The following is a 113047-nucleotide window of genomic DNA, read 5'->3' as shown; positions in this document are numbered from 1 at the left end:
CTGATTTCAAACTGCCAAAGCCCTGAACACTGTCGTTCCCAAAAACCGGCCCTCTGAGTAAAAGGCCTATCCAACACTTCACTGCTTGGATGTTAACAGGAGGACAGTATGATGGAGCGTTCTAAGCGAATGCTCTCTCTGCGGCCTATAGGCATCATGTTGGGTCCTGCCCAAGTTTCCACTCACCCTCCTCCAATTTTCTCGTTCGGTGTCTTTGGGATCTGAAATCCCTTGGGCAGACTTTACTGGGCTGAGGTTTTGATGCACCTTTTTCTTTCGTCCAAGTAGTGGGCAGGCTAGAGGACAAAATGGAATGAATAGCCTCTTCCATCACATCATTCATGATGAAGAATTGGAGGGGGTTTTGCTTGGAGCATTTCAAAAGGTTCGGTGCCCCCTGCCTTGCATTCTCCATCTGTCCTTCAGACTAGAAACTCAGCATCAGTATTTCCCATCTGTAAGATGGTTGCGTGATTTAGCAGAATGCGTTTTATCAGAATATGTGTGAAGGGGGTATACATGGAGTTATCCATTCTTACCTGCTGGTTTGGAACCTCTAGGTCAGGGGTAGTCAAACTGCGGCCCTCCGGATGTCCATGGACCACAATTCCCAGAAGCCCCTGCCAGCGCTGGCAGGGGCTTCTGGGAATTGTGGGCCATGGACATCCGGAGGGCCGCGGTTTGACTACCCCTGCTCTAGGTACTACCTGGGTATCTCCTGCTTTTATAATTGGTCTCCAGGTGAGCAGGATTTGCTTCCCTGGAGAAAATGGTTGCTTTGGAGGGTGAAATCTATGACATTATGCCCAGCTTGCTGTAGTGGTTAAGAAAAGCAGCTTCTAATCTGGAGAGCTGAGTTTGATTCCCTGCTCCTCCACATGCAACCAGCTAGATGACCTTGTACTAGTTACAGTCCTGATAGTGCTGTTCTCACCAAGCAGTCAGAGCTCTCTCAGCCTCACCTCCCTCACGGGGTGTCTATTGTGGGGAGAGGAAGGGAAGGCAATTGTAAGCTGCTTTGAGATTCCTTCAGGCAGTGAAAAGCAAGGTATAAAAACCAATTCTTCTGCTGAGGTCCCTCCTCTCTCAAATCTTACCCTCCTCAGTTTCCACCTCCCAAATCTCCCAGTATTTCCCTACCTGGAGTTGGCAACCCTACTTACTTCAGTTATTCCATCTCTTTTTTCCTTTCTTTTTAAAGGTTGTTACACAGTTGGAACCATGACTTGGCTGGCCCAGGCTAGCCCAATTTCATCAGGTCTCATGAAGCTAAGCCTTGGTTGATATTTGGATGGAGACCACCTCTGATGTTCAAGTCCACTATGTAGAGGCAAGTAGCAGCAAACCACTGCTGAATGACTTGAAAACCTGACGGGGTCCCAGTAAGTCAGCTGTGACTTAATGAAACTTTTTACCACCACCACCACTCAGTTGGAAACGGAAAAGTGTTGTGTCAACCTGTGTTGACTTTATATAGTGAATGGAACACTTATTGGTTAGTGGTTTAAGGCAGCCTTTTTCAACCTTTGGACCATGGAGGAATCCTGGAAATACTTTTCAGGCTTTGAGCAACCCTGGAAGTGGTGATATGCCCCATCAGAGGAATGGCCGCGGAAGTAAGAGACAGCCAATGATCGATCCATCCATCAACTATTTACTTTTTCCATTGTGGAGAGAAAGAGGTGAGGCCTGTAAAGCAACAAGGGGAAGTGGGCTCCAGTGGAGTCTAGTGATGTCAGAGGCCTTCCAAATTTCTAGGTAAGGCCCCATAATCCCCTGGGAAGTTCTCAACCCCAGGGTTTCCTAGGACCCTGGTTGGAAATCTCTAGTTTAAAGTCTTCTAAAGAAATGGAAGTCACTTTGAAGTCACTATTTTCCTGGGCTCCAAGATCACTGCAGATGGGGACTGCTTGCTCCTGGGGAGCAAAGCTTGCTCCTGGGGAGGAAAGCTATGGCAAATCTAGACAGTATCCTAAAAAGCAGAGACATCACCCTGCCAACGAAAGTGTGTCTAGTCAAGGCTATGGTCTTCCCAGCTGCAATGTATGGCTGCAAAGGTTGGACCATAAGGAAGGCTGAGGGCCATTTCGCACGGCTTCAAAGTAGCAGGATGGTTGCCAATTGGAAACGCTACTAATTTGCCATAACCCACGACGTCGTACACAATCTGCAACAGTCCTGCAACCGACCCGCAAAAAGCGCTTCGTTGTAGCGCTTTCAGGGGAATCCAGAAAAGTGGATTCACCCTCCGGATAGCGATACACTCCTGCAACCAATCTGCGACAATAGCGCCACAGACTTGTGCGTTACCATTGTTGCGGGTTCTTCAAAGTCCCTCCTCCCGAGCCTTTCCTCCAAACTTCCGGCGAACTGTCCGCCATTTTTTTTCTCCGAGCGAGCGGGGATCTACGAGGCAACGAGACAGCGACTGGCTTTCAAGCACGATCACTTTCGGAAATTCTGCCCGGACACCACAAGAGTTTTTCAAAAGCACAGTGGCACACACCATCTCGTTCCAAACATTTGCCCAAAGCTTAAAACCCCGTCTACCTTCGGCCAGTACTAGCGGAGTCAACGTACAGGGAGCATTTTTAAAAACTTTCCTCTGAGCGTGCCAACGAACGTTCGCCGCTCGCGGTCTCCTGTTTAGATTAGTGGGGTTCAATAGATATGATTCGAGGTGATACCATGAGGGGCGGTTTATGTGTAGTGGGTCTTTGTGTGGTTCCGGGTGCGTGGTTGTGCTTGGGTGCGGACAACCCCGTCCATCGGCGGCTAGACCTCCGTCAAGCGGAGTCGCCGTCCGCCGTTCATTTTAAAAAACTTTCCGCTGAGCGTGCCAACGAACGTTCGCCGCTCGAAGTCTCCTGTTTAGCTTAGAGGGGTTCAATAGAAATGATTCGAGGTGATACCATGAGGGGCGGTTTATGTGTAGTGGGTCTTTGTGTGGTTCCGGGTGCGTGGTTGTGCTTGGGTGCGGACAACCCCGTCCATCGGCGGCTAGACCTCCGGCAAGCGGAGTCGCCGTCCACCGTTCATTTTAAAAAACTTTACGCTGACCGTGCCAACGAACGTTCGCCAGTAACATGTCATTGATTTAGGCTTTGGTTGGTGAATATTATCGGGGAACTGTCGCGTACCGCTGCACTTGCTCTCGGTTTTACACCGGCATGCGTTTTTGTAATGGCGGACATTTCAGTAAAATGGCTCCCGCTGCATGTTCAAACTGCTCTTCTCGCGTGTGGACGAATCAGCGCATGCGAGAAGTCAAACAAAAGGCGCTAATCTGGCCATTAGGAGCAGATCCTGTTCCCGCGCGAGGAGTTTTGAACGTGACATGTGACCTCATGTGGCCAATGTGCGTGTCCCCTACTGCCCTCCACCAATCAGGAGCCGGCTAGTCCCTTTGTCTTTGTGTGCGGGAAGGTATATGATCCGTTGGACCCTGCACCTCGCACCTCCATTTTGCTCAGCTACTAGCGAAGGCACCATGGAATCTTCTTCGCAAGCGTCGTCCGTCCCTGCAACCGGCCGTGGGCCAACTTGGAGGGACGCGGAGATCAGGGACCTGATCGCGATTTTCTCGGAAGAGAAAATCCAGGACGCCTTCCAGTCCTCGCACAGGAATCGGGAGGTCTTTGAACAAGTGGCCATCAAGATGCGTGCCCTGGGCCACAACAGGACCGGCCTTGAATGCCGGTCCAAAACTAAAACAATGCGGGCGGAGTATATGCGTGCCGTGAACCATAATAAGGGTTCCGGCAACGAGAAGGTGACCTGCCCCTACTTTGAGGAGCAGCGCCTGCTGTACGGCGACGGGGAAGGAGCCGGCAGGCCAAAGCGCGTCGGGAGGAGCCTTAAGGTGGTTTGGAAGCCGGCTGCCCCGGTCGAGGAACCACCCGCTGAGGAGGATCCCGGCGAGGGCACCTCGTCCAGCTTTCGGCCTCCACCCCCCGTCCAGCAACGAGCCGCGGCCATGGTCACGCTGGACCTAATGGCCATCGCTCCTGGGGAGCCAGAGGAGGTTCCTCAGCAAACGCCCCTTGCCTCCGGTAAGTAATTTTATTTTTATTTTATATTTCATTTTGAGCAAATGTGTGTTCTGACGTTTGGGAATCGTTTTCTCGTGTATTCGTTGCAACGCATAATATGCTAGGATGTTTGTGGATTGCTTTTGGTGGCTTTTTAAAACGGTTGTGTTTAACCAACAACCCAAACAGTTTTGCAGCATGCCTCAGCCATAGGCCTTCTGCAGTGCTTTAGCCACTACTTTGGGAGCATGCTGTGTGGTTCAGGTTGTATGCTTGCTCCTTTTTCACTATTTTCTGCTCTTGTCCACAGAGACACAGATGCCTGGGACGGTGGTCCTCGAGTCCCCAGCAGCGGTGGCAGAGGACAGTGATTCCGGGGCGTCAACAAATGTTGGTAAGTATCAGTTGCAATAAGGGGGGGGGGTTTAACTGCTTTGTGCTTTTCTGTTTGTGCAGGGCAGCAGCACTGCTAAGAGACAGAAGAGAGTCCCTCAACGTTGCTGCTTTAGGGTTTGAAGCTTGCTTTGCCACACTTTGGTCCTAAATCATGTTCTTTTTTCCCTTTTTTCAGATTTCATACCCGGGACGCAGGAGGAGGAGGAGCGTGGGGTGGCTGGACCTCCTGCCCTGCGCAGGCGGATACAGATACAAGATGGTGAGCGTGCATGAACTGTTCCTTTCGAGCCATGGCTGCAGGACAATGTCGCAAGTCACTAACCGTGTGCTTCCTTTTCATTTTTGTGCTCCCCTGGCATTGTTTAGAGTCTTGGTTTAACAATATGTAACCAAGAAAGGCCACCATGGGCAAAAAAACACCAACCATGTGCTCCCCGGGCATAGTTTTGAGTCTTGGTTTAACAATATGTAACCAAGAAAGGCCACCATGGGCAAACAAACAATAACCATGTGCTCCCCTGGCATAGTTTTGAGTCTTGGTTTAACAATATGTAACCAAGAAAGGCCACCATGGGCAAACAAACAATAACCATGTGCTCCCCTGGCATAGTTTTGAGTCTTGGTTTAACAATATGTAACCAAGAAAGGCCACCATGGGCAAACAAACAATAACCATGTGCTCCCCTGGCATAGTTTTGAGTCTTGGTTTAACAATATGTAACCAAGAAAGGCCACCATGTGCACCAGGGTGGGTTTTGACTGTCTCGATGTTACTAACAGTTCTGTTTCTCATTTTTTGCCAACAGAGGTCCTTTCAGAAGACGATGAGCCAGCCGGCTCACCACCTAGAGGTGCTCTCCAAGCAGAGGAGAGGCTGGCGAGGGAACGCGGCAGGCTGCGGCGCGTCTCCGTCTTAACTAGTGTGGGAGAAAGGATCCTCGAGCACTGCCAGGAGGAGTCCAGGCGTGCCGCTGCCGCAGACCAGGCGATGCTCTCCCTCGTGGCCCAGGAGGGAAAAAAATTTCGTGCAATCCTTAGGGAGTCGAACCAATCCCTACGCGAAAGCGTGGAGGAGGTTCGACTGATAAGGAGGCTGATGGAGAGGGCGGTCGCGGTTATGGAGACGGCCAACCCTCCTCAGATTACCGTGCACGTCCCCCCCCCCCCCACACCTCCCCCACCACCTCCAGCACCCACCCCACCCACCCCGTCTCAGAATGCCTCGACCCAAACGAGAAGGAGGACTGTTCTCGGGAAGAGAATAGTTAAACCCGCGGACAAGTTCTCCCCCTCCTAGTTTGGGCCAGTTTGTCTATTTTACGTTATCTGTGTTTGCTGTTGTCTGTTAAATAAAGTTTATATTTTTGACTCTGTCTCTGTGTACCCTCTCTAGTGATTGTGCCTATTCTGGTACCGTTGTGTGGGTTGGAGGTTGGAGGGTGTTTTAAAGGTTAAAGGTGTTTTAGGAGTTTGGGGTGAAAGGTGTGCGAGTGTAAGGAGTCACACTGGAGTCTTTTTCAAAAAATTTGCAACAACATTTTATTTTAATTAACAGTTTAACAGGGATAGAAAAATGGGCAATGTAACTAGGAACCCCCCCAACACCCCCCACCCCAAAACACAAACAGAAAACAAAACTCAGGTCCCACTGCTCCCCTCCCCAGCCCCTTCCATCTCCCTCACTCTCCTGCACAACCGTCCCATGGTCCCCCTGACTTTGCGGCGGAAGAGGTCTTCGTCCTCCTTCTTCTTAACTGTATGGGGAGGGAGAAAAAGTACACATTAGTGCCAAACATATTTTCCAACCTGGAGTTTACATGGATACACTTTTTGGTGGCCTCCGCCACAGTGTGAGAAGAGTTGGGCAGTGGGGAACATAACCTACGTTCTTCCGCCTCCCTCTGCTGCCTTTGCCGCTCCATCTCCCCTTTTAGGTCTGCCACTTCAGCCTCTAAGGAAGTCACCCTGGCCTCCATGGCACGCAGCCTTGCCTCCATAGTTTCTGCTATAGAAATCAAATTAAGAATTTAATCACACTTCAAATGGAAGCATCACAGCAGGCTCCCATATGGCTCCACGGGGGTACACACACATGGGTCTCCCTCAAAGACATAAAACTCTCACCTGCAGCCTGTCCTGAGGTGGAAGGTCCCTCTTCCTCCCCTTCCTCACGCTCAGGTGCTTTTGCCAGCTTGGATGGTGATTGTGTAGCTGGGCAAAGAAAAAGACAAATCATAAGTAAGAGCAAACAAACCAGAGATGAAACACAGCTGATGGCCACACCACAATCATACTCAAAGCGCATAACCAAAGTGGTTCTACAGTACTGGCGGGCTAAGTCAGAGGGGGTTGACAGCATCTAAATACTTTCTCGAATTTCATTGGGGACAGTAGGGGAAAGAGGCAGCAAGTCATTCCATGCATGTTTAAGGGTAAAACACAACGAGGGCAGCACTCACCCATATGCCTCCTCATTTCCAGGGGGGGCTTCCCAGCCTTCTCCCATATTTTGACCATCTGGTCGTGGAAGACCGTTCTCCCACTTGGCTGCGGGACCCCCCCCCCCCACTGTTCTAGACTGTTGAGGAAGTCCAGCTTCACCCTCTTAAATTTTGTCCGGACCTGCTCCCAGGTCCGGACGTAGCCCCTCTCCCTCAGCTTCGATGCCAACACCAGGTAAGCACCCTTGGTGTGGCAGTGGGTGCTGGCCATAAGGCGGCCAACACTTTTCGATTGGAGCACAAGCTCCAGAAGTGCCTCAGCCTCGGCGCGCTGCCAGAAGGAGCCCTTCCGTGGCTTCGGCATCTTCGGAATGACGGTTAGGGAACGAACGTGCGTTGCTCCGATCGACCACCCCTATTTTAAATGTATCAAAGCTGCCCACCAATAAAATTATTCCTTGGAACATAAGTGGATTGATCCTCCGGTTTGACAGGGGTCGCCAATACTTCCTGGCTACCCGCCTCCCCAAACTTTCCCCGGTCAGCGCTTCCGTATTGTGTTTGTCAATTTCAGCGGGGAGTTAGCATTTAGGGCTGTCAAAGTGCTTTTGGACCAGAGAGTCCCCGTTTTTTTGCTGTCAAAGTAGACAAACCGCACAAGACAAGGTTAAACAAAGAACATAAAACTTTATTCAACACCAGAGTAGGAAAAACAATCAAACACGCCTCATGTTTCTGTAGATGTGGGTGGTTATAGCGTCCCGAACCTTGCACCCCTCCGCATAGATCCTTTTTTTCCTTGCTTCAGGGATGTCTTGTGTGTCCTCAAGGACTACAGGATCAGGTTCATCCACAGGGAAGGGGATGTTATGTCCCTTGTCCTCGCAGATGTTGTGCAAAATGACACACGCGATGATCAGCGGAGTCACATTGTCTATATGCACATGGAGTCGTGACATCAAGCAACGGAACCGGGACTTCAAACGTCCAAAGGCACGCTCCACTACATTCCTTGCCCGGGAGTGACTGAGGTTGTAGTGGCTCTGCACGTCTGTCCTTGGCCGCTTATAGGGAGTCATGAGCCAGCGGCGTAATGGGTAGGCTCCGTCCCCGAGCACCAACGCCGGCACACGCACGCCCTCAATGGTGGCGGTGGGGTTTCCTGGAACAAAGACCCCTTCGTCCATGGCTCTCCTGAGGTTAGATTCCCTGAAAACAAGGGCATCATGCCTCCTGCCACTCCACCCCACCTCGGCATCGATAAACCGTCCGGAGAAGTCCACAGTTCCTTGCAGGAGAACAGAATAAAAGTCCTTCCTGTTCCCGTACTCCTTTATGCTTCCCCCGGGGGCACGGATAGGGATGTGGCTTCCATCGACGGCCGCAAAACAATGCGGGAATCCAAGCCTGGCAAACCCGTCCATACTCTGGAATAAGGGAAAGAAAAGAATATAAGCCATGGCATGTCAGCGTGGGGTGCATCGCGTCTTCGTTGCTGACCTGTCAAACAAGAAAAAAAATTTAAAGGGCAAAGGGGATAGAATGACACTCACCGCTCCAAGCCGGTCTCCGAGGCACACGACTTTGCTGAACAATTCCGCCTCCATGGCGAGGCAGAACTCCTTAAGGATATCGCCAACCGTAGTGACTCCGAGTCCGAATTGCTGGGCTACTGTCCGGAAGTACTGAGGGGTGGCCAAGTACCACAATGCGGCCGCCACCCTTTTTTCCACTGGCACGGGGCGCCGCATGCCAGTGACTTGCCTCTCCATGCGTCCACGTAGAGCCTCCACGAGTTCAAAAAATGTTCCCCTAGACATTCTAAAGTTTGCAATCCAGTGGTCGTCATCCCAGCGAACCCACACAAAATTTTCCCACCAGTCAGAGGATCTTTCATCCACCCAGAACCGGGGGGGGGGGGAAACGGACCTCTGACAGAGCTTGCCAGTGCCTCTTTGCCGCCATGGTTGCCCGTAGAGAACGTCTTGTACTGCTGGTCATCGCTCCGGCAATATGTTCTCGGTATTCCTCGAAAGCTGCCCTCCTATGCCGCACGGTGGTGTGGATACGCTGGACCACCGCAAGCATCTGAGACAACAATTGAAAAATAATCCTCTCCATTGCAACGTTAACCTGTGCTGCGGGCAGTAGGCTACGCAAACAAAGAGTGAGGCCGACCGCGTGTCTGCCCAGGTGCATATGAGCAGGTAACCTGTGGGCGTGTACTGTGGGCGGGGATTAACCAATCAAACATATCAATGCATCAACCTCTGGTTCATAGAAAACAATAGAAAACACGTTCCAAGGGCGCCAATGATTGGACGATAACGCGTTGCTACGGGGTTTCCTGGGTTTTTTTAAAAAAAAGGGAACCCCGACAAGTCCGGCTTTAGGGTCGAGGTCAAAGGTGTGCCTGCAGTTTGATTGACGGGCACGGGAGGCCAGAAGCGCTAAAAAGGGACCTCCTTTGTAGCGAAAAGACGGAGAACCGGAAGCCTGTGGGTTACGAAAGTGACGAGAAGTGAAAGTGCTAAATTCCGCAAAAACCGCAGCTGTGCGTTACGGGCACGGCTAGTTACATTTCGCTAGTTGAAGTAGCGATTTCGCTAACAGCAACCAAATAGCAACTTTGAGCTCTGTGCGAAATGGCCCTGAGTGTCAAAGAATTGAGGCTTTTGAACTCTGGTGCTGGAGAAGACTCTTGCGAGTCCCTTGGACTGGAAGGTGAACAAACCGGTCAGTCCTAGAGGAGATCAGCCCTGACTGCTCTTTAGAAGGCCAGATCCTGAAGATGAAACTCAAATACTTTGGCCACCTCATGAGAAGGAAGGACTCCCTGGAGAAGAGCCTAATGCTGGGAGCGATTGAGGGCAAAAGAAGAAGGGGACGACAGAGAGTGAGGTGGCTGGATGGAGTCACTGAAGCAGTCGGTGCGAACTTAAATGGACTCCGGGGAATGGTAGAGGACAGGAAGGCCTGGAGGATCATTGTCCATGGGGTCGCGATGGGTCGGACATGGCTTCGCACCTAACAACAACAACAAAGAAATGGAATATCTGAATAGGGATGAAGGACATGACCTGATAAAAGGGAGGATAGAGTCAGCCAGTAAAAGGGCCCAGGACCATTTGTTGTGGGCTCTGTTTCTTTGCTGACACCAGCCTTTTATCAGGTCCCATTAGGATTACCAGGGGCTTTCCGCACTCCTTCAAAATCGCACAATGGTTGCCAATTGAAATCACTACAGTTTTGCCATTATGCACAACGTCGTTGACAATCTGCCACACACCTGAAACCGATCCGCAAAAAGCGCTTCCTTGTAGCGCTTTCAGGGAAATCCCCAGGGGCTTTCCGCACCGGGATCCTTGTAGCAAATTGTTTGCTGAACGAAAAATCGCCATTTAAAATAGTGGAATTCGTCATTATGTAGCGCTTTCCGGAGGGTGAATCCACTTTTGGGGATTTCCCTGAAAGCGCTACAAGGAAGCGCTTTTTGCGGATCGGTTTCAGGTGTGTGGCAGATTGTCAACGACGTTGTGTATAATGGCAAAACTGTAGTGATTTCAATTGGCAACCATTGTGCGATTTTGAAGGAGTGCGGAAAGCCCCCCAAAAGTGGATTCACCCTCCAGAAAGCGCTACACTCCTGCAACCAATCTGCAACACTAGCGGGAAAGTTCTGTGCATTACCATTGTTGTGGTTTCTACAAAGTCCCTCCCCCTGGCTCTCTCCTCTGATCTTCCGGCGAAGTGATCGCCATTTTTTTTTCTCCGAGCAAGCGGAGATCAAATCACCGGCAAGCCTTCGTTTACCCAGTGAGGCTTCCCCAGCTGCAGTCCCTCCCCAAAGCTCTTTACAGTCTCTTTACAGTCACTAAGCACAAACAACAGAGAAGCCCGTTTGCTGATGTATTTTCCCTTTATTTTTTACACTGTTTTCGGCCGAAAATCGGGCCCGTGAGGGGGGGGGGTTTCACTCGGGGGGAGCGTGGCAACCATGAAACGACAGCTCAAACACACCTGCCAGCTGGATGGGTCTCTCAGTTGCAACGAATCAACACATATTCGTTGCAATGGGTGTGTTTTTTTAAAAGAAAAAAACCTTTCTTAAAGGGAAAGGGGCTGTTTGGGAGCATGCTAACGGCTGCCCATTGGCTGCTTGACGGCCAGGGGCGGGACGAGCTCGGCAATAGCGCTTCCTTTCTAGCGATTTTTGCTGAGACCGGAAGCTTGTGGGAAATGATGGAAACGCAACTGGATTCCACTACAAAGTCAGGTATGCATAATGACGAATTCCACTATTTTAAATGGCGATTTTTCGTTCAGCAAACAATTTGCTACAAGGATCCTGGTGCGGAAAGCCCCCCAGTCTTCAATTGAGAAAATCCTGGAGATTTAGGGGTGGAGCTTCGGGAAGAGTGGAGTTTGGGAAGGAGAGAGACCTCAGCCAGATATAATATCATAGAGTGACTCCCTTCTGCTAAGCAGCCCTTTTCTCCAGGGGAACTGATCTCTATCATCTAGCTGTAATTCCATGAGAGGTCTAAGCCCCACCTGAAGGATGGTAGCCATAGGTTACCTTGATCATCAGCCACATAGGAGAACTCTGTTTTTCAAGAGCTGACAACCCTTTGGACAAACAACTCTAAGAACTGTGCTCCTTATTTCTCCCTGTCCTTGTTGCTTCATAATATAGTTCTGTCTTAACTTGCTGACCCGGTACTTCTAACATCTTCTGCTCTCAATTCATTACTCCGCTGGTGCAAGTTCAGGCAACCTGGGAATGATAATCTATAAGAATGGATTGCCTTTTCGGTGCCCAGTTTCGATAGGATTGCATTTTTGCGGTTGTCTGCAATATTGGCAAACCCATGAGAGCAGATCCAGGAAGAGGTGGAAGAGGTGGATGCCTGCACCACATCACTCTAGGAAGCTGGTGCATGGATGAAAGCTTGGTGTAGTGGTTAGGAGTAGGATTGTGTGCTCCAGCGTGGTTCAGCCGCTTTGGCGATCATCAAAGCCCGAAGCAGCCACCTGGCCGTGATGGGTTTGATTCCCTGCTCCTCCACACGCAGCCAGCTGGATGATCTTGGGCTAGTCACAGCCCTGACAGTGCTGTTCTCACCATGCAGTCCTGTCGGAGCTCTCTCAGCCTCACCTACCTCATAGGATGTCTGTTGTGAGAAGAGGAAAAGAAGGCGATTATAAGCTGCTTTGAGACTCCTAGCAGGGTATAAAAACCAAGACTTCTTCAAACATAGAGTTCCATTTTGTTTTTGGCTGCTGTCTGTCTATGCCTTTCACAGCTGGATGCTCTGACCTGTGTAGTCCAGACTAGCCTGACCTCATCGGATCTCGGAAGCTAAGCAGGGCCAGCCCCCGGCAGCAGCAGCTGCTTTCCCAGCAGGCCTGTGAGGTCCTTCTCCATTATGCAGAGGGGAGAGAATGGCAGAGTCTTGCCCTTGCTGAAATGGCTTGCTGCTTTTCATGAGCAGCCGTGTCATTTTTGCTGAAGCCATGTGTGATAAATCTGCCAGTATTCTAGAGGGCCTTTCTGCAGGCTCTGTCTTGTCAGATCTTGGAAGCTAAGCAGCATCAGCCTTGGTTACTATTTGGAGGCCATCAAGGCAAACAGAGTTGTGACCAGAGGCAGGCAGTGGCAAACTACCTTTGAACATCTCTTGCCTTGAAGACTACATCGATTGGCAAAACTTGATGGCAAAAAGCCCATGCCCAAAACAGATGTATGGCTGATAGAAATCCAACAGGTGATTGGCTCACTGTAGCATACCCCTGCCCCTTTCAGTTGTGCGTACAAGCAGAGCAACTGGATGGATGTCCACTTCATGAGCTCTGACTCACGAAAGCTCACACAGGAATGAATGCTGCTGGTCTGCAAAATGTCACAGGAAGCTTGTTTTATTTTGACCACTGGTTTCTGTGCATTATGTTCTGATGGTCTCAGTCATTCCCATGTTTATTGTTTTATTTTTAAACCTGCATTGTGAGTTTACTTTAACTGAGTTTCTTGAGGCTTTGCATGCAGATAGTCACCTTGGATAGCTAGATTTGAGTTCAGTAAAGTTGTAGAGACCAACAAGATTTTTTTTTTGGAGGGGAGGATGAGTTTTGAAGAATCAAAGCTCTCTTTGTCTGATACTTTTACAAGCATGTGGATCTCAGGTTCAACCTCCATTATTTCGTATGGTGAGAATTTACAAGCAGACCAGAGAATCAGTTTCCCCTCCTCTATATAGGAAATAAAGGCGATTAGATGAGGCACCCTCTTTGCCTGCCCATAGAATTGGATCCCCAGTCCAATCTTTTTGGAACTTGGGGTTCTTTTGAGGAGAGGCTCCTGTAGCCACACTGCAAATTTGGTGCTTCCTAGTTCAGCTCCTCCCCCCCTCCCCCACAAGCCTGGAAAAGTAAAAAAGGGTAAAATTTCCATAGACTTCAAGGGTGCCATTGGTTTCAAAGGCGCCAAATTGATTCAAGATTCAGTCAAATCGATTTGACCGAATCAGAATAAACCGTAGGTGATTCGGATGAATCCCATTCGGTACGAATCAATTCGGACAATATGAAAAGGTTAAATTCCTCCCCCCCTTACACACTCCTACGTGGCTTCCTTCATTGAATCAATCCATCTCCTGTGGGGTCTTCCTCTTTTCCTAGTATGATTGTCTTTTCCAGCAACTCTTCACATAGAATCATAGAATAATAGAGTTGGAAGGTACCTCATGGGTCATCTAGTCCAGCCCCCTGCATTATGCAGGACACTCACATCCCAATCGCTCATCTACTTTAACCTGCCACCACTTTGCCTTCACAGAATCAGCCTCTCCGTCAGATGGCTATCTAACCTCTGTTATAAAATCTCCAAAGATGGAGAACCCACCACCTCCTGAGGAAGCCTGTTCCACTGAGAAACCTCACTAACTGTCAGGAACTTCTTCCAGATGTTTAGATGGAATTTCTTTTGAATTAATTTCATCCCATTTGTTCTGGTCTGTCCCTCTGGGGCAAGAGAGAACAATTCTGCTCCGTCCTCAGTATGGCACCCTTTAAAATACTTGGAGATGGTTATCAGATCCCCTCTCAGTCGTCTCCTTTCTAGGCTAAACAGACCAAGCTCCTCCAACCTTTCTTCATACGTCTTGGTCTCCAAGCCGGTCACCATCTTTGTTGCACTCCTCTGGACACGTTCTAGTTGACCAAAGGACAATAGCCTCAGATTAGTCTTTTGGGGATACACGGTATCCGTAAAACTCTCCTCCAACACCATATTTCAAATGAATTCACTGTCTTCCAGTCAACTTCCTTCACTCTTCAACATTCACACCCGTGCATATTACTGTGAAAAGAATTATCTTTATACCACAAGTGTGCCTTCAAAAACAAATGAGTGGTTGTCTTACAAGTTTAAGTTATAGGTATTAATATTTGTGTGTGTGTATAAGAGAGTTGTCTAACATTCAGGTTCATCTTCCTTTCAACAGCCTCATGTGGTTCAACAATGCCAATAACTGATGAAACTAAAAACAGTAGTTTGTAATTTAACACAATGAATAGTAGTGTGTCATGTCATTTACAACATATGCTAACCTCATCCAGCTCTTATTATGAGGGCTGCCATCTCTAGGTTGGTGAATACCTGGAGATTTTGAGGGTGGGGCTTGGGGAAGGTGGGTTTTGGGCCAGGGAAAGACCTCAGCAGTACATAAGGCCATAGCGTCCAACCTCACAAGCCAGCCATTTTTCTCCAGGGGAACAGATCAGTTGTAATCGCAGGAGATCTCGAGGTGACAGATGGAGGTTGGCAACACACAACAATGTCTTTTGTGTCATTTTGTTTTTTATTTCTGGAAAACAAGATCAGAACGGGGGGAAAAAGAGAGAAAGATGCTTCCACTGTACAGAGCAGAGAACAGGCACGTTTGTGAAGGACGAACAACAGGAAGAGAAGGGTCCCCTCCTCCCACACTCAGTTCTCCATAGCTTCTAGGAGCTGCCCTATCTAACCCAAAAGCCCCTAGAGGAAATCTGACAAAGCAGGACCTCAAATGGGATACACACTCGCCTTAACTCTTTCCCCACTGATGGGGTTGGGAAGATTAGCGCCTCTCCCTGTGAGACGAGAGGCACAGTTGTAGGTGTTTTTGGAAAGCTGACCCTCAACGCAGCCTCTCTGTACCCTCTACCATCAAGGAGGAAAGAGGCCTTTGAGGCCTACCTTCCCTGCAAACCATTTGCAAAGAATCCTGGGAAAGTTGGCTCAGCACTGTCATTCCCAATCCCCAGCGGAATGTTCACAGAACAAAGGGAATTATTAACTCTGTTCCCACTGACGGTGTAGATATGTTCCTTATCTGGCTCACAAGGAAGGAGGTGTCGTGTGCGTGTTCGCTTGAGGTTAGGGGGTTCAGGAAGGCATGCAGTAGTAAACGGTCTCAGAGCGCGGCACTGGGGACAGGCAGGATGGATGCAGGCCCCCAGGAGGTGCAGTTCCAAGGTTAATAAAAGGGACGACCACAACAGGCACACTAGTTCAAATGAGGCTTCCACTTACGCTTGAGGGCAGCCAAGGAGGGGTTGTAATGCTGGGGGGGGGGAAGGGCAGAGGGGGGTGGGATCTGAAATGGGAGCACCATGCGAAAAGGAGAGTTGCGATGTCAGGGTTTGCCCTCCCCTCCCCCCCCCCAAAAGCAAGGAACTCTGTTGGCACTATAAAGAGGGTGGGATCCCCGGCATCAATGGAAAGGAGCAAAGAGCAGGGGACTGCAGCGTACAGGGTTCGTGCCAAGGCATTGAGTTAGCACCACCAGGAAAGAGCAGCTGAGATGCTTTGGAATTCACTCTGCCAGGGGGTGGGGGGTGTTGGCAAAACAGGAATGAGGAGAACTGCACCACATGTCAGCAATGTGCTCCAAGCCAGGGTCTTGGCCCAGTCCCTTCCTAAACCCCTTCTCCTTTGTCTCGGGTCCGGCTCAGCACATCCATGGGCAGTCCTGGGGGCTGGCCCGTGTTGGTACGGTGTCGGGCCCGGGGGCGCAAGCGGCGGGGCGGCCTGGCCGAAGGTGGCCCCCCATCGCTCAAGGCATCTGAACTCTCGTCAATGAAAGCCAAGTTTTCGCCCGAGTAGTCTATGGGCCGCAAGGGGACAGCGTTGCGAGCGTTCAGCTGGGCCACGCGCCGGTTGGTAGCCGGGGAAGGGCTCGGACGCGGGAGGCACGACGGCGGCAGCGGGGGCAATAAGGCCAGGGGCTGCGACGGCGACGGTTGCAGCGGCTCCTCGCTTTCTTTCTGCTGCGGGATGTCCGAAGGAGATGGAGGCTTCCCTTTCAAGGTGCCCACTCTGTGCAGCTTGTCTGGCAACGCCATGTTTGGGACCCGCAGCTGGGATGCCACGTTGCCTGTCCAGGAAGCCGCGTGGGCAGTCAAATCTCCCATCTGTGGAGAGTAGGAAGAAGAGAGGAGAAGACTGGAAGGCATTAGAAGTAGTACCAGACCCACCTGTGCTTAAGTTGCCAATTTCCAGGTGGTAGCTGGAGATATCCTGGGATTACAACTGATCTCTAGGCAACAGAGAAATTCAGCTGGAGAAAATAACCCCTTTTGAAAGTGAATTTTATTGCATTATAAACCACTGAGATCTCTCCCCTCCTCAAGCCTAACCTCCCTTCCCTAAAATCTCCCAGTTGTTCCCTAGCCAGAGCTGGGCTGAATCCACACGTAGCTTTTATTCCAATCCCAGGTCCATTCAGTCCCTGCTGTCTACACTGAATGAGATTTCCATTTTGATTTTGGGTGATTTAAGTTATTCCTCTACAAGAGGCAGGATTGATCCAGAGTGACCCTACGTTTCCCCCGCAATATCCTGGAGTAGATATAACCCTCAATATTTGAAAAATTGGCATGAGTAAAGGTGCAGGTGTGTGCTTGTCCCGAACTAGCTAGGAGCCTCCAATGCTGTAGAAAAGGCTTGATTGGCCAGGGCATCAGTTCAAATGCTTCCTTGTTCCCAGGCTGCAAGTTTTCCCTTACAGGGGAAGCCCTAACTTCTCTCAGCAGAGGCTCCAGAAGCCCTAACATCTCTTGGCAGAGATTTGCCTCTTGGTTTTTGTTTCCCCTCCTCTGCTGTCTCCAATCCTCTCCCCTCCCCCCCCCCACTTCAAGAAAAGAAAGAGGCTCCTGCTGCACTTGGCTCCCCCCCCCCTTCTGAGCTTCCCTAACCACGTGCAGAACACTTTTCTGTTTCAATGGTGAGGGGAGGGAAGAGGAAGACCCTAGTTCAAATCAATCTGAATTCAGCAGGATCCACAATGGAATGAACAAAGTAGGTGCAGAATCAGCCCTGGTGACCTTACCTAACCACTCACTTTCTTTTTCCTGTAGCTTTGCAGCAGTAGTAGAATAACAGTAAGCTGTGTTTCGGCTATCCTCAGGAGAAAAAAAAAACATCTCCAGAATGTAAGACCTGACTTTACTGGGTCAGACCTGAGGTTCTCCTCTAGGTTTGCTCGCTCTGGGTTGGGAAATACCTGGTGAATTTGGAGATGGAGCCTTAGGAGGGCGGGTTTGAGGAGGGGAGGGTCCTCAGCAGGGCATAATATCATCGTCCACCTCCCCAAGCAGCCATTTTCTCCAGGTGAACAGATCTCCGTAGCCTGGAGATCAATTGTAATAGCAAGCATCATAGAAGAATCATGACCTGTGCTAGCTGTTGACTGAACTACCCTCTACGTAGGCCTTTGGCCATGATGACTACATGAAACTGCCCGTTTTCAGTCTGAGAAATTCTCTGAATACTGGTGATGAGCTAATAATAGAGCTTTAGCTTCTGTGATATATTCTTATGTCTGGCATACATATTTCTCTTGGCCTCCATTTTATCTTCAGTAAAAGCCCAGGAAGAAGTCTAGTGGGTAGAGATGCCAGCCTCCAGGTGGGACCTGGGATAACCCAGTATTACAACCCTATCTCCCGACTAGGGGGTCAGTTCCCCTGGAAAAAATGGGTGCTTTGGAGGAGGGTGGTCTCTATGGCATATTGTACCCCTCTGAGGTTCCAGCCCTTTCCAACTCAGTCCCCAAATCTCCAGGAATTTCCCAGTCTGGATATGGCAACCCTACCCACCCATTCCCCAAAGCTGGTCAAGGGCTCAGCACTGACAGCAACCCTAGGCGGGGTTTTAAAACCCTTCTCTCTCTAGCACAAGCCTAACCATTATATCATGCTGGTTGTCTAGAAAATGCCAAATTGGATGATGTGGATCCATTCTGCAAAGAGTGTGCCTCTCCCCTATGAGGGATTCCAACTTCCAGGTGGTGCCTGGGGATCACCCCAGATTCTCTGGAGAAAATAGCTCTTTTGGAGTGTGAGCTCTACGGCAGCGTACCCCACCTCGAACAGCCCCCCTCCCCATGATCCATCTCCCAAATCTCGAGGTGTTTCTCAATCCAGAAATGTCAGCTCTCTTCCCCATCTCCTTCCCCCCTCCTGCACAAAGAGGTTTCCATGAAAGCACCACCACAAGCCAAAGGAATTAAAAGGATCCAACCCATAGAAGTCCCAGTTCGGTGCTATGACTAATAGCTGCTGGGAAATAGGTTCATGAATTTGTTCAATCGTTTTTCTTAGCTAGTGGCTGCCTTGCAGCGGTGAATTCCATAAATTCAATTATCCATTGCATTAATCTGCCTGCCTGGACTGAACCTTCAGTTTGTTGTGTCAAAGGCTGGGAGTGTAAGACAAGGTTGCCCCCACCCTGCCAATATCCTTTCTTTGCACCCAGTCTGCCTCTCCCCCAAGACTGTAGGCAGAAGTGTTCTCCTGGGAGCCGATTGGTGACATTCCGAGCTGAGTAAAACCTGGGCCTATTCTGCACACAATAGATAATGCACTTTCAATGCACTTTAGAAGTAGATTTTCCTGTTCCGCATAGGAAAATCCAGCTGCCAAAGCACACTGAAAGTGCATTATCCTATGTGTGTGGAATGGAGATCTTGGGGGTGGAGCCTGCAGATGGTGGAGTTTGGGAAGGGGAAGAACTTCAGTGGGGTACAATACCATAAGCCCACCTACTAAGTGACCATTTTCTCCAGGGGAACTATTCTCTGTTGCCTGGAGTTGAGCTGTAATTACAGGTCTCACCTGGAAGCTGGCATCGGTTAGAGCAGCAGCCTCTTATCTGAAGAATTGTGTGTGATTCCCCAGTCCTCCTCTACATACACCCAATGGGTAGCCTTGGGCCAGGCACAGCTCCCAGAGCTCTCTCAGCCCCACCTATCTCACAGGGTGTCAGTTTTGGGAACAGGAAGGGAAGGAGACTCCTGCAGATAGTAAAACGCAGGATATGACCCCCTTCCCCCAGCTTTTCTTCATGCTAAAACCAAGGCTCAGATTACAGGCGGTGGGCACAGGAGCTGTATAACCATTAGAAAACACTGCATTTTCTGCCTCCGACTTGGCCAGGGCTGCCAGGAAGGTCCTCGGTGCCCCCTTCCTTTCCCGCTAATGAGGGCCCACTGCCATCTGCAGCCTTTTTATTGCCTTTCATCTGCACCCCGGAGTCAGAGAGAAAAACGGCTTTCAATTAGGCCAATTCCTTAATGAGCTCATGTGCAAAATTGATGCCATCTGGTTTTTAAGTGGCAAAAAGGGAGCAGCAGAATGCAGGAGGCCTAGCCAGCATTTCATTGCAGATCATCATATTCAGGAAATAGGACTGGCAACGCCAGGCTAGGAAATTCCTGGAGATTTGCCAGTGGCCTGGAGACGGTAGAGTTGGAGAAAGTTCAGGAAGCGATTCTGTTCATCTCCATTTTATCCTCTCAACAACCCAAGTATGGCTAAGAGAATGGGACCAACCCAAGGTCAGCTTGAGAACGTCAAAGCTGAGTTGGGATTCAGATCCAGAGCTCCATAGTTCTAGTCAGACACGTCATCCATTATCACACAATGGCTCTCTCCACAATGCCACACAGACCGACAACACCAGCAAGAGGCAATTTGTCATCTACTACACCGTTGTGACGGCGCTAAAGGAATAACGGTGGCGTGTAAGCATGGGGCTTATAAGGCACAGGGCTGCATTCATGGCTCACCTCTGCCCTTGTGCGTCGAGACAACACTCTTAACCAGTTGCCAATCATGGTCAGGATGGAGGCAAAATAGGCCAAGCCCAGCAGGATCCAGAACCACACCAAGGGCTTGTACCATGGATACTCCTCGCTCGACGTATCACCTAGGAAGAAGGGAAAGATTGGCAAAAAGCAGACAGATACCTTTCACCCTCCCACAATAAACCCCAATCTGCCTTGAACCTAGGGCTGCCAACTCCAGGTTGGGCAACTCCTGGAGATTTCGGGGGGGAACCTGGGGGGGGGAGGGTGGAATTTAGGGAAGGGAGGGGGAACTGTGGGGATGGGATGCTACGAAATCCACCCTTCATAGCAGCCATTTTTGTTAGACTTCTTGGTCTGGCATCCTTGTATGCGCCTTCACAGATCTTGAAGTGATGCATGATGGGAGAAGTCCGTTGCTGTGAACTTTGACAGTTAGTGACGGTTTTGAGCATTGAGAGTGAGAGTGAGCGCGAGTCTCTCTGGTCATGTTATAAGTCAGTCAGAAAATGTAAAATAACCTCTGCTTCTATGTTGTGAAACTCAAAAAGGAAACAGTATAACCCAGCCTTCCTCATTTTTTTAATTATTGAGAAACTCCTGAAATATCCTTCAGGCTTCAAGAAACCCCAGAAGTGGCGCGATTGTGCAGAATATGGTTGGGAGGCAGAGCTGTGGACACGCCCATCTGGGGCCCCTCCTTAACCCCTCCAGGCCCCTCACTGGCCATTTTGGGAGGGGTGGGCGTGTCAACATGACCATTTATGGTCATAGCACCCGATAAATGTTTAACAAAATTTTTAAAATTTTTAATGCCCACCCATTTGGGAAATCCTTCCAAGGCCGTCAAGAACCAAATTGTAAATTGATGTAAACAGAAAAGTCAAGGGGAAAAAAATCTATCTCTGAAACCAGTTTTACCTCAGAAGAAAGTTACTGCTGAAGCTTTATGTCTGAACATTTTATCCGTGTGTAAGTAAACACATTTATTCTTATTAAAGAAGAGTATATAGTTGATTTTCAAAGGAGAAAATAACCAAGGAAGAGCCTGTTGTCACCTGGCAGTCATACAATTTTCATCATTTCGCTGAATAATGTCTGTCTGTGAAGTTAGTGTAAGTTCACCAGCTTTCACAAAGATTTCGCCATATTTTTACAATCCAGATGTAGATCGAAATCAAAATCCCAATATCACCCTCATTATTTCCCATTAGACAAGATTTTTCTCCAGGGGAACTGATCTCTGTACTCTAGAGCTGTAACTTTGGGAGAACTCTAGGTGCCACCTGGAGGTTGGCAACCCTTAAAAATCTGACCCATAGAAGCCGGCCCAGTTTAGCAGCTAGCATGTCTGACAAAGATTTGAGAGTTCCAAAATCCACACTCAGCCATGACTCTCTGTGAGTTTGGGCCAGTTGCTCCCTCTCAGCTTACGCCTCTCTTGTGCAATTTTATTATGCCTGTCTGCAGCAGTAGAAAAGACCAAGGGCATTTCCGCACACGTTAAATGTAGTGTCATGTTTGCCTAAAGAAGTCGCTATATTCAGGCCCCTCCATATGACGTCGCCAACATTCAGCATCTGGGCAGTAACCGGAGTTACTGAATATACTGAATGAATTAGCTGAATATAGCTGAATTACCTTGCTGCAATGGTATATCTGAAGAAGTGACCAGTGACTCATGAAACTTGGTTAGTCTTTACGGTGCTCCTGGACTCTTGCTCTGTTCTATGGATGAACCAATGGTTTTGGTTCAGCTTAAGGCAGATTCACATGTGCTTATGCTACTTCCCACAGCACCCACCTGCCACGTAATCGCCAAATCCGATGGTGGTCAGCGTGATGACCACAAAGTAAACACTCTCGAGGAGGCTCCAGTGCTCCAGATGCTGGAAGATGACAGTGGGCAGAGACACAAAGAGCAGGCAGCCAATGAGAATGAAGAGAAGAGCCGAGAGGATCCTCACAATGGTAGGACTGACTTGCCATTTCTGCACAAGAAGAGAATGGAACAGAGACAATATTCAGGAGGAACGCCACACGCCCAGAAGGCAGGCCTAGGCAAGATGACAATAGCCCCTCTCCATCCTGGGCACTTGGCACCCACCGATATACTGCACCAAGACATGGAGGCTCTGTTTAGCTAATCAGCACTAAGCCTTTCCTTTTCCAGATAATGACCCAATATATATATATATGCCACCTAAAATAATTGTTACCTGACCAGGGCCCATTCCGCACACATTACTTAGTGCACTTTCAATGCACTTTAGAAGTAGATTCTCATGTTCTGCACAGGAAAATCCAGCTGCAAAAGTACACTGAAAGTGCATTATCCTACACATGCGGAATGGGCCCTGGATAGCCCAGGCAAGCCTGATCCAATGATGAGAATGAGGATGAAGCTGATAAGCTTATAACCTGCCCTTCCCTGAGCAGCTCAAGGCAGGTAACACAAAATCTTAAAAACAATCCAGTACAGTGTGTACAGCTTCAAATAATCACATGTACATAAGATCATTTAGGTTTTAAAAGCTTTAAGCGTTGCTTATCTACAAACAAAATTTGAATCCTAAGGCTGCAAATTGAGCTAACTTTCTTCCCTTTTTATTTATTTATTTATTTATTTATTTATTTATTTTTCAATTTATTTCCCGCCACTCACTAAGCGGCTCGTGGTGGGTCACAATGTCTTAAAATCCTATTAAAACTCCCATTAAAAGACAAAATCCATCACAACATGGTGGAAACAGAAAATGCCCTTTCTACCCCGTTGCTAAGGGGGAGCAGAGAAGGAGGAGGTCAACGATGTTCAAGAAGCCTGGACTTTATGATGAACTTGTAGGTAGACCTTCCAGGTAGGGAGCCCAGCATCCGTTGGTCTTATTTCCTGCCCTCAACCATAGGCCTGGCAGAACAGCTCTGTCATACAGACCCTTCAGAACAGTTTAAGTTCCTGGAGGGCCCTGATCTCCTCAGGACTGTTCCACCAGGTTGGGGTCAGGGCTGCAAAAGCCCTGGCCCTGGTTGAGGCCAGTTATACTTCTTTGGGGCCAGGGATCCTGAGTTGGTTTTGACAAGTCAATCGTAATGTTCTTTGAGGGACATATAACTGGATCTCGAAACGATCAGCCCTGGTTAGTGTTTGGATTGGACAGCAGCCAAGGTCATTGTGCAGAGGTGGCAATGGCAAACCACCTCTTGCCTTGAAAATCCTACGGATGCAAGTCGGATGCAACTTGGCAGGACGCTCCACCACCAGGATAACCGTTTACTTCACCTTGCAGCAGGATGTTCCATATGAGAGCTGCACCTTCCACACTGGGACAGGGGATGAATGGAGGGAGTGCCCAATGCCTTGCTGGTGAGCATCAATGTTTCGGTAGTGGCTGCATGGCACAGGTTCTGGAAATCCAGCACTGAGGTTTCCACATCAGGTGGAAAGGGGGCCCAGGCAAAAGCAAGTACGTGAAACTGCTCACCAAGAAAATATCCTCCACTTTGGCAATGCCCTTCCGTAAAGATGATCCCAGATGGTCCCCAACTCCAGCCAGGAGCATCCCAAAAAGAGGAATCCCCACCAACGCATAGAAGATGCAGAAGAGCCGACCAGCATCAGTTTGGGGGGAGTTGTTCCCAAAACCTGTAGGGTGAAGAGACCAGAGCAAGAGACAGAACCACCATAAGTGGACAGGTTTCACCCTTTCTCCTGGCTAAGTATTCTTTTGGAAAACAAAGATCTGTTGAATCAGGAAGCCGATGAGCTTGACAGTAGAAAAAGGAGAGGGATACATATTCTGGGACACTACAGATTCAAACCATAGAATTTTGCCCCAAACCTAGAGTGTCACACTTCCTCCATGACTCCATCATGCTGACATAACTTCTGGGTGACATCAAAATGACCTTCCAGGTTGGGGGGGAATGTTGTCTGAGTTGGGACGAGGTATGTCCAGAAAGCAGAAGACCCCTGCCTGAAGCAGTAGGCCAGACAACATTAAAGGCTTAATGCCCTACTGTCCACCAAAGCAGCCCTGTTCTCCAGGGGAACTGGTCTTGGTCATCTAAAGATCAACTGTAATACCAGGAGATCTCCAGGTGCCACCTGGAGGGTGGGAACTTTAATGAGGGGGAAAGTGCACGACACAATTTCAGAAGCCCTTTCATCATTACTACCATGATACAATGTTAGTCTGTTCCAGAAAAAGCTTACCAAAACTCTGGGATTGTTAGGTCAGAGCCAATGACCATTCAGTTCTCTCTTGGCGTTTGCAGATGCCCCTGAATGAATCAGCCCTGCAGTTCCCAGTCTTGCAGGCACCAGCAAGACTTAACTTGTCATTCTCATCCCCAGCACTCTCTGGGCTGAGGCCAACTGGCTCCTGAATCACAAAATCCTAATTTTTTGAACAGACAAGGACCTTTCCTGCCCCAACAGCTGCTCCCCCTCCCTCCCCCCTCCCTCCTGAACCCGATCCCCAGATACCTATGGTGGTGATGACGGTGCCAGCAAAGAAGAAGGCACTGCCCATGTCCCAGTTCGAGCTGGTCGTGTTGGTGCTGTTGTTGGAAAGGTCCACGCCAGCTAATACGACCTCGCTTACTTGCTAGGAGGAAGGGCAGAGGAGAGAGTAGCGCCAACACGAAGAGGATCAGCACCCCAAACAAAAGACCCAACTTCTTTCCCCAGTGTTTGCTCCTCTTCATTACATTTCAGACCAATCTTAAATATTTGGGATTATAGTGTCCAGTAGATTCTAAGGTCCAAAGCCCCTGTCTCCACCCTCAAATCTCCACAAATATCCCAAGATAACGCTGGCAACCCATGGGGGGCTGGGAATACAGAAATAGTTGTTGTTTGATGCCCCTGTAACCACTTCCGGACACATACCAAGAAGTGACATCATCATATTACATGATGCTGATTCCCACCCCTATTTTAGTTCCCGTTTCCACTGAGCCAGGGGCCAGGGGCCCAGGGCAGCCTGATCCCCACCAGCTGAGGTCTTGCTTTCAGATGGAGGTCTTTCACATCACCTCCTAATTGACCATTAAGAACATCAGATGAACCCTGCTGGGTCAGACCACTAGTCCATCTAGTCCAGCCCTGCTGGGTGAGGCCAGTGAGGGTCCATCCAGTTCAGCCTCTTGCCTCACACAGTGGCCAGCCAGCTCCTCTGTAGGGCCCACAACAGGGCAGAGAGGCTGAGGTCTTCCCCTTATAAAAACATCTAGTCCAGCATTCTGACTCACAATGGCCAAATAGTTCCTATGGAGGGCATAAACAGCATATTGTGTTTGTTGCCTTTTGGCTCAGAGCTTCTGAATGGGGAGATGCCTCTCTGTCACCATGGCCAGTAGCCACTGATCTGCCTCTCCTTCCTGAATCTATCTGATCTCCTTTTAAAGCTGTTTGTTCCTGTGGCCATCACTACATCTCCTGGCAGCAGCCATTCCACATTTTAATCACTCTCTGTGCAAAGAATTTCCTTTCATCCATTTTAGTTGGAGCTGCCAGGGTTTGAACTTGGGACTTTCTGCATGTGTGCTGTTGAGTCACGGCCCCTTCTGTGGTGTCGCTAGGGTAGCATAGTCAGGGCCATTCCGCACCAGGATCTATGTAGCAAATTGGTTGCGGAACGAAAAAAACTCCATTGATGTTTGAGCTGCCGTTTCATCGTTGCCACGCTCCCACCCCCCCCGCACGGGCACGATTTTCGGCCGAAAATAAAGGGAAAATAAACCAGCAAACGGGGCTGTGTGGTGCTTGGTGACTTAAAACAACTCTGGGGAGGGACTGCAGCCGGGGAAGCTCCGCTGGGTAAACGAAGGCTTGCCGGTGCGTTGATCTCCGCTCGCTCCGAGAAAAAAAAATGGCGATAGCTTTGCCGGAAGATCAGAGGAGAGAGCCAGGGGGAGGGACTTTGCAGAAACCGCAACAATAGTAATGCACAGAACTTCCCCGCTAGTGTTGCAGATTGGTTGCAAGAGTGTAGTGCTTTCTGGAGGGTGAATCCACTTTTTGGGATTTCCCTGAAAGCGCTACAACGAAGCGCTTTTTGCGGATTGGTTTCAGGAGTGTGGCAGATTGTCAATGACGTTGTGCATAACTGCAAATTAGTAGCGATTTCAATTTGCAACCATTGTGCAATTTTGAACGAGTGCGGAATGGCCCTCAGTATATTGTGTCAATACAAGTCCAATAGCACGTTACAGACCAACAAGATTTTTTGGGGGTATAAGCATTGGAAAGTCAAGGTTCTCAAGAGAGCTTTAACTCTCTAAATCTAGGGTTGCCAACCTTCAGTTAGCATCTGCCAATCTTCTGCTATCTGGTTGATCGCCAGGCAACCAAGGTCAGTTGGAGAAAATGGCTGATTTGGAGGGTGAGTCCTCTGGCATTATTCCCTGATGAAGTCTCTCCCGAGAATCCACCCCCAAAATCTCCAGGTATTTCCCAACCCAGAACTGGTACCTTATCCAACCCTTCTACCCCGAACATCTTGTTGGTTTCCAAAGTGCTACTAGACTCTGCTATAAACCAACATGGCTACCTTCCAAAGCAATCTTCAGTGTATTATAGAAGTAGACCTGCTTCAACTCCCCTAAATGACTAGGGATAATTCCTTTCTCTTGGCCCCTATCCCTGATAAATCGCATTCCTGATTTTTGCTTCTGGGCAAGATGCCATGTTCAAATGTTGTTCATGTAAGATGCTGGAGTTCGGCTGCAAGGTTGTGCTCCAGATCCAGGGTCGCCCAACAAGCAACCTTGGAACAGGGATCATACGCATCCTCTTTCATGTCACTGCATTGCGTGCGATGTCTAAAGCGCTGTGCCTCGCACAACGTGTGGTTTCAGAACATGGACGCATCAGAGGTGCATTTTGAATGCTTGCTAATCTCTTAGGACAGGTATATTTATAACTACAAAGAATAATTCCATCCTGAGAGTCTAAATTGGGGAAAGGCAGGCAGTCACAGAGAAAAAGAACCCAGAAGGCAAAAGGAAGATTTCAGAAATGGACAATTGTGTGCAGGCACATGTTTGGCGTGCTCAATATGAGAATTTGGGTTCATCTGTGAAAATTTGGAAGGGGGGCACCCGCATCCAGAGACTCCAGGCAACAATTCATCCTTTCTCCTTTCCCTCTCAGAATAAAAAAAGATACGTGTGAGTAGGTGGAAGCGAGGGGGTGTTAACCATTTCTGGTGATAACTGGGATGGAGACCTGCACATCTCCACCAAGAGATCTTGCTTGTTTTAGTCATTTTCAGACCAGCTAACTACACAACCCAATATTATTTTTTAGAAGAAGAAGAAGAGTTGGTTCTTATATGCCACTTTTCTTTACTCAAAGGAGGCTCAAAGTGGCTTGCAATCACCTTCCCTTCCTCTCCCCACAACAGACACCCTGTGAGGTGGGTGAGGCTGAGGGAGCCCTGATATTACTGCTTGGTCAGAACAGCTTTATCAGCGCTGTGGCAAGCTCAAGATCACCCAGCTGGCTGCATGTGGGGGAGGAGCGTGGAAACAAACCTGGCTCACCAGATTAGAAGTCCGCACTCCTAACCACTACACCAAGCTGGCTCTTGGTGGCTGAGCATCCGGTATACAAACACCCTGCATACGTTGTCACGTGGCATTCCTAATAAAGATTATAAAGATATGTCTGGGATTGGTATTTCCATATTGCACGTGGAAAGACTAAGGCAGAGGGTTGCCTACAGCCAAAGAGGCCAAATTCGCACCCGGGACTTCCCGATTTATAGCTCCAAATTCTTAGCTGTTGGACTGGAATGCTCTGGAACTGGGGAGGGCAGTGAAGGTGAACCTGACCTGGGCCTATTCTGCACACAATAGATAACGCACTTTCAATGCACTTTAGAAGTAGATTTTCCTGTTCTGCACAGGAAAATCCAGCTGCCAAGGCACGTTGAAAGTGCATTATCCTATGTGTGCAGATAGTCCAGGCAAGCCCGATCCTGTCAGATCTCAGAAGTGAAGCAGGGTCAGCCCTGGCTTGAGAGGGCAACCTCCAAGGAAGACTGGGGTCATGACATGGCAGCAGGCAATGGCAAATGACCTCCGGATGTCTCTTGGCTGCCTACCAGTCAACCTTAGGACCTCCTGGATCCATTACACATATGCCATGCAATAAATAAATAATCCCTGGAGGCTAGGGTTGCCAACTCCAGCTTGAGAGATTTGGGGGCAGAGCTTGGGGAGGGGGAGTCTGGAGAGAGGGGGGAGCTCAGCAAGGATGTAATGCCTTAGAGTCTGCTGTTCAAAGCTGCCATTTTCGCCAGAGGAACTAGCTGGAGATCAGATGTAATGCTGTGAGAACCCCAGTCCCTACCTGGAGGTTGCCAGCCTTTTGACCACATCTCAGCCACATCTGTCCTGCATAATGCAGGGGGTTGGACTAGATGACCCAATTCTATTATTCTATGATTCTATGAGTCTATCTTTACAACATCAGAAGAGCCTTGCTAGGTTACCTTAAAGGTCTATCCAGCCCAGCATCCCATATCCCACCCTTGGTTGAGCAGATGACTCTAGAAGGCCTACAAGCAGGACGTAGAGCCCAAGCCCTCAGCTGATTGTTCCTTCAACAATTGGCATTCACAGGCACACTGGCTTTGAACATGGAGTCCCTATTATCGCTGATATGCAGCTCTAACCTTCGCTAACTTGTTTATCCCACCCTTAAAGGCATCAACGCATTTGGGAGCAGTGAGTTATCTCCCAGTTGTGCGCATTGTGATTCCACTTCCTATCCCTCTCCTACCCAATTTGACCTTTCCCCTCCTTACCTGTATCCAGTTGCCTGCTCATGTTTCTTATCCACGCCCCCACCTTCTCATCTTACCCATTGCCTTCCCATCCAGGCCTGATGGCTCCTTCCCTCTCACCTGAATGAGATCATCCAGTTCGTCGGGACCCACACACTGGTGCCGTTTCAAGAACTGCTCCCGGTGCCCTCCCAAAAACCGTTCCCGGTAGGCGCTGAGTTCCCCCTGTTGGCGGACTTCGTAGGGCTGCTCCAGCTGGCGGAAGATGAAGGCCCCGGTGACGAGGTAAACCAGGACCACGGTGAAAAGCGCAAAGACGGTGGTGAGGCGCATCACAGCGCTACTTCCGTGCGGGGTCAGGCTCAGGATCGATTCCTTGGATGGGTAGCAGACGACAAGCATGGAGCCATGGTGGTCAGGGGGGCAGACAGCGGGGGGCAGAGGCAGCGGGGGGTAGCTCACTGTGGAGGGGACACAGAAAAGAGGTCGGCAGCGCACTCAGGTGGGCCTTCCATGTCCTCACTCCCCAGCCCTGTGGCTAGGGCTAACCCAGAGGGAGACCAGGGTCCGTTCCACACACACAGGATAATGCACTTTCAATGTGCTTTGGCAGATGGATTTTCCTGTGCAGAACAGGAAAATCAACTTCTAAAGTGCATTATCTATGGAATGCAGAAAAAGTCATGGTCTTAGATCCAGCCAGCTTAACACCCCGCTCTGTTCCACCCACCCTGCTTATGCAGACAGCTGTGGCACTTTGACTGAACCACGACTCAAAAGGTTTCCAGTAAATCAGGATGCTGATTGAGCAAAGAGGCTATTAAGCGAGGAGAACCCCCCCACACACACACACATACCAAGTGACAATTCAGCTAGCTAAGATTTGCACCGTCCATCTAAAAATCTGATGTGCCAAAGTACATAATATAGTTTTGTTTTATGGCTAGCCTAAAATTACAAAATAGATCATCCAGCTACAGAGGCAGTATACATTTGAATGCCAGTCAAGGGGGAAAAGTACATGTAGAATCCTTTTCATTCATGACTCGCAATAGGTTTCCCTGGGCTTCCTCACTGGCAGGGAACAGGATGCGGGACTAGATGGACGAGTGGTCTGATCCAAAAGTGGTCTTATGGACAAACACTATCCCCACATCCCTATAAACCACCCATTTTTAACATCCCTCCAGCTAATCTCTCCCACAGCTATATCATCCTGCAAGATTGGTGCCCACTGGATGTGTCCAAACTTCCAAAATCGACTAGATGGTTTAAATATTGGTTATATTGACCCCTTGCATCAATATCACCCTGAAATTAAACAGACTTCAAGGATGAGTGAGCTCCACAGACCGTTCTGTTCTTTTCACTAGAACAATTTCCCAAAGCCAAAAACAAGCAGACACAAGTGGGGGGGGGGGTTTTCCAGTCCAGAGGGGCTGAAGTCTCTATGACCACCTCTCCATATCCCTTCCCTTGATTTGGACCCAGAACCTATGCTCAGCAAAAGAGGAGACAGCTGACCATCCGTTCACTTTATGAATCACTTTTATGAATCATCTGCAAGCCAATTCCACTAAACACTCCCCTCCCGCATAACCCTTTTGACAGGTGGCAGAATTACGTATATGGCTTCTCTTTTCCCATCTCTTCTTCCTAGGAAAAACATTTGTTTTGCCTCCTCTTCTCTGCATCTCCTTTACTTGGGGATAGAATCATAGAATCATAGAGTTGGAAGTGGCCACACAGGCCATCTAGTCCAACCCCCTGCTCAACGCAGGATCAGCCCAAAGCATCCTAAAGCATCCAAGAAAAGTGTGTATCCAGCCTTTGCTTGAAGACTGCCAGTGAGGGGGAGCTCACCACCTCCTTAGGTAGCCTATTCCACTGCTGAACTACTCTGACTGTGAAATATTTTTTTTCCTGATATCTAGCCTATATCGTTGTACTTGAAGTTTAAACCCATTACTGCGTGTCCTCTCCTCTGCAGCCAGCAGAAACAGCATCCTGCCCTCCTCCAAGTGACAACCTTTCAAATACTTAAAGAGGGCTATCATGTCCCCTCTCACCCTCCTTTTCTCCAGGCTGAACATTCCCAAGTCCCTCAACCTATCTTCATAGGGCTTGGTCCCTTGGCCCCAGATCATCCTCGTCGCTCTCCTCTGTACCCCGATGGAAAAGAATCACACACCCCTTCCCAAAAAATCCTCTCCACCCAAGAGGGGATGAAGTTATGCAGGAAAAGCCCTCAAAGACTTAAAGCAGGGTTAAGGAAATGAAAGGGTGGACAGGGGTGAGGATGGACGGAGGACCGGATTTTTTCTCCCCTGGGAATAAGGTACATTACTGGGTCAAGGAGCGGTGGACATTCGCACAGGAGGAAGAAACCCTCGGAAGAGATCCATCTGCAATTTTCGCCCCACTGGAAGTGTGATTCTGCTGTTTCACATCTAATTAAAAGCATCTGTCAACTTGCACATTCCCATCCCTCTCTTATTCATACATTGTTAAGAAAAAAATAGAGACCTGGAAAAGTCTACAGATTTAAGAAGTCACACATACACATTAAGAATGTCACCTTTTACCCCAGGACTTTCATGGCGGTGGGTCTGGCACCCACCTATTTGAGAACGGCTCGCTCTTCGGTGCCCTTTCACCCGTCCCCCAAATGGGGTCACCGATGGGGTTAGAAACTGACCTACAGAAACATTCCTCTTGTCTTCCCCCCCCAAATGAATCCCATCCACCTTGAACCCTGGACTTTACTCCTACCAGATGTGGTGGTGGTAGGATTCAGGAGGATATGTGGGGAAGGACTAGATGAACCAGGAGGTCCCTTCCAACTCTATTATTCTATTCTAGGAGGGAAGCTACCCCCTATTCCACACTCACCTGCAAGGTTTGTGGTTGTTTGCAGAGCTGAAACTTTTGCCACACACAAATGCATCCTTTTATAGCAAAGAACTGGAGCATTTTTTTTTGGGGGGGGGCGGGTGTGGGGGGAGGAGTGCTGTGGAAACTGCCAGCCCTTCCCAGCACTGTGCTGTGGGGGGGGGGAGAGATGCCTGCGGTAGAACGGGCCCCCTGCCAACCCCAAAGAACCAAGCATGGCTCCGATTAACTGGAGAAAATTCAATTAAAAGCTCCTCTCCCTCCCCAGGTACAGGCAATCAACCGCAGGAGCTGGCAAACTTCTTACCTGGCTCTCCGGAGACACCAGTCTTTCTTCTCAGGCGCTTCTGTATTTCCCAGACTTACCCTCTCCAAGGTGGGTGTGGGTGGAAGGAGACATTTCGACTAAGGAAGGGTTATTGGGTGTAAATGTTGAACATAGCAGCGGATTGTTAGAAGGCCAGCAGGTGGCACTAGAGGGGGTTCAAATGTCGGGCATCTCCCAAGCAAAATGCCAGCATCAAAAAAACATTGGTACCAATGTAGCAAGTTTCTGTATCACACAGAATTCTTCCCCAGACAGAACAAGCGTTATCTGGAAAGTCTTAAGATTTTTTTTTTGAAAGGATGAAAGAAGGGTGGGCTCATGCCTCCTCCTCAGACCTGAAGATCATCCGCCTTTCCATTGTGACCTGAAGAAGCTTTCTGTGCAGCATGAAAGCTTGCTACACATGCTCAAACTTGGCACAATTCAAAGTTACCCTTGTTAGGAGCACACGCTCACAGAAGCACAATGTTTCATGCAGCGTTGTTGGTTGCACACACAGAAACACATACACACGAGCTATGTGCGGTGCATTCTTTTTGCACAAGCCATGCCACCTCGTTTCAGCTTGCACACATGGAAATATGTGTAAGTGTCTGGGTTCTTTCCTTTCAATAAAATAAACCTGGTGCCTGGTTTGGGTCACCCCTCTTACCATCTCAGCCTTCCAAGTCGTATACACACATACACATAAACACCCTCTTCATTCTCTCTCTTTCTCCCACACATACAAAATAGTTTCTTCCACCCTGTGTCCCATCTTTCTGCCAAACGGAACTTGAGTCCTTTCCACCCTCAGATTTATACATCCACAAACCTCTGGCTTCACCCACACGCAGTCTTTTTAAAAACACTTATGCCCAACTTCAGCTGCCCTGGCATGACACCAATTCTCTTACATGTGTGACAAACACACATGCAGTCAACCCCCGAACACACACCCTCCCTCCTTCCACCTACCCACCCTTTGGACTGAAGATACACCCCCGTAAATTCTCCCCCACCCAATTTTCCCACAGCCACCCCGCTAGCCAAGTTTGAGTACACAGTTCTGCTGCCCCACCCTATCTGCCTTGTACTGTCCCTCCGCATCTGGCGTTTCACAAACACCTCCTGTGTGTACACATACACACAGAGGCTCTAATGGGGATGCAACCCCCAAGCAAGCCAGCCCTGCTTACTTGACCACCTACAGCTCAGTATACATGATTTGCATTGGGAGGGAGCATCCCCCACAAACACCCTGGAATGCTGCCTCAGTGCCTCTCCAGCCCACTGGGATTCTGCAAATGCACAAGCCGTCCGCCACCTCTCCAATGCTCCCATCTCATGCTCAAACACACAGACACACACACACAGCGCTTCCAGACAATGCACCACAGACCAGCCCCCCCTCCCCACCCAGACTGCTGCCGGGACGTGTGTGAGAGAGATGCCCAATGGGGTGCAGAAGGTGAGGGGGTGCGGGAGGGAGCCGTGGGACCCGCCCGAGCATCCCTGCAGATACTCACTCTCTCTGCAGCCGCAGCTCCTCCCTGCCGATGCCGAGATGTCTGGGCAGGGCTGCCTCGAGCAGGTGAAGCCTCCCCCCCCCCTCGCCACCACACTGCCCCCTCTGTTCCTGCTCGCCCACCCACTCCTGCTTGCTCAGTGCCCAAAAGCGTGCCACCCTGGCAACCAGATGGAGCCCGGCGTAGTCCGGGGCGACCGTGGATGCAAGGGAGGTGTTATGGATGGGCATTAACCCTTGAGGGGAAAGGAGGATAATGGGGAGGTGGTTTGCTGGGATGGGGGGGGGATAAGTAGGAATGGGAAACGGGCCCAAATGGGCCTGCTGACCTCGGAGCGGGATTTGTGTTAGGTGGGGAGACGGGAGGGAGGTGAGAAAGGATCAAAGCATCAGCTGTAAGTGGCCGGGGGAGTCTATCCGAGATGGATCTGGGCTGGAAATATAAAATCAGAGTCCAGTAGCACCTTTAAGGCCAACAAAGATTTATTCAAGGCGTGAGCTTTCGAGTGCAAGCACCCTTCGTCAGACTGTGATCTTCTTACATGACAGGGAATATATAGAGGGACCTGGGGTGGAATTGTTTACTTAGGTGGTGGTGGTGGATGGGGATAATGTTTGGAAGGAGACATTTGGATCCATTTCTATTCTTTCTTGGCAACCCAATGGGTGGGTTGGGGGGAAAAAGGAGAGGAAGAACAGGAGGCTTTCCGGCTGGGGAGGGGGAAGGAGGCATTTGTTGACCCACTGGGGCAGCATGTTAAATAATTGGATGATGTCAGAGTCCATAGAATGACTAATCCAAAGCAGGGAGGGGGACATCTAGGGAAGAATAATAAGAATCTGTGTGAAGCAAATGTGCAGGAGCAGCCGGAGATGGATGCAAACGCTCGGACGTGCCCTTTCTCCAGTGAGACGAGTATGGAAAAATGACTCCTGTATCCTTGCTGGCTCATCCAAGACCTGAAAAGTGCTTCCTCCATTTCCCTCTTTCCCGAGGTTGCCTGGAAGATGCATCAAGAGCAACAGGACTCACATCTTCTTCCAAGTCACCGTGAACTTCTGTTCCAGCAGGAATGGAGTAGCAGTGAGAGGGTCACTCTAGGATCCGGGATCTATAGAGGCCTACTCTGCCCACCCAAACTCATTAGGTTAGCTATTTTCTCTCTCCAGCCTCCCTCACGGGGTTGTTGTGAGGATCAAAAATCCACACATGTTGTTCTGAATGTTTTGAAGTTAAATACACTAAAAAAATGAGTCCTCCTTGCGTCAGCCCTCTTGGGAGGGGGGGATGCCCACAGCTTCATTTTCACCAGTCTGCCCGCCTCCAAACTGACCCTGAAGAATGCAGCTAATCTGAAGAAGGAGGTTAAAAGAAAGAGACCAGATTCATACCAAGTTGGAACATGGTGGCATTACAGGTAGAAAATGGACTTATATTTTAAATATGTAAATCTTGTAATGTCCATTTTCCTCCAAGCTGTCAAAACCATTTGTAAGTGAGGCTGGACATCATTTTAGCATATGATCCAGCAGGGTGCTGTAGCAGAGTCCATGCTCGGCTGGCAGAGCCCCTGGAAGGAGAACAACAGGAGGGACAACCCCTGGATTCAGCATCGAGTTCAGCCCTGTGCAATATGTTCAGATTCAACACCGTGAAATGCAAATGGGTGATATTTTTTATGCGGCATAGGAGGAACATTTGTTCTTCCGAGTCCCAAACCAGGAAAAGTAGAAGAGAGGTTTCTTTGAATGGGGAGGGACTTGCAGGAGAACATAATAATAATGACAAGATTGGAGTTGCAACACATAGCTGTTTATTTGCCAGGAGAACAAAGTTTGAGTCCAGGGGCAAGTTTAAGGCCAACAAGGTTTTAATCTAGGTAGAAACTTTCATGTTCGTCCATGCTTCATCCAACACAAACGCTTATGCACACGAAAACTCACACCCAGAATAAAACTTTGTGGATCTTGAAGATGCCCCCGGACTCAAACTTTGCTCTGCTGCTTCAGATCAGTACAGTGACTCCCCTGGATCCATTTGCCAGCAGGTCAGACACCAGCAATAAACCTCCTGCCCTGCGGTGAAGTTCTCAACCAAGTTATACCCTTCTAAGCCCACCAAAGCCAATGGAACTTACAAGGGTATAAACCAGGGGTAGTCAAACTGCGGCCCTCCAGATGCTGGCAGGGGCTGCTGGCAGGGGTGAATGCTGGCAGGGGCTCCTGGGAATTGTAGTCCATGGACATCTGGAGGGCCACAATTTGACTACTCCTGGTATAAACTCTTATTTATTTGTGTTCATTTATTTGATGTATAGACTGCCCTTTACTACTAATAGCCTGGGGGCAATTAACAACAAATAAAAACCAGTAGACACATAGTTAAAACATATTCAGTCAAAAACGAATTTCAGCTTTAAAATATTAGGAGGGAGTTTGTCCGACAGACACCCCTATGTTAAACCATCCATCTTTACATTCAGCGTCCCTAATTTTGATGGTGGGGAGGTGGAGAGGAGAGGAGGGAGGGCCCATTACAGTATGTTGATAGACTAGAATCATAGAGTTGGGAGGGGCTATACAGGATCCGCTGGCTCGACACGATCAAAGCCGACATGGGGATGGCCATGAATCACTTAAAAGAAGCAGTCAGAGACAGGGGCGCACGGAGAAGACTTTCCTATAGAATTGCAGAGGGTCGAGGTTCGACACAATTGAACGGATAACATCATCATCATACAGGCCATCTGGTCCAACCCTCTGCTCAGTGCAGGATCAGCCTAAAGCCTCCAGGATATGTATCTGTCCAGCCGCTGCTTGACGACCGCCAGTGAGGGGGAGCTCCCCCCCCCATCTATCTGGTACCGTTATACATGTAGTTTAAAAGCCATTCCTGCAGGTTATTGGGCTCAACCAGGGGTAGTCCAACTGCGGCCCTCCAGATGTCCATGGACTACAATTCCCATGAGCCCCTGCCGGCGACGGCAGGGGCTCATGGGAATTGTAGTCCATGGACATCTGGAGGGCCGCAGTTGGACTACCCCTGGCCTCAACCATACGCCTGGTGGAAGAGCGATCTTTTACAGGCCCTCCGGAACTTTGATAGCGCAGGACAGCCACACTGGCGGTCATCTACCGCCCCGCAAAGCGTACAGAGAACTTTACTACATAATTAATCAGCAGCCTGCAGAAACACCAGTCGTCTGTAGGGAGTCGGCAATCAAGAAGAACTAGGGAAAGGCACCAGTTCTTCCCCTCCCCTCACGCTGACTGCAGATCTCCTCAGGCGCAGGGCTCTGTTTTCTATCCGCTTCCGACAGGAGCGAATTCCTGCATTTTTGTGCTGGAGATGCTATGCCGCTGCTGGGCAGGCTCCCTCCACGCACCACCAGGCGTGTGAGCTTCCTCCATGCGCGCACAGCACAAAGCACACACATGTGCAATCAAACCAATGCTCTACGCATGGGTTGCAGACCACCCTCCAAGGATTTCTGCTATGCCACGAGCGGTCCGTACGTAATAAATAAAAAACAAAGCCTCTTTAAACAGGACGTTTCTCCAGGAAGCGCAAGGTCCTTTTCGACTACGTTGTTTATTGTCATCAGAACAACAAAGGGGGGGGGAGCCATGTGTTCCAGCTTCTTAGCTATTGGTTACCAGGACAAAAAGCAAACCATGCTAGAGGGCCTGTGATTGGCCATCAGGGAGCAATGGCAACTATGGAAAGATGTCCTCCTCCAATGAGGGACCAGCAGGCGAAGCCAGGGAAGGGAACCCCCCCCCTCCTCTTTCCCCTTTCCGTCCGATGCTCTCCCAGTCATCTCGCTTGTTCAAAATGACCCCCTGGCAGACTGGAGAAGGAAGGGTGCAAGTGGGGTGTGCGGGGCACAGAATGTTGTCTTCAGCTCAGAATGCTTCGAGCACTTTTTAGGAAGTTGTAAATCCTGCAGACCGCTGAGTTGCCAGCTCACGGGACGGTGGCCAAGAGATCTTCTCTGTCTCCTTCCAGAGGACATAGGCGGTGCAGGAGGCAGCAGTGATCTGTAGCAGCCAGGGAAGAAATATTGTTGCAGATGTAGAAGGTATCTGGTTGACACAACACAGAACTGACGAGTCCACAGTAGACAAGTGAGAGAAATCCAAGAAAACAAGGAAGATGTTATTCTGGCTGACTTTTTACGTTCTCACCCCACCCTTCCTCCCAGGAATTCAGGGTCCCTCTCTGTCTCCCCTATTTTATCATCACAACATTATTATTGTAGTTGTTATATTTCTTAGAGCCTCTTGTGGCGCAGAGTGGTAAGGCAGCAGACATGCAGTCTGAAAGCTCTGCCCATGAGGCTGGGAGTTCGAACCCAGCAGCCGGCTCAAGGTTGACTCAGCCTTCCATCCTTCCGAGGTCGGTAAAATGAGTACCCAGCTTGCTGGGTGGGAAACGGTAATGACTGGGGAAGGCACTGGCAAACCACCCCGTATTGAGTCTGCCATGAAAACACTGGAGGGCGTCACCCCAAGGGTCAGACATGACTCGGTGCTTTCACAGGGGATACCTTTACCTTTACCTTTATATGTCTTACCTGCCACTCTTGGCGTACTGGCTCGTGGCCAGTATTAAAAACCCCATAAAACAACACAGAATAATACAAAAAACCCCGAACATGGTGGGGAAATAATCCTAGTCCCATAAAGGAACGCCTGCCACCCGGGCAGCAGAAGGCTATGTCAAAAATCATCACCCAGGATGGTCCAGGGTGGTTAAATCCCTCCGAGGTAGGCTGTGTGAAGACAGTAACGCACCTGGGTGAGACAGATGACCAATGGCTGCGTTACGGATCCCAGACAAGATTTGTACTTAGATTTCCTGACATGACAAGATTGGAGCTCATTCTGCACATGTTGGATAATGCACCGCCAATGTGCCTTTGTAGCTGGATTTTCCTGTTTCGCACAGAAAAAATCTGCTTCTAAAGTGCGTTGAAAGTGCATTATCCAGTGTGTGTGGAATGAACCTGGGATTTGTACCCAGGTTCCCTGACACTCTGAGCATGACACAGTGCTTGCTTTCCCACTTTATGAGGAGGGAGGGGGACGGGTAGCCTGGTACAAGAGAAGATGAACATTGCTTCAAGCTTTTGACTTGTGCGGGGGGTGGGGGGGTGGATGCAGAGCTTTTAGATCCTCTGGCTGGCCCTAAATGCGGCGGACTCTGGGGCGGCACCAGCTGTTTTAATTTGGGTTTCCTCACCTGGCCAGGTGTTCTCAGACTCCGGTCCCTTCCTCCCCCTCAGGGGAGTCGTCTTCTGGTTCTGCTCTCGGTGCCAACTGGGCAATGGGGGCACTTCCCAAAATGCCTCGGCGGAGAACATAAGGACACAAAGGGCCCGGAGGGATGTCGGCAAATCCTGGAGGGGAAAGGACACCATGCTTGAACCCAAATACTTGATATCATACTTGAACCTTAAAGGACACCATACTTGAACCTCCTAAAAGGCTGGTCTACGCAGGTGGGAAAGAAGAAGCAGATTCCTGAGGCCGTGCCAAGGAATGTATCCTTCCAGATGGCAGGTGGAGGCTCACATCTCACCTGCAGGGGCTGGCTGAACAAGGGCTTCTGGGCAGCGTGCTGTTTATCCCTTCCTAGTTTCCACATACCCTTCATGACGACCTCCGGAAGCCCGTAGGGTTCATACTGGGTGTCATCGAAAGCCACTGAGATCTGCTCCCGGCGCCGAAGACCACAGTACCGTCCCTCAGTCTGGGTTTGAGCATCTCGGTGATTCCCCTGCAACCAGCGCTCCCTCTTCTGGGCAGCCTGGAGAACTGCAAGAATGGGAACAGGAATCGGACGCCTTGCCCTCCCTTGAGGAAGGGGCAAAAGCCCTCAAAATAAAACCCCAAATCAGAGGAGAAGCCACGGCACTGTGGTAGAGAGCCTTCTTTGCACACTCAAAGGTCCCAGGTTTGATTTCTGGCTCCTTCGGACTGAACAAAACAAAACCGAAGACCAGTGGCACCTTAAAGAATAGCAGGGATTGATTCTAGCATGAGCTTTTGTGTATTGATTCCCTTGGATGCAAAACACATCTACCCCTCTGGAATTTTGTAGTTGAAGCATCTGGGAAAGCCCTCTTCCCTCCTGAGAACCTCGAGAGCCACAACTAGCCAAGCATTCCTAATATACACGTATAAAAGAGTTTCCTTGTTGTGTGCTCTTGACTCCCGGGTATCAGGAAGATAATTTCACACCACTGGCTCCTCTGGACCTTTTAAATCTGCAAATGCCAGCATGGAAACCTGGGACCTTCTGCATCCCAAGCAGACGCTCTACCGCTGATCTTAGGTGACCAGATGTCGTGACTTTAAAAAAGCATTTTTTGGGGTGGGAGGGTTAACTCTTTCCCTTCTGCAGGCTTTCCCAGAGAGAAACTAACCCTCCAGGCGTTATTAGTTTTCATGTGAACCAAAATGTAGGTAAAAGAGACACATAACATCTAAGTCAGGGGTAGTCAAACTGCGGCCCTCCAGATGCCCGTGGACTAGCATTCCCAGGAGCCCCTGCCAGCATTCGCTGGCAGGGGCTCCTGGGAATGGTAGTCCACGGACATCTGGAGGGCCGCAGTTTGACTACCCCTGATCTAAGTGGCAGAAACACCTAAGTTTCCAGTTTCCCTTACCACCACCATGGCTAACTAACAGCAGCTGTAGGAGGTGTTTCCTAACAGAGATATGGTACGGGGCAGTGGTGGGAGGTTCAACCCTGCCTCTGCTAGCCCCATGGCCCAAGCACCCACCCCCTGGAGTTGCCAACCTTCCGGGGGAGTAACAGGGAGAGTGACTGTTCAGCGTTGGAGAATGCAAATGAGAGGAAAATACTGAACGCTAGCTACACCAAATGTTAATTACACAGTTCATTTAGTAAATCCTTTTCTGATTCAGTTGCAGACTTCAGAGAAGATTTGTTAAATCCATGGGTTTGAAGAAAGCCAGGACCCCTGGGAGTCCAATCAGCTCTTTATTGTAATCTCAGCACGATGTTTCAGGAGGCAAAGCTGAACGGAGAACCCCCTGAAAATCCCCAACTTTTATACAGTAGATTTTCCTGCCAGTTTGTGCTATTGGTCCGAATTGGTTAATTTCACTGCCTGCTTGGCCCTCAAGCTTGGTCCTCGGCTGAACCACAAACACAACAAGATTTGCCCAAACGTGCACTGGTTGAACAACATTTCCTCATTAGTCGCATAAGTGACAAGACAATAATGTTTAAATGTTCAAATGTAAAAAGGAATCTTAAATTCTTTCATCCTTATTCCCTGGGAGACCTGGGCTGGTTCTGTACTTACTTTTTTCCCTCCTGTTGTCCATCCTGCTGAATTTAGATCGATCTGAACCGGGTCTTCCTCCTTCCTTTTTCCCAAATTGAAACATTCTACACTTAATTGTGTGGCTGCTCTCTCCTTCCCGCTTGATTGGGGAAGCTCAGAGGGGAGGGGGGAATGGTGGTGGTGAAGCTCCAGCCGCCATTGAGAGAGCACAAAGCTGGAGAGGGGTTTATTTCCTGCCGTTCATCTCCTGACTGTACAGCCAAAGCAAGGGGGAGAATGGAGCATGAGGCTGCTTGTATATTTTTCTTTTCCTTAGTGTCAGGAGATCCAGTTTCAATCTCCCACACTCCCTCAGTGACTCCTGTCATTAACAAAAATGCATGCCAAAGGTGTGAATCCCAAACTGGTACTGAGGAGAGGTCCACAAACAAGGACAACAGCAAACACCCTTAATACTAGAAGTGGGGGAGGGTTTGTGCACTAATTTTTCTGTGCGTCTTGCCTTCTTCCTCACATCCCTCAGAAATTCGCTTCCCTTGCGCAGAAATTCAAAACAATCTCCTCCTAAGAGACCTCCCATTGCTAAAGGGCAGCAATTTAGGCCTGTTTGTGGTTAGTGTATGTCAGCTTTAATACCTTTTTTTACTGTCTTCTTTTACGGTTTGATATTATACTAGATTCTTTTCTGTTTCGCAATAAAGGGAAACGTTATTTGAGAAGTGGTGTTTACAATAAAGGGGAAAAAAGCAATGGAACTGCCTGTATTATAAGTGAAACCCTTTATGGCTTAGTTTTATAAGGAATATCGATCACGTTGAGCTTTTTGCTCACCACTTTCGAGTCGCTGGACTAGGGGCACAAATAACTGCAGGAAGGCACTGACTGGTGAGGGAAGGCCCTCTGGACTAATACAGACACCCCTAATCGGCATTGAGGGGTGGTCACATAGCCTAATAAGCCTTGTCCCTTCAGAAAAACATTCCTTGGGCCTTGGTTTAGTTCTACAGCAGTGCTCTCCAAATTATTGCCAAGTTCCCTGCCGCCAGCTACTGGCAGGGGATGTTTTGGTGGTGTTTTTTTTTTGCCAGATCCAGGGCTGAATTTGCACTTACTTTGTTTATTCCGTTGTGGATCCTGCTGAATCCAGATAGATTTGAACTCGGATCTTCCTCTATCCTCTCCCCTCCCCATTAAAACTGAAAAGTGTTCTGCTCTTTCTTTGTTTTCTTGAAGGGGGTGAGAGGATTGGAGACAGCAGAGGAGGGTGAATAAATCCAAGAGGAAAATCTCTGCCGAAAGAAGTTAAGGCTTCTGGAGCTTCTGCCGAGAGAAGTTAGGGCTTCCCCTTTAAAGGAAGCCTTGCAACTTGGGAACGAGGAAGCCTTTGAACTGACACACTGGCCAATCAGGACTTTTCTACAGCGTCAGAGGCTCTGCAGCAAGTTATTTCGGGGAAAGCAGACAGCTGCATGCTTTCTCATGCCAATTTTTCAAATATCGAGGTTTATATCCACTCTAGGATATCACAGGGGAAAGGTAGGGTCACTCCGGATCAATCATGCTTAATGCAGAGGGAAAACTTAATTCACCCAAAATCAAAATAGAAATCGCATTCAGTGTAGACGGGAGGGACTAAATCGACCTGGGACTGGAATAAAAGCTCCATGCAGATTCAGCCCAGGTTAGGAAACTCCTGGAGATTTGGGGATAGAGCCTGGGGAGGACAGAGACCTCAGTGGAGCAAAATGCCATAAAGCCCACTCTCCAAAACATCCAGTTTCTCCAGGGGAACTGGAGATGAGGTATAATACTAGGAGATCTCCAGGTCCTACCTAGAGTCTGGCATCACTGTAAACCTCTAAAAAGTGGTCTCCATAGCCAAATAGCCACTCCTAGTCTCTACGGAGACTGTGCAAAGCAGAGGCTGTCACTGAGCTACGGATTCTCCCTAGTCTAGGGAAAAACATTTCTAGCCTAACCTGATCCCTGACATGCTAGCTTTCCACATGGAGGGATGCTTTTATATGAAAAAGCATTTAAGGCAGTGGGGCACTCAGCTTGGCACCCTGTTCAGAGCCTGGCGCAACTCCCTGGAGGTGCCCGGGGGGTCCCGTCGCATGCAGAGCAGGAGGAGGGTCTCCTGGGTGATTCTGCCCATGGGGGCCCCATGCTGCCCAGAGGAACCTGCCCGATGGACACCTGAAGCAGCTTCCCCAGCCAGGTCCTGGCTGTCACAATGCAGACTTGCATGACAGCCTAGACAGACCACTGTAAGGAGAAAGTGGTGTTCCCTCCCCCAGTAGAAAGGTTCCCTTCCTTTCTACTTGATGTGCCCCATGCTTACCATCCACAGTTTCTGCTTGACCACTGCCTCCTAAATGCACTGATTTAGGGAGGCCGAGGGTGCTGCCATCTCCTTTTCCCCACTGCCAGGCCTCTTGACGTGCCGAATCTTCATGCAGGTCCCTGTTTTCCTGGAAGACCCATGAGACAGATTCTTTCAGCCGTAGAGAGAGGGTGCCAAAGAGAGACTGACATTTATCCAGGGAAGCAGACACGACAGCTCAGTTCTGATAGCGTCACGCCAAACAATGGTTTGCGCAAACTGCAGTTATGAACCCAAACCGAGGTTTGAATTTCCAAAATGTATAATGGTTTGGAGTGACTTGTCTGCCTGCCATCTGTCAACTTCTCAAGCTCCCCCCAGTGATGACTGCCTCTATGGTTTGTTTTCTCCCTCTCTCAAAATACTGGAACTCTCAAGGGCATTCAATGAAGTTGGTGGGCAGAAGATTCACGATAGACAAAATGAAATCCTTCTTTCCACAGAGACGGGATTAAAAGGTGGAATATGCCGCCAGAGGATGTAGTGATGGCCACAGGAATAAACAGCTTAAACGGGGGATTAGACAGATTCATGGAGGATAGGTTTTATCAGTGGTTTCTAGCCGTTCTGACTAAAGGGGAACCCTATGCATTCAGAGGCACTGAAACTCTGAATCCCAGAACCAGGAGACACCATTAAGGGACTCGAGACTCAACCATTGTTGGCTCTCTAGAGCAGGGGTAGTCAACCTGTGGTCCTCCAGATGTTCATGGATTACAATTCCCATGAGCCCCTGTCAGCAAATGCTGGCAGGGGCTCATGGGAATTGTAGTCCATGAACATTTGGAGGACCACAGGTTGTCTACCCCTGCTCTAGAGCAGTGGTCCCCAACCTTTTTCCGGCTGGGGACCGGCAGGGCAACTGCCCCGCCCGCGCAGCACACATGCGCAGCCGCGCATGTGGCCCTGATTCCCTCTCCCCACCTCCCGCAGTAAGAAGCTTTATTACTGCAGAAGTTTTTTACTGCGGGGAGAGGGAACCGCGGCCCGGAGCCCTGGCCTTCGCGGCCCAGCACCGGGCCGCGGACCACAGGTTGGGGACCACTGCTCTAGAGGAATTGGTTGGCCACTGTGTGAAACAGGATGCTGCACTAGATGGACCACTGGCTGATCCAGTGGATCTTATATACCCAATCAGACTGGTGTAGTTCATGATATCTGCCTGTAATCATGGATTCTGATCCTGAACTGCCAACCAGTTGCAAATCACATTCTATGAATTCAGGACCTCTGTCTCTGCTACCACAAAGGCTAGAAATGTCTTCTTTCTTAAAAGCATTTTCTGGTTCCCAGGGCTCTGTGTGCAAAGAAAGATACCAACCCTGGACATCCCCCCCCCAAAAAAAAACCACGTTCCTTGTTCCTCTGTTCTTAGCTTTTCGTCTTGCAGCTAGCCTACTATCCCAGTACTTACTCGGCCTTCCTGCGTCTGGCCCTGTGACTCTTCTCCAGGAACCTCTCTTGTCCAGCTGCCTCGGGGTGTGTCTGAGACATCAGCAGGTGTGGCTTTGTGTTGGTCCCTCAGCAGCACCCTCAGCCGCTGGTTCTCAACTCTGGCCGCACCAAACGCCTTCTTGGTCTCTTCCAGCTCCCGGTTTAGACTTCGCGTCAACCGGTCCTTCTCCTCAGCATCGGTCAGCAGCTCCTCCAGGTGGTGGCTCTGGGTCTCCATGGCCTCAGCCAGCCTCTCCGTCTGCTTTCCCAGAGTGGCTTGAAGACTCTGCAGCTTCTGCTGGGCCAGGCTGGCTTGGGCCTCTGCTTCGGCTTTCCCTTTGGCCAGAGCCCGGATCTCCTCACGAAGGGCCTCCACATCTCCTTCCGGCTCAGTTTCCCCCCCATGGTTGGCTTCTCCTCTGGCCAAAGTGTGGGTCGTGGTGCAGTCCTCTTCTTCCGCTAAGGAGGGCAACTTCTCTGAGACCTGCAATTCTGCTTCTCTTTCTCCTCCCTTATGAAGTGCCAAATCTCCCTTTTCCTTCAGCCAGGCCTCCATTTTAGCCCCTCCTGTGCCCCCCATAACCTTTCCTGCCATTGAGGCCTCCCCTTGACCTGGGCCTAGCTCCTTCACCCCATTATGGCTCCTGCCCTGGATTTCTGACATCCCCTTTTTCTGTGATTCACTCCAGGACAGCGCCTGTTTTCCTTGGCCACAGGCCTTCATCTCCTGATTCTGGCAGCAAGTCTCAAGCAGGCCTTTGCACGGGTTCTCAGAGGCACCCATGTGCCGTCGGAGCAGCGAAACCTCCTCTCGAAGGGCCTGCAGTTCTTCCTGAGCCTGCTCAGCGCTCTGGGGCTGGAGACACGGTCCTAAGAAGCCAGGTAAAAAGACGGAGAAGGCATAATGAGATAATCTGAACATTTTGTTTACTTTGCTTATAGTCTGCCTTGCTCACTGCTCAGGGCACGTTAACTTTTAAAGAGAAAATTTCTAGTCTCTGTGGATGAGAACACTGGAGGCCGGGGCTTGACAAAACCTTGGAACGGCAAATAGGGAGGAGGGCTGAACATGCCTTTCAGCGGTCAAGGGGTTAAGGTTCAGAATTTGCTTGGACACTATTTCCATGCCCCTCTCAACAGCCAGCCAATGCGATCTAGTGGTCAGAGCAGCCTTTCTCAACCTTTTGATTATGGAGGAATCCCTGAAATAAATTTTCAAGCTTCAAGGACTCCTAGAAGTGATGTCACCTGGCCACGCCTCCCTGCCACATCCCCAGAAGTCAGGAAAAAAAGAAAAGGAAATCACAAGGCAAGATAATGTGGTAGTCCTCTCTGTATTGTAAGTAAAAGTCCAAATAAAGAATCAAACATAAAGGAGTCAACCAAAACGGGATCCTAGGTTAAATAACCCGCTTTCTATCTGTCTTCATCAGTGGTTGCTCTTCCAATGTAGTTATGTTATAATAATAGTCGTAGCATGTAACACATTGGCAAATGCTCATCACAGTCTGGGGATTTCACAAAGTGCCCCGGAAGTGACATAACTACATGTGCCCTTTAACCTCCTTTAACTTCCTCCCCCCACCATTACTACTGCTACATTGGCTCTGCCTCATGGAGACCAGAAAGGGCAGGAGTTGCGTAGACAGCCCGAATCCTCCATACTGTGCCACGACCCCTTTGATTCTTACACGCATGGCCTACCCACTGAGCCCTCTGGGCAAAGGTGGCCTGTTCCCTTGCTTGTGGCCAGGTCCATTCACGCAGGAGGGGGAAAGCCGCAGACCCCCTCTGGAGTTCCCGCAGACCACCAGGGATCCATGGACCCCTGGTTGGGAATCCCTGGGTTAGAATGTCAGATTAAGATCTGAGAAACCCAGGTTCAAATCCCCACCAGGCCACGGAAGCTCGCTGGAAGACCTTGGGCCACTCATACACCCTCAGCCTCCCCTGCCTCACGGGGCTGGCATGGGGGCAAAATGGAGGGGAATGATGTAGGCCACTGTGAGTCTTCACTGGAGTGAAAGGCGGAGCATGAATGAATAAGTAGAATCATAGAATAATAGAGTTGGAAGGGACCTCATGGGTCATCTAGTCCAACCCCTAGAAGAAGAGTTGGTTCTTATATGCTGCTTTTCTCTACCTGAAGGAGTCTCAAAGAGGCTTACATTCACCCTCCCTTTCCTCTCCCACAACAGACACCCTGTGAGGGAGGTGAGACTGAGAGAGCCCTGATATTTCTGAAGAAGAAGAGTTGGTTCTTATATGCCACTTTTCTCTATCCGAAAGAGTCTCAAAGCAGCTTACAATCGCCTTCCCTTTCCTCTCCCCACAACAGACACCCTGTGAGGGAATTGAGGCTGTGTTGAGCCCAAGGTCACCCAGCTGGCTGCATGTCGGGGAGTGCAGAATCAAACCTGGCTTACCATATTAGAAGTCTGCGCTCCTAACCACTACACCAAGTTAGCTCTTTAAATATATAAACTTCCCACTGTTACTCAGACTAATCTTTTTTTTTAAGTGGACTTCCACCTGTTATGATTAGAGTTTCTATCTATCTTCCCCCATTTATTCATTTGTCAAAAATTGGGGGCTTTTTAGTTGTGGGGGGGAATACAAATTTATGCAGAAGAATGTCTATCAGTGGTCATTGGCCATAAAGGCAAAGGGAAACTTAGTGTTCAGAAGAATTATACCTAAAAAGTACCAGCTTTCTAAGTGGAGGAGGCTGAAATAGCAGTGCTCTGCTTATGAAGTTCCCAGGAGCATCTGGTTGGCCATTCTTGGAAATAGGATGATAAATTTTCAGTCCCTTCTGCTCCACAGCGTAGATAAAACCAACTTTTTTCTCTCTCTCTTTTTTTCTTGTAGATGTTAATGCATTTTTTAAACATTTAAATATCAGGAAATTTAAAAAGACAACAAACATAAAATACCAATTCAGAATAACAACTTGGGTTGTGTGTGCAAACTGCGAACTTTAACTGTGTACATGCTACCCGGGTTAATCTCCAAATGTTACTCCAAACTTCATTTGCTCTTGACATAGAATTACACTGGGAAGTCAACCAGCCCTGCCTCAGTCTTACCTTTCGGCTTGATGGCCGCTCCCCGTTTCACAGCTGGCGACTCCAAACGGCAGGAACTTGAGTTGCGGCAGCTGCCACTAGGGGGCATCCTTTCCGTTCCCAACAGGTTCTGCTTCAGAAACGGAGTAAGAGCAGAGGGGAGGAGATGAGCAGAGGCTGAACGTGTATCATGTCAGTGGCAGCCAGTCTGGTCAGCTTAGCAACGAGAATCAAGCATGTTCATTTTCTGGTCTGGGTTTTGAAAAAGCTATCCTGATAGTCCTCCTGCGAAATGGAAAGTTTGTGAAATCCCAGTACTATGAAGACATGGGATTGGTAAACTTTGTTGTCTTGAGAGAGCCAGTGTAGCATAGTGGTTGAGAGCAGCAGCCTCTAATCTGGAGAGGAGGATTTGATTCCCCACTCCTCCAGCTGGGCGACCTTGGGCTCGTCACAGTACTGTTAAGAGCTTTTTTTGCAGTGTAGTTCTATCAGAGCTCTCTCAACCCCACTGACCTCACAGGGTGCCTGTTGTGGGAAGCGATTGTGAGCTGCTTTGGGACTCCTTTGGGCAGTGAAAAGTGGGGTATAAAAACCAATCCTTCTTCTTCATGATTTCTTTTTGTTATTGTTTTCTGCAGGCAACCCAGGAGCAAACTGCTGGGCAAGGCAGGGCAGGCCCTTGGGCCCTGCAACTAGACTCACCTGAGTGGCTCCAAGGACAAAAAGACTCAGCAAGAAGGCAGCCATTGCAGTGTGGCCCAGGTGTGGAGGCAGGGAGTAAGCTTGGGTGGAGAACAAGGGCTCTGGGCCCGGGTGTTTGGAGGCAAGGCAGGGGACAGAGGAGAAGAGGGCGCAGCACAACTCAAGGCCCAGGGGTGAAGCCGGGGCTGTAAAAACGGAGGAGGGGGACATGGAAGGAGAAGAAGAAGGCAGATAGCAACGTCATGGCATTTCTCCTGTGTAACCTTGAGTTGGGGATGTGAACATCACCCTCGGGGGGGGGGGGGCGATCTGCATAAGGAAAGAGCGGCTGGACTCATGGTCTCAAGACCTCATGACGTTTCCCTGCCCCTAGAGGGCACTACAGGGTCATATCTTCCTCTGTTGCATCTGCTATGCAGGTTATGGTTTCCATAGAACTTCCCACCTCCCGAGGAAGCTTGTTCCACTGAGGAACTGCTCTGTCAGGAACTTCTTCCGGACTTTCAAAAGCATCTTCCAAATGTACCATGTCCCACTCTCCAATCTACTGTAACAGACCACTGGGTCTGCTTCACTCTGATAATTTCAGAGTTAGGAACCTGTGGTTCAATGCCAGATGCTTTGCATGCTAAAGGTAAAAGACCCTTCTCTTATTGGAGATGCTGGGGGGCCACTGTTGGTCATGATAGGCAACACTGAGCAAGACGGACCAGTGATCTGACTTGGTATAAGGCAGGGACACATGGTTTGGTGGGAGGCCAAATATCAGCAGCAGAGCACATGCTTGGCACATGGACACCTATGCTTCCTCCCCACATCCCCAGGATGCTGGTGAGCACAGATGCCAGCAAATGTAGCAACAACTACTGTACTTAATGGAAAGGAAGATGACCCTGAATGTCATATATGCATACACAAAATATTAATTTGCATAACTGTAATGTGTATGCAACAGCCTCTTGTGGTGCAGAGTGGTAAGGCAGCAGACATGCAGTCTGAAAGCTCTGCCCATGAGGCTGGGAGTTCGATCCCAGCAGCCAGCTCAAGGTTGACTCAGCCTTCCATCCTTCCGAGGTCGGTAAAATGAGTACCCAGCTTGCTGGGGGGTAAACGGTAATGACTGGGGAAGGCACTGGCAAACCACCCCGTATTGAGTCTGCCATGAAAACGCTAGAGGGCGTCACCCCAAGGGTCAGACATGACTCGGTGCTTGCACAGGGGGATGCCTTTAACTTTAATATGTATGCAAATGTAAGACAAACTTCTGCTTTTTTTAATGGCATACCTGAGGGGGGAAAGTTGCAAGAATCAGATTGTTGTGTAAGATGGTTGTGAAAACATCAAACATTAAAACTCTGTACTTTTCATATTTTTGTTTTAAAAATTTTTACATATTTTATGTCAAATTATTTTTACGTCAAATTAAAGATCATGATGAGCCAAAACTGTTGTTTTTTAACGTTTTGAAATTGTCCGAAAAATAACGGCAATATCGCAGTGCAACGCTGGAGTGCTACACTCGCTGCCTACAGCCGTATCATACAAAACATGGGGCTCACCAGTGAAGTGCGTAACCTGTGCCCGGCCTCCTGGATGTTTACAGCTTGTGTCTCTGTGTCCTTTAATTTTTGAGGGTCGACAATTATACCATAATGCACTTCCGTTGCATATCTTAAAGATTTTCCTCATGGCTGCTGCATAAGATATTTTCACATCAAAAACCCTAGTCTTGCATTTGAATAACTACGGTACATGCTAGCTAATGGCACAGCTGCACTGGCATGCAGAAGGCAGTGAGCATTTAAGTCAACACTCTAGGCAAGGTTTTACATTTTTTTCTGAATTATTTTTTGTCATTTAGCAAAAAGGGACCCAGAAGAAGAAGAGTTGGCTTCTATACCCCGCTTTTCACTGCCCGGAGGAGTCACAGAGTAGCTTACAATCACCTTCCCTTCCTCTCCCCACAACAGGCGCCCTGTGAGGTTGGTGGGCCTGAGAGAGCTCTAACAGAACTGCAGTGCAAGAAAAGTTCTATCAGTACTGTGACCAGCCAAAGGTTCCCCGGCTGGAGGAGTAGGGAATCAAACCTGGCTCCCCACAACAAACACCCTGCGAGGTAGGTAAGGCTGAGAGAGCCCTGCTTGGTCAAAACAGCTCTATCAGGGCTGCGACTAGCCCAAAGTCACCCAGCTAGCTGTATGAAGAGAAGTGGGAATTCAAACCCGGCTGGCCATATTAGAAGCCGCCACTTTTAACCACTACACCACACTTGCTCTGTAGCCCTCTTCTAGAGGGAGCTTTGCCAGAGTTCATCTCCCCTCCCCTTCAGGCAAAAAAGGTTGCAGATGCGATGCTAACATTCCTATAGAGACATAATTAAAGGACTGGCTGTAAAAACTAATAGGCAGATACATAGCTGCAATGAAAATAGATAAAAGAGAAGCAGTGCGGGGGTCATAAAAGTTAAACCACTCAAAGCACAGGCTGGCTCTGCAACAAGATGGGATTAGGTAGTGGCTTCAGCTGGGGGGGGGGGGGTTAAAGGGCTGTTTCCCTCCACCTTAATCTTGCCTTAGCTCCAAGAACTGGGGCAGACACCCTCTGCCCCCTTGCATTTGTTCAGTGGCAAGTCCAGCATGCCCAGTTGGGCTGACTCTTGTGTTTCAAATCCTCAAAGTGCTTGATTGGTACAGGAGGTCTTTAGGATATCAGTCATGACAATGAAATGGCACCTCTATATGCAGAAGCAGTATACCTTAATATGAATTGCAGTGGGGGGGGGGAAACAACAGGAATCTGCGCGTGATCGTGGATGTTTCCCTCTCCAAGAATAGCGTGGCTGGCATTCTACCACCTTCGCCAAGCCAAACTGCTAGCGCCCTACTTGGCCCCAGAACACCTAGCCACAGTGATCCATGTGACATTCACCTTCTGCAACTCGCTCTATGCAGGCCTGCCTTTAACTTTGATCCGGAAACTGCAAGTGGTCCAGATTGCGGGGGCCAGAGTCCTCACCACAACACCATGGAGGTCCCACATCCAGCCCATCCTCCAACAAGTGCGCTGGCTGGCAGTCGTATTCCGGATCCAGCTTAAGGTCTTGGTAATTGCCTTCAAGGCCATACGCAGTCTGGGCCCATTGTCGCTGAAGGACCATCTCTTTGCCTACGCCCCTCAAAGAGTTCTGTGCTCCTCCACCTCCAACCAGCTAGTGATCCCTGGCACACCTGACCTCAACCAAGGCCAGAGCCTTCTTGGTCCTGGCCCCCACCTGGTGGATGGAGCTCCCAGAGGAGATCAGGGCCCTGACGGAACTAAAACAGTCCTGCAGGGCCTGCAAAAGGGAGCTCCTCCACCAGCCAAGCAACAACTACTGGGCCCCTGAACTTCCCTCCCTTGAACCCATGGGGCAGAGATGACCGACTATGGGTCTGTTAGATTGTTTGCTACGTTAAAATGTTATTTCTCTGTTTATTGTTATTATATTATCTTTTATTCGTTATGATTAGTTCAATGTATTGTTCTGCTTAGTTCTATGTCAACCGCCTGAGCCTTAGAGGGGGGTGGTATACAAATGTGATGGATGGATGGATGGATGGATGGATATGGATGGATGGATGGATGGATGCAGGCAGGCAGGCAGGCAGGCAGGCAGGCGAATCTATGAGATTGGATGAGCACCTAATTAGGAGAGTGTGTTTTTTAATTCCATGAGAATGTGGGGGGCTGAGCTGGATGGCCCTCGATGATCTCTTTCAGCTCTGTGTGTGATTCTGATTCTGAAATGACTCTGGCTGGTAAATGTGGGGCACAGGCCCAGAGCCAAAGAGAATGTATCAAGACTAGAGCTGGCCCATCCCAGTTACCGATCTCAAGAACCACATTCCCCATGCATATGTAAACACAAGACAGCACCTTGTCTCCTGCAAAACTTATCTGTTTCCTCTTGAATACAAGCTCCTTAACCAATCTTGTATCCATCTTGAAAAATTGGCAAGAATTTCGCGCCTGCCGTTTACTGCCTGTTTTTCCACGGGCCGGATCAGGCAGCCCTGCAGTCTGAAATCTCTCATGGCCACGGGCTCCAAAAAACCATCCCCTCTGCCAAGCCCCTTCTGAACTGTTCCCGACAAGAACATTGTAAAAGAGCACTCTGCTGATGAGTTGCAGCCTCGTTAAAATTCCCCACTTTCGGAGTGGGTGGTGGCAGCGGGGTGGAGGCGGAAAAACCTTTGGCCACTGCCTTTCCGCTGCTGCTGCCTTGGCATAAACACGGGCAATAATTAATGACGCTAATAACTTTGTCCGCTCTGCAAAGGGATGAGAATCAGGAGTTTTGTAAAGATGCCGGGCCGTATGGAAGAAGCTGAGGAGAACCTAATTTATGGATGCTTTGGGCTGATCCTGCGTTGAGCAGGGGGTTGGACTAGATGTCTTGTATGGCCCCTTCCAACTCTATGATTCTATGGTACAGGGGCCTGGGAGACAACTGTGCAGATTGGAAGACCCGAATTTGGGCACGGACTGCCACCGAATGGGAGTTTCCTTTCCCTTCTTCTTTGCCCTAGAATAAGGTGACCAGATTGTCCCATTTTTGGAGGGACATCTGGGGGTACCTGGCAAATTGTACTTACGTTGAAATTAAAATATATATATTACAATACTATATTTGCGTTCTATGAAACTTTTTGTTGCTCCATATAGACCAATTTTTTAATCAAGAACCCCCCCGGGTCAATGGTGTCCCACTTTATCAATGTTAAAATCTGGTCACCTCACCCTAGAAGCCTCCCTGGTGAATGATGCATAGGGTTCCCAACTCTGGGGCTGGTTATTCCTGGAGATTTGGAGGGAAGGGCAAGATTTGGAGAAGGAACTCAGTGGTAATGTGATTGCACAGACTTGCAGGGGTGGCCAAACAGTGACTCTCCAGATATCGGACTACAATTCCAGCACATGCTCACAGGGGCTTAGGGTGCATAATTTTTTTTACCCTTACAACTACCCTAGAGGTAGCTTAGTCTATGTGACTTTTCCAATGTCACCCAATGAGTTTCCAAGGCAGAGTGGGGATTCGAACCTGGGCCTCCCAGATCCTAGCCCAAAAGGCCAGCTGCAACCTGACAGAAGTGGGCTGAGCATCCTGAATTCTCAAGCCCAACTCATCCAAGGGGCTGTTTGGATCCTACTGCATTGCGGTATCTTTTCTTCTTCACTCCTGTCTTAAGAAGCAAAGCCCAGAGGCTCAGTTGTTTGCTTAGTTCAGTTATTAAATAGTGTTCAAATTAAATGAGAGTACGGGGAAAATAAAAGAGTAGCTGGGCTGAAATCCCAGACTGGCCGTTTCTGACAGCCTTGGGCTGGTCTCTCAGTCTGGCTAGGCAAAGAGGAGACAAGAGGCTATTAATGACCTACCTCGCAGGGTTATTTGTGGAGACAGACGAGATAATTACCACATTGCATCCTGGCCTATTAAAAGTGATGCAGCCAAACTTAACAAGGTCCACTGGAACCCCCTCTTTAAGAAACCCCCTCAGCCTTTTAATGACACAGACACATGTACCATCTGGTGTGGGGTTTAAAAAAATATTTATGTGGTGCTGGAAGTCTAAGTACATGCAGCCTCAGACATTTGTCTTGTACGAAGTCAGAGACATTTGCTCCTGGGTATACCAAAAGTACCCTTCTGTTACTAAGGGCTTACTAAGTGCTTGTTACTTTCTAGAAATGAGTGAATGTTCTCTTTCATATCAGTTGATTGTTTGTTTTTTGTTTTGTCCACAGATTTGGTTCTCTGCTTTCCACCCCTGACTGTTACATTAATGGGTATTGTTGCATGTGTATCATACAGTTTTAGGTTTTCCAACTTCTGGGAGTGGCGGGCATATTGAGTACAACTAATTTCCAGACTTCAGTGGAGAAAATGCATGGTGGACACTATGGCATTATATCTGCTGAGGTCCCTCCCTAAACCTTGCCCTTCCCAGGTTCCACCCCCCCCCAAATATCCAGGAATTCCCCACTAAGAGTTGGTAACCATAAGAACTGTATAGACAGGCTATGGTAGTATACATTTTCTAAATAAACAAAAATTCTGCTTTTCATGCTGGCTTTAGCCTTACATGCTTTTAGTTTGATAATTGTTGGGTGGAGAAAATACTTTTGGGGGGGGGGAGTTTCACTGGGCTGGGTGTTTGAGTTGTAATCGTCTTTATTGCTGTCTCCTGTTAGCTGCCTCAAGCTCTTTTTCTGGAGAGGAGAAATATATATATTTGTTAAATAAAATATTAAAGAAGTGCTGGTGCTCTCGGCCTAATCTACTAGGCAGTGTTATTGTGGAAATAAAGCAGGAAGAGAGAACGATGAAGAGAAGGGTTTTTACACCCTGCTTTTCTCTACCTCAGTGGTTCTCAACCTTCCTAATGCCGCGACTCTTTAATACAGTTCCTCATGTTTTGGTGACCCCCAAACCATACAATTATGCAAGTGTTCTGTCACAGAAACTGAAACTGACCGATGGCATGAAGATCCATTGTTCATGATGGGATATAAATTGTTTTTCCCCCTGGGGTTTCTCAGTTCAGTTCTGCCTCTTGCCCCATCATGCTGATCTCACTCTTTCCCACTGCTCCAGACAGATGAATGCTCTATCTCGATCTACCCCGCAGGGCTGTTGTGTAGATGGCACCACCCTGCCAAGCTGCTTGCCCTGCCGCGACCCCTGTGAAAGGGTTGTTTGACCCCCAAAGGAGTCCCGACCCCCAGGTTGAGAACCACTGGTCTACCTGAAGGAGTCTCAAAGCAGCCTACAATTCACCTTCCCTTCCTCTCCACACCGCAGTCACTTTGTGACAGTTGTGAGAGAACTGTGACTCGCTCAAGGGCACCCATCAGGCCTCTTGTGGAGAAGGAATGGAGAATCAAACCCAGTTCTTCAGATGAGAATCCACTACTCTTAACCACTACACTCACCATGCTGGCTCTTCACCACTCCTCTCCCCACAACAGGCACCTTGTGAGGCAGGTGGGGGCTGAGTGGGTTCTGAGAGATTCTTTCAGTCCTTTTGATTTCAGTTGTAGTTCATGTGGCATAATATGGCTTAATTTGGCTATTAAGACACAGTTTAGTAATTTGCCACAATTTACTTTTGCCTTATATCTGTACACTTGTGATCCTTGTTCCATTTTGTCTGAAGAAGGGTGCCTGCACTCAAAAGCTCACGCCTTGAATAAATCTTTGTTGGTTCTAAAGGTCCTAAAGGTAAAGGTATCCCCTGTGCAAGCACCGAGTCATGTCTGACCCTTGGGGTGACGCCCTCCAGCGTTTTCATGGCAGACTCAATACGGGGTGGTTTGCCAGTGCCTTCCCCAGTCATTACCGTTTACCCCCCAGCAAGCTGGGTACTCATTTTACCGACCTCGGAAGGATGGAAGGCTGAGTCAACCTTGAGCCGGCTGCTGGGATTGAACTCCCAGCCTTATGGGCAAAGCTTTCAGACGGCTGCCTTACCACTCTGCGCCACAAGAGGCTCTATTTTTAAAGGTCCTACTGGACTCTATTTTTGTAGTGCTACTTCAGACCAACAGGCTGCCCACTGAAAACAAGTTAGTTAGTTACGTGGGCTTGTGCCAAGATCTGCACACTCAGGCGGTCTTTGGGGCTACTCACCTCAGCCTGACTGCTTCGCTGCTTCTTCCACTGAACCAGCTCAGCCCGGGTCTCTTCCAGCAGCTTCCGCAGTCTCCACAGTTCCCTTTCCTTCTCTTGGTTCTGCTTCTCTGCTCTAACAAGCTTGATCCTCAGCTCTGGATGGGGCAGGGAAAGGGGAGAAGAAGGTTAGGTGACACAAGGAGACAAGCCTCCCTTTTTGTACTGGAATATCACATCATCTGGGCTTCACACGAGCTAAACATGCTCCAGGTGACCAGGCAGACAAGTTTCTAGCCCTTCTGTACAGTTGCCAACTCTGGGTTGGGAAATTTCTGGAGATTTAGGAGTGGAGCCTGAGGAAAGGGAACTCAACACAGAAACGATGCCATAGAATCCACCCACAGAAGCTGCCATCTGCTCCAAGGGAACACAGTTCTGTGATCCAGAAATCAGCTGTAATTCCTGGGGAGTTCCAGGTCACACCTGGAGGTCAGCAACCCTAATGATAGGGTGCAATCCTAAGAGCATTTCTGCACAGAGGGGTAGAATGCGAGTGGCTTTTTGCTTGCAAATGTGGGATGGTAAATCTCGCATTTGCAGCCCTCCTCATGGGAAGACCCATCCCGCATTTTCCCTCTGCCCTGTCAAGGCTTTTAGCTGCAAGGAAAAACAAGACGAACTTCTCTTCCTTGGCTTGTCAATCACAGCAAGCCACCAATCACAGCACAGCAGTTCTGTTCTGGACTGAAACTTTCTCCTCCCCACCTGAATTTTTTTTTAAAGGCACTTATGCGTTGCAGTGTGGTAATGCCACAACACATATGCATTTTTGATAGAAATTAACATTGCCCTGTTGCTATGGGGAAATGCCAGAACGATATAACCCCCCCCCCTTTTGGGAGGAATTTGTGTTCTTTTGCAGTGTATTTCTGTCTGGGTGGATTTCTGAGATGCTGAACATGGTCCCTGAACCCCCCAAAAAACATTTTGTACTAATAGTTGGCTTTAAAACAAGGTGCTCAGACCCCTGTAAGATCGGGAGTAGGCTGCTAAATCACGCCCCCCACTTTCCCAGCTCATTCCCCACCTCCAGAAAACAGAAACAGGGCTGTTTTTGCCTGCTGATCCCAAAAACACTGTGGGCACTTTAAAAAAGATTTTAATTGCAATTCTTGATTAATTTTATTTAATTAACTTCTTTTTAAATTGTGTGACAATTTTAGAAAGACACATTTGGACATTTATTTATTTATTCATTAGATTTTTATACCGCCCTTCCATATGGCTCAATTGCAATAACAGCCGCGGCTCCTTAAAGGTTTCAGTTCCATTCAGCCAGCAGTGGATAAAAGTGTTTGAACAGAAGTTGGAAAAGCCAAGTCAAAAACAATCAATCAGCCATAAAGGTTACAGGGGCCAGCCACTCTGTTTCACTCTACCTTGCAGGACTGTTGTAAGAACAAACTAAGTAAGTGAGGAGAAATCATAAATGCTACCCTGATCTCCCTGGAGCAAGGGGAAGATACAAATATATAGATGTGGCATAAGCTTCCATAGATCAGTTTTCCAAGCGCCATTGACCTCTTTGTCCTTTTTAACCCCCAACGGCTCCTCCGCCAGGCATTTAGATGAGGATGACCCAAACCATCGCTTCCAAATGGCCCCCAAGCCCCACCCCCTACCAATCTGCCTAACCCACTGGGATCCCAGTAAGAGTTGAGCTGAGGCGCTTTTACAGTTCCATCATTCTCTAATGTTATTGTTCTTGTGCTACAAAACGTACAGGAAATACCAGCCAAGGTAGAATCTTTTTGCCCCTTTCCCATGCATTCTGGAATTAGAATTATGCAAAAACAACTAAACCAGGAACACAAAGAGGCAGGCAGAACCCTGCACTAAAACGCACCTCCCAGGAGACTTGAGCAAATGAACCACATGGCAAAAGAGGAAAAAAGGAAACGCTCCCAGTTACCCTCATTGTCCTTCTTCAGTCGCTCTCCTGCAGACACGAGTTCCGATGCCACAGACCGGATTCCTTCGCCATTCTCTGTGGGGACAGGACTTCCAGGTGGGGCACCAGGGCAAGGGGTCTCTTGTTGCCAACAGGTCAGGAGGGTCTCGTTCTCCCTGGAGCTTGCAAACAGTGAGCCCCTGCGTTGAATTGGCTGGAAAAGACAAGAGAAAGATTGACTCTTACGATCCGATACACTCTTATAAGGCCCTGGTTAAATGAAGCAATGTGGAGGGGGTGGGGTTGAGGAGAGGAGCAGCAAGTGGCAGAAAAGAGGGACATATCCTGTACTCACGCTTGGTCCAGGTGCAAAGGTCCTGCTGGGCTCTGTTTTGACCTCACCACCACCTGCAAGGCAGAGGAAGCATCAGGGTCCTGTTCAGGCCGAGATGAACCCCTCCAACCTTTCACAGATGAGAACAGGTAGATGTGCACCACACCTTTATGCTTATGCTGCCATATTCAGTTATGGATTTGAAAGGCAAGCAAGCGTTTGCCTTGTTTTATCAAATCTGAAAAAATTTTCCCTCAGAGAAGGGTCAAACGGCTGCGAATGCTGAAGAAGACAAGAAGGAACAGAATCGGTTGACACAACTCCTTTGAGTTGGGAGCACACCCAAAAACGTGCACCCGCCTTAGTGGCACTGCCACCTTTAGGACCCCTGAAAAAGTCAGAGGCAAGGTGAGGGGATTTTGAGTTTTTACATCTTGCCTGTTCTCAGTTAAGGGGGCTGACATCCAGGTGTCTGTGAGGGCCCCCAACATTCCTGAGCCGGCACTGGGAGGCCTCAAAATCTCTCCTAATTCTTCCTGTGTCTTGTTTGTACCACTTCAAACTGTGGGCCCCCTCTGACAGAACATTCCTCCAGATGAATATAGTTGTATTCTATTCTTTGGTGTGTTAGCCTATGTTCAATGATCTATTTTGTGTAAGAGGAGAATTTTAATCTCACAAGAATTGGAAGTGGTAGAGCCCAGACACAGGTCTACTGCCTCAGGGCAACTAGCCCCACATTTTTGAAAAAAGTTCAGGGCAAGAATTTTGAGATAGTCTGAAGGATCCTCAAAGGCTCTCATATGATTATTATAAAACTATATAAGTCCCACCTATAGTTATAGAAAATGACCTGAGTGACTCATAAAAACATCCTGAATATTCAATAAAAACGGAAAACAGCAAATGTCCAAGATTCTCTCAATGGATGAAGGACGAGAGGAATAAGTATTTCCTAGAGAGCTTTCCCATTGGTGGACTTCTTCGGGGAAGATTATTTTATCAATCGGTAGACACTGTTTTATCCTGCCCTTTATCAGCGTGGCATGTTTTCCCCCTCCTGTCTCTTTTGTCCATACAATGATCCTGAGGAAGTGTGACTGGGCCAAAGTTACCTCAGGGAGCTTCACTGCAGAAAGCAGCACCCATGCCCTACCCCCCAGGTCCTCTAAACTGGCTTACTGTTTTGTGTCGTGAGTGTTTGAAAATATATTCAGCATGTAAATGAGCAGGCGCATACAGATGAAACACGGCTGTTCACCCAAAGCAAAATCCCAACCATCCTGAACCTATGAGGCAGGATAAGAACGCTAGTGGGAATAACCAAGAACACAAGTAGGAGTAACCAATTTAATCAAGTTTCTAGTCCTATGGAAAATGAGGCTGTAAAGAAAGTGTGCAGACGATATTACCTGTACTTATTTGTCTCATTTTCATCCCACCTAACTTTCAAGGGGCCCAGGATGTTAAGCAAGGGTGGCTTGCAAACTGTGGTGTTCCAGATGTCCATGGACTACAATTACCATGAGCTCCTGAAAGCATGATGCCGGCAGGGGCTCATGGTAATTGTAGTCCATGGACACCTGGAGAGGGACAGTTTGGCTGCCCTTGGTATATCGAATTTTCCTTTCCCCAGAATATCCTCACAGCAGCCCTGTGGGGCAGGCTAGGCTGAGAGGAAATCAGCTTTCATGGCAGGGTGAGGATTTGAAACTGGGGCCTGTGAAATCTCACAAGCCAGCAGGATTACCTGTGGTCAGGTGTCAGGACTTCACTCTCCCCAACTCCTTCATCTTTCTAACCGTCCTGTTCTATGCTGCAAATATATTTTGATCTAACACATCACTTGTTTTACTGCCTAGAAAGTCACAATCTTCCTTCGGTCTCTTTTGAGGCTGATTTGTTAAAATTTGGCAGGTGAGTGCTGTTCTTCTAGGTTCACCTCCCTTTTTCAGGGTCTCTGGAGCGGATGCATCTTCTCTGACATGAGGAGGCAGGCTATTTCATACCTTATTGCTGCCAATTTATGTCTTGAACGGCTGATAAGATATTCTCTGTGCATCACACGGTTGGGCTTTGCACCTGCACAGAGCAGCAATTCGAAAAATGTGTAGTCAACCTGTGGTCCTCCCGATGTTCATGGACTACAATTCCCATGAGCCCCTGTCAGCATTGGCAAGGGCTCATGGGAATTGTAGTCCATGAACATCTGGAGGACCACAGGTTGACTACCCCTGCGCTAGAGGACTGGACTAGGATCTGGGAGACCCCACTCTACCATGGAAGCTCTCTGGGTGACCTTGGGCCAGTCACCTTGTCTTAGCCTAACCTGGGGTTTAAAAAAGAGGAGAGGAAAATGACATAAGCCACTTTGAGACCCTATTGGGAAGAAAAGCAGGGTATAAACGAACAATCATGGTTTAGTGTTAAGAGCAGCGACTTGTAATCTCTTTGATTCCCCCAGTCCACCACATACAGCCAGCTGGGTGACCTTGGGCTTGTCACAGCCCTGTTAGAAGCTGTTCTCACAGAGAAGTTCTGTCAGATCTCAGCCCCAACCACCTCACAGGGTGTCTGTTGTGGGGAGAGGAAGGAAAAGCGATTGTAAGCCGCTTTGAGACTCCTTTGGGCACTGAAAAGTGGGGTATTAAAACCAAATCTTCTTCTTCTTCTTCTCAAAAAAATAAATAATAAAGTGTTTGCACAAAGATTCCCACCACAGGGATGCAGCCTCAGACTCTGCTGTCTCACCCCCGACTAAGACTTCCCTTTACCACAGTGGCTGCTTCTTTGTGGAAGTTTCTCCTCTGCCTTCCCCATCAAGAGCACTTTCAGAAAAGAACCCAAGTAAAATTATTATGCCATCTGGGTGACAAGGTGCATGTTTACAAAAGTTCCCACTTAAACAGGCAGCATTTTCCTGCCATTAACCCCTCACGGCTCCCATTTTGTCAGTTACACCATCCATTGGTGGCCTGGCAGATAAAATGGCGGCCATAAGAGTGTCTGACTAAAAAAAAAATGTATAGAGAACTCACATGTGGAAGTTTAAATTCCTATATATGTGCCCCTGGATTCACAGAGGCAGCATAGAAAATCTTCAGTGTGTGGCAGCAGCGGCAGCTACCACGGTGACCCTCTGGCCGTCCATGTGGCAGTGTCAACTGCCACCACCCTCCCAATATCCTTCAACCGGCAGTCCCTCCCTTCCGCCACACAATGAAGTCACAGATGCTGTCCTGATCCCAGGCCGCTAATTCTATGGCTGTCTGCCAAGGCCTCTAATCCTCGGGGTTTGGCACGACAGGAAGCAGCTCTCATTGGCCGAAGATAACCCATGTCATTTCCTCTTTGGGTTCTTTACCTTCAGCCCGTGGTGTTGGGGATCCCCAACTGGAAGATGGGAGAACCAACTTGGATCTTGAATGCAGCCTTTCAAGTTCCAACTGAGACCTGTAGGATTTTTAAAAAGATAAGAGAGAAGTGGCCATTGGTAGTGGTGGTGATGTTAATAGGGAAACAAGAGCTGCAGTCTGGTGTCACTCCTGAAGTATTCTGAAGTGAAGCAGGTATAGAGCAGATCACAGAAACTTCTATGAGACAACTGGGAGTGTAAATATAATCAACGTCAGTGTAAGTATAATCAATAATTTTTGTAAAAATTGAGAAATCTGGGGAGAAAGTCTAATGCCTAGGGCTATAACATAGTTAAAAGCACAATAGAATCAGAGTCCAGTAGCATCTTTAAGACCAACAAAGATTTATTTAAGGCGTGAATAAATCTTTGTTGGTCTTAAAGGTGCTACTGGACTCCGATTCTATTGTGCTACTTCAGACCAACATGGTTACTCATCTGAATCTATAGTTAAAAGTAGCATAGCTAAGGGCCTGTTATGCATGGGTGACTTCCCTCATTTTCACCATGCATGTCCACCAGGCTTACTTTTTCATTCTGTATTTCCCCTGCTTTCATTGTGCATGTCCATTGTTTTTTCTTATTAATTCTGCAATGAGGTTCTTCCCTTCAGTGCTCGGTTTGTTTTCCACTGCTGTTTCCCCAAGTTTTCTGACAGTGGTTTGTGACGGTTTTCTCCCTTGCTTCATTTCCAGATGAAGGTAATTCAAAAGCATACAGATTCCTTCAGATCCTGCCTCCCTGCCCTTTTCTGCCCCTTGGAGGCCACTCAGCTAAACTGAGGTCATTCTTCCCATAACACACCTTCCACCATCCCTCCCCCCTTTATCCACTCTTGCTTACGCATTTAAAGTTGTAGGGTTTTTCTACAAACTGAATCTGCTGATAGGAGTTAATAAGCAAACCTTGCTGGGGGGAAGAGTGCCTATGTGCAGTTATAAAAGATGCGTGATCTAAGGGGGAGACAGCGAACAGGTGGCCAGAGAGGCAGTGGTGGACACGCCAAAAAGAAAAGAAGAAAGGGAGGGAGGAAATGAGCAGCTGGGCATACATTGTGCTGGAGACCACCACCACTCCCCCAGCATGCAAATGACTGCTCAAGCTGGCCCCCCTCACCAGCCCCCCTCACCAGTCACCATCAGGACTCTGGTGACTAGGAAGCTGCCTGCCCTTGGGCTGGGCTCCTGCTTGGTGATGCCAGCCAGGTGGAGTGTATGGGAATTTTCCAGAGCCGCTGAAGGCAGGCAGGTTCGCTAGCAGAACAGGAGGAGACTCAGGGCCGAGGCAGAGATAATGAAAGTCACCATGTTCTTCAGCCAGACCTGGATGATCATACCCTGCATGGGTGGGAACACGAAGGTTTTCAGCCTGATCACGCAGGAATACAGACCATGTCAAATCTTACCTTTGAAATGAATTTTGACACAATGTTCTTGGGTCAAGTTGCTTATTCCCCTCTTCCTCCCCCCCCCCCCCCTGCCCATAACTCAGTCTGGCCCTTTACAATATAGGAATAATAAGGAGACCGACCTACGTTACAACAGGGGTAGTCAACCTGTGGTCCTCCAGATGTCCATGGACTACAATTCCCACAAGCCCCTGCCAGCGAACGCTGGCAGGGGCTCATGGGAATTGTAGTCCATGGACAGCTGGAGGACCACAGGTTGACTATCCCTGCCTTACAAGGTTGCTTTAAAGATTATTGAGCGAATGATTCTCTAAAGCTCTTTATATAAGTGCTGTATTCTACAAAAATATGTCTGTACTGAGATAAAAAGCCAATTATCTCAAAATTAGGCACACTGCGCATGTATGTATTAACGTCTCTCAGTGAGCTGTCAACAAACTCATGGCAGCCGTAGGATTTTCAAGGCATGAGATAAGCAGAGATTGCTCATCATTGCTTTCCTCCATTCAGCAACCCCAATTTTCCTTGCTAGTCTTCAATCCAAGTACTAACCAGGGCTATCCCTGCCTCACTTCAGAGTTCTGATAAAATCAGGGTGGCCAGGGCTATTCAGGCTGCTATGCTTGGCACAGATCATGCAAACTGAGAAAAATGTGCCAATATCTACTTATTTGGGGAAATATCTTCCAGTTCTACAACTCATAGGGAAGGACCAAGTGACTATGCCAAGCACCAACACCCAGCCTCATAGCTTTTGAAAATGCTACAATCTTTCTTCTGAAATGTCACCAAACATTAGCAGCGCACTTTCAATATAGCCCTGAATTCTAGAAATATGGTTAATCTTTTTTCAAACTGGCATTTTTAGAGTACCCCACTCCTGCATGCAGGTGTGCTTTGGGTTCTTTGCAGCAGGACAGAATACTTGCAGCAGCCTTCACTGTCCTTTCAATGAAGATCCCACTCCTGACACCAGTGTGTACACTCCCAAGTACACACCTACGCAGCTCTTCCTCAAGGTTCGTTTGGCGGCGGGTCGCCTGAACTAGCTGAGACTCGAGGCAGCCCAGCTGGGCTTCTTTGGCTTGCAGTTCCTGGGCCAGGCGCTGGCGGGCTCGTTCCGTCTTCTCCCGGGCTTCACCCAAGCTCCGGTTCTGCTGCGAAAGGAGAGACCACGAGACTCTCTCTTCTTCGTGCTGAAAAGGACAAAGGGAAGAAGAGCTTCGTAAAGGAAGAGTTGCTATAGGCTCTAAAGTTGTAGGGACATTCTTCTCCTCCGAAATATCACAGCCAGGGCTTTGTGCCTTCTGGATGCACACACATATATCGCATTGAATGTCCATATGATCAAATGAGACATATTATGTATATTTGGAAATAAGATTTGCAATATCTCCTTCCCCACCGAACTGTGGGTGAGTGTTTGCTTGGCAGATCCCCCTTGGTCACTGGTGAGGGGCAGGAGGCAGAGGGTTGCCAGCTTCAGGTGGCAAAATTCCTGGAGATTCAGGGATGGATCCTGGGGAGTACAGACACCTCAGTGGAGTACAGTGTCACAGAGTCCACCCTCCAAAGCTGCCACTTTCTCCAGGTGAACTGATCTCTGTAGTCTAGAGCAGGGGTAGTCAACCTGTGGTCCTCCAGATGTCCATGGATTACAATTCCCATGAGCCCCCGCTGGCGTTTGCTATAATTCATGGGAATTGTAGTCCATGAACATCTGGAGGACCACAGGTTGACTACTCCTGCTCTAGAGAAGAGTTGTAATTCTGGGAGCTCCCCAGGCCTCACCTGGAGTGGGTGGGATTTCTAAGTTTTTCTCTGGCATCTTGAGGTCTAGGGTCCGGAGTTTTGATAAAACTCAGAACTGAGAGTCTTTAGCTGCAATGCCCAGTTCTTACTGTGATGCCCAGTTAACCCATGGACTCACCAAGCAACTTTTGAAAAGCCGTTCTCTCACCTACCCCCAGGGTTGCAAGCTCTGGGTTGGGAAATACCTGGAGATTTTGGTGATGGAGGCTGAGGGGGGGGGCATTGAGGAGGGACCACCCTCCAAAGCTGCCTTTTTCTCCAGGGGAGTTGAGCTTGGTCATCTCGAGATCACTTCTAATAAAGAGAGATCTTTGAGTGCCACCTGAAAGCTGGCAACCCCCACCCACCCCACCCCCATCAGTAACATGGGAAAATACTATCCCTGGCCTCCCTTGCAGGGAGGATTACTGAAATAATGAATATGAACACTTGGGAAATATAAAAGGACTATGCATTGCAAAAGCTGGGGCAGCTTATCAGGCACAAATCCGGTTTCGATCCTGGCCTAAACAATTTGTATGGGTTTTAGCCACACACTGGGTGCATCTCCCCATCTGAAATTTGAGTGGGCGACTGTTTAAAAGCGGAAAATCCATAAATATAAATGTAAAGATGGTTCTCAGGTAGGCTTGTGAAGAATAAAACAATAAGGCATTACAGAAAAGCCCTGCAGTATAAAGCAGCATTAAACCCACATCAGAGTGAGATTTTTAAAAAGCAGATGTATAAAGAAAAACAAAATTGGTGCCAAGATAATATCAAAGGAGGTTATTCCACTATTGGGGAGCCACCACAGAAAAGTCCCTGTCCCACCTGTCACAGCCTGCCCAATTTCACAGATCACATTCTCAGAAGATGACCTCAGAGAACAAGCAGGTATAAGGTGACCAGATTTTAACATTGGTAAAGCGGGACACCATAGACTGGGGGTGGTCTTGATTAAAAATTTGGTCTATATGGAACAACAAAAAGTTTCATAGAACGCAAAGACAACACATGTAAAATGCTTTGGGAAAATATGACGAAAGGTGCCAAGTTGAGTCAGATCATGAAAGTCCAGGTTGTACACACAAGCTGGGCTACAGACTCTCTAGGACAGGGGTAGTCAAACTGCGGCCCTCCAGATGTCCATGGACTACAATTCCCAGCGAATGCTGGCAGGGGCTCCTGCGAATTGTAGTCCATGGACATCTGGAGGGCCGCAGTTTGACTACCCCTGCTCTAGGAAGTAGGAAGCCTTAATGCAAACTAAGATTGCCAGGTCCCCTCTGGCCACTGATGAGGGATAGGGGAAAACTCCCTGGAGATTTGGGGATGGAGCAGGGACCTCAGCAGAGTACAATGTCAAAACACCCATTTTCTTCAGAGGAACTGACCTCTGTAGTCTGGAGATGAGCTGTAATTCTGGGGGAATCTCCAGGCCCCACCTGGAGGCTGGTATCCCTAAATTATTCTTCTACCACCCCCTTTTTTTTTTTACAATGCATAGATAATACTGGCCTACTTTATAGGGAGGTTGTTAGAGGACTACCTAAAAGTAAGCATACTGAGTTTTGAATGCTACAGAAAAATGTGCTAGCTACTAATGTTTCATGGGTGAACCAGACCTGCAGAAACATCTTTTGTGGGCCCACCCAGTAGACAGGGCCCAACTTCTCTGCTCTGCCCTTTCCGGTTACCTGCTTTCTCTGCTTGTGCATCATGGCCTCCAGAGTGTCCAGCTGCACCTGCTTTTGCTGGCGCTCCTTCTGCACGCGCTCCAGGCGCTGCTCCACCTCAGCTATGGCCTTCAGGGCCTGGGCTGGCAGCCCCATCTTCCATTCTTCAGCCGGCCAGCTCATGATGCCCACAGTGCCCCGGCTGGGCCTGCAATCAGGACAGCGATGTGAGGCCTTCTTTCCCCCCACTCCCTCTGTCCTCTAAGGACAGCTTGTTGGGATTATAACGCCAGCAAGGGCTTAGGGCAGCGTCAGAGCTGAAATCCCTCCTACGTCCGACCGCAGACGGGGCAGAAAAGGGTCACCGGCATGCACCTGGCAGGGCCGTTCACAAGGCCTTCATCCTGCTCTGGATTTTCAACTCTGGTTTGCACTGGAAGCGCCTGGGGTTTCGGCCTTCTTCTCAGGATTTGCAGGAAGAGCCACAATGCAGGGCGAGGAACAAGAAACCAGGGAGGATGCTGGTCTCCCCAGGACCGCCTTCTCTTCCAGTTTGAAATTTTAAGCCAACCCTTTTTTTCCAGCATGCTCTTCTGGTCTCCTTCCTTTTTGTGGGAAAGTATAAATGAAGGGCTAGGGCCACAACTGGGGGCATAAAAAGTATATTCTGGAAGATTGTAAGGATTAGAAGAGTGTATTACTAATCCTGAAGTTAGGCCTCTTTCTCTAAACTTTAATGGTCTCTAACTCTTACTTCAACACCTATAAGCTCCAGGGCTGCCCCACTTCAGCACTGGAGCCTCAAGAGAGCTAGAAACTTGACTCAGGACTCTGAAGCCATAATTTAAGTTCAAGTAGGACTGTGCCACCAACTTCAGGAAACTCCTGTAGATTCGAGGGTAGAGCCTGGGCAGTGTGGAGGGCACTCAGAAGAGATGAGCTGCCAGAGTCCACCCTCTGAAGTTGCCATTTTCTCCAGGGGAACAAATCCTGGCAGTGTGGAGATCAGTAGTAAGCAATTCTGAGAGAACTCCAGGCCCCACCTGGAGACAGGAAATCTGGGCTTCCAGCTCTGGGTTAGGAAATATCTGGAGATTTGGAAGGTGGGGTGGGTAGGTTTGGGGAGGAGAAGGACCTCGGCATGGACCTCAGCCATAGAGCTCACCCTCCAAAGCAGCCATGTTTCCAGGGCAATAGGTCTCTGTGTAAAAGTGGCCAGTCACTGGCAGTCCGTTGTTGGACAGACACTTATCCTGGATGCTTGAGGCTGATCCTGCGTTGAGCAGGGGGTTGGACTACATGGCCTGTCTGGCCCCTCCCAGCTCTATGATTCTATGATTCTATGAGATCTCCAGACCCATATAGAGGCGGGTAACCCAAAGTACCTTCCCTCAGTTTAGTTTTATTGCAACCAACCTTGCAAGCTTTGCAATATCAGTAGAGGTTCACCAGCACATCTGCTTCTGGTTCAGTTTGGTATCACTCAGAGGACATTAAAGTAGGCGTCCCAATTACAGTAACTTCCAGGAGTGGGGAAAGCAGTAGAATCCAAAAAATGTGGGCTGATAGAGCTAGCTTTACAAACCTTGGCCTTGTGTTTAACAGGGCTGTTGTGACAAGCAACACCTAGAAGTACGATAGAATTTCTCTTCACCATTTTCTGCAGTCTCAAAAAAGGGCCTTCACATTGACTGAAGCATACTTTGGCTCCTGCAGTCTCACACTGAATGATAGCCAGTTAGGGTGGGCAAGACTGGATTTCATACACACATTTGTCCTCCTTGGTGTAGCCAAAGCATAAAGGAAACAAGCAAGTTGCCGGTAAGATCTAGCTAGGTCAGACAGAGGCTGGCCAGTCCTCTGAAATTCATTATTTTGGTTTCCACCATTAGCTGTCTGGAAGCTTTAGCAGTTTCCAGGAGGGTAAAAACAAGGGTTAATCAACGATGTTCACACGGATGCTTTACAAGCAGCTTTTTAAAAGTGTGTTCCTGTATTGTCAAACTCTTTCACAAAGCATTAACCCTTTGCTTAACTTATTCTGTTCAACTTATTTCCCCCAAGGCATTTAACTACTGTATTAAACACAAGAGAAGTGTCTACGTACAACTTGTTTGATAGAAACAAGGGGAAAAAAGATTATATCTGCTCTTTTCTTTATTCCACCCTTCTTTTAAAAAACATAACAACTCAGAATATTGTTCTATTCTGGCTCTTCCCTCCTGTTTTAATTTCACCACAGTTCTTCAAGGTAGGTTAAGCTAGAAGTCTGTGACTGACCCAAGATCACCCAAAGGGTTTCCTGGGCTGGCCCAGTAACTAATGAACCATATTTATTCCTTTATCTACATTTTTTCCTTGTAGCTTGAGATACCTTCACATGCACATGCATGAAGCTCCCTTATATTGAATCTGACCTCTAGTCTATTCCAGGTCAGTAATGTCTACTCAGGCTGTCAACTGCTCTCCGGGGTTCCAGGCAGAAATCGTGAGAGACAGTGTGGTGCTGTGGTTAAGGGTGGTGGACTCTAATCCAGAGAACTGTGTTTGATTCCCCAGTCCTCCACGTGCAACCAGACCTTGGACTAGTCACCGTTCAGTTAAGGGCAGGGGTGGCCAAACTGTGGCTCTCCAGATATCCATGGACATGCTGGCAAGGGCTCATGGGAACTGTAGTCTATGAACAACTAGATAGCCACCATTTGGCCACCTGTGCTGCAAGGTTTTCAAGGCAAGAGATGCTCAGAGATGGTTCGCCATCGTGTTCCTCTACAAAGCAACCTTGGACTTCCTCTCTCACCTCTTACCCAAGTACCAACCAGGGCTGACCCTGCGTAGTTTCCACGATCTGACAAGATCAGACTAGCCTGATGGATCCAGGTCAGGACAGACTACTGCTATTCGATTTTTACTAAAACAATGTTTTTATTCATTCTTCCAACGACTAAAATGGTACCTTGCTTTATCGACAGCTGTTTTGACCAGCTATCGGGATAGGCGGGAATATAAATGTCCTAAATAAATAAAGAGGTGGGATTTTAAGTTTTTTAAAGCCGTTTTTAAAGGCATTTGCCCAAAGAACATGATCCAGTGTTGATCCCAAAAACTGGCCACAAGAAGGTTTGTTAGTATATGAAAGTGTCTGCAGATTTCCATTAATCTGTGTGTGTGTGTGTGTGTGTGTGTGTGTGTGTGTGTGTGTGTGTGTGTGTGTAGAGCTCCCAGCAAGGGGCAAGTGAAAAGCAAAGATGGCTTACCATCACCTTCCTATCCAGAGCCTTCTTAGGTGGGCTCACTTCCAATTGACAAGATCAGGCTATATCAGGGGTGGCCAAATTGTGGTTCTCCAGAGGTTCATAAACTACAATTCCCGTGAGCCCCTGCCCTGGGCTATACCATGAAAGCTTTCCTCCTCACCCATCCCTACTGGAGAGCCAGTTTGATGTAGCGGTTAGGAGTGCAGACTTCAAATCTGGCGAGCCGGGTTGGATTCTGCACTCCCCCACATGCAACCAGCTGGGTGACCTTGGGCTCGCCACGGCTCTGATAAAACTGTTCTGACAGAGCAGTGATATCAGGGCTCTCTCAGCCTCACGCACCCCACAGGGTGTCTGTTGTGGGTAGAGGAAGGGAAGGCGACTGTAAGACCCTTTGAGACTCCTTTGGGTAGAGAAAAGCGGCATATAAGAACCAACTCTTCTTCTTCTACATGACCACATGACCAAATATTTCCATCATAACTAAAGACGTTTTCCTTCCTCCTCCTGAAGCTGGCCAAATGCCCCCCGGCTGCTCTGGAGGGGTAGATAGGAGACAAATCAGTGATGAAAGGGGGGTTATGTTATGCTGTGGGGGGGAAGGGAAACACCCCCCCCCCAACTTCCATCAGTAGAAATTAAACCACAGAATCCAACCTCTTCTTTTAAACCTCTGTTCCACTAACAGCAGCAGCGCTTTCTTCCGGGGCAAAGAGCTTCCCTTTCATCCAAGGAAGGCTCCTTATGCCTGTGGAAGGTGCTGTTTAGTGGAACAAAAGTAATTTTTTAAAAAACCATCAAGAACGACACACACAAAAGATGCTAACACAAACAGACTGTATTGTAAGGGGGTGGGGTGGGGGGGATGGAATCAGCACCAAAACTGCAGCGAATCTAGCATAGGACAAAAAAAAAGGTTACTCCCAAACACTGCAGCTCCAGCTCATGGGGTGGCGGAAGGGGAAGAAGGGAGAGAAAAACCCCACCCCAGTTTTGCCAGAATTCTATTGAAACAATGACATCACAGGTAAAACTGCAACCCCGCCCCACCCCCCCAAGCCCCTTCAATTAAAGTGCCAGAGTTCTAAGTATACTACTGGTATTCAGGAGGTGGCAGGTGGGCAGGGGGGAGGCATGTGGCTCAAGCATCGGGACCCAAAGTGCCAGCAAATGACCGACCAGCCCCACAGCTAAGGGAAAAAGCTGGATCCCCTGGCTACACAATTTGGGGAAGGGGCTGCCGCTACAATGCTCCTGGTGTCCCTGCCTCTGCACTGGCCGACTTCCAGCATCGGTAAGAATCCCCCCCACCCGGCTTCTGGTCCCCTTCCCCACCCTCCCACATTCCTCAGTTTTGTGGGGTGGAGTAGAGGCTGTGGTGGTGGCTGCCAGAAACCGCCGCTTGCGAGAAGAGAAGGGGGGCCGTGGGAGGGTGGCCCCTGAACCAGTCCTGTTCGCCGGCGCTGCTGTGGTTGATAGAGCCGTACCAGCTTCCGCTGCCCAGCCGTCCCGACAGGCTGAGAGAGAGAGAGAGAGAGAGAGAGAGAGTCATTGTTCAGGCTTCAGCAGCATGCTCGGGTCAGGAACCAAGCCTGCGTGGTGGAACCTCCAGTTTTAGGCACAGTCTACCTCTGAATAACTGTCGTTAGGGAGCTGAAGGGCAAGGGAAGGCAGTTTGGCATTGGTGTTTGCCAGAGAAACTGGGTGGGCCGGTTTTGACTTTTGTCTTGGGAGAGTTTGGGGTGGGAAAGCAGCTGGAGCCAGTTCTCCATCTAGATAGTCCAGAGTTCCTCCGTGGTTACAAAGGGCTGGAATCCTTAGGGCTGCCCAGATCCCAGGGAGGAAGAGCGGTTACCTGCTGGTCAGTCCTTCACTATCACGCTGCCCAGGGTGGTCAAAGAAATAGGAACGGGAGACTCCAAGATGCCGGTTGAAGACACGGCTGGCACTCTATAGAGGGAGGGAAAAGGCATTATTAGGAACCTCTCTCCTCTGCCCTTCCTTTCCTTCCTGTCCTTCTGCCCAAGCCCTGTGACTTGCAGCATGGCCACTCAGCAGCTTGTACGCAGTGGACTGAAACCAACCCTCCTGTCTGCCCCAGTAGACACAGCTGTAAGAACATAAGACGAGCCCAGCTGGATCTGACCAGGGAAGGTCCATCTAGTGCAGCATCTTGTCTCACACAGTGGCCAACCAGTTCTTCCAGAGGGTCCACAACAAGGCCTAGAGGCAAAGACCTACCCCTGATGTTGCCTCCTGGCACTGGGATTCAGAGGCTACCTGCCTGTGAATACAGACAGCTATATTCTAATCCAGTAACACTTTAGAGACCAGAAAGATTCTCAGGGTGTCAGCTTTTCTGAGTCAAAGCTCCCTTTGTCAGACTCTCTTTGACAGCTGAAAGCTCATACCACAAAAAAAAAATTAACGATTATGGATTTAATTTGAGTCAGTGTGTTGGCATTAGTGCCAATTTGATCAGCCCTGCATGCCAGAGGAGAAGACTACGGTATGAAGAACAGGCTAGTCCCCTCAATGCTGCAAAGATCCACATAGTTTATTTTACTTTCCCTCCAAGGTAATGTGGACTAGAAACTTGCTCTTTAAAAATGAAATGGAACATTGCCTCAGATTTTCAAACTTGATTCCATGCCTTGTAAAACGCTTGGAGCCAGCAAGACGCCTGGAAACCCTACCCTCATCCCACCCAACTTCAGGCCTTGCTTCCATCCTAGGCTGATCTGGTTTACTCCCCTCCAGCCTCCCTTTCTCACCATATCCTGAGCGGGCCGGTGCACCCGGAAGAATCCGACCAGCAACGCAGTGGGCAGCAGTTCCCAAATGAAGAGGATGAGGCCAAAGATGATGTATCCTTGGTCTCCTAAGTCTGTGATGAGATCCGCCTGAGAGGGGAGCAGACAACAAGGCGATCAGATCCCGGGTGGAAAGTGGGTCTCTGACCCGACACCCCCACTCTCCCCATTCTGGTATCCCAACTCCATGAGATTTCAGGGACAGGAGCCACGTGCTATGGCAGAAGGCCAAGAAAGGCGTGCCGAGGGGTCCCAGGTACAGCCCTCAGGTAGCTGACAGCAGGGGTAATCCTTTTTCTGCCTGTGACCCTGGAGAACTGTTGCTGGTCCAAATGGGCAACACTGAGGTAAACGGCTAACTGACTGGTTGTCCCTGGCCCCAAAGAAGTCTGACTGCCCTCGAGCAGGGTCAGGACCTCCCTGGCCCCTGCCTGGTAGAATGAGCCCCATAGGGGTCGTCTATCTTGCAAGCTCATTCCCCCCTAAGCCCACATCTGTTGGGGCCGGTTGCAGTTTATACTACAAGGCGAGGAAGAGGAGGAGAAAGAGGAAGTAGAAGAGTTGGTTCTTATATGCCATTTTCTCTACATGAAGGAGTCTCAAAGCAGCTTACAGTCGCCTTCCCTTTCCTCTCCCCACAACAGACGCCCTGTGAGGGAGGGGAGGCTGAGACAGCCCTGAGATTACTGAAGAAGAAGAAGAGTTGGTTCTTATATGCCATTTTTCTCTACCCGACGGAGTCTCAAAGTGGCTTAGAGTCGCCTTCCCTTTCCTCTCCTCACAACAGACACCCTGTGAGGTGGGTGAGGCTGAGAGAGCCCTGATATTCCTGCTCAGTCAGAACAGTTTTATCAGTGCCGTGGGGAGCCCAAGGTCACCCAGCTTACTGCATGTGGGGGAGTGCAGAATCGAACCCGGCTCGCCAGATTCGAAGTCCGCACTCCTAACCACTACACCACACTAGCCCCGGAACACGTGCCTTCTCCTGAATCAGACCCTTGGTCTTTTGAGTGACTGTTCCGATGGACAGCGGCCCTCGGCTTCCTTTTGCTGGGGCCATGCTGATCTGCTCTGTATCGTTCCAATTTTAGTTTATATGCTGCCGAAGCGAGCTCAGACAGCAGCTCTCCGTGGTCTCAAGTGGAGGACTTTCACATCACTTACTATTTGATCCTTTAGACAGGAAATGCCAGGGACTCAACCTGGGACCTTCTGCGTGCTTAGCAGGTGCTTCAAAGTACTCTGTAAGACCGTGGCTGGCATTTCAGAGGGGAGACCTTCCCCTTAAGAAACATGGCCCAGATGATCTGCAGTCCCGCCCTGCTCCACACGATGCAGTCATACGTACCTGGTCCGATACGTTGTACCAGTCGTAGTCGAAAGAGTCGAGACGGGTGCGGGAAGAGAGAGCCAAGGCTGCCAGGTTGTAGCACGCTCGGCTGGCGTACAGCAAGACGATGGTGCCCCCCATGGCGGCTGTTTGGCACAGGGTGGTGCCCTGCAAGGAAAGAGGCGGGCAGCTAAGAAAAACTGATGGCCAAGGGGTTGACCTATGGAGTTCACTGCCACAAAAATCCTTGGGGCATCTTAAACACGAGTGAGTTAATTGTAGCAGCAGCCACTTTGTCCGAAGCAAGAAATGGTCAGAAGAACACGATAGTCACAGAATCATAGAGTTGGAAGGGGCCTCTAGGTCATCTAGTCCAACCCCCTGCAGAATGCAGTTCTGCTGGATGAGGCCGAAAGTCTATCTAGTCTAGTATTTTTTCCCCCAGGATGGCCAGCTCAGATGCCTTGGGGAAGCCCACCAGCGGGGGCACAATAGCAGTTTCCTTCTTCTTCTGTTGTTCTGGTATTCACAGATGCACTGCCTCTGGACATGGAGGTTCTCCACTTAGCCTTTGTTTAAAATGTCATAACATCCAGCCTCATGAAGAGTTCTGGTGAGCTTTGAAAGCTTGTCCAATGTTGTGTGCCCCTCGGTTGGTCACTTATAAAAGGCACCGCAGAGATCTCGTTATCTGGATTTTGCACAGACCGATACGGAGACACAACTTTCCCCCAACTTTCATGTACTGATCTAGTTTGCATTAAGCCACTGAAATGACAGCGGCCATCCTGCAGGCGAAAACTAGGCTGCTCCTGTTCCGGGATTGCCAGCATGAGGCAATCAAGTTTGCGGCCTTGGGGTTATCGAACATGGCAGCAACCAAGGTCACCTAAATTAAGTTATATGCTGAATACGGAGAAGGAAAAAAAACCAAAAGAAGCCAGGCAGTTCAAGAGACGGGGGTGCATGCGTCATGGGGCTCCCCAGAGCTCAGACAAATATCAGATCTAATTCAAATAAGCAGCAGATTCAATTGGTGCAGCTGAACCCCATTCCTAGCTAGCCAATGCTGGTAATGAATAGGTGCAGCAACACTGACAGTCTGCCAGCCTAAGGGATGAATAGCTTCTGCGACGTGATGAATGTGCTAAAGTTAGCATGCTAACTGTGTTAAAGCCAATGCAAAAATGGTATGTCGTGGTATTTCTATTTTTGTGGTTTAAGGGGTTTTTATGGGGTTTCATATTGTAATTTTTATAGGTTTTATAGTGTAAACCGCCACAAGATGGCCAGTCATGAGTGGCAGGTTAAAAATATAAATAAACTTAAAAATGCCAACAGATTGACTACAAAAAGCTTTATTCAGAACGAGTTCCTAGGTATAAAACCTCATTTTCATATTTTACTTCCTCAGTAAACTTATCTCTTAATTAGGATTTTTTCCAGGGATACAAACAAAGTCTTCAACCCACTACCTCTTATATTTTATATACCTCATACTTTATATTTTAAGCCATACAATTTGGGTCTATTAGTATCAAAGGTCCATCTTATAAATGACCCCAGATTGACTGCAGCAGAAGGGTTAGAGGGACCAGAGCCTCCAAATGCTTTTGAGGGCCTAGGGTAGTCCACAAAAGTTAGATCTGCAAACCTGCTCTTCCATCAAGAACATTCGGAACGTAAGAGGAGCCCTGCTGGATCAGACCAGGGGCCCATCTAGCCCACCATCCCGTTTCACGGAGTGTCCAGCCAGTTTCTCTGGAGGTTCAACAACAGGGCAGAGAGGCTGAGGCATTCCCCTAATGTTGCCTCCTGGAACTGGGATGTAGATGTTTAATGCCTCCAAACATGGAAGTTCCCTTCAGTCACCAGGGCTAGCAGCCACTGATAAACCTATCCACTCTCTTGTCTTTTCTGGAGGATGCCCCAGCCATTCCTGGGTTTTGCTGACCCCAGGTTCCTCCAATACAAAATTTGCTAAGGAGTTCAAAATAAGAGACCTTTAAAGAAGACAAGTTGATTTTTATACTCCGCTTTTTCTCTACTCTGAAGAGTCTCAAAGCGGCTTGCAATTGCCTTCCCCTGCTCTTCCTGCAACAGGCATCCTGTGAGGCAGGGGAGGCCAAGAGAGCTCTGAGAGAACTGCAAGTGGCCCAAGGTCACCCAGCTAGCTGCATGTGGAGGAGTAGGGAATCACACCCACCCTTAACCAGAAGACAAACCGAGGCCTCTTCCACCACTCTAAGCACGCACACTGAAATCTGAGAGCTGGGTTCTGATACCCAACATCTGAAGAATATCAGTTTTCATTGAAATTCTTGAAGATGTCTGGGTGATGCAGATAGATTAGATTAGATGGATGGATAAATCTCAGCATGCAGAAGGGGAACTGAATAGGAAATCCAGCTTGAGCAAGGAGGAGGGGAAACAGGACAGAGGATATTCAACAGTTTCTATAGCTCTGTCTTCCCTATAATTAGGCGACTTGAGACTCTCAGCACAGATTTAAAATGTTCTGTTTAAAAATAAAATAAAAAGACTGTGGGGGAAAGTACAGTGGGTTGAATTCCAGAGACCAGTCCATGAGATGGTAATGCTTCACCCCCACACATGCACACCACCCTTGGTTCAAAGCACATTCCTTCTCTGGAGCAAGAGGCTTGTCTCTTGCACTAGAGTAAGGCGGCAGATCTGTGAGATCCCACCCTCCATGTACAAGTGTGCTTAATTTATACCAGCTGTACAATCTTTTAGTGCAATAAGATGAAATGAAATGAATGAATGAATGAATGAATGAATGAATGAATGAATGAATGAGCTTGCATCTTTTACATCTCCAATCAAATCCTGATATACTCAGTCCTGTTGATCGTATTGGCTCACGCGTTGCAATTCAACTTGAGCCTCCGTGAGAAACACAGACTGTAAATAACGTCAACAAATAAAAGAGAAAAGGGAGGCCGCGGGGCCCCACCCACCTCCCTCAGCCTCAGCAGAACCCACCTTGGCTTCCAGATAGATCCGAGTGGAAGGGGAGCCACGGGCCACGAGGCAGAGACACAGCGCAAGCGAGACAGCCCCCAGCACAAACAGAGAGTCGTTGATGAGGACCCGTGCCAGAACCACAGCCCAGGGCTCTGCCCGGCGTGCCCGCACTAATACGGCGCACGCCACGTTCACCACCAGGAAGAGGATGCTGGCGCCCAGGCATGCCCCCCGCACTGCCAACCTGGGAAGGAGAGGAAAAGAGGGAGGAAGTAAGTGATGGCACTGAATGGAGAGCCCTGCTGGATCGGAGGAAAGGGCCCCCCAGCCCGGCACCCTGTCTTCAATGGAGGCTGATCAGATGCTTCTAAGGAGCATGAAAGCAATACTCATCCCCAAGAACCAGGCATTCAGAGGTATGCTGCCTTTGAACATGGATGCTCTGTTTACAGGACAGCAGCTCGCTGGCCTCTCTCCTTGGCCCTGAATTTGCAGGATCTCCTTAGGAAAAATGTCTAAGCTCAGGGGGCCCCACTGGAAGCACAGATGCTCCAAACCAAACTTTCTCTTAACATCCTCCCCCGCCCTTCATGTTTGCCCCACATCTTTGCCTATCCCCCTGCCCCCAGCAGGAGGGAACGTGTGGGAAGGGAGGATGTGAGTGTTATGATTTACACAAACGAAACTGGACATGCACTGGATACTCACAGGCCTCTGGTCAGTTCAGGGCGGTATTTTGCTTTGGCCTTGAAAACCACCTGTAAAGGGGAGGTGGGGGGGAGATTAGCAGAATACAAGATGTGGAGGTGAGGAAGGCAGCTGGAAACAACTGATCTGCCATCCGTCCTGCCCCAGGGCCCAAAGCTCAGGATGATATAGGAGCTCAGTTCCGTCGGCATGGCTGATCCTGACACAGACACATTCCCCCTGGCATATAAAGCAAAGTGCGGCATCGTATTTCAGGGGCAGTTAACCTGTGGTCCTCCAGATGTCCATGGACTACAATTCCCATGAGCCCCTGCCAGCGAATGGAAATTGTAGTCCATGGACATCTGGAGGACCACAGGTTGACTACCCCTGTCGTAGTTAAAGAGCAGCAGGCTCTAACCTGGAGAACCGGGTTTGATTCCCCCTCTGGGTGATCTCGGGCTAGTCATAGTTCTCTTAGGGCTGCTCTCTTAGAGAAGTTCTTTTAGAGCTCTCAGCCCCACGTACCTCACAGGGTGTCTGTTGTGAGGAGAGGAAAAGAAAGGTGTTTTTAAAAGCTGCTTTGGGGCTCCCAAAAGTGGGGGATAAAAAGACCAGCCGTCCCACTTCTTCTAAAGCGACCCATGGCAGAAGCATCGCGTGCACGCTTGACCACTCCCAAGGTCCAAGGTGACCTGCCTGCTTGCACAAGGCCCACTACGGTTGGGAAACACCAGCAAGTAACTCATTCCAGAAAAGTAAACGGACCAGCCCAGATATGGAAGTGACCTTTAGAGTGGTGCTGTGGGCTACACAAACATAACTCCTCCAGTCTGTTGGTGGATGGGAGGGGAGGCAGAGCAAAGCCTCTTCCAGATCCCCTCTGCCTCTGTTGAACTAATCCTTCTTCTAGTCCGGCACAAATCAGAAACAGGGTGACTGCAAAGGCTTTGACTGTGGCCATGGAATTGGGTGTGGATTTGGAGGAAAGCCCCACCACTGTTGTTGTCGTCTCCCCTTTAACTTCTGCCTGTTTCCAAGGTCTGGCAAGACTGGGCTAGTTAGGACTGGCACAACAGGGTACTTCTTAATCATGTTCAAAGTCAGCCGCAGACAGACTCAGGAACCTTTTACACCAACCTTGCAAGGTAGTTGACCTTTACAACCACCCCAACAACTTACTTCACAGATGGGAGGCTGAGGATAAAAGACAGCAGTGCCACCCAAGTATAGCCACAGCAGAAGTGACATTCAAACGAAGAGTTTGCCACTTCACAGCTCAACCACCTAACCCTGATGCACAGTCTCTATCAACAAGAAACACGTTTTTACTGTGGAACTCTGATTTTCTGCAGTTCAGGCAGCAAATGCCAATTTCAAGAGCCCTCAAGTAACCAAAGATGCAGACATACACTCACTGCCGTTCCTAGTACGCCCATTTCACCGAACCAGAGAACGCAAGGATTTTGAAGCAAACCAAAAATTGAGTCCAATGGCACCTTTAAGATCAACATAGATCTATTCAGGGCGTGCACTTTTGAGTGCAGGCACTCTTCCTCAGACAAAATGGGTCATGAGAGTCCAGATATAAGGCAAAAGAAAAAGTGACAAATCAGTAAACTCTGTCATAATACCTAATTTATGCAGTATGGTAATTCTTTGCTAAAACAAATTCTTTGTTGGTTTTAAGGGTGCCACTGGAGTCAATTTTTGTTCTGCTACTTCAGCCCACTTGATTCAAGGATTCTGAAGCTGATCCTACAGCCTTCCTATAGCCCCTCCTGTGCTCCTGTTTGCAAACTCTTGCCAAGAAAGGCCCTTCCACTCATTCTACATTGGCCTCTTTACCCACAAGCCAGCAAGGCCAAGACCCCCCTCCACGAGCATTTTACCTGGGCAAAATAGAGGTTCATGAGGGTCAAGGTGAAGAACTGCAGGCAGACCGGGCAGCAGTAGAGAAGCCAGAAGAAGAAAGGACCCAAGTGGTTGGCCTTGCGGGTGTTTCTGAAGTAGAAGGAGAAGAGGGTGGTGCGCAAGGCGGCCCAGAAGAGGCAGAGGAAGAGGAAGACAGTCTGGTAACTGAACTTCTTGTGGCGATAGAAGAGAACCAGCCAGAGCTGGGCGTAGACCGAGAGGAAAAGCAAGGCGTACAGCGCCGTGTACAACGCCGTGAGCCCAACCTTGACCGCAGGCGGGAAGGCCGGCGTCAGGCGGGATGCTGGCACAACCGCACTGAGGTTGCTGAGGGCTTTCTCCATCTCGAATGCTGCCGGCTGGGCCGGGGGCGTCCCCGATTCGGCTAGAAGGGAGGCATTTCCAGGTGCCGGCTGGGCCTCAGCTGAGCCTTGCTGGCTTAGGCGGAGGAGTTGCCCCCAGCTTCGCAGGGACGTCGGTTACATCCTTCAAGTCGGTGGGCGGTCGACCCTTTCGGCAGATGAATCAGGGCCTCTGGGCCAGTTCCATGGAGGGCATAGACAAGCGCAGAGGGTGGCCCCTTTGGTGCCCACCCGCCCTCTCTGCTACGAAGGCATAGAGACGAGGAGAACCGGATCCCAGTCCTCGGTGTGACAGCCACCCTGGTCACTGCAAGTGGGAAAGCAGGTCAGACACCAGTTAGGCCGAGAACCCCTATAGGAAGGGGGGGCTGCCCCCCAATGTAGGATTCCTTCCAGATGGAGGTGAAACCCCCCTTTATAGTCCTGTACCAGCAGCCAGCCCAGCTTCAAGACTTCTTAGTGCCTCCCCCCTGCTGTTCCAGGCACTGGTCCCTTATCTCTCAGAGGCTGGGGTCGCCGCCCACCCGTTCCCGAGCCCCTTTATCCTGTTTCCTCCAGTTCGTGGCTCCCTTCCCCCTGCCTCCTCCAGGTCCTCTGACACCGGGGTCCCTTGGCTCCCTCTGCTTCTCCAGTTTGGGGGCGCCCCTGAGCCTCTCCCGGATGCCTGGGGCTCTGGGCCGGTTCTCCTCAGGCGCCTGGCATCCCCCTGCAGGAGGCCCGGGCCTCCCAGTCCCGCTCTTCCCAGTCTCCTGGCCTCAGGCCTCGGACGCCGGGCTCCCTTGGCTGCGGCTCCCCCTCCTGATGCCTTCCACCTTCGGCCGCCCCCGGACGCCTGGGTCCCGGGCTCCTTTCCCGATTCCCGGCCGCGGGCGCCCCCCCCCCCCTCTCGGCTGACTTTCCCCCCCAATTTGGGGGAGGAAAGTCCCCCCCGGCCTAGAGCGCTCCCCAGCTGCCCGAACTCTCGTCAGTTTCCCGGTTACGCAAAGAGCGTAAGCCCCGCCTCCCCGTTTCTCACCGGCTTGGCGGGCGGCTCACGACGTCTCCCTCATCGCCGGCCGCTTCCTCTGCGCAAACGACGCAAGCAGCGCTGTGAATGGGACTGAGCATAGAGAGTTCTGGGTAGATCGGTACGGCCGCTTCCGGCCGCCATCTTAACTGTGGGCAAAGGGGGGGTTGCCCCAGTTCTTTTGCCAGTGTCGAGAGAAGGCGGCTGAGATGAATGTTTTGCCATTGTAAAATTTAGAGTCCAGGGGCACCTTAAAGACCGACCAAGATTGATTCAAGGCGTGAGCATGCATGCACACGAAAGCTCACGCCTTGAATCAATCTTGGTAGGACTTTAGAGTGCCCCTGGACTCTAAATTTGTTCTGCTGCTTCAGACGAATCCGGCGACCCGCTTGGATCTGTCTTTTCCCCCTTATGCCCCGCTAAGGATTCCATGAGCCTCTACCCAGGAATTAGAGCACACGGGAGTCTCCCCCCCCCCCAGTCCCCATCCGAAACAATTAATATTTCAGAGGATGCTCCAGTTCCCTTGGATCCGGTGCGACAGCAATGGCAACTGCAAAACTAAAGCCGACGGCGATGGATTATCGCATAGGCTTTGGCAATAACATTTGGCTATGACACAATAGCCACAGAGACAGACAGAGAGCGAAAGAGCCCCTTGGAGACCCACAAAGATTTACTCAAGGCGTGAGCTTTCGAGGGCAGGCACTCTTCCTCACACTCAATGGACCACCATCATAACTGTGGCGATATAAGGCAAAAGCTAATTATGGCCAATTCGCAAACTGTGTCACAATATCCAAATTTAAACCGTACTATGCCAATTCCTTGCCAAAACAGAGCGAAATTGTAACTCGTTCGTTTGCTTACTTACATTTTATTTTATTTACATCATCACAGAGCGCATAGTCAGCCTTTCCAACACATCGGTTTACACCGGAGAGGAAAAAGGAGCAGCGCGATCCTGACGCATCCTTCTAAAAGCATCGCTTTCAAGGGGATTTAGCCCTGTTCAAGATTACGCATGCCCTATCCATGCAGCACGCCGCAAAGCTGCGGGAAAGTGGAGCAAAGGAATCTCGAAACTGGGGAGGGGGCGGGGAGGACGATGCCACAGGAAGGCACATTTGCATAGATAATTTCGGTGATCCCTGCGCTCCTTTCACTGGCAAGGGGAAAGGAAGGGGGCGGGGCCTGAAGGCGATGGGAGGAGCAATGCCTTCCCTCCGTGACGTCAGCGAGCTAGATTGGACGCGGAAGGTGGCAGTTCTCCATTGCCCCGGCGACTGTGGCTGGGTCTTTGCTGATGTAAACAGTAAGGGTGGAGGAGGAGACGGGGCGACAGAGAGAGAGAGAGACCCCCCAAAATTAGGTAAGGCGGAATGGAGGTGAATGGGTTGCTAATAAAGGGAGGTGCGGGGGAGAAAAGGAAGCCCAGGGTTTAGGAGAGAAGAGACTGGGATTCCAGGTCTGGGAGAGGAAAGGAAGAGAAGAGAAAGGAGGAAGGCATGGGGATTTGGGAAAGAAGGGATTGGAGCGGGTAGAGAACGGACGGAAGATCCCATATTTCAGTGGGAGGGCAGAGAAATGGAGGGGGGACAGATAGCAGGACTGGGAAGAGAGCATTAAGGGGAAAGGCAAATGCATTAGGGGTGGAGGGCTTTTCAAAAGTCATCCTTGGGGGGGGCACCTCAAGGTGGGAGACTGCTAAGGTAACAGAATTGGCCATTGCTTCCAAGGAAAAGGGTTGGTTCACTCATAACCAAGCATCGCTTCTGCTAATACTTAGCGGATATATGTCACGTTCAAGCGTCCCGCGCATTGTTATCTTGGTCGTCTTGACGACAGCCCTGTAAAGTAGGCCATAAATTGTGGTCAGCCCACGTGATGTGGAAGCACCTTGCCTAAAGCTACTGAGTTTTTTGCTTAGGTGAGCTCTGAACTGGGGACTTCCTGGTTCTCGGGCTGACCACTCCTCTTCTTCTCAGAGGCACCCGCTTGTTTTGATGCCTGCTCTTTCTCTTCCCCTCTCCCATGCAGCTGGGCCAGCAACCCCACAGACTCCTGGATAGTGGGCAGCCAAGTGTTGGGGGCCATGCAGCCCCCCGACCATGTTCCACATTCCTGAATACCAGGACGAGGACACTTTCCCAGCGGAGGAGAAGGAACTGCCGGACCACTGGAGGGGAATTGCGGGAGACGGCCGGGACCCTGACAGTTCAGTGCACACGGAGACCACGTCCAGTGGGCCCCAAGGTTTGCAAACAGAGGGTATTTCCCTTTCCTTCATCCTGTGCTGCTTATGGGGTGCTCTGGGCAAAACTGTCTTGGGGCCCCTGTAGATTCTGTACTCTCTTTCATTTACTTCTTTTCTTTTGCTCAAATGTATGCTATCTCTAGCCTCTTGTGGCGCAGAGTGGTAAGGCAGCCGTCTGAAAGCTTTGCCCATGAGGCTGGGAGTTCGATCCCAGCAGCCGGCTCAAGGTTGACTCAGCCTTCCATCCTTCCGAGGTCGGTAAAATGAGTACCCAGCTTGCTGGGGGGTAAACGGTAATGACTGGGGAAGGCACTGGCAAACCACGGCGTATTGAGTCTGCCAAGAAAACGCTAGAGGGCGTCACCCCAAGGGTCAGACATGACTCGGTGCTTGCACAGGGGATACCTTTACCTGTACCTTTTGTGCTATCTCTGTGTATTCTCTCCCTCTGCCTTTTTCATCTTATTGTTTCACATTCTCTGCTCTGGGATTCTCAGTTGCCCAGAAGTGTAATTGCAAAGGAACCTGAACTCTGAGGCATTTATAATAAGTGGTGTCAGTTCGTTGCAAACTTATTGGGGACCCCTCATGGGTTTTCAAGGCAAGAGATGAGCCGTTGCCTTCTCTGCTCAGCAACCCGGGTCTTCCTTGCTGATCTGCCATTCACTAACAACGGCCAACCCTGCTTAGCTTTCCATGCTTTGACAAGCTCAGGCTAGTCTGGGCTATTCGAAGTGCTCAGAGACATTGGGATCCACTGTCTTTTGTTCCTTTCCTCTTAAACTTCCTTGATGTTCAGAGCATTGTATTTGGTTCTCCTTTCCTTACAACAACCCTGTGAGATAGCTTAAGTTAAAAGAGGTGGTATTTATTACAGTTGCAGATGACGCTTAACTGGGTGGGGTAGCAAACATACCAGACGGCAGAACAACAATACAAGAAACTGGGCTAAAATGAATAAAGCGGAACTTGAACGGTTCCGCAGGGCCTGCAAAAGGGAAAGGCCTCTGCCAGGCATTTGGTTGAGGTTGACCTGAACCAACTGCTTCCCACTGGACCCCAAGCCTCCCTCCCATAGTAAACCACTGCCGTTCTCTCCAACCCACAGGGTCATCAGGATGTGTTAGTTGACTTAATGTTCTCCCCATGGTTCTTCCTTTCTACTATGTTATTTATTGTTACTACCGTATTATCTGTATTGTTCCTGTTCTCTGTAAACCGCCCTGAGCCTTCGGGGAGAGTGGTATATAAATATAATCAATAAATAGAATTTCAATTTAGGTAGGAAAAATCGTATGCATCACTATAGGATGGGTGAAACTTGCCTTGGCAGTAGTCCGTTTGAAAAGGATCTGGGGGTCTTAGTAGACCATGCGTTGAACATGAGTCACCAGTGTGACTCGGCTAAAAAGGCAAATGGGATTATGGTCTGTATTAAAAGAAGTATAGTGTCTAGATTATGCAAGGTGATGGTACCACTTTACTCTGCTAAAACCTCACTAGGATTACTGTGTTCAGTTTTGGGCCTCACAGCTGAAGAAGGATGTAGACAAACTGGAGCATGTCCAGAGGAGGGCTACAAAGATGGTGAGGGATTTGGAGACCAAGTCGTATGAGGAAAGGCTGAGGGAGCTTGGTCTGTTTAGCCTGGAGAGAAGGTGACTAAGAGGTGATATGATAACTTTCAAATACTTGAGAGGCTGTCATATAGAACAGGGATAGTCAACCTGTGGTCCTCCAGATGCCCATGGACTACAATTCCCATGAGCTCCTGCCAGCATTCCCCTGGCAGGAGCTCATGGGAACTGTAGTCCATGAACATCTGGAGGACCACAGGTTGACTATCCCTGATATAGAAAATAGGGCAGAGTTGTTTTCTGTTGCCAGATGGGTGGTCCAGAACCAATGGGTTGGAATTAATTCAAAAGAATTTTTGGCTAAACATCTGGGAGACATTCCAGACAGAGCAGTTCCTCAGTGGAACAGGCTTCCTCAGGAGTTGGTCAGTTCTTCTTTGGAAGATAGTCATCTGACAAATGCTGATTTTATGAATTTAGGCAGATTGTGAGTGGGTGGGATGTGTCAGTGTTTGTCTCTTGTGGCTCTTCCTTGCATACCCAAGGAATTGCTGATCACCACTGTGGGACAGTAGGTAAATTTCCTCCAGGCCAGGGTGGATTCTTGAGATTTTTTTTGGGGGGGGGAATCACTTGGTCATGAAATTAGGATCACTGTGGGTGGGCAGGTAGTTGTGAGTTCCTGCATTGTGCAGGGGGCTGGACTAAATGACCCTGGAGAATCCACTCTGTGATTCTATGACTGGCCCAAGGTGTCTCAACAAGCTTTCTGACAGAGTGAGCACTTGAACCCAGATCCCAGTCTCAGTATCCGAACAACTGCCCCACACTGCAGATAAATCACTACAGAGTGTTCTGGTCTTCTATGAAGTTCAGATTATATATAATCCATACAATAGAATATTACCACAGTCATTAACACTGGAAAAAAATTATATTTACACTGAGAAAGATCAAGATGCGTAGCAGTGTTGGTCTGTCTGTATCAGTAGAGAAGAGCAAAAGTCCAGTAGCGCCTTGAGAGCCAGCATGGTTAAGAGTGGCGACCCCTAATCTGAAAATCTGGGTTTGATTCCCCACCTTTAACGTGCAGCCAGCTGGGTGACCTCGGGCCAGTCACAGTTCTCTCAGAGCTTTCACTACCTCACAGGGTGTCTGTTGTGGAGAGAGGAAGGGAAGGCAATTGTAAAGCCGTTTTGAGACTCCTTTGGGTAGTGAAAAGCAGGGGATAAAAACCAACTCTTCTAAAGGTTAACAAAACTTGTGGCAGGACATGAGCTTTTGTGAGTCACTGCACACTTCTTCAGATACAGCAGTATCTGACCAAGTTAGCAGTGACTCACAAAAGCTCACTTCCTGCCACCCGTCGGAACTTAGCTGAATGGGCACATCTTGTGGCAAGTGGCATTTTTACAGGGAAAACAGGGAATAACACAGATAATTCATTAGATGTAAGCAATAACAGTGCATTCATAATGAATAGAACAGTATAATAGAACAGTGGAATGATGGTGAGAACATTAAATCAACTATAGCAGTGGTCCCCAACCTTTTTATCACCGGGGACCGGTCAACGCTTGACAAATATACTGAGGCCCGGGTAGTTTTTTGCCAAGGGGCATTGCCACTGCCTGAGCGCCTGCCCCACTTGCTTTCCCGCCAGCGCCCCTGACTTCCCACCACCCGCTGGGGGGCGCTGTCAGCAGCAGCTGCGCAGTGCCACTCCAAGGGGGAGCCCCAGCCATGGCGGCCGCTGGAGAGCACCAAAGGTGAGCCGGCGGCAGAGTAGCAGGGCAGCCCCCGAGGCAGCATCCAGGAAGGAGGATGAGGAGGATTCCGTGGCCCGGTACCGACTGATCTAAGGACCGGTACTGGTCCCCGGACCGGGGGTTGGGGACCATTGAACTATAGAATACTGATGCCCCCTTGGGTTGGATGAATCGGAGGTGGTTTCCATGGGAGGGAGGCTGGGGGGAGGGCAATGGAAGGCGATTGGTTCAGGTCAACCTCAACCAAATGCCTGGTGGAAGAACTCCCTGTTGCAGGCCCTGCGGAACTGCTCTAGTTCCATCAGGGCCCTGATCTTCTCTGGAAGCTTGTTCCACCAGATGGGGGCCAAGATGGAGAAAGCTCTGGCCCTGGATGAGGTCAAGCGAGCTTCCTTGGGGCCACGGATCAACAGGCACTTGGAGGTAGCGGAACGTAAGGCTTGGCCTCAAAGCAGCTTATAGCACTGTCCTCTCCTCCATTTTACCTTCACAACAACCTTGTGAGTGAAATAGGCTGAGAGTGTATGACGGTTCAGATCATTCAGCATGCATCCATGGCAGTGGTAAGTCCAGGAACAATTCCACCCTGTGCTTTCCAACCAGTGAAAATATTGAATTTAAGATCTTGGTCTAGTTTGGTTGTATGAATGCAATATGTCATGGAAATTTAATTTGTAGTCTTTTAGCCTCATCTTTTTGATAACACAACTATAGAGGTGAGGCTAGTGGCCAGTTAATTCTCTAGCTTTGAGATCTCCGACATAGTGAGTAGGGACGCCATGGCACCCGCCAGTTCTGGTGCCCAAGAAGTGTTTGTAAGACATGAGTAAGGCCAGGTAGAGGTTTTACCCAACAAGAGCCAGCTTGGTGTAGTGGTTAGGAGTGTGGACTTCTAATCTGGTGAGCCGGGTTTGATTCCTCACTCCTCCAAATGCAGCCAGCTGGGTGACCCTGGGCTCACCCATAGCACTGATAAAGCTGTTCTGACCAAGCAAGTAATCTCTCTCAGCCTCACCTCCCTCACAGGGTGTCTGTTGTGGGGAGAGGAAGGGAAAGTGATTGCAAGCCGCTTTGAGCCTCCTTTGGGTAGAGAAAAGCGGCATATATGCACCAATTCTTCTTCTACTACTTTACAGGGTGTCTGTTGTGGGGAGGGGAAAGGGAAGGCGAGTGTAAGCCGCTTTGAGACTCCTTTGGGTAGAGAAAAGCGGCATATAAGAACCAACTTTTCTTCTTCTCGGGTTTCAGTGGCTATTGGAGATTTGATTGGCTGTGCAGATTTTTTAAAATGTTACTTTGGCAGCAGCTGCCTCCAATCACTGCAAGGATCTTCCCTGTGTGACTGAAGGAAAGCTATGGCAACCATTTTGTGACTCACTCTGCCTCCTATGGCAGACATTTTGTGGCTGCTGCATCCACTATGCCGTGCTAGAATTCCAAAGGTGCCCCTGAGCTCAGAAAATTGGGGGACCCCTGCTGCAATTAACCGTCTTGCCAGGCTTTCCGTGGAGAAACTTGTGAACAGTGTAGCATTTTCATGGCAGGCTTGAATATTTCATTACTTTATATAAGCAGGCCAGCAAGAACCGTTTCCCCACGAGGAAGCTTTCAGAAATGAGTTTTTTACGAATGAGTGAACACACACAGACATTCAGTTTTTCTTCCAAGCAGCTCATGGTACTTGCATCCCCCTTCCCCCACATTGTGTCCCCAGAGCAATCTTGTGGGAGCCAACGATGCCTGATAAAAACCAGCCAGCTTTGCTGCTTAGGGGTGGGTGGGCTCAAAAATTAGCCAGCTCTGTATCCAGACCCTTATTTGTTTCCATTTATACCCTACATTTATTCCAAATGAGGACCCAAAGCAGTTTACCACATTCTCCCCTCCTCCAGTCTATTGCCACAACAACCCTGTGAGGTAGGCTAGGGTTGAAAGAGACTAGCTGCAGGTCAGCTCCCGAGCTTCCACGGGAGATAAGGATTTTAACCTGAGTCTCTCAGCTCTAGTCAGATGCCAGTAATCACTGCAATAGCCATCCCAAACCTTTTTGAGCCTGCAGGGATGTTTGGAATTCTGACATAGCAACAAGATGGCTGCTGCAGGAGGTTTTTAACCAGCAACGCAGTGCAAATCCTTGTGCTGTGGAGCCAGCTGCTGCCAAAGCAACATCTAAAAAATAAACCTCCACAAGCAATCAGAAGCCACGCTAGGCCAAAATCCTACCTTGCCCTTCTGCTTCCTAATTTAGTGTTTCCCATATTTTTCTATTGTTCCATGTCGTTTGTTGCCATCACTTCATTGTTGTTAATCTAAAATATCTGTATTGTTTCTGTTTTATGTGAACCGTCCTAAGCCTGCGGGGAAGGCAGCATATAAATATAATAAATAAATAATAAAAATATCTGGCCGGGATTGGGGGACTCCTGCACGACGCCATTTTGACCAGCGCGTGCCGGGAATTGCTGCAGTGGATTCATAACTTGGGTGGATTCATCTGCAAGTCTGGGATAACCCCACTGGGCTGTGTTTCTCCTTTCCCCTTCCTTAGCAGAGTTGCGCCGCCGCATCGGCTCGGATCCCCCCTTGCCGGAGTCGGAGCCGCCAGATGAGGTGGGCACTTTCCGGGGGCGTTCGCGCTCCGCCCCTCCCATCCTGTGGGCTGCCCAGCGATACGGACGGGAGCTGCGGAGGATGAGCGATGAGTTCCACGGGGCCCTGCAGGTGAGATGGGCACGTCCCACGGGTGCCCTCAGGAAAGGAGGCGCGTGTGATCGATGGTGCACGTTTGTGAAGGTCTACAGCAGCAGGTTGCTGAAGGGGGAGAAAAAGCACCGAGACAATTTATATCGCACCTATGCTCCATTAAATAATAGTGGTTTTGCTGGGGTTATTTATTTCCTTCCTTGTATACCCCACCTTTCTCCTCAGTGGGAACCTACATGGCCTACATGGTTCTCCTCACAACTCTGTGAGGTAGGGGATGCTGAGTGCGCATGGTGAGTCTCCCTGGCAGAGTAAGGATTTGAATTTGGGTCTCCCAGACGATAGTCTTCACCCCACACTGGCTCTCCGGTTAATTAATCTGGGCGGTGGATCGTTTTCTGTCAATAACTGCCAGTGACGCGTTGTATTGGTGCTTTCGCTGCTCCGCCAGTTACGTATCACCCGCAATGTGGCACCTTTGCATTCATTTTGAGACATGGGAAAGCCTCTGCGGCAAAACCAAGCGTTCGTAGAAATGGTTCCGCCCCACATCTCTGCCAGAAACACCTTCAAGTAATATGGAAGTAATATGGAAGCCCACTACAGCTTTCCAAATCTGATACACTGACATTGGACTGCTTTGTGTGCCCTGCGTAAGATAGAAGCTCTGTACTTCTTCAGACAAACCATTCCACAGTCCTGGTCCAGTCCGGGTGGAAAGCAAGCAAATGCATTGAATGGACAGAACAGCAAGAGGGAGAGCATTTGAGAACAGTTAGCAGATGGGGGTCTATTGGAAGTTGTGGTCTGCTAGGTATGGCCAGGGTGGGGGTTGTCCCCTGGCTCTGGAAGGCTTCAAAGGTCAAAAACAAGCATACCTTGAATTTGTCCCCAGAAGCAAATAGGTAACTGTGTAAATGTTGAATCATACAATCATGGAAGGGATCTCCAGGGTCCAACCCCCTGCATAATGCAGGAAGTATTATTCCAGAGAAACTAACACCAGAGGCTTGGCTTCAAATTTTTTACCTTCCATGACCATTCCAGAAAGGTAACCATAAACTGTGACTCTCCAGATGTCCATTGACTACAATTACCATGAGCCACGGCTTGGCCACCTCCTGGTCTCCTGTAACAAAATAAACCAGAACTCCAGTGGTACCTTGAAAACTCAGAGCATTTATTTCCGCCTGGGCTTTCTTCAGGTGCATGTAAAGAAGTGAGCTCTGACTGGTGAAAGCTTATGCTGGGAAATACATTTTGCTTCTTTAAAGTGCCACCAGGCGTCTGCTTTATGTCACCAAATTTGGTACCATTTTGAAGCTTCTAAGTCCTTTTTGAGGGTTGCCCCGTTCAGAGTGAGCTGCAGTAGTCCAATCTGGAGGTTACAGTGGCATATGACTGTGTGGCTAGCAGCTGAGTATAGGTAGTCACTCACTTATGAATAAGATGTAATTGAAAGATGACGTTCTTAGCAACAGTGCCAGCCTGTTTTGTCAACAAGGCTGCATCCAAGTGTATCTTCATCCGCTTAACCTGCGTTGACAGCTATACTTAAGTAAGTTCTCTAGAGAAGCAGCATATACTTTTTCTAAATCAATCTGTAAGGGAAAACTTATGACCTTATATAAAGCTGGCAAATCAACCCTGCTCAAAGTTTTCCTGCCTCTGTAACCAGCATCCTGTGTCCCGCCTAGCTCCCATTTCTGCTTGCTCATCCTAAGTCACGTTGACACTGGTTGTGGACATATTCTTGAGGGGTGTGTGTCTGACCATGTTGGTCTGAAGCAGTAGAACAAAGTTTGAGTCCAGTGGCACCTTTAAGACCAACCTAGCTGTATTCAAGGTATAAGCTTTTGTGTGAACGCACACTTTGTCAGATATGAAGTGTGCGTGCACACGAGAGTTTATACCTTGAATAAGACTTGTTGATCTTAAAGGGGCCACTGGATTCAAACTTTGTGCTGGCTGAGGGCAGTTAAGAGACACTCCCGAGGTTTGGAGAAGGAAATAGAGAACTGAATCTGTTAAAATCTCTCAGCCTAGCCTACCTCACAAGATTGTTGTGAGGCTAAGGTGGAAAAGGGGAGAACAATGTGAAAAGCCACTTCTCTTCCTGATCAGGGAATCAAAGTGGGGTGTAGAGAATGGGTTTTCACAGGTGGGTTTTATCCAGACTGATGTACCCCGCCACAAGCCATTTGGGAGTGGCGGGTAATAAACTGAAATACAAATAATAATAATTATTATTATGGCTGACCAATCTGACTGCAGCTAAAAATCAGCATTCTGCCCTATTTAGTTTCTAGATTATTTTCAAATGGCGCATTACAGGACACGAGTTATTTTGTTTGCCCAAGAGGTGCCTAAGACAGCAGCTTTGCCTCTTTCATCATCATAGAATCCTAGAGTTGGAAAGGGCCCTACAGGCCATCTGGTCCCACCTCCTGCTCAATGTGGGATCAGCCTCAAGCACCCAGCATAAGTATCTGTCCAGCCGCTGCTTGAACACTGCCAATGAGGGGGAGCTCCCCACCTCTATCCATCAGAGCTGATTTTCTGTTTAAAGAGGCATGCACCTTTCACCTTAATAAAAGAGATTTCTAACACATTTTTAAAAGCCAATTGCAAAACTGTGATGGAAGGGGAAGCTGATAATGTCCCTGGTGACAATCCCAGTTTTTTACAGGCTGACTTGACCCATGCCAAACTTTTACAGAACAGTTCTGTCGGAGTTTGCTCCTGGATAATTCCCACCTCACCTGACAGGTTACAGGGGGGCAACAGTGACACTCGTTAACCCCCGTCACCTTTAAAACAATGTTACTTCTGCCTTTAGCCTTCAAGAGGCCTTGAGAAAAGAGGCCACTTCTTCAAGAGGCACCAGTTCAGTCACACATCCTGTAAACGGAAGGTGCCAGGAAGTTAAAAAACAAAGCAGAGACAAAGCAGAGTCCTTCTGGGCATTGTTTGTGAGGGAGAGAGACACTGCCTTTCTCTCATAGTTCTTCTCTCTCTCATAGCCAGTTTGGTGTTGTGGTTACGAATGCAGACTTCTAATCTGGCATGCCGGGTTCGATTCTGCGCTCCCCCAAATGCAGCCAGCTGGGTGACCTTGAGCTCACCACAGCACTGATAAAACTGTTCTGACTGAGCAGGGCTCTCTCAGCCTCACCTACCTCACAGGGTGTCTGTTGTGGGGAGAGGAAAGAGAAGGCGACTGTAAACCGCTTTGAGCCTCCTTCGGGTAGAAAAAAGCAGCATATAAGAACCAACTCTTCTTCTTTTGCAGAAGCTGCCGCGACCCAAGAGTGCGGGGACTACCTCACAGATGTTTCGAACATCAGGCTGGAAGGAAACCCTGCATTCATGGTGGCGCCGGAGTTCTCCTGGACTTCCCAGAAGTCCTCCCTGACCGAGATTTGCTGCTGTTTTAACGAACAAAAGAGGGCCGGGCAATAAGGAGGGGTCAATGTAGCATGTTTTCTTATCCCAAAGTACCCAAGAAGGGGAGGGGGGGTCATTCCACAGCACCTCCCCACCCGTTCCCCGGGGGTGCCTCACACTATAATATGATGTGTAACCATTTAACCTCCCATCCATTTTACAAGAAATCACAAGCATTCCCTCGACGCTCCCCCCCCACTCCAAATACATTTTTCTATTAAAAAAAGCAAAAACACTGTATTGATAAATTAGAACAGGAAGCCTGGATTGTTTGTTTTTTTAATATGAATAAATTTGTAAAAAGCCTTTATTAAAATGCTGTCATTTCTGGTGTTTGGTGCATTGACATCCGTCCCTCGAGCGATTAGAATTCCTCCGCCTGGGCGCAGTTTCCTCTCAAGGCTGGCCGCAAACTCAAAACCAGATCTTGGGCTGCCAAGGAAAAGGATTTGCTCCCTTCAGGCCGCGATCTTTGAATTCACGTTTGCCCCCGGCGGCCCTAAGACAGGAGTGGCCAAACTGTTGCTCTCCAGATGTCCATAAACTACAATCTGCATGAGCCCCTGCCAGCACGCGAGTCCACAGATACATGAAGAGTTTGGCCACCCCTGTCCTGGGATGTCCTAGGCCAGTGGTCTCCAACCTTCTTGAGGCTGGGGACCAACAGGGCAACTGCCCGGCCGTGCATGCTGTGCATGCATGGCCGAAATCAAAACAAAAAACTAAAGTGCCACAAATGCACGATTTCAGCCGCGCATGGCGCATAAGCGCATGCGCGGCCCTGCTTCCCTCTTCCCCCCCCTCCCACAGTAAGAAGCTTCCCGGGCTGCAAGCTTGCGGCCTGGGAAGATTTTTACTGCAGGGGGGGGCGGGGAGAGGGAACCACGGCCCGGTGGTTGGGGACCACTATCCTAGGCCACACTACTGGGATCCCAACAGTAGCGTTTCCCACAATCCAGTGTGCTCAATTCCTCCATATCAGCGTGGGTCAAGTCCCAATTCCACAGCTGACTGTTCTCAGCCACACGGGCTGGAGACGCTGACTTGGGGATGACGCTCACGCCCTGCCGCAGAGCCCAGCGTAGCAAGACCTGAGCGGGGGTACGCCCTTGCCGTTCGGCAACGTTCACTACCTCGGGCCGCCCCACGAGCTGGCCGGTGCCCAGTGAAGAATACGCCTGTAGATGGATGCCCTTCTGGCGACAGAAATCCAGCAGCTCCGACTGGGCCAGTTGTGGGTGGAACTCCACTTGAAGAACGGCCGGGGGCACACGACAACTCGCAAGCAGCTCCCGGAGGTGCTGGATGGTATAATTGGAGACCCCGATTGCCCGGAGCTTCCCAGATTCGTGGAGTCTCTCCAGAGCTCGCCAGCTCAGCTGTCTCCGTTCTTTATTCCCTTTATCTCCCTGGGGGTGGCCCTGCGTGCCTGGCCAATGGATGAGATAGAGGTCCAGGTAATCGCAGCCCAGTTCCTGCAAGCTACGGAGGCAGGCTGCTTCAGTGGGTGCCTCTCCGTGGTCTCTTGGGCTCAGCTTGCTGGTCAGGAAGATATCCTCGCGGCTGAGACCACAGCGGGGCAGGAGCTCACGCAGCGCACTTCCTATGGCGGCCTCGTTGCCATAGACGGCAGCCGTGTCCACCAAACGGTAGCCGTTTTCCAAAGCGGCATGTAGGCTGAGGCGCACCGCCTCCCTGTCTCGCAGACGGAAAGTGCCCAGCCCCAGAAGTGGCATGGGTGCTCCAGTATTCAACCATGCTGTACGTTCTGGTGGCCTGGTTGGGACAAAACAGGTGGATTAGATTTCCCGGCCCTCTTTGGGAATGCCAAGCTCACCAGGGTAAGAATGACCGCAGTTCTGAATCTTGAAAGCCGATAACCATGAAAGGCTTGTTGGTTTCTTAAGGTGCTACTGGCCTTGAATCAGACTGAGAAGCTGGACCAGCCTCAAGACCTTCAGTCATCTTTGCAATGAACACCATGGACCTTGTTCCCAGGTTATGTTTACAATGGCTTAGGGGTAGTCTACATTGTAATGTATGGCTGCGAAAGTTGGACCATAAGGAAGGCCGAGCGTCAAAGAATTGAGGCTTTTGAACTCTGGTGCTGGAGAAGACTCTTGCGAGTCCCTTGGACTGCAAGGCGAACAAACCGGTCAGTCCTAGAGGAGATCAGCCCTGACTGCTCTTTAGAAGGCCAGATCCTGAAGATGAAACTCAAATACTTTGGCCTCCTCATGAGAAGGAAGGACTCCCTGGAGAAGAGCCTAATGCTGGGAGCAATTGAGGGCAACAGAAGAAGGGGACGACAGAGAATGAGGTGGCTGGATGGAGTCACTGAAGCAGTCGGTGCAAACTTAAAAGGACTCCAGGGAATGGTAGAGGACAGGAAGGCCTGGAGGATCATTGTCCATGGGGTTGCGATGGGTCGGACACGACTTCGCACATAACAACAACAACCTGTGGTCCTCCAGATGTTCATGGACTACAATTCCCATGAGCCCCTGCCAGCAAATGCTGGCAGGGGCTTATGGGAATTGTAGTCCATGTACATCTGGAGGACAAGCATACAATTATATATAAATGTAAGAACATACAAAGCTTCATTCTTCAGCCTTAAATCCATTTAGCTCACTCAGCATTGCTTACCCTGATCGGAAGTGGCCCTGTAGCAGATGCTACATTCTTTTTCGGCTAGAAATGCAAGGCATTTTTTTTTGGGGGGGGGGGGAAGCAAAGGATGTGCTCAGCCTTGAGTCACATGTTCACTCCCTCGGGGCTGCCAACATGAGGGCTTCATGGCCTTGAGGTATTTAGGTCTCTGCCAATAAGGTCTCCAAGATAGATTGGGTGTAAAAGATGCAATCGGGCGTCATTTATAATCTCGATTAAGACAGGAGGAAGAGATTTCAGCAGCAGGGAATGAGGCCATATTTACAGCAAGGGCTTATTTGTGAACACACTAAGGGGGGGGGGAGTCAAGACATCCAAAGGCTACTGTTTGTTTAGATTTTAAGTGATATTTTATTGTAGCAGAAGTTTTTGAGGACGGGGGGGGGGCACAGGGGTTTTCTCCTCCAGATGCAATGAATGGCTCCATGCTAAGCAGGCCTTGTCATCTTTTGTGTGGATCCCCTGAGTGCATCTGAAGAAGTAGCCTCTTAGCTCAAAATTTTCTACCGCTGCTAGTCTGACCCAGACGGCCTGGGCGAGCCAGATCTCCTCGGATCTCAGAGGGTGGGAGACTGCCAAGGAAGGCCAGGGTCCCTGCACAGAGGCAGGCCATGCCAAACCACCTCTGTTCATCTCTTGCCTCAAAACCCCCAAGGGGTCACCATAAGTCCGGAGCAACTAGACAGCCACGAGCCTTCTATTCGATTGTGCTGCCACAGACGGGCACGCCTGGCCTTCCAGAACGCTTGCTCACTTAGGGGGGAGAATCCTACTGGCCTTGCTTCTAAGCACCCATATTCAGGATTGGGCCGGAAAACTGCAGAATTAAGGGGGGGAGGGCGAGGACGGACTGTAATTTAAGAGCGGCTTTAAGCGAAGAGCTTCGTACTAGTTGCACGCATGATTTATATGAACTATAAGCCCAATTCACAGAAAAACAGTGTTTGGATAGCACTAGATGGGGGGGGGGGTGTCTGCATCTCCGGGACTGCAGTTGGTGCAAAGCCCTGTGCAAGGGGAGCAGCCAAATTGCTCAGCTCATCGACGTGCCCCGCGCCCCCCACCCCCGGGCATAAAGAGACTCCTCACCAGGATGCAGGCAGGTCCCGCGCGGGCGGCTGATGCTGCATGGCGAGGTTGTGGTGGTCTAAGTCGGTAGCAGAGAGGGGGGCGTTCCCGGAGCGCGATGAACAACGCCTACCGGCCAATCGGCGCGCCTAGCGAAAGGCAGGAGGCGTGGTCCCGAGGGAGGCTAGGGAGGAGAGCGCTGTTGAATGGGCCGCGGGGATGCGCATGCGCTCCCGCTGGCTTGGCTCTCGGAGCGGGGCGCTTGCTGAGTTTGCGCAGTGCTGCGCTCAGTGCGGTGGAGGTGTGGAAAAAAAAGAGGAGGGGGAAATAGGTATGATCCGCAGACTAGGGCCGAAGACGACGGTGATTTGGGGTGTTCTAAAATTCCATGCAATAGATGCATAGATTATAGTTACATATACATATACAAAATTATAATACATATACGTTATAAATTATATATATAATTATATATAAATTATGCCAGTTTGGTGTCATGGTTAAAAGCAGCAGCTTCTAATCTGTCTAGCTGGGTTTGATTCCTCACTCCTCCACATGCAGCCAGCTGGGTGACCTCTAGCTAATCACAGTCCTGATAAGTGCTAGTCTCACAGAACAGTTCTATCAGAGCACCCTCAACCCCACCTACCTCACAGGTAGTGAAACATAGAAACATAGAGTTATTCCGATCTTCAAAAAAGGGAGGAAGGATGACCCGAGAAAGTACAGACCAGTGAGTCTGACCTCTGTTGTGGGGAAGATAATGGAGCAGATAATAAAGGGGGAGATCTGCAAACATCTGGAGGACAATTTGGTGATCCAAGGAAGTCAGCATGGATTTGTCTCCAACAGGTCCTGCCAGACCAACCTGGTTTCCTTTTTTGATCAAGTAACAGGTTTGCTGGATCGTGGAAATTCGGTGGATGTCGTTTACTTGGATTTTAGTAAAGCTTTTGATAAGGTTGCCCATGATGTTCTGATGGATAAATTGAAGGACTGCAATCTGGATTTTCAGATAGTTAGGTGGATAGAGAATTGGTTAGAGAACCGCACTCAAAGAGTTGTTGTCAATGGTGTTTCATCAGACTGGAGGGAGGTGAGCAGTGGGATACCTCAGGGCTTGGTGCTCGGCCTGGTACTTTTTAACATATTTATTAATGATCTAGATGAGGGGGTGGAGGGACTACTCATCAAGTTTGCAGATGACACCAAATTGGGAGGACTGGCAAATACTCTGGAAGATACAGAGTTCAACGAGATCTGAACACAATGGGAAAATGGGAAAATGAGAACAAGATGCAATTTAATAAAGAGAAGTGTAAAGTTCTGCATCTGGGTAAGAAAAATGAAAAGCATGCCTACTGGATGGGGGATACGCTTCTAAGGTAACACTGTGTATGAACAAGACCTTGGGGTACTTGGGGACTGTAAACTAAACATGAGCAGCCAGTGTGATGCAGCGGTAAAAAAGGCAAATGCCATTTTGGGCTGTATCAACAGGGGCATCACATCAAAATCACAAGATGTCATAGTCCCATTGTATACAGCACTGGTCAGACCACACCTGGAGTACTGTGTGCAGTTCTGGAGGCCTCACTTCAAGAAGGACGTAGATAAAATTGAAACGGTACAGAGGAGAGCGACGAGGATGATCTGGGGCCAAGGGACCAAGCCCTATGAAGATAGGTTGAGGGACTTGGGAATGTTCAGCCTGGAGAAAAGGAGGTTGAGAGGGGACATGATAGCCCTCTAAGTATTTGAAAGGTTGTCATTTGGAGGAGGGCAGGATGCACACTTTTCTTGGATGCTTTAGGATGCTTTGGGCTGCTCCTGCGTTCAGCAGGGGGTTACACTAGATGGCCTATATGGCCCCTTTCAACTCTATGATTCTATGATTCTAGAGTTGGAAGGGGCCACACAGGCCATCTAGTCCAACCCCCTGCTCAACGCAGGTTCATCCTAAAGCATCCAAGAAAAGTGTGTATCCAACCTTTGCTTGAAGACTGCCAGTGAGGGGGAGCTCACCACCTCCTTAGGCAGCCTATTCCACTGCTGAACTACTCTGACTGTGAAATTGTTTTTCCTGATATCTAGCCTATATCTAGTGGAGAGAAGATGGGAACATAAGCCATTTTCAGACCCTTTCAGGTAGTGAAAAGTGGGGTATAAACACCAAACATACTATCAACAGGTAATTCATAAGCGTAGCTACTCGATGGCATGTGGACAAACCCTGCCGCTGGCTTGTTACGTTTTTTCATGCAAAGAACTGTAGAATTCTGCAAAGGCAGAGAAGGCTCTGTACATGCTCTGGAAACGTGTGCATAATTGTGCAAGCGTATGTCCTTGGTGGCTGAACCTCCCAGTGGTTGGGAAGGAAACGTTTTTTTAAAAAATGCCAATGTTTGGATGCTTTTTTTTTTTTTTTTGCAACCCCAATCAAGCAGTTGCCAGAGTCAAGAATTGCCAAGCGAGGGTTCATGTTCTCCAAAATATTAAAATCATCATGCACAAATTACCTGCAAGCCTATTTTCTCTGGCTCAAAATTGTACTGATGGTCTCTTGTAACATTTTAAATGCTGACTCCTTCCAAATCTCCAGGGCCTCATTAAAACAGTACAGCTAAATTACTTTGGGAAAGATGGCGGCAGAAACTCTCCTGGCCTATGCAATTTAGAAAAGAGATGACTATGGGGACAGGATATAGAAGTTTTTAAAATTGTGCACCAGATGGAGAGATTGGACACAGAGAAATTCTACTCCCTCGCCCAAAATACTAGGGCATCCAATGTTGCTGATGGGCAGGAGATTCAGGAAGGACGACAGAAAACATTTTTTTTTTACAAGGAAAGCATTTAAAATGTGGAATTCACTGCCAGATAGCTTTCAGAAGGGACTGGATAGATTCATGGAGGAGACACCTGAAGGGAACCTTCACATTCAGAGCCAAGAAACAACATCAGGGGAAGGCCTCAGCCTCTCTGCCCCGTTGTTGGCCCTCCAGAGGAACTGGCTGACCGCTTCATGAGACAGGATGCTGTGCTAGATGGACCACTGGTATGATCCAGCAGAGCTCTTCTGATGTTCTTATGAGGGGAAGGCCTCGGCCTCTCTGCCCTGTTGTTGGCTCTCCAGAGGAACTGGTTGACCACTGCTTGAGACAGGAGGCTGGACTAGATGGACCTTCACTGGTGGGATCCAGCTGGGCTTGTCTGATATTCTTATGAGGGGAAAGCCTCGGCCTCTCTGCCCTGATGTTGGTCCTCCAGAGGAACAGCAGGGGTCTTCTGAGGTTTTTATGTTTACGTTTGACAGTCAAGGCCCAAACCTCTCCGTAACCAGAAAGCTCACTAGCTTCTGGCACGTGACCATGGCCCATCTTAATTTACTTTCCAGTCATGCTGCAAGACTATGATGAGACGGATATTTATTTGGTCACGCGTTTCTTTAAAACATTTCTGTCCTGCATTGATAATTGGAATTCTCGAGTTATTATAAAACCACATTAGAGGAACACAATAAGCGGTAATAAATCCTGACAGCAGAAAACAGCCGCAACATTTAGATACAAATGACCTGGCATATACAAGCGATTAAAAACAAAGGAAAGGACCACTGTAAGAGCCACTAAGAAAAAAATATATTAAAAGGTCAGGGCTGCATAAATCTTGGAGAAAAGCCATAGGGAATCAGGAAATTGAAGCAAAATACCATAATCAACAGAGAACAACAGCAAAAGCAATTTCACTTGCCACCATAGGCCTCAGAAAACATAAAAACAACCTCCACTAGGAGATTAAAAATGAACAAAAAGGGCCAGGCAATTTACTTCCGATCTTCAGACCACAGAGGTCAGTTCCTCTGGAGAAAGTGGCTGTTCTGGAAGGTGGACCCTTCATCATCATTCGCCACTGAGCTCCCTCAAACCCTGCACTCTCTAAATTCCATCCTCAAATCTCCAGGAATTTCCCAACCCTTCCCCTTGGTTGGGTCAAGTTGTATTTTTCCGTCACCACTTGGACCAGGTGGGTTGCTTGATTGGGCTTGTTATTTCATGAGGATCTTTATTGTATTAGGGGTTTTATGTAACCCGCCGGGAGCCTTGCGGGAGCAGCGGGCTATAAGTCCAATAAACAAACAAACGAATAAACAAGCAAACCCCAAAGTAAGATGGGCACTGATAGGCAACCAGATGCTCTAAGCTTTTGGAACGTGAGTCTTGCCCATGTGCCAGTGGAAGCAGAGAGCAGTTCCTCCCCCTCCACGCCCCATTTTGGAAAGTATGTAATATGAGAACTTAGGGGCTTTTTGCACAGCTTCAAAATCGCACAATGGTTGCTAATTGGAAACGCTATTGATTTGCCATAACGCACGACGTCGTCAACAATCTGCCACACACCTGAAACCAATCTGCAAAAAGCGCTTCCTTGTAGCGCTTTCAGGGAAATCCCAAAAAGTGGATTCACCCTCCGGAAAGCGCTACACTCTTGCAACCAATCTGCAACACTAGCGAAAAAGACCTGTGCGTTAACATTGTTGCGGTTTCTTCAAAGTCCCTCCTCCTGAGCCTGTCCTCCAAACTTCCGGCAAAGCGATCGCCATTTTTTTTTCTCCGAGCGAGCGGGGATAAACGCACCAGCGAGCCTCTTTCTGTTTAGAGGCTTCCCTGGCTTCAGTCCTTCCCCTTTAGTCACTAAGCACAAACCACAGAAAAGCCCGTTTGCTGATGTATTTTCCCATTAATTTTTACACATTCATTCAGCCGAAAATCGGGCCCGTGAGGGGGGGGGGGATTTTTTTTTTCTCACTCGGAGGCAGCGTGGCAACGATCAAACGATCAAACGACAGCTCAAACACACAAGGCAGCTGGATGGGTCTCTCCGTTGCAACGAATCTACCCAGATTCATTGCTATGGGTCTGTTTTTTTTTTTTTTAAAAACCTTTCTTAAAGGGAAAGGGGCTGTTTGGGAGCATGCTAACGGCTGCCCATTGGCTGCTTGACGGCCAGGGGCGGGACGAGCTTGGCAATAGCGCTTCCTTTCTAGCGATTTCTGCCGAGACCGGAAGCCTGTGGGAAACGCTACAAAACGCAACTGGATTCCACCACAAAGGCAGGTATGCATAACGACGAATTCCACTACTTTAAATGGCGATTTTTCATTCAGTGACCAATTTGCAACAAAGATCCCGGTGCGTAAAGCCCCTTATTTTGCTGGTGGGTGGGGTCGAGATGGCTAGAAAAAGGGAGCCCCAGTATTTGGTGCTGCCTGTCTGCTTACTACCTGCTCAACCAGCACCGATAATTTCAAAGATCATTGCAAGCCAAAGATGGTTGTGCTGTTTGTTTCCATGTTTAGTGACGGGAGCAGGCGGTTCTGAAAGGGCCGTAGAGTTGCCAGATCTGGGTTGCGAAATATTTGGAGATTTGGGGAGTGGAGCCTGCAGATCTCCAGGTGCTACCTGAAGGTTGGGGACAGAAATCTAAATAACCTGCGCATAACGGGAAAAGGAACTAGGACTCTACGGCATTGAAGTTGATATCCCTCCCCGAACATTACCCTTCTCAGGCTCCACCCCCCAATTCCAAACATTCCCCAACCCAGCTGGCCACCCTATTCATAAGCTTTACTTTGGGCTCCCTGAAAGCACCTACTTGGCCATGATGGGAACAGGGTGGGGGACTAAATGCTCTGTTAGTGTCATTAAGCAAATATCCACACACACATGAACATATGAGCCTGCCTTAGACTGAATCAGACCCTTGGTTCATCAAAGTCAACAGAGTCTACAGCAGGGGTCAGTCAAACTGCGGCCCTCCAGATGTCCATGGACTACAATTCCCATGAGCCCCTGCCAGCGAATGCTGGCAGGGGCTCATGGGAATTGTAGTCCATGGACATCTGGAGGGCCGCAGCTTGACTACCCCTGGTCTACAGGGAGTGAGAGCTCCCTAGGAGTTACAAGGCCTTCCCCAGAATTTCAGATGGCCCCTGACCTCACTGGAGCCTACTTCCCCGCTTGCACTTGCTCTACAGCAGTGGTTCTCAACCTTCCTAATGCCACGACCTTTTAATACAGTCCCCTCTGTTGTGGTGACCCCTAACCATAAAATTACGCAAGGGTTCTTTCACAGAAATTAAACCAAAACTGACCAATGGCGTGCAGATCCATTGTTCACGATTGTATATCAATTGTTTTTTTTTCCGGGGTTTCTTAGTTCAGTTCTGCCTCTTGTCCCACCATGCCGATCTCGCTCTTTTCCGCTGCTCAAGACGGACGGACGCTCTATCTCGATCTACCCAACAAGGCTGTTGTGTGGATGACGCCCTCCCCCCTGGGCCAAGCTGCTTGTCCTGCTGCGACCCCTGTGAAAGGGTCATTCAACCCCCAAAGGGGTCCCGACCCCCAAGTTGAGAACCACTGCAGGCTTCTTCTCTTTCTCCACAATGGAAATGGTAAATGATTGATGGATTAATTGACTGGCTTCTACATCTTACTTCCATCCCCTCTTCTCTGAATGCTTTAGGATGCTTTGGGCTGATCCTGCGTAGAGCAGGGGGTTGGACTAGATGGCCTGTATGGCCCCTTCCAACTCTATGATTCTCTGTCACCACTACTGGGGTTTCCCGAAGCCTGAAAAATATTTCAGGGGTTCCTCCATGGTCAAGATTGAGTAAGGCTGGTCTACTCAGACCAGCAGCAGCTCTCCAGGGTCTCAGGCAGAGGTCTTTCTTATCCCTACTGCCAGTGCCTTTAACTGGAGATGCCAGGAATTGAACCTGGGATCTTCAGTGCTCTGCCACGGAGTCATGGCTCCTCCCCAAATTCATGACAGACCCATCTAGCAACAACTATCTGCCATGGTAACTCAATACATTCTGCATGTCTAGAGGCATTATACCTCTGAATATCAGCTTCACCCTTCTCTCCAAGCCTTCTTCCTGGCCCAAGAGGGACTGGGGGGACAGGATATTGTCCCATAGTAGAGCTGCACATGTATTGACCCTCAGAGTTGGAAAAATGGAGAAGAGAGTTGGAAAAATGGAGAAGAAGTGGGGGAATTGAAGGCTCTTTGGCACTGAATGCTTGAGAAATTAGTTTCCCACAGAATAACACGTGCCCAGTGGTCTTAAAGGCGCTACTGGACTCTGATTTTATTGTGCTACTTCAGACCAACACGGCTACTCATTTGAATGTGACTGATGGGTTTCAGAAGGAAAATGAGCAAGATGTAGCTCATGAAGTTTGAGCTCATGAAGATGTAGCTCATGATGTAGCTCATGAAGCTAGTGGGAGTATAGTGGGGGAGCCATGCAAGCAAGTGTGTGTAGAATATGTTGCTACAACTCCCCTACATGTTTGGTATTCATGCTTCCAGACCTCATCCTGCTGGTTTCTTGTCCAAGAGAATCATCTCAGCCATCCCTACAGCCAATGTACCTGCTTGATCATTGCACACCTGACAACACCTCCCATGGTCCCCATTGAGAGCCAGTTTGGTGTAGTGGTTAGGAGTGCAGAGATTCTTCAGTAATCTCAGGGCTCTCTCAGCCTAACAGACCTCACAGGGTGTCTGTTGTGGGGAGAGGAAAAAGAAGGTGACTGTAAGCTGCTTTGAGACTCATTTGGGGAAAGAAATGCGGCATATAAGAACCAACTCTCTTCTTCTTCTTCTTCTTCTCCTTCTCCTCCTCCTCCTCCTCCTCCTCCTCCTCCTCCTCCTCCTCCTCCTCCTCCTCCTCCTCCTCCTCCTCCTCCTCAAGCCACCCAGCGCAGACGGTGAGGGCCTGGAAATGATCTCTAAATAACCAACAGGCTACAAGGTTTTCCATAGCATCTTTTCTGAGGTTTACTCTCAAAGCGGGCTTCTAGCAGCTGAACCTTTGAGGACAAAGCTGGCAGGAATGCTGAGTCATTTAGAAAGTTACAGCTGGGAGAGGGAAAAAAAGAAAGAAAGGATTTGTCTTGTAATGAATTTGTAGAATAAAGACATTCATTTTCTACTTCATTTCTTTCTTGGCTTGAGCATTGATTCAGTGCTCAACACAGTTCCTGACGGAAGAGCAGCATGGATCCAAATGGCCTGAGACCTCAGCTCCAGTGTATATGCCCACAATTTGAGTGCTTTGCTTCATACTAGCATTAAATAAGAATGGATGGGTCCAGGATAGCCCAATCTTGTCAAATCTCAGGTCTTAGGGGTGGGGGTTCGAGACTGAATAGAATGCCAACCCAAATCTGCTGTCTCATGTGATTCACTTTCATGTCCCCATTAAAATAGACAGCGTGTCAGCCAAAACCTATGTGATCAAGCACAGGGGCTCCAGATCCTCTGCCTGGTCTCCTCAGATCTCAGAAGCTAAGCAGGGTAGGCCCTGGTTAGTACTTGGATGACAGACCACCAAGAGAGTCTGGCATTGCCATGGTTAGGCAGGAAATGGCAAACCACTTCCAACCCTACAGGGCTGCAATAGGTCAGCTGTGACAGCACTTTTGACCATCAACAAGCAGGGTCATCCCTGGTTTAGACTTGGATAGGAAACCACCAAGTAAGGCCACCACCATGACAATAATGGCAGGACTCCTCTTTTCTTCTCTTGCTTTGAAATCCTCTGGGGTCATATGGAACTGTATGGCATTCTCCACCATCAGGATGACAAGCAGAGCTTTCCAGAAGATGGAGTTCGTGTAGACCAACTGTGGCTCTCCAGATGTCCATGGATTACAATTGCCATGAGCCCCTGCCAGCATCATGCCAACAGGATTATCATGCATGCATATGAAAACCTGCGTCCAGCTGGTGTTTGGAGAGGGGGGCAACCCTGGGAGGGCACTGGTGGACCTTCGGATGGCACCTGGGGTTTTGGCCACTGTGGGACACAGTGTGATGGACAGGATGGGTCACTGGTCTGATCCATCATGGCTTCTTTTATGTTCTGAATTAAACTTTGTTGGTCTTAAAGGTGTCACTGGACTCAAACTTTCTTCTAAATACAGTCTTGTCACTTCGAAGAAACTTTTTGGAGTCAGGAGAGGAGAACTTTCCAATAGATAATCCTCAATATGGGACTGTGAGTGTCGCAGTGCCTGCGAAGAGAGGCAGCTTGGTGTAGTGGTTAAGTGCAGTGGCCTCTAATCTGGAGCACTTCATTCCCCACTCCTGCACAGGCAGCCTGTTGGGTGACCTTGAGCCAGTCTCTCAGCCTCACAGAGTATTTGTTGTGGAGAGAGGAAAGGAAGGCAATTGTAAGCCACTTTGAGACTCCTTTGGGTAGTAAAAAGTGGTGTACAAAAGAAAAGCCCAGTTCTTCTCTGATGTATTTCCCAATAGCCACTTGCTTCTTCCCCAAACGTCCTTTCTCCAAGGCAAGGAGCCAGTAATGCCTTTCTTCCACCCCACTGGAGCAAGAGCTATTTCAGAAAAACCCAAAGGGAATATCCCTTTTGTTTCTGCAAGCAGAAGCCTTTTGGCAGCAGATATCTCCACTGGGACACTTGGCTTGCAGCCTCCTAACATTTTGTGATTGGGCCCAGCATCCCCAGGACATCCATTTTGTGGTGGTGGTGCACAATGCCACCCATTCTCAAAAACCTGAACGTGCCCACAATCTCAAGGATGTTGAGGATCTCTGAGGTAGGGGACAGGGTCCAGTATCCTAGAGAGTCTGTGTATGCCAAGAATTTCAGGAGAGCATTCACATAAGACAGTGGTTCTCAACCTTCTTAATGCCGCAACCCTTTAATACACTTCCTCATGTTGTGATGACTCCCAACCGTAAAATGATGCAAGTGTTCTTTCACAGAAATTAAAATGACCAATGGCGTGAAGATCCATTGTTCATGATTGTATATAAATTGTTTTTTCCCCAGGGTTTCTCAGTTCAGTTCTGCCTCTTGTCCCACCATGCCGATCTTGCTCTTTTCTGCTGCTCCAGCCAGACGAACGCTCTATCTCGATCTACCCCGCAAGGCTGTTGTGTAGATGGTACCCCCCCCCCGGGCAAGCTACTTGCCCTGCCACAACCCCTGTGAAAGGATCATTCGACCCCCACAGGGGTCCCGACCCCCAGGTTGAGAACTACTGACATAAGATTTCTGAGAAGAGATTCTTACAAAGGCCATATTTGTGGAAAGCAGCATGTTCTCACCCCACCTCCCATCTCCTGCTAGGTTTTCCAGTTCCTGGTTGGGAAACACGTGAAGGTTTTGGGATAGTGCCTGAGGAGGTTGGGGCTTGGGGCATAACACCATAGAGTCCAACTTCCGAAATGGCCATTTTCTCACCTCTGTCGCATGAAGACCCATTGATCTGGAGGTTGGCAACCTTACTTCAAGAACACAGCTAACAGTCTGAAATTAAAATCTAGGAATTAAGATTATTCTGACTCTTAACGTAGACCTAAGGGAAAAGGACTGTATTGAGCACTGGTTTTATTTCATTATCCTTAGCGCTTAGATACTATAAACTGTGCCTTTCTGTAATGAATGGTTTTAATTTCAAGTTCGTTTTCTTCTTTTTATGAATTTGATATTATTTTAATTCAGGTTTCCACAACTTAGTTTAACCCTTGGACATCCTCGGAATGTTGTAAATGAGCAGAAGGCCGCCACCGCAAAATGGCTGCCTGGAGAGCTGGGGCCAATGACAAAATGGCTGCCATGGGGGAGTACAACTAGAGCTGCCACCTCCAAGTTGGGTAATACCTTGAGGTTTTAGGGGCGGAGCCTCAGGAAGGTGGCGTTTGGGGAGGAACTTCAATGGGGGTACAATGTCATAAAGGCCACCTTCTAAAGTGGCCATTTTCTCCAGGTGAATTGATCTGGAGGCTGGTGACCCTAAGTACAACCAAGTACAAAATGGCTACCGTGAGGTCTAGTACCAGTCTAAAATTACTTCCATGGGATGGGCATGACCTTCTATTAAAATGTTAGCCATATACAGACTGACACAGCCTGAGGCCAGTGGGCTGCTATGGGAAGGCCGAACAAGCTGAGCTTTGGGAAAGTGGTTTCAGATCTGATTTGCTGCTTGTATAACCCCAGGAACTCGTTGCTGAGAGGCATAAGGAAACCTATGTAAAGTTGCCAACCTCAATCTGGGAGATTTGAGAGCGGTGCCTCTGGAGCGGGGAATTTGGGGAGAGACTTCACCTAGGGCCATTCCGTACAGATTCTTTGTAGCAGGAGTGTGGCAAATTGAAATCGCTACAAAAATGTGGTTAGGCACAACGTCATTGACAATCTGCCACACTCCTGAAACCGATCCGCAAAAAGCGCTTTGTTGTAGCGCTTTCAGGGAAATCCCCAAAAGTGGATTCACCCTCTGGAAAGCGCTACACTCTTGCAACTAATCTGCAACACTAGCGGGAACGTTCTGTTCGTTACCATTGTTGCGGTTTTTGCAAAGTACCTTCCCCTGGCTCTCTCCTCTGATCTTCTGGCGAAGCGATCTCCATTTTTTTTTCTTGGAGCGAGCGGAGATCAACGCACCAGCGAGCCTTCGTTTACTCAGCGGAGCTTCCCCAGCTGCAGTCCCTCCCCAGAGTTGCTTTAAGTCACCAAGCACCACACAGCCCCGTTTGCTGGTTTATTTTCCCTTTATTTCCGGCCGAAAATCGCGCCCATGCGGCGGCGGCGGGGGGGGGGGGAGCATGGCAACGATGAAACGGCAGCTCAAACATCACCTGCTAGCTAGATTGGTCTCTCCGTTGCAATGAATCAACGCAGATTTGTTGCAACGTGTGTGTGTGTGTTTTTTAAACCTGCCTTAAAGGGAAAGGGGCTTTTCGGGAGCATGATAACGGCTGCTCATGGGCTGCTCCTTTGATTGACGGCCAGGGGCGGGACAAAGCTCGGCAATATCGCTTCCTGGCTAGCGATTTTTGCCGAGACCAGAAACCTGTGGGAAACGATAGAAACGCAACTGGATTCCACTACAAAGCCAGGTATGCATAACAACGAATTCCACTATTTAAAATGGCGTTTTTTTTCGTTCCGCAACCAAATTGCAACATAGATCCTGGTGCGGAATGGCCCCTAGAATCAAGGATTCCCCATGGAGCTGCCGTTTTCGACAGAGGAACTCATCTCTGTAAACCCAGAGATCAACTTTAATCCCCGGAGAAAACCAGACCTCACCTGGAGGCTGGCAACTACAGGACAACCACAGGTACACAGCAACAACTGAATGTTGAATGTTAAATTATGAACTATTTTATTCCATGCAAGTTCTCATTAATGATATTATATATTTAAGTCAAGATGTTAACTTTATTGTATCAAGATCACAGGGAGAAATATCAACAACCTCAGATATGCAGATGATACCACTCTAATGGCAGAAAGCGAAGAGGAACTAAAGAGTCTTTTGATGTGGGTGAAGGAGGAGAGTCCAAAAGTTGGCTTGAAACTCAATATCAAGAAAACGAAGATCATGGCATCCAGCCCTCTCAATTCCTGGCAAATAGACGGGGAAGAAATGGAGCTAGTGACAGATTTCATTTTCCTGGGCTCCAAGATCTCTGCAGTTGGGGACTGCACCAAAGAAATTAAAAGACACTTGCTCCTGGGGAGGAAAGCTATGGCAAATCTAGACAGCATCCTAAAAAGCAGAGACATCACCCTGCCAACAAAAGTGCATTTAGTCAAGGCTATGGTCTTCCCAGTTGCAATGTATGACTGTGAAAGTTGGACCATAAGGAAGGCTGAGTGTCAAAGAATTGAGGCTTTTGAACTCTGGTGCTGGAGAAGACTCTTGCGAGTCCCTTGGACTGCAAGGCGAACAAACCGGTCAGTCCTAGAGGAGATCAGCCCTGACTGCTCTTTAGAAGGCCAGATCCTGAAGATGAAACTCAAATACTTTGGCCACCTCATGAGAAGGAAGGACTCCCTGGAGAAGAGCCTAATGCTGGGAGCGATCGAGGGCAAAAGAAGAAGGGGACGACAGAGAATAAGGTGGCTTGATCAGTCACTGAAGCAGTAGGTGCAAACTTAAATGGACTCCGGGGAATGGTAGAGGACAGGAAGGCCTGGAGGATCATTGTCCATGGGGTTACGATGGGTCGGACACGACTTCGCACCTAACAACAAATCATTTATGAAAATTCTAGAGTAAACCACCCTGAGCCAAAAGGGAGGGCAGTATATAAATCTACTAAAATAAAAAAATAAATATGCTTTGCTAGCCAATCAGCGCTACCTGAAGCTCCTTGCTTTCAGACTTCTTAATTTTATTCCCAAGAATCAAGACATAAGCAGGCACCAGAATACACATCTGGTTGGCACCACAGTATCCATATAGACCATGCTGGGAATAGCGGAAGTAGTTGTTCTGCGCCTGAATAAAAGCAGACTAGGACCACACGGGACAAAACCGAAGGCCAGCTAGAGTCTGGGGTTCTTAATTTGAAGAAAAAGACTCTCTAAAACCTGCTAGCCGTGGGAAGCAGTACAATTTTCTTCATGTGGGAACAAGGGAGAGGAAGCAAACTTCTCACTGAGTTCTAGTCACTTGGGTTAACTGGATGAATTTCAAGCAGGGTTACCAACCTCCAGGTGGGACCTGAAGATCTCCTGGTTTTACAACTGATCTCCAGATGGCAGAGATCAAGCCCCTTGGGGGAAAAAAGCAGCTTGGGCCAGTGAGTTCCTTCCCCTCCTCAAACTCAACTCTTCCCAGGCTCCACCCCTGAAACTCCAGGTATTTCCCAACCCAGAGTTGGCAACCTTAAATCCAAGTCTCCCATGGCAGAAGAGCAGAGCTTGTGGAAGCCACACGATGTTCCTTTCTCCTGAGTGAGACCACTGGTCTATCGAGGGCCATACAGTTCTTCAGAACCTCAGGCAGAGAAGGGTCTTCCGTATCACTTTCTTCCTCCCGAAGACAAAACCTGAGACCCTCGGCATGCAAAACAGCTCTACGACTACTGCAGGCAAAACAGAGCTTCCCTCATTCTGGCACACCTTTGCCTAGGACCCTGGTCTGGATGTCTTCCGGACATTTGCCACAAAATCTTTTAATGAAGATTGAATCTGGCTATTCTCATGGTTGTTTTCTCTTGCTGATTGCTGTTCTCATTCTCGCTTGAATGGTATTTCTTGGTTGCTCCTGTTGGCTTGTTTTTATTGGTCTATAGTTGTCTTGTTTTTTTTTTTTACTGCAGCCTGCATTATTTATACTGGCTTTTCAATCCTTTGCTTTTGTTCTTAGCTTTGTAAGGCATCCCGAGTGGTAGAGAAGCAGGGTAGACTTTTCTGCACACAAAGAAATCAGATTCAGAGGTCCACACGGTGAGTGCTGAATTGTGCTGCAGAAGATCCATCAATATGCCATATACAGTATTTGCTGGCGTATAAGACTACTTTCCCCCCCTGAAAAACATGCCTCCAAGTCGGGGGGGGGGTCGTCCTATACGCCGGGTGCAGTTGGGATAGACATAGCTGCCCATAGTGGCCCATAGTACTGTAATGTAACAAGCTCTATATTTTGAGTGGAAATGTTGGGGGGTCGTCTTATATGCCCAGTCGTCTTATACGCTGGCAAATACGGTAGTTCTCAGCTATTCTTCCGACTAGGGTTGTAGAAGTAGGTCCTTTTTATAGTTTTGGTATCGTTTGTTATCAGCTGAGAACCTTTTCATTCCATTCATTTACGTGGCTGGAGTTCCTGATTATGTTTTTAAAAATGCTCTTTATAATGTACTTTTCCCCAATGGGGATTCAGAGCAGTTTACATAAAAGCAGATGTGGTGTAGTGGTTAGGAACAGTGGCTTCTAATCTGGCAAGCTGGGTTTAATTCTCCATGCCTCCCCATGCAACTAGCTTGGGTGACCTTGGGCCAGTCACAGTCCTATTAGCGCTGTTCTCACAGAGCAGTCTTGTCACTCAGCCCCGCCTACTTCACAGGGTATCTGTTGTGGGGAGAGGAAGGGAAGGAGATTGTAAGCCTCTTTGAGGCTCCTTCAGGCAGTGAAAAGTGGGGTATAATCTCTATTTTATTCTCACAACACCGCTGTGAAGTCAGGTTAAGTGTGATTGGCCCAAGATCTCCCCAGCAAGCTGCACTGGCAGACAGGGGACTTGAACCTGGGTCTCCCTGATGTTAGTCCACCACACATAACTATATAACAAATTGCTTACCTTTAGCAGGCAAAATCTAGTATGAGGAAAAAGAATCCCCCCCCCCCCAATTGATCTTGGGTTCAGATTGCACAAGGAAGAAATGAGAGTTTTCTAATAAAACTAGAAGGCATTAGAACAAAACTTGAGTCCAGTGGATCCTTTAAGCCCAGCAAAGTTCTATTCTATAACCTTTCGTGTGCATGCACACTTCTTCAAAGCCCAGTATTTAGCAGCTAGAATTTCAGCCATTACCACTATGTCCTCTACTCACTGAGGACAGAATCACTAGCCAGTTCATCGATCTAACACAAGCCTTTCTTTCTCTTTTGTATGCCTTACTCTTAATTTCCCCCCAATGATGTCTTATTCCACCCAGAAGACCTTGGCGATGTTCAGAGAAGTTATCCTTTCAATAAATATCACCGGATACGAATCTGACAGATACCGGGAGAGGTCCTGTTAAGTTTAATACCTTTGGCAAAACTCCCGAAATCTTTAATTCTCGTTTCCCCTTGCCAAAATAAATAAAGTAAAAATCAAAGATGGCCGCAATATCAAGAAATAGTCAGCAGAGGGCACCACACACCGATTTCTGGCCCAAATCAAGGGGAGGGCCTATATGCCCATTGCCCACCAGCTCTTTTTTGGACTGTGGGGCTAAAGGGCCCAACTCCCTCTTCTTACTGCAGCGCTTTCTCTCCTCCAGCACCCCAGGGCTCCAGATGCCATAATGCAAGAGAGATCCGAATGATTTAGGGCAATCCGAAACCCATGCATTGACTTCTCCTGATCTAGGGCTTTACCCCTCCTCTTCCTCCTCATCCCTAATGGCCCCCCTCCCCTGTCTCTTGGGTCGTCCCGGGACCCACAGCTACTAAGCACTTCACGCTTCCAATGCCTCTTTCGGGGGGGGGGGGGGGAATGCCGCTTTCCCGTCTCCCTCCACAACGCCGAAGAAGTGGGGATCCTACCGCATCCACCCCCGGATCGGATTGATGGAGAAATCCCAGCTGCCATGAATGGGGAAATCCCCCCTCCCACTCAGCTGCTGGGGCCCAGAGAGAGAGAGAAATGATCGGCGAGACTTCTGCCCGTGCAGCTTGCAGCCTTTGCTGGGGAAGGCGCAGCCGGCCGTCTTTGGGCTCGCTTTTGCAAGGAGGGAGGCTGGACGACAGGCGCTGTGGCTGGGGGGCAAAGGAGCAGTTCGGGATGGAAGTCCCCCCCCTCCCCGTTCCCTCGCCTCCTTCCCACCCTCCGCTCCTGGCACGGCAAAGCAGCCGGGCTGCGGCCAGCGGAGAGCCAAGCGTGCCCGGAATACAGAGGGAGCCGCCGGAGCAGGCCGAGGAAGGGGCAAGGCGGCTCTCCCCGGGGGTCCTGGGGTCCCTGCGCCGCAGAGCGCCTCCTGCTCG

The 113047-nt window shown here is 49.0% G+C and overlaps 5 protein-coding genes, 1 long non-coding RNA gene and 1 pseudogene across 12 annotated transcripts; 1 reads left to right on the top strand and 6 right to left on the bottom strand.

Moving 5' to 3' along the window:
• Positions 1-6073: 6073 nt before the first annotated feature.
• Positions 6074-6640, bottom strand: LOC143832359 (uncharacterized). The gene is made up of 3 exons (XR_013229228.1): positions 6552-6640; positions 6313-6432; positions 6074-6181 (listed from the first exon to the last, which is right to left on the bottom strand). It is a non-coding gene; the product is annotated as an uncharacterized LOC143832359 (long non-coding RNA).
• An 8047-nt stretch (positions 6641-14687) lies between these two features.
• Positions 14688-33629, bottom strand: KCNK4 (potassium two pore domain channel subfamily K member 4). Of its 3 annotated transcripts, XM_077324233.1 has the most exons (8): positions 33519-33577; positions 31990-32087; positions 28911-29251; positions 24482-24602; positions 23478-23638; positions 21800-21986; positions 19978-20117; positions 14688-16321 (listed from the first exon to the last, which is right to left on the bottom strand). In XM_077324233.1, exons 3-8 carry the CDS (start codon positions 29190-29192, stop codon positions 15827-15829), a joined length of 1386 nt encoding a protein of 461 aa, XP_077180348.1. In that variant the 5' UTR covers positions 29193-29251; positions 31990-32087; positions 33519-33577; the 3' UTR covers positions 14688-15826. The 3 variants fall into 3 exon arrangements, with proteins under 3 accessions (XP_077180348.1, XP_077180340.1, XP_077180344.1); XM_077324225.1 differs by lacking the exon at positions 31990-32087 and having other exon boundaries at positions 33519-33629; XM_077324229.1 differs by lacking the exon at positions 33519-33577 and having other exon boundaries at positions 31990-32915.
• A 3451-nt stretch (positions 33630-37080) lies between these two features.
• On the bottom strand, positions 37081-67898 carry LOC143831130 (uncharacterized). The gene is made up of 13 exons (XM_077324221.1): positions 67827-67898; positions 66683-66869; positions 64191-64387; positions 61733-61821; positions 58390-58442; positions 58056-58248; positions 56102-56238; positions 47749-47857; positions 44640-45529; positions 43184-43313; positions 39170-39337; positions 38763-38919; positions 37081-37558 (listed from the first exon to the last, which is right to left on the bottom strand). The coding sequence occupies exons 2-12, from the start codon at positions 66842-66844 to the stop codon at positions 38777-38779; spliced, it is 2271 nt and encodes a 756-aa protein (XP_077180336.1). The 5' UTR covers positions 66845-66869; positions 67827-67898; the 3' UTR covers positions 37081-37558; positions 38763-38776.
• A 2843-nt stretch (positions 67899-70741) lies between these two features.
• On the bottom strand, positions 70742-82096 carry GPR137 (G protein-coupled receptor 137). 3 transcript variants are annotated; one of them, XM_077324208.1, is made up of 9 exons: positions 81896-82096; positions 81028-81111; positions 79629-80319; positions 77758-77807; positions 77068-77293; positions 74080-74229; positions 72693-72821; positions 71774-71868; positions 70742-71435 (listed from the first exon to the last, which is right to left on the bottom strand). In XM_077324208.1, exons 3-9 carry the CDS (start codon positions 79992-79994, stop codon positions 71267-71269), a joined length of 1185 nt encoding a protein of 394 aa, XP_077180323.1. In that variant the 5' UTR covers positions 79995-80319; positions 81028-81111; positions 81896-82096; the 3' UTR covers positions 70742-71266. The 3 variants fall into 3 exon arrangements, with proteins under 3 accessions (XP_077180323.1, XP_077180324.1, XP_077180322.1); XM_077324209.1 differs by lacking the exon at positions 81028-81111; XM_077324207.1 differs by lacking the exons at positions 81028-81111; positions 81896-82096 and having other exon boundaries at positions 79629-80961.
• Positions 73772-73846, bottom strand: LOC143828071 (U6 spliceosomal RNA; annotated as a pseudogene).
• Positions 82097-82229: 133 nt separating the features above from the next.
• BAD (BCL2 associated agonist of cell death) lies at positions 82230-93090 on the top strand. Of its 3 annotated transcripts, none has more exons than XM_077324218.1 (4): positions 82230-82393; positions 83062-83277; positions 89176-89345; positions 92620-93090. In XM_077324218.1, exons 2-4 carry the CDS (start codon positions 83133-83135, stop codon positions 92740-92742), a joined length of 438 nt encoding a protein of 145 aa, XP_077180333.1. In that variant the 5' UTR covers positions 82230-82393; positions 83062-83132; the 3' UTR covers positions 92743-93090. The 3 variants fall into 3 exon arrangements, with proteins under 3 accessions (XP_077180333.1, XP_077180332.1, XP_077180330.1); XM_077324217.1 differs by having other exon boundaries at positions 89173-89345; XM_077324215.1 differs by having other exon boundaries at positions 83062-83292; positions 89173-89345.
• On the bottom strand, positions 93037-96708 carry LOC143831088 (glyoxal reductase-like). Its single transcript, XM_077324211.1, has 2 exons — positions 96537-96708; positions 93037-94550 (listed from the first exon to the last, which is right to left on the bottom strand). The coding sequence occupies exons 1-2, from the start codon at positions 96575-96577 to the stop codon at positions 93686-93688; spliced, it is 906 nt and encodes a 301-aa protein (XP_077180326.1). The 5' UTR covers positions 96578-96708; the 3' UTR covers positions 93037-93685.
• Between the last annotated feature and the right edge of the window lie 16339 nt (positions 96709-113047).

This window comes from Paroedura picta, chromosome 1 (genome assembly GCF_049243985.1).
Source record: "Paroedura picta isolate Pp20150507F chromosome 1, Ppicta_v3.0, whole genome shotgun sequence".
Lineage (NCBI taxonomy): Eukaryota > Metazoa > Chordata > Lepidosauria > Squamata > Gekkonidae > Paroedura > Paroedura picta.
The sequence above is the reverse complement of the archived record's forward strand: the minus strand, read 5'-3'. Positions and strand labels throughout refer to the sequence as shown.

Bases quoted from the DNA above. Each gene is read 5' to 3' on its own strand.
- KCNK4 (XM_077324225.1), bottom strand. The intron at 20,118-21,799 runs GTGGGTGCTGTG...CCTTCTTCCTAG, and splicing joins ATTTGGCGATTACGTGGCAG to GTGATACGTCGAGCGAGGAG. The intron at 16,322-19,977 runs GTGAGCCATGAA...TACTCTCCACAG, and splicing joins CTCGACGCACAAGGGCAGAG to ATGGGAGATTTGACTGCCCA.
- LOC143831130 (XM_077324221.1), bottom strand. From the start codon at position 66,844: ATGAGCTGGCCGGCTGAAGAATGGAAGATGGGGCTGCCAGCCCAGGCC. The intron at 61,822-64,190 runs GTGTGTACTTGG...AAAATCCTACAG, and splicing joins CTTGAGGAAGAGCTGCGTAG to GTCTCAGTTGGAACTTGAAA. The intron at 58,249-58,389 runs GTGAGTACAGGA...TGTCTTTTCCAG, and splicing joins CCTTTGCACCTGGACCAAGC to CCAATTCAACGCAGGGGCTC.
- GPR137 (XM_077324208.1), bottom strand. From the start codon at position 79,994: ATGGAGAAAGCCCTCAGCAACCTCAGTGCGGTTGTGCCAGCATCCCGC. The intron at 72,822-74,079 runs GTACGTATGACT...CTCCCCTCTCAG, and splicing joins GGTACAACGTATCGGACCAG to GCGGATCTCATCACAGACTT. The intron at 71,436-71,773 runs GTAACCGCTCTT...TCTCTCTCTCAG, and splicing joins AGTGAAGGACTGACCAGCAG to CCTGTCGGGACGGCTGGGCA.
- BAD (XM_077324215.1), top strand. From the start codon at position 83,133: ATGTTCCACATTCCTGAATACCAGGACGAGGACACTTTCCCAGCGGAG. The intron at 83,293-89,172 runs GTATTTCCCTTT...CCCCTTCCTTAG, and splicing joins CCAAGGTTTGCAAACAGAGG to CAGAGTTGCGCCGCCGCATC. The intron at 89,346-92,619 runs GTGAGATGGGCA...CTTCTTTTGCAG, and splicing joins AGTTCCACGGGGCCCTGCAG to AAGCTGCCGCGACCCAAGAG.
- LOC143831088 (XM_077324211.1), bottom strand. From the start codon at position 96,577: ATGCAGCATCAGCCGCCCGCGCGGGACCTGCCTGCATCCTG. The intron at 94,551-96,536 runs GTGAGGAGTCTC...TGTCCCAACCAG, and splicing joins CGGGACCTGCCTGCATCCTG to GCCACCAGAACGTACAGCAT.